Source organism: Myripristis murdjan, chromosome 6 (assembly GCF_902150065.1).
Source record: "Myripristis murdjan chromosome 6, fMyrMur1.1, whole genome shotgun sequence".
Taxonomy (NCBI): domain Eukaryota; kingdom Metazoa; phylum Chordata; class Actinopteri; order Holocentriformes; family Holocentridae; genus Myripristis; species Myripristis murdjan.
The window spans coordinates 9,674,726-9,817,806 of NC_043985.1; the positions used below are offsets into that span (position 1 = coordinate 9,674,726).

Genomic DNA, 143,081 nt, shown 5'->3' on the forward strand with positions numbered 1-143,081 from the left:
CAAAAGTCCTTGTAGGGTCTATGGTTGGCTAACAGCCTCAGTTAGCCACACACTCGGCCAGACCGACTCCAGCAGGAACACAATGTGGGGAACCGACAGTAGCATAGACCAGGAGGCGCCTCTTAAAACATACACACACATGACGTGAGCAAGCATGTACGCGCTCAAACACGGCAACACATTCGCTCACACACACACACAGGCAGACAAACACACGTGCACGTTCATGGCTGTCACGGGGGAGTCGACTAACAGCGATCAGCGTCTCACATGAAAAACCTGGCAGGTCTAAAGAAAACAAAACAAAAAAAAAAAAAACAGACAAACTGAGATTTTATATGTGTAATATACAAGTTGTCATGTCACTTTCCTAGAGCTGTAAACATGAGCAAAGTAAAGGGCGGGCTGCCAGTCGCACACGGGGAACATGGACATCTACACTGTAAACATTTGAATACACACACCAACACACACTGCACTGTCCCGGCGTGGTCGGCCCTCTACCAGGACCTCTCTCTCTCTCTCTCTGTCACACACACACACACACACACACATACGCTTCAGCATGCACACACTAGGCTGCAGCAAAAGCTATGAGCACTCTGCGCACACACACACACACACACACACACACACACACACACACATACACACACACAAACCAGGTGCAGTCTGACACTGTAGGATCCCCAGTGCACATGTTACACAGTAGGAGCGTTAACTACATTGCTGGCCACTTCCTCCCGCCCTCCCACACACACAGATATGAGCTACCCCCCCTCCCACCCCTTCACCCCCCTCCCACCCCCCCTCGTGGTGCGTCTTTAGCCCCCCCACCCACAGATACAAGACAAGCTGTTATCCCAGTTTGTCACCCTCCCTCCTGCCTGCCCAAGTGCGCACTTTTGCAGTTTCCTCCAGCCTAATCTAAAAAGCATGGGAGACTAGTAGACAGCATGTATGTATATGTATATATGTGTGTGTGTGTGTGTGTGTGTGTGTGTGTGTGTGTGAGTGTGAGTGTATGGGGGGCTGGGGGCTTCTACATTGTCTTTTTTTTTTTTTTTTTTTTTTTTTTTGATTACTTGTCAACTCAGTTAAAAACAAATCCGCCCCGAAGAGAAAGATGCAGAGGTGCGCACTTCTCACGAGGTGCACGAGGGCGCAGAACTGGGACAGAAACTACAACGACGAAGCACACTGGGACCCAGTCTGTGATGAGGGGGGCGCCGTCGAGCCGCCGGTCCTGTTGATGAGAATGAGAGGCCCACCGGATAATGTACAAGGCAGTCCTAGTCGTGTCGCTCGCTCTGCACAGCAAGCCTCAAACACCGTTGCAGTTCTCCGTTCGGCAGCTGCCTTCCTCCTGCCTCCTCCTCCTCCTCCTCTCTGGTTTTCCTCTTGCTTTTTGACCCCCCCAACACACCCACACACACACACACTAGTTTCCTCTCCTGTTCCCAATTAAGGCCATGGGAGGGCTGGACACAAGTGATTGACAGGCCTCGCTCCAGATACAAGATGGAAGTGCCGGCCGCTCGAGGCCCGTGGGAGACCTGAGCCACGTCGGGGAGGCAACTGGCTGCCATGATGGAGCCGGGATGGAGGACGGCGGGAGGGGGGAGTTGCAGAGGGGAGTTGAGGAGTTGCGGGGGGGGGGGTGTCGAACGCCCGACAAAGCCCCTTTAGAGACCGTGTAAGCCTGGAGGGGTGGGGGGGAGGAGGGGGTGGGGGGAGTTAGCAGTCTCTTTAGCAGACGGGCAACAGAGGGGTCAGTGGGGGGGCGGGATCGGAGGCTCTTTAATGGATGACAGCATTGCATTGGTTTTTATGATCACTTCTTTTTTTTTTTTGGTTCAGTTCACAAGGAATAATTCTCTCAGAGTGATGGATTCCATAAGGATAGGTATGATTCAGTTTGCTTCGATTGTTTCATCTGATTTGGTTTGCGTCTGTGTCCAGATATCCATGGCAGGACCATGAGGTGTCCTACAGAGAGAGGGAGGAGGAGGAGAGAGGGAGGAGGAGAGAGAGAGAGGAGAGGAGGAGAGAGGGAGGGAGGAGGAGAGAGGGAGGAGGGGGGGAGGAGATGTTATTCATGAATGTAACGACAACAAAGATGCTGTAACAAGTGAAAGTCTTACTCTTCTATATGGCTTATTAAACAAACTATTATTGGATGGAAAACTGTCTCAGGGGCTCAGATGACAAGACTGTGTATGTAGGTCTCACTTTGAGCAGTATTCATAATGGGCCTGGTGGTCCGTCAGTCAGAGGGGTGTTCTGGGCAGGACCGGTTGATCTCGAACCAGGAGTCTATACAGCTGTGGACACACACACACACACACACACACACACACACACACGGACACACAGACGTTTCAGCTGCAAACCCTTTCACAGCAGTTGTACATGTTCTGAGCAGCTCCAGTCACACATTTACAGTAAATCAAGGGAGAGCCTCCTCAACAAGGAGAAAGCTAACAAATTAATAAAACTGCATGACAGGAGAATAAATAAAAACACAGCCATATTCAGCAAATGCACAGTCACGAATGCATTCAGGATGAGGTAGGACTGCAGCTGAAGGCTCCCCTGCACTCCCACGTCAGTCACATATAGCACATATGAGCAATTAAGAGCCAGCAGAAAGAAGCAGAGCTGCACAGCTCAGGCACACACAGCTCTGCAGCTGTCTTACTGGATCTGACATGATTTACCTGCAGTCTGTGCAGAAAAGCAGCAACGGGATCGTGTTTTAGCTTATTCATATTTAGTGTCGATAAATCCAAGCTTAAAGGGATAATTTACCCATTATCAAGTGTGAGAGGGGAGTGGAGGAAAAGAAGAAGCTGGCCACAACATTACTTGCCAGCTATTTTTTTTTTTTTTTTTTTTTTTTAATATTATTCTAGACAAAGTTGTTCTTTTTGTCCAGCATTGGTGTTGGATCTCTCTGGATGCTGATAATTTTTTGAAACTTTGCTAATGGCCAAGTGATTAGCCACTCCTGCTGACCAATCAATATTTTAATTGTTATCAACATGCTAGCTAGCTACGCAGGTATTTTATTTTTATTTTATTTTATTGACGGCTTAGCAACAGGTTTATTGGGAAAAGCCATCCTCAGAAGAGATGGCTCTACATGTGATGAGCGTGTTATATTGGCTTTTAGCTTTTTGCAGCACAGTTCAGTGGAGCTGGTTCTATCTCTGAGAGAAATGTGCAGATAAAAACATTCAGGTTTTAAATGCTGAAAATGTGTTGGATCTGGACAAAGCAACATGACTTTAAACTTGTGAGCTCTATGGTACATTAACGCTTACAGATGCTACAACTAACACCTTTAATATAATAATACTGTATGAACGAGCAAGGCAAGGCAACGAGAAATTTCTAGTTTTAAACAGTGTTGTTGTTGTGTAAGTGAGTGGAGTTCGTTGTTAGAAGTGCAAAATCATCTCATGGGCTGGGACTCGGATCGTAACGTGTGAGTATGCGAGTTTGTGTGTGTGTGTGTGTGTGTGTGTGTGTGTGTGTTTGTGTGTCGCTCTCACCTTTTGTGGTAGATGCAGAGGCACGGCAGTCTGGCTATGGTGTCCCCTTGCTGCAGTTCCTCTAGACAGATCACACACTCACCGGCATCCCTCGCCAACACATCATCTGAGGTGGCACATACACACATACACACACACATACACACACACACAGAGAGCAGAACACAACAGTCCATCAGTATTACACCGAAAAAAGAGAAAATTTCACAGACTTCAACAGTAGATCAAGCGCAGCAGAGAGGGATAGATCTAAGCTCCCAGGTTCCTAGGTTCCCAGGGTCCTAAGATCCCAGGTTCCTAAGCTCCCAGGTCGTTAAGATCCCAGGTTCCTAAGCTCCCAGGTCCTTAAGATCCCAGGTTCCTAAGATCCCAGGTTCCTAAGCTCCCATGTCCCTAAGATCCCAGATTCCTAAGCTCCCAGGTTCCTAGGTTCCCAGGGTCCTAAGCTCCCAGGTTCCTAAGCTCCCAGGTCCTTAAGATCCCATGTCCCTAAGATCCCAGATTCCTAAGCTCCCAGGTTCCTAGGTTCCCAGGGTCCTAAGCTCCCAGGTTCCTAAGCTCCCAGGTCCTTAAGATCCCAGGTTCCTAAGATCCCAGGTTCCTAAGCTCCCATGTCCCTAAGATCCCAGATTCCTAAGATCCCAGGTTCCTAAGCTCCCAGGTTCCTAAGCTCCCAGGGTCCTAGGTTCCCAGGGTCCCCCAACTGCCTGAAAACAGAGCAGGGGAATGTCTTTTTCAGATTCCCATTATGTGCTACATTTAGCTGGGGAACATGGGACCTGAAAATGGAACCTTGAGAACACAGGACCCTGAGAGAACGCATATGTGGAACTGGGGAACATAGGACCCTGGGAGTATAGGAATGACTCCCAGGTGGTTGCATTAAATAGAACCAGTGGGTTTCTGTGCACAAAGAGGACAGTCAGGATTCTGCACGTCGAGGTCCATCAGTGTGGTAATCTCCTTCATGCAGGACTCTGCAGGTTCTCTAAACCTACTCAAAATAAGCAGTGTGGACCTATTTCCTACATGGTTGCAACTTTCTGCAGCACAGCTCATGCAACAGCCAGACAGAGCACAGTTTCATGTCATGTGGTGATTCTGTTGGGCTTTCAAAAATTCAATTTCTGGACCACAAAGGACCTTGGAGACCTAGGAATTTTGTATTATTGAATATTCTGAAGATTAGTCAGTTTCACATGATAAGTGCTCTCTTATTGGAAAAATATTTGCAGGCAGTGTTTATAAAAGCATGTGGTATTATTTAACACTGGACAGTGAACCAAGCCTCATGTTGGTAACTATGGTAGCTAGCAAGTTGAATTTAACTTCAAATAGGTGAAAAAGTAAGGAGATACAGGCTAATAAATTCTGAAGTTGCGGACCTGAAAGGAAAGGAATCTTGATTGATGCTGTCAGTAACATCGGTGTTTCCCTGCTGTCCGTGTCTAAAAGGTCTACACTCAGTTAGAAATCCTTGAGATCCTTGTTTTGAAAAACCTTCTCCCTCTTTGGTGCGGAGCCCTCACTGCTGTGGTGTTTCTGCGTTGCACCTCCCAGAGATTTGAGCTTGACTTTCTCCAAATGGTGCTCTCTTCTTTACCTGCTCAGCCATGGTGGCTGTCACCGTCCATGTTACCTAACCCATGTTACCTTCTATTAATCAAAACAAACCAGAGACGTTCCAGCTTTTACAAACTGGGACAGGCTATAGCGTGAATCACTGTGTTGTATCTGCCATGTAAACCAGCAAAACGGCTCGATAATTATGTTAAAAAAATCATGGAATATTAAGTGTTTAAAAAATGTTTGAGGGATATGCCAGAATAGCAATTTTGCTGTCAGAATATGAATGACTGTGATAAGCACTTAGTGGACTGACCACCTGTCCAGACCTGAGCCAACAGTCTGAGAAACGCTGATCAGAACCTCTCAAATGAAAATGATCACGTTGACCCATTAATTATGCCAGTTTTGTTATTGGATAGATAGATAGATAGATAGATAGATAGATAGATAGATAGATAGATAGATAGATAGATGGAGGACAGAGGGCTGTTGCTGCTTTAGAGCCTGAGAATACAGAGCAGAGGCAGATAAGAAGGAGGGGGTAGACAGCATGAGATGGAGTAAGAGACAGAAAACTACACTCTGACTGCAAATCAGCTTAGCTCCCCAACAAACTCCCATAACCCGCCCAACACACACACACACACACACACACACACACACACACACACACACACACACACACACACACCCCTCCTCTGAACCCCCTCATCTCACCTCTCTTCTGGCCACTACAGACCATCCCTCCCAGCATCTGTCCATCACACTGCTCTGAACCAGGCTGCACAAACACAGCTTCCTGTGTGCAGTCCAGCTGACGCACACCAGGGCCGTGATCTCCTCCTCTTCATCCTCCCCCCACACCTCCTTCCTCCTCTCCATCGCTAACTAATCATCTCAATACTGGCTGTGGCTTCAGATGCATGCCGGGGTACGTGCATGCACCACGGTGTGTTTAGGGACGCAATAACATGAACCCTGGGTGAAGGACTGCGTGGCGACACCGACAGCACGGACTGGATGTTATATACGTCCCGTCCACATACAGCAGCTACACAAAACAGGAATACACTTCAGCGTATGGATCCAACAAGAGCGAACACACCAATCAGCGCTCTGATAGCTCTGTCCACACAAATGGACTGTGTGGATGCTAGCGGATGAAAAGCGAGTGAAACGAGGGGTTTACCGTCAGTTTTAAAGGACCGGATTGACTTTTTGGGAGTCTGGCCCGTCGGTCACTTTGCCTTATCTGTGATGAGTGGCTTGGCACCAAAGTCATCTGTGTTCATGCTGGCACTTTAGCATACAAAGTGTTGGTTGTAAGCAGCCAACCAGCAAATTCAGACTGAATAACGGAGTGGAACCAGGATGATCAGCCAGTCTAAATACCAGCTGACGATCCACTGGCTCTGGGTTTGATTCTGTGGTATTTGGGTAAATGTGGGGGGCAGCTGGGGCCTGAGGGTCAGGGAGGTGGGATTGTGACCGTCGATGTGATCCCTTGGACTGGCAGGAAGTTTTGCCTCCCTCATTACCCACAATTTATGTGCTCTTGAGCAAAGCACTTAACCTCCCGTTGTTGAATTATGTGTCTAAAACCGAGCGAATGACCGTGAACTATTGTTGTGTATTGGTGAGACAGGTGAGGTCTGATTTCACTTAGTTTCTCATTTAGTCATGTCTTTGTTGTATTCCCACTTATATGGGGGTGGAGACTTAAGGCCACAGATTGTTCAGTGGCAGGATTTACCATGACCATGCATTTTCCTGTCTGGAGCTGTTGTGTGCTTGGTTGTGAGCTCACTAACATCAGCGATGCAGTTTGGATAATGCTGCCCACCTCTGACCGAATGGCAAGCCTCAGGTTAGCAAGCGGGCCAAACACAGGCGTCTACTGGAGGCTGGTGATTCTGACGCCACTTCCATCATCACTGAGAGTTTAATGTTATCAGTACAGAAAAACTGTGAGAAAAAAATTAACATTCAAATGAAATTCAAACCTGCACCAACGGCATCCTTCTTCTGCTCCCACACACTTGTGCACATTCATTTTCTATACTGTCTTTATGAAATGTGTTTTACCCCGTGAGAACGTTATCATTCTGACTTTGTTGAAAATGTGGAGTTTGGTTTACCTAAACTCTCACTGGTTTCTGGAGTCGTCCATGCAGGTTTAAACCTTGTTCGTCTGCTCGAGTCTCTTCAGCTGCAGGACTGAATGTCGTCTCTGTTGAGCTCCGTCTCACAGAAACGCAACATTATCAGGTTGGTATTTCAGCCAGGAACTCAGATGTGATTACTGACAGATTCTGATGACATGTTGTGAGACTGTTTGTAGCCCTGCAGGATTTGCAAACTGGTTTGTTGTGTAAAATATAAAAAGTGGCTAAATTGGAGTAAACGGCCACACATTGAAAATCACTGGTATGGTCCTCAGTCTTGAAGTATTTTTTTAAGTTTTAGTCAGATTTTAGTCATTTATTTTACATAAGTCTTCGTCAAGTTTTTAGTCAGAAGCCCTTGAAATAATTTTAGTCATTTAGTCAAATGACAGGACAGCAGGACATTGAGGTGCAGGGTTTGCTCTTCACTAATATTTGATACTAACTGAGCATTATTTTTAACATTTTATTTTGTAACACCATTTTGTAAACTCTGTCTCAAGCATGTAGTAAAGCTCATAAATAAATATTATGACATAATATTATGCTCTCATCTTAACTAATGTGATAGTTACAGCTTCAGTTACAGATTCAGGACCAGATGAGGTCACACGTCAGTGTCTCTAGTCTTCTCCTTCTCTTAAGAGTTTCTTTCGCTTGAAGGCATTAATTTCTCCCGAGGTGACACCATGAACACTGTCTTATGGTTAGAAATTTATATTCATCTGAGCCTGTCTGTTGGTCTACCTCTGGCATTTCCATGTTTTGTTTTTTTTTTTGTTTTGTTTTGTTTTTTTTTTTTTGAAGAAGGTATTTTATTTTAATTTTTGTTTTCATCATCGTCATGAAAAACAAGGGCTGTCAACCATTATTTTTTTTGTCCCCAAACCAACACTGGTCTGCTCAATTTTTGTTCTTGTTGAGTTTAAGAGACCCATTTACATTTGGTCATGAAATGTGTGTGTGTGTGTGTGTGTGTGTGTGTGTGTGTGTGTGTGTGTGTGTGTGTGTGTGTGTGTGTTTGTGTGTATGAGTTTGTGTGAAGGAGGTGAGCTTTAGGTGGTGCACCCAGTCCACATGAGCTGACCACTGGCTCTGTTCTGGGCTTCAACTTTGCATGATGATATTTTAATGCTCGTCACTAAATATAGCCCCTGTCACATGAGCGGAGGGAGGGGGGGGCACATACAGAGGAAGAGAGGGGGGAGGGGTGGGTGACACAGAAAGCAAGAGCTTATAGGAGAAAGAGCGAGGGGCGGGGAGGAGGCAAGCAAGGTGGACACCAGCAGTTTGGCTTTTGCAGCTCCGCTCGCTGCAGGACGCAGGGAGAAGCCAGAAGCAGGAAGTGAGAGCAGCGAGTCCCTCAACTCCGAGCTCATGTGAAGGCGTTCGCTGCCAAACCTCTGCCGGCCCGGCGGCACAAAGTCCAGAGAGGGGCTGACGAGCAGGAGCCCCTGATAAAACCTTCTGTGTATCGCGTACACACACTGTCACCTCAAATACTGTTCCCCTCCTATGACAATATTATCCTCCTATGTTTCTTTTATTGTCTATTACATTCGTATTGTGAATGTTTTTTTATATTGCATGTTTTTCATTTGTCGTGTTTCACTGCACATCTGACCACAACAATCCAGAAGGCCTCAGAGGTCTGACAGAACGTTGTCTGTTTGTCTCACACTGGCAGGACTTCCAAACTCCTGCTCACGTTTCCAAACTTATTTTCAGAGTTGGTGGGGAAGCCTGGTCATGGTGCCAAAGCAGAGGCGGCCTTTTTTTGGTAGTGGGTGTGGTGTGTCACCCTGAATGGACACACACACCATCACAAAGCTTTGAACAGGCCGAAGGCAGTGGGTGTGGCCTGCCACAAAAGATAATAAATAAAAATAAAAATCATAACTGCTCAACGAAGTAACACCTCAGCAGTTTTTACACACAGTCTGTCAGGGGCAAAGGAAGAACTTACCAGCATTTTAACTTCCAACAGGCCACACCCACTTTTTCTTAGGCCAAGCCCACTTGTTTTATTGGTTTATTTATTTTTTGGGGTCTTGAAAAGGGGCTCTGTGGGGTGTCCTCTCACTCGGCATCCAGCTGCCAACAAGCTGGTTGACACACGGACACGCCCACTTCTACATGTGCCACGCCCACTCCACAAATGTGCCACACCCACTTCTAAATGACCTGTTCTGCTAATAGAAAGGTAACAGGTAAACTAAAGTATTACATCGCTGGCTGCTCTGTGACTGGCATGTCCGCTAAATTTACAACTAGAATCTTTCTGTCTTTCTGCTGAGCCGTAATAAATAGTTGGTTAGCTGTCAGACCTGTCCTCTTTGTTCAAGGAGGCCAATAAAAGTATGAAAAGATCACAGGTGGCTAACCACTCTGCCAGTAGAAAAACTGTGTTCAGGTTATAAAACTGTTTTTTTTTTTGTTTTTTTTTTCATATACAAACAACTGTCCATAAATGTGAAGTAATTAAAAAAAAAAAAAAAAAAAAAAAAAAAAACATTAATATCCCTTGTAGACAATTTATTGTTTTTATCCTGAAGGCACAAAAATGCTAACAAATCAGAGGCAAATGATGACTTGACTTCTGGGGCTTATTTGGACACATGGAACATTAAATTATTATTACTTCATAAAACATAATGTGTGCTAAAGCATTAGCATGCACAGTGGACCGTGATGTGTGTACAGTTTGTTCAGCAGCGACACAGAGATGATTTTGATGCTAATCCTGAGACCAAACTCCCAAAATGTCGCTGTTCTTTAAAGACACACTCCCTGATTAAACCCTTAAGAGCTCATCTTGTGTTAAGGCGTTTTCTTTTCTCCATGACAAAACATTCCCTCATGCCTTGAAATGGCTTTGATGTAACTCTGCACCTTTTTTGCCGTCATTCAGTCTGTGAGGATCTGTGACTCTGCAAATAGTCCCCACCTCCACCCACCCAGCCCCCAGGTGGCTGCCTGCAGGTATGCAAGCAGGTGTGCTGTAATACCAACATACCAGGTAAACACCAGTAAATATGCACGTCAGGGGGGGGGGGGGAGTTCACTCTCTGACATGCATTTTACCTGAAGGCTGTGTTATGGACCCATCAGGTATCTATTTTCTTCTCATTCACACATCAGCCTGAATGAGTGTGTATTGTGTGCATGTTGTGTGTATGAACCTGAACCTGACTGACGCCTGTGCAGTAAACCACAGTGTCAGTCCTGAGCTGTGGGTGTGCCACCGGGCAGCAGCGTTTTGTACGGCACTTCAGTAGCGGACACGTTAAAAACGGAAAAAAATGCAATTTTGGGTGCACTGGGCCTTTAAGTGTCTGATTACGTTACAAGCATCTCTGTGTGTGTGTGTGTGTGTGTGTGCCTGTGTGTGTGTGTGTGTGTGTATGTGCCTGTGTGTGTGTGTGCCTGTGTAGTGGCCTTGCTCGGAGATTTGCTGATGTGTCAGGAGGGACAGTCAGGAGGCCCAGCTGATTGACAATAGACCCCTGAGCATGCTGGGAAACGAGATAAGCTGCAGCTCGGTCCATTTGTGGGTCTAAAAACCCAGGAGAATGAAGACGGGATGTGTGTGTGTGTGTCTCTGTGTGTGTGTGTGTGTGTGTGTGTGTGTGTGTGTGTGTGTGTGTGTGTGTGGAGCGGGGGGGGCTAGAGAGAAATTACAAAGAGATTACACGCAGGCTACAGAGAGAGACAGATAGACTCATAGCGAGCGGGACGGGGCAGGAGAGGGGGAGAGTAATTTGCCAGAAATAAAGAGTGACAGGACAGACAGAGCTGTGGAGAAAAGAGAGAGAGAGAGAGAGGAATTATGGGAGTGTTTCTCCTTTTACCCTCTCTCCTCTCGTCCGTTATCAGCCATCAGCCCACTCCATCAGCTGCTATCGCATCTTCCCCTAGACAGTTTCACTCTCCTCACTCCCTCTGTCACTCAGACCCCCCCCTTTTTATTTTTTTTTTTATTTGTGTGTGTGTGTGTGTGTGTGTGTGTGTGTGTGTGTGTGTGTGTATGTATGTGTATGTGTGTGTGTGTATGAGCCTGGTGGGTCCGGCTAACTGCTGTTTGCGAAACAGTCAAATTCCTTTCCCTCTGCCTCTCCCCAATTTTGCAAATATTATCATTACATTATCATCAACATCACAAGCATCCACCACACACACACACACACACACACACACACACACACACACACACACACACACACACACACACACAACCACTCCTACAGGGTGACCTTCAGGCCCTGGACCACACACACATTTGCAGACAGTTTTCAGTCAAACAAGCACCTGTCAATCACCAAGTTGCTACAGGCAACAGACAGACATGACTGCTGTCAATCATGTGTCTCCAAGCAACAAGGGATGGCAGCCCGAGCCATAATTAAGATAACAGCCTGCTGGGGGAAATTAAACAGTTGGCTAGTAGGTAGCCAGTGTTATAGATAGTGCTAATGTGCACATAGTATTACTGACTCATATCTCCTCTGTTTATGTGCATAATCACATCAGGGAAACTGTTTTCCTCGTGTTCAGGATGAAAAGCAGCGCTGAGTGTTTGTGCGGCGCCGTGTCGCTGCACGGCGGCGAGAAACACGTCGTCCCCCATGAATGATGTAGGCACCACATGGACCAATTAGGAACAAGATGCACCAAACTGCCTTTCAGCTCCGGCCTTTTAAAGCCTGTAATTATAGCGTCCCCATCAGGCCAATCACATCATTTTTTAAACACCACAAAACACTGGATGAAAATGATAATCCTCCAAACTCCAAGCAACTACTCCGATTTTTTTTCTTTTTTTTTGGACTGAAACACAAGAATTCTGATCTCAATCCAGCAACATGATTAAATATATAATTTTAGAAATTATGAATATAGTTTTCTTGTCATTTAAAAAATGTATTTTTTTAAACTCATGTCCCAGTCATTTTTTGTTAATTTGCTCATCGAATTTTTCGCCATAAACCAAATGCAGTTTTCCTCCAAAAACATGACAAAAAAGGTGAGTCAATAAGACATTGGCCAAAAAATTACAATAATAATAATAATAATAATAATAATAAAAACTTAGACAATTAACCATAACATACCAGAAAATTATCCCCCCCCCAAAAAAACCCATAAAACTATATTTTTAATTATATATGTAAAATGATATTATGCTTTAGCAAATTTCCATAAAATTGTCCCAAAAATGTTTGAAGAAAGAAACACCAAACTTTGTGAGAAAAAAAAAAAAAATAAACAAAAATAAAAAATGAAGTGAATTTTGTTCAGAGGGTGAAACGAGGCGAGAGGTGCTCCCCTGAACAAAAGAGTCAGAAGAGTAAAGCAGAGAAGAGAATCCCTCAGACGTCTGTTAGCACACTGAGCGGCTCCCGTCCTCAGAGCGATGCAGCTGCACCGGCAAAGATGATCAGCCATATACATCATGAAAAATGACAGTCCCATAAGGAAACAGAGCTGGTGGTGATTTCAGGACGGAACAGAAACACATTCACTGTCATTTGATAACAGCCTGCAATCAGCCGTGCACAGGCCGCCCGTCAGTCAGCAGGCGAACACCAGCCGACACAAGGTCATGTCTCCACTGCTGGGAAGCATAATCTTATCATGATGAGAAATTTACTTGTGTACATGAATAAAAAGAATAATGAATATATCTGTACGTCTGTATCTTTAAATATAACTGTTTGTCTACAGACAGCCAGGTGATGGCTGCAAACTGCACACCGATAAACACTCCTCTCCATCTGTTATGGAAAAGCCCAAACCTGATGAGAAGCTGCCTGCCTCAGAACCAGACAGGTACCTGAGACCTTCAGCCGGACTGGGCCGGATCCCAGCTGGACCCAGGCGGCTCGAGAGCATGGCAGGTTTGGGTCGACTGTCCTGTTGGCCAGATGACCTGCTACAACTGATGAGAACATGGACAGCCAAAATACACAAATGTGTCCTGAGTGCATGACTGGTTATGGTTTTCCAGGCCGACGTTGTAGCATGCATTTTATTGTGTGGCATTAGACTCAAGACAGTAGACACTGTGTTGAATGATAGCAGACCCAATGCTAACACTTTAGCCTCGGGACGTCCAGCTTGGAACCGGGACGATACGGTCACCACAGTTACATAATAAGTATTCTTAAATGATATGCAGCGACGCCTAGCAGTTCTATGAGATTGATAAAATTTGTGACGTGATACAACAGATAACGTACTGGTGTGAACTGGCAGGGTCTGCATGCCCTAGTCCGTGTTGGTGCTAGAACTCACTGTACAGCAGATGAATATGTGGCTGCTCACCTGAAGTCTTTCCAAAAATAAACCTGACTACATCAGCTATACTGCCTTATTGACAGGGCATGAGATTAAGCTCGCCCGCTTGCCTGAGGTGAACAACTGGGACTGGGCCAGTCCAGAGCTGCTGCCACAGCTGGCCAGTAAGAGCGGCCAATACAGTCTGACTCTCAGGCTCAGTCTAGAGATCAGAGCCCACAAACACGTTGAGAGGTCTGCTGAGGAGCCGTGGTCTCTGCATGTTGTCACTGCTGCAGACAGAGCATCAGGAAACTAAATCATCTGCTGGTTGAATAACAGAAATAAAGAGAGATTGTTTGGAGGGACAGCCAGTGAGTATCAGCTAATACACAGAATAACAGCCTGCTATAAACACAGTCAGTAAATCAGCATAAAGGACGTGGATAGTGGCTGGACGCTCCACATGCTAACTGTTAGCCTCCTGCCACTGAGGTGGACTTCCCCCCAGCTAACACTCTGGAAAATAACAGCTTTAATCCACTCAAACTGTTGAATAAACAAAGTCTGAGTTTAATGTTGTGTAGCAGAATTTTTATGGCCCAAACAGCACAAACATGAAAAGCTAGCTACAACATTACTTGCCAGCTATCTTTTAGTACGGCGGAGAAAGTTCTTTTTTATCTTATTGCCAAGAACATTAGCCGGGGTTAGGGTTAGGGTTAGTCCAGCTCAGTGGCATGAGGCTAACAGTTAGCATGTGGAGCATCAGGCCTGTATCCAGCACCACTACTGTCCTACAAACAGCTGGCCAGTAAATGAAATAATATCGAATTTTTCAAAATGGGTGAACTATCCCTTTAATCTGTCGACACTTAATATAAATAAGATAATTAAAAAAAAAACTATTCTGTTGCTTTTACGTACAGATTACAGGTATATCTGTTTCTGCTGAGCCTCCTGCCGTGATATCACATTTTTCAGAATGGGTGAACTGTCCCTTTAAGTTTCAGACACTTTGACTAACTGTTACCTTAATTCTGCACACTGACTATTTAAATGCTGACTGCTGTTGATTGCTACTGAGAAGACAGAGCCCCTCCTGTGGGCTGTTCACACGGGTCGGAGAACATCCTGTGGAACCAAAGAGGTTCTGTGTTCCAGTCACGCTGAGCCTCAGGAACCTCTGTAGTTGTTTGCATTTCCAAAGTGCATTACTGCATGCGTCAGTGTGTGCAAACTCATTGATGCATATTTATAATTTTCCTCATTTCCCCTCATTCATATTCATCATTAACGTGTTGTGGTGGGACTGACCTGACAGCACACGTCAATCTGTGGCCCCCCCACGGCCCCCACCCCTCAAACATGAATATTAATCTGAATATCAGCAGAATAAGGAGCATCAACACATCAACACAACATAGAGGGAAGAGCGCTGTCACACATGCAGCCTCGGGTCATCAGAAGGAAACCGTGTGCAGAAGACAGAGGCGCTGCTCACCGTTGTAGGAGAGGCGGGGCTTGCTGAGACACATGATGAAGTGAACCTCCATCTCGTTGGACGCCACAGACTTGGAGCAGACAGGACACTTGAATCCTGAAAAGAGCAGCAGAGAAGCGGTCAGACCAAACTGGTGGTTAAAAGTTCCAGTATGTGCAAACAAAATGCTGAAAAAACAGTCGCTGCCGTCATCATCATCATCATCATCATCATCATCATCGTCATCATCCCTGCTTTACAGCGCCTTTCAAAACACAGTTACAAAGTCGACTGTAAAGAACATCGCAAGAAACATAAAAGCAGCTCATAAAAAGTTAGGTGGTGATTTGTAAAATAGCAGCATATAAAAGCTCATTTATAAAAATCAATTTTAAGAAGTGAATGAAAAGATGATCCAGTTTTAGCACCGTGAGCTTGGGCAGGTCAATCCAAAATCTAGACATAGTCTGATCTAGATTAGAGATATAATCTAATCTAGATACCCAATCGGAAGCTCTTGCTTTTAATGTACAGTTTGGAACAGCCAATAGGAATCTCTTGTTTTTACTCTGGACTTTATAATAACTGATATCAGCTGTGTGAGCCCGGCATGCGGTCATGTTGGCTTTGTGTGCGACCATTTCATGCCTTAAGGACTGCTGGTAAATAAAATATATTCAAAAACCACATGTGACATGTGATCTTTTGTTTTTCCCTTCAGTTTATGCAAATGAAAGAAAGCCAGAAAGACGAGTTGGAGAAGTGGAGATGTTAACACAATAATGCAGATGTAGGTTATGCAACATCAACACAACAGAATGCAAACAAGACAGCTGCAGTGTGTGACATGGAAGTGCTTTTGAATGCAACTCGATACACTCCAGTGTGTGTCACATACAGGCGTGTGTGGCTTTCTGATCACATATTTGCTGCGTCCCTGGTGGGCATGCACATGCTCTGCACTCGACCTGTCACCTGGACGCTCATGAACAGCTGAGTGAAGGTGACTGGACACTGGGGGAGCTGTTTGCGTTGCACACTCACACTCAGTCAGTGTGAATTCAAGCGCTGCTCTCGTTTGTGGCGCTGCTCGTTTTAACTCTCTCTCTCTCTCTCAGACGTTCATACAGTCTCTGTTTGCTGTTTTATTAAGTAGGAGCATCTCTCTCACTCGCTCCTGTGCTGTGTGGATGGGACCCATTAGTCCTGACTGTATTAGTTTAGCACATAACAGATAATTAGAATAACCACCGGGCCCCGAGCTGGGTTTCCACACTGCTGACTGACACGGATGGACTGGATTAGAGGAGAATCCCAGTCAAACCAGCAGCGTTCCTGCATGTTGCAGCAATCCTAACCTCCTTGAAACCTCCTTTTAATATGCTGGGATAATCTGGGAGAGCTGGTGATGGGAAGTGTTGGAACTGAACACACTGATCTGCATGGACTCATAGAAATCATGTAAAAAGTGAAAGGGCGACCCCGTTAAGTTGTATAACCATGCACTGAAGCCCAAATCCAATATGGCGATGGATAATTTCATAGGAGCATGTTGGGAGAAAACGTCACTAGAAACATACAAAGGATTGTTCATCTGGTAGAAACATAAGACTCCTTGTGAGCTCCAGCCCCTTAAAACCACTGAGCACAACACTGTCCTGCTGTCAGCTCACCTCTGACAAACACAGAGCCACACCGCTAAAGTCATCAGATCGACTCTAGAAACAGACCACAGCCCCACCATGAAGTCCCTTGGAACCTGCAAATTCACTTCAAGTTTTTGAGAAAAAACAACAAAAAGCAAAAGGTGACTAGCAAATTAACTATATCTATATCTATGTCTATGTATATATACATTTTTTTATTTTACTAAAAAATTAAAATATGTAAAATAATTTTCAGAAAATAAAAAAAAAAGTAATTGAAAATTAGAAAAGCTATTTTACAGGAAAATTATATTTATAATAATTAAAACAATATGTAAACATCAGATCAGTGATGCTGGTTCAATAACAAAGTTCCTCAGCCTGATGCACAACAAGAGTCACGACTGAAACTGCAGCTCTGTGGATTCCAGATGACTTCAGAGTTCTCCGTCTTTGGGGATGTGGGTGTGAAGGTTCTGCAGGGGTTCCTCCCAGATGACGAGGGTTTGTTTGGGGGAACCCCTGCACCTCCTTTACAGCCACAGGTGGATCTGCTGATGAAAGCCCTTCACATGCACCGGGCGGAGAACGTCCCGTGCTGAAGCTCTGCCTCACAGCACTGTGGTTCCAGTCATGACTCTGCTTTTCTGATCTGGTCACTTTGGTGTTAAAGCTCACTGTTCCTCGCACAGATCCTTGGTGAATCTGAGTCTGTCTCCAGTGTTTAAATAGCATTAAGCGCATGATGATGTTTTCGTGACGGTTACAGCTAATCCATCTGTTTCAGGTTTATCATGTTTGCAGATTAATCTCAGGCCAGAATAAGCATGTGAAGATCACATGAGGAAAAACACAGGACAAATACTTGAGACTGAACCTGAAATGCGTTACGTGTGACAGCAGCCTCATGATGCGAGGACGGTCTGCACGACTGCAAACACACCGACGCACCGACACACACTGACACACACACACCGACACACACTGGACAACACTCAAACAAATGGGTTCAAAGTCTGAGCTAGGCAGATAGCTGGATAATTTGATAGATTACACGTGCACACTCAAACACACACATGCACAGGCACCCCACCCCCACCCCCCCACCCCCCAGCAGCTGACCCACTTTTCCCCTGGCTGCTATTTTCAGACGCTCCACAGGGACGAACACAGAAAGGGATGGAGGAAATGAGTGAAAAAGAGGTGCAGAATAAAGGTGAGAGAGTTCAGGCATTCTAGGAGAGATGACGGGTTATGATACATGGTCCGGTAGGATTGTAGCACTTGAGCGGGTGTTTTGTGTGTGTGTGTGTGTGCGTGTGTGTGTGTGTGTGTGTGTGTGTGTGTTTGCCTTCAACTCAGCCAACCACCACAAATCCTTGAGGACATTTCAAATTCAAGGAGTGCATGAGGTCAGATAGGGACAAAAATAAATCACAGGACTGGATCATAAATTAATTATGTTGGTGTGTGTGCATGTGTGCGTGTGTGTGTGTGTGTGTGTGTGAGAATGCTGTGGTAGGAATGCCATGCTATAAACTCGGTTTATGCCAGATTGGCACATTTCTCTCAAATATCATCCTCAGTTGCCATCACTGCACAGTTTTTTGCAGCGAGCTTCATGAGGATGTTCCAGCATCTGAGGACCATCCCAGTGATTCTGCATGTTTACTGTCATATCTGTAAAATCTATCAACTTCATGTTTCTGCTCATCTATACCCAAAGCAAGCCGTTATATTATTATAAAGTCCTCCACATTATTTTCCTAAAAGCAACAGCACTGGTGTTTTGGAACACAGTACAACAGCCAATTATCAGTTGTTATCTTTGCTGAGACACTCTGGATTTCAATGTTATGTTTCTATTTATGAATTCTTCCAATTTCGGCACACTGTGTGAAGCATCTCTGGATTTCTCCATATGACTCTTGCCAAGGGCAGCTTTAAATTTCAAATATCAGTGAATGGCCTGTTTTCAATCCCACACGATTTTTCACTGCATTCTTTATGTTCTATTGCAGTGTGCGATATTTAAACTGGTATTGTGTGTTCGCTTTTGTAATCCTGATTCTAAGCAAGAAGCTTGGGAACAATCAGCTCCTGTGTAAAGCTCTATTCACCACACGCCGTTGTAAAAGTCCCCGTCATGCATCTCCCCTACATGAGTACAATAGTGGCAACCGCAGCGTTTTCTTGCCTGAATGTCACCACCGAGCAGAACTGGAAAAGCGAAGTGGCAAACAAAACTTGTGTTGTTGTTTGTTCCAACGTGCTGGTCACCAGTTCGTCCCCCGAGCCTCGGAACCGAGAAACAGCACAAAAAAAAAAAGAATTTCCAAAAGAATCACCAGTGATTATTGCATTTTCAGACCACACTCTCACAACACATCATGTAAGTCTGTCTCACTATTAGGCAAGAAAAAAAAAACAAAAAACAAAAAACATGCAGCAGGTTTCCCTCCACATCCCAGTCAGGCTGCTGGGAGCAAACCCAGCAGGACAGAGCTGCTACCTGTGATGCTGCTGTGGACTGGGGCTACTTTCATGTTTTTGAAAAGCTCCACAGTAAATCTGTCCTGCAGTCTGTCAGAGCCTACCTCGTGGGCTAAAGCTGAAGCCCAAAATCACATTTAATCCTGTGAATGCTTTGGAGACGTTCACTCCGGAGTTTGACTCGGTGTTTCCACACCTGGATCACTGGACTTCTGTTCAGCCCTCAACTTACTGCACTGTTTGATAATGAACGGACGCATTTAACGCTCTGGCAAATGGCTGGAAAAATAATTACTGACAGAAATTAATTGGCAGAGACGGTCACAGAAACGACAGTGTGAAATCCCATTCTCAACTGATAAATTAATAATTTTTCATTGAGAAATATGGAACCATAAGTCAATGTGGGCATCACTTATGAGGTGCTTAGGCTTTCTTTCTCCACAGGCTCTGGTGGAAAAACCTCGGAAACAGCACACCAATTTAATGACAGGAAAAGGGACAGAATACCAGTTTAAATTAAGTATTAATTTGCCAAAAAAAAAAAAAAAAAATATTAAATGACTAAATAAACCAAAAAACTGTAGCGGTGAATCAGGGCCATTGTAGAGAGAAAAAAAAATGGAGCCAAAGGAAGACGGGGTAATATACAGAGAAAAAAAACAAACTCAGAATTTCCAAAATGTAATTTAAAAAAAGTAAAAGAAAAAAATATTTTTTGTTTTTTTCTCTTAAATTTGGGACTTTACAATCTTATTTGTTTATTTTTTCTTTCTCATTAATTTACAACTTTAATCTTTTTTTTGTTTTTTTCTCAGAATATTGACTCGTCGCTAAAGCGTGGTCATCTGGCTTCATGGCAAACAGCACAATGTCTGTCTGCTCCATTCACCTTCTGTGAAATAAACTAAAGCTATAAACACTCGCTCAAATAATCAGCACTTTTGGTTTTGCCTGCTGATGAGCCGCTAACACACAGGTGACCTGAGCTGAATGCTGTCGCGCTTTGCTTTGGGTTTAGGCTCCTCGACGATGAACCAAAGCTGTGATGCAAATTCACGATGTGCTGCAATAATCAACATTCACCAGGCGGTGGCGCTCGCAGCTGGACGAGGACGGTGCAGCATCAGTTTTAGCAGCCGTTTCTGCAGCTGGCTCGTCACTGTGAGGATAATTCAATACTCATGTATGATTTTGGTCATGAATAACGTCACATGGTCAGCCGCTGGAGCCTCTGAGGTACCTGTGTGTAGTCTGCAGCGACATTAATGCATTATGTGTACGCCACTCAACATGTTTCAGTGGCTTTATTACTGAAGCAAAATGTTTGCATGGACTGAGGCCACCTAACCCCCCCTCCCCCAGCGTCTGAAAGCAAGCACCCACCCAACGGGTTAAATGAAAACCTGATTGGCTAAAGAGAACGGCGCCCCAAAATAAACCGCTGTTCATTTGACAGCAGAGGTGTTCAGGAATCTGTGCAGTCTGCAACACAAACATTAAGCTGCACCCTGAATAATAATAGAATAATGCAAATGAATCTTATATAATACAATGTTAGATTTGTGCAAACAAGTGATTTTTTTCTAGATTCTGAGGATTGTTAGGAAGCTATCTAGAGATTAAAAACAAAATAGAAGAGGTAGACGAGTCTGTAGAGGGACATGTCCACATGTATTGGGCTCTATATCACTTGAATTCATTCAGATACTCATTCATGGTCTTTAGCTGCTTTTTCCCGTTCAGGGTCACAGAGCGATGCAGCCTGTTCCAGCAGGCTGCTGACTCTCCTGTCCATCACAGAGTCCACACAGACACTCATTCACATTCACAACAACTGATGGTCCAGGGTCTCCAGTCCACCTGAGACCCAGGAGAGCATCAAGCAAACTACACAGAGAGAAGACACGGACACATCATGCTGTGCTGCCCTTTACTGCTGACTGCAGTAACAAACAAACACACACATAAAACATGTACCCACACACACATGCTGGGATGCACCGCTCCACTTTACTTTCAGTTCCAATCCAATTTCAATACCTGGGCTTTGAATATCGGCTGATGCAGAGTGTCAATCTGACACCAGGGCTCTTTTTTCCTGATTGTTAATATTATTATTGCTGCTGTGGGTTTTACATGCAGAATTACCTGAGGCTGTATTAAACCACATAGCACTTTATAAGCGATTCATGTGACCTGTAGGTTAAGTGAGCTTCACATGCAAACAGGTGTAGAGGAGCAAGGAAAGGATTCTTTAATTAGAGTGCAGCACCAGCTCACGCCACTGTGCTGCTGTGCAATGATCAGCACAACACATCTGGACTGAACACACACACACACACACACACACACACACAGCCTCTGTGCTCAGGCCAGGCCAACTCAGTCACTCAGATTTAAAATCAAGGGATTTTGGTCATATTTTGAGAAATATCACACCAAAATGGTTTGTTGCCGTGTGAAATGTGCAGTAAACAGGCCACACATTAAAAAACACCGGCCTGGTCCTTCAACTTCCTCTCCTCTGCCATGAGAGCAGTTTCAGAAATGTCCTCATCCTCCGCCAAATCAAATATATCATAGTAGCCGACTGCCATTTTTCCTGAACAGAGATGTGTCTGTGCTGGTTACCATGGAAACGACAGGTTGTGTCAGGCTTTGTTTGAGGATGGAAGGTTCAGCGTCGTCCGGCACGTTGTTGTAAGACGTCTGCCGATACGTTAACCATCAACAGCCCTTTATTCCCATCAACTGCTGCACACACTGATACACACACACACACACACACACCTCAAGGCAGGCCACTTTACTCAGTCTCTGGCCTATGCATATTTCATCACAGCTCTGACATAAGCGCTGGTCACTGATGAAGACTTCCCAGCTGCCAGAGTGCCGGGCGGCACCGTGACGCAGCTGCGAGGGCAGAGCTGGACGTTACGGTGCGACACACCCTCCTTCAACATGGAGGTTTACTTTAAAAAACACACACACAGAGAGAGAGAGAGAGAGAGAGAGAGAGAGAGAGCAAACCGAACCGTTTCTTTTATTCAACTAAATTCAATTTCAATTCAGCAGAATATGACTTTATCTGTCCCCTGAGCCGCAGTTAGACAGGGAAGAGCAAGGCTACACTTGCAGTTAATGGTATCAGACTCCACTATTACCACTGAGGGCAGAAAGGTCATCCAGTACAGAAAAACTGAACTGACGGAGTGCTGAGGTTCAGCACCGCTCCTGCTAATCCACACCGAACACCAAACACTGAGCACTGGGCTAACACTGGCCTTCGTCAGGAGTCACTACTATTTTTTATGTTGAGGACCCCAAAGTACACACATTTTCAACCTCTGAACCTCAAAAAAATCACCTCATATAATACGTAAGCATACTCCATATTGACGCTCTTAAAGGAAAAGTTCACCCATTTTGAAAATTCTGACATTATTTCAAAATTTGGCTTCAGACTGGGTGTGAATAGATTTGGCGTGGAAAAGAAATCTGTGCAAATGTTTTACACTTTGTGTCGCTTGTTCACATCTGACTGTGTGGGAATAGGCCAGAATTTAGACTCAAATGACACAATATTCCGTGGTTTCTGTCAGCTGACTCTAAATGATGCTCATATCGTGCACCTCTAAGGTTGAGCAAGGCACTTCCTGCAGCAGCCAGCTGCCGCGACAGAAGGTGTGAACGTGTGTAAGTGTACACGTGTGAAGCGGGGTCCTGCTGAGAGAGAGAGAGTGTGTTCAGTCTGCCTTCGTAGTTCAAGTGGAAACCGAACCCTGCAGCAACATTTGGGTTTGAAAATCCACCGCGCTGCCGTCTGGCTTCTGCTGCAAAACCACCGACAGACTGATGTTAACTCAAGGACCGCATCAATCAGGATTTAATGATTAATTGATTCAACAACTGACAGAAACATTTGCTGTCATTATTGTTGTACTATTGTTGAGGTAATGATTCCTGCAATACCTAAAGAAGAATGTGAGCAATTAATAAGCGGGAGACGGGCCGGTGCTGCAGCAGATAAGGCGATTAAAACATGGATCATGCCGGTGCCACCATGACAGAAAATGTCCACAAGAGGAGGGCTGGACTCCAGAGAGCCACAGCCTTCAAGAGCAGTCGGTCTAAATCAAACCGCTGCCTGGGAGGATAATGGCTGCACAAACAACTCTCTCAAATCAAATCAATAGCGCCGTAAAAACCCAAACAGTATTCAAACCTCTCATAAAATACCTGCAGGACGATAATTACAGAGGAGATGAAGGCTCGGTTACTGTTTCCGATCCAGACTCGTATCTGTATCAGCAAACAGACATTATGGTTCGATAAGTGTCGATACCTGTGAAGAAAAGACAGACGTGGAAGGAGGAAGGGGGAGTCCGGTTTAGCTGTGCGGTAAAATAAGGATCACAACAGTCCGGGGGCAGAGCAAGAGATGAATCATCCAGCCGTCTACTTTATGCTGCAGAAGAGAGGAGGAGAGGACACTGGGAGAGAAATAGAGGGGACGGCGAAGAAAAGAAAGGGAACGGAAAAATGAGACAGAAAGTTGAGAGAGGGGAATTGATAAAAAAAAAAAAAAGGAAAGTGCACAAGGGAGCAATAGAGAGAAAAAGTGAGCAGACTAAGACTAAATGGAGAGGATGAATCATAGGATTGAGTGGGGAGGGAGGGGGGCGGCGAGGGAGAGACACCGAGCGCTAAGATAACGAGGGGAGTCACGGAGACTCAGAGCCACAGAGTCCAGACGGAAGAAGCAGGAAGCACAGAAAATGAGGCACATGCATCCAGGAGACAATAACACAGCGGTGCTCGAACACTTTCTGACCTGCATCTCAATCTCCTGGTTATGCACTTGCAGAGGAGCTGCCGAGTGACCGTCACCACCACCAGCACCCCGTCACCACCACCACCACCCCGTCACCACAGCAGCTCAGAAATGACAGCTGTGGTATTCTCAGATTCTCCGTGACTGCTGATCCACAGCATCTTCCACATTTACCATTTTAGATACATTTATGAGATTCTTGAAAAGCTCACTTGCCTTTTGTAATTCTAATAAACCGCTGTAGTTAAGAACAGAGGCTGAGCAGCAACAATAACCGCGTTCCCGCTGGTTTACTGCAGGGGCCCGCCTCATTTGCATGGAAGCGTCCCATCACCTTGGCAACTAATTGGAAACGTTCATCATTAGGCACCTATTTTGTCCAAAAGGCTCCATGAAATGAAGCACCAACTACAAAGTGTAAAGTGCAGGGCCAGCGCTAGGACGCTTGAGCCCCGACACCCCACCCCGTTTTCTCTGACGCTGAATGAGTAAATCGACATTTTGCCATCTTTACAGAATCAAAAGAGCTGAGCCTGGGCTGTTGGGGGTGGGTGGGGGGGTCATGGGAGGCCACGGACGACTTGTACGGTCCAACATAAACGCCTGTTGTGGAAGCTGCTGTGACACTGTGGCTACAAGCTGCTCTGGATTTAAAGTCTCTATGCCACAGTCGGTTGTGCTCGCCGTATTACAGGACGGACAAGACAAAAACATTTATAGGCAGTGATGAGAAACCTTAATGCAATGCCCCACTGATAGAATTATATTAACACAAAGAGGAGTTACAGTTTTCCCGAGCTCACTGAAAGGCATCGTTGCTGTGAAGGAACCGCTTGATCTTTCCTAAAAAATTCACCAGATCAAGGAACCGAACGAGGAAGCTTCCTGCTGTGATGAGACATTCCTAAGTGGGCATTATCTCCTAAAAATACATGCAACCCAGAAGCTTCCTCCAAATGAGACAGACATCAGGATTAGAAAAGCCGTCACCACCACGACCCGTTTGCTTCCTGCTTTAACAAACAAAATATTTTTCAGCTATAAAACACATTTAAAGACAGGCTATGTTTCTATGTGTCTGTGTTTCAAGGGCTGAGGCAATAAATCTGAGAGTAAACAAATGCCTTCCGGTGAATTCATTCATAATTAAAGCTACAACAACACCAAACCCCTTCATTTGAATCACATATCTATCTGCACTGTACATGGAAAGACAATAGTGGTGAGAGTGAAACCTATGATCATAATAGTCATTCTCTCTCAGGGATCATTTCAAGTCAGTTGAATTACAATTAAATTAAACTGTCTGATTTGCCAGGAGAGCCCCAGTCCTCATACTGGGAACACTGCAGCGGGGGCCAAACTCGACTGGAAAAGAGACAAAGGGGCTAACAGATCGCTGTAAAGATCATAATACACAGACATCTTTTGAGGCAATGTGCAAAGACAGTGTTCTCCAATAATTATGATCAACAGTAAATTTCACTGGATTTGTTCTTGGTATCCAACTGTGTAATCCAGATTCACAAATCTCATCCAGAGGTTATGCTGCTGTTTCAGGGCTCTCACATTGTTTCCCTGTATAAAGAGAACATGGTTCAAGTCCAGAGGAGTGAGCCTGTGACTGGGAGGCTGCTGCTTTGAAACTCTGGGACAACTGGGAGGAACTGGGTGTGGGAAGCAAGTCAGTGATGCTTTCCCTTCCTGAAGAGCTGCTGCTGAGCCTCCTTCGAGCAAGGCTCTCAACCTCCTGCTGTGTGGGGGGGCCGAGGCTCGAAGGTGCTAAAGCATCAAAAGTTTAAAAAGGTGAAAATAAAGTAGGGCTGAACAATTAATCGAAATGTTATTGAAATCACAATATGGCCAAGTGCAACATCCACATCGCAGGAGCAGCAGTTCTTATCAAGGTAAAATGTGTGGAGATAAAGTATTATGGTCCTACAGAGACACAGAGACACAGAGACACACCCCAGCAAAAATCTAATTTTCATCATTATTTTCATGGCTTTTTCAGTGAAACTGAAAATTATAATGCAAAAATGATCATTCCTTCTGAAATCGTGACTCATGTCGCAATATCTGTAAAAGTATTTGCCATATGTTTTTGTTTTTTTTTCACCATATCGTTCAGCCCTAATGTAAAGTCATCTGCTCTGTCAAGGTGGAACTGAAGTACAGCACATTCAGGTGTTATTATAGAGTTCCTACAACAGAAAAATCATATTTGTTCCAGTACTAACCGCAAAACTGAACACAAACTGAACTTTGGCAGAACATTAGGTTGTATAATCACCTCTCTCTCTCATTCACTTTAGATTCCCACCATTCCTATTCTGTGTATACTTTTTGCATTTTTGACAATGACATTTAATTAGTCAACATCAGAAGTCAAACTGTCCTCTTCCTCGGCGCGTCTCCGTCCGTCCCTCCATCTGCCGGCTTGTTTCTGCACTGTGACAATCAGCATGACTGGAGTTGCTCTCAGACTTTCCATCTGTAGTATTAATGGTGTCTCCTCTCTCCCCTTCTCTGATGTGTCTGCCTGACGCCGCCTGCCTGGAGAGCCTGTGTGTGTTAAATCTCCGCCTTCAGTCTGCCGTGCCACAGAGCTAAACCCCCAGAGTGGCTTTGTTGTGCTTCTGCAGGAGAATCTCAGCCTTCAGCCTGTCTGCCTCACAGTGACTCTGTATGCGTGCCGGAGCCGAGTCCGTCTCCACCGTCGCTGCCGTCGAGCCCAAAACCTCCGGAGAGGCCGTGTGAGCATCTGGAGCCGAGCCTGTCCTCGCTCTAACCGCCACACCGCTGCCTTTCAGAGAGGAGAGAGGCTTCTGTCGCCTCGGAGGCTGAATGTGCCCTTAGCTTACCTTGACTGGAGTGACTCGGCTCTACAGTGGAGCCTCGGCTCTGCTGCTCTTGGACACCCTCAGCGACTATAAACTACTCACTTCCCTTTCCATTTCAGGGATCGATAAACTATATTCAGTTTAAGAATACATTTATATGTATATATTCACACATTCAGTTGTAGTTTCCCCCTTGTCACACTGTATATGGATGATGTGCATCTTTTTATTCATGCAGCTGCACGTTGAAAACACATTATCATCCCCCCTTCGCTACTCACTTTTCAGTATCTGTTTCAGCATACGGAATTATGATCTGGTATAAGATCTCCTAGCAAAAAAAGATAAAATCACAACAAGGTATTTTACTATAATTTAAGCATTAATATGTTATGGAATTGTTTGATGTTTTCTTAGTAAGACCACATAACCCAAACTCGTCTAAAATGAAACTACCTCATCGTGCAGGAATCTGGACAGAGGCAATCTCACTCGAGCTGGGCAATATATCCATATTATATCAATATTATGATATAAAACCCATCATCGGGGATTTTGCATATTGTAATATCATAATATAAGTAACACAACCGATTGCATTTACAGAAATATCCAGCAGGTCAGTGGATAACCAACAGTTTGAAAGTTTGAAAGTCTGCATTTCAGTAAAGAGATGCAATGTTTTGTCTCTCGCCTGTTCAGCAGGTCTGTTGTTGTCCTCTGCCTGCTTGGTCTGCATTTCCACATTACTGATGATGCTCAGAAACCTCATGTTTAAATATCCTATACAGAACAGCTATGGTCATCCCTACAACACTGACACAGTATAGATACAGATACATATTTGGGCAAAGATCCCGTGATGTCTGAGTCTGTCCACTTGGCTTAGGCCTAATCTCTGCTCTTACTTCCTCTTACCCAGACAGCTGAAGCTCTCTGCTGCTGCCCAAGCCAAAAGTCTCCCTTCACTGTTTACCTGCCTGTTTCACAACTGATCTTGAGATCACTTTAAACACACAAACTGCTTTATGCCAAAGTTACATCTTTGACTTCATAGCCCCCTTTGAGCCTGAGTGCCGTCTGAGCTGTTTGAGATCTAAACTTCAGACTAATGGTGAACAGGCTTCTTCAAATCTGCTCCTCTTTCGAATGCGCCGCCCGGTAGAGCCAGTGTCAGCCAATAAACTATTTCCTCAGCCCTGCTTCAACAGGTTGTCTTTGCTGTAATCACGTTTGTCCTCCCACTGTTGTTCCACTCTAATGGAAACGCCGTGCCTTGCTTTGTATCCCGGTTCCACTGGTTCTGCTCCACCATTTTCCTCCTAGCTGGTATCATCCTTTTTGAGTTTATTTTTTGCTGCCGTCCTCTTTTAGCTTGATTATCACTTTGGACAGTTTGTCTTGAGAACAGTGTTGTACAGAAGAGCCTCACATGGAGAGCTGTATAGGTGGTGTATGCATGCATGCAGATTATTTGCAAGAGAAAATGTGTTGTATGTCTTTCTCTGTCGCACACACACACACACACACACACAGTCACCAGAAAAGCCTGTGTCCCGCTGTCAGACAGGAGGAAACCGGAGCGTCAGCAGCCTACCACTGTCATGACCATAAACGGCAGCCCTGGAAACTGTTGGATTGATTACATCACAACTTACACTCCTAACGCAACACCCTCCAACAAACTCTCTCTTTACCTTTCCAGAAAGACCAGCAGTTTCCATGGGAACAGGACAGAACGAGAGAAGGAGAAAAATAAAGAGATAGAGAGGTGGATTTAGAGAAGGAGCGAGGGATGGAAGTTGGGGGAGGAGAGGCGGGAGCTTAGCAGAAAGAGAGTGAACAAGAGAAAACCGACTAACGGGTGCATTGTTTTGTTTTGCTCTTCATCCCAGAAGGTAATGTGGCCTCAGATGGAGGTGAGGTGGAGGGAGGAGAGAGGTGGCAGCGCATGGGAGAGGGCGAGGAGTGAGTGGGAGGGAGAGAAAGACGTATAATTACAGGGAGACGGAGAAAGAACGGGGCCACAGTGCAAACACAATGTGGTGTGTGCTGGAGGTCTGAATGACGCGGCGTCACCGGGGCTGAAATTATGATGCTGGATCACAGAAAGTCCCTGAACGCCCCATCAGCCCTCAGAGAGCGTCTCCCCGCAGAATACAGAGCAAACAGCAGCTGTCCCTCGACAGGAGCTGAACAGCAACAGTCCTTCATTCATACCAAGCACACAAATCATACAGCAGCAAGAAAAGAAAAGAAAAGAAAGGAAAAGAAAAGAAAAGAAAAGAAACTGGCAGCTAAGAAATTAAATTAGTTAACTCTTTGAAATCCAAGAGCTTTTATTAAGAAAGCTGAGAAAAGTTTTATTTCACCCTCTGCACATCATTTGCTTTATTTTTTCCATCTTGTTGTCATTATTATTATTATTATTATTATCACTATTATTGTTATCATTACCCTTTAAATATATTATTTATTTATTCATGTATACAATATTTTGGTAATTTGTGGTCATTTTATGGACATTTTTTCTATTATTTTCTTAGTTTTTCTGATCTTTGCTGGTAGTTTTCTTCTCCTGTACTTTTAAATATTTAATGTTGAATGTTTCTTGAAACAAATGGAGTGACTTTCCTCGGGTTTCAAAGGGTTCAGGCTAGTTCACAAGACAAGTATTAAGCAGCAACTATATGCTTCACAACTGACTCACTTTACAAAGTGAATAACTGGATTAAACATTTTCAATTTGAAATGTAACACCAGCGCTGACAATCAATACACAACATGACAAATGTGGGTTTTCCATGCATTCTGGAGCTGAGCTTCACTGACGCCGCTGAAAGAAAGATGGCTGGGCTTTCAGACTGAAATCCTGACCATTTTAAATCTGGCACTGCCTCTAAACACAGGCCATAAAAATGATTTTTCATGTTATTTATTGCAATTTCCACAGTAAAAAGCAGCACAGAGGCAACCCTATAGGAGCCTGATAATATCTGCAGCCCAACTGTACAAGAGCACCAAATCTCACCCAAACATTACGGCCGTGTCATCAGTCCAGCTCTGCGTGTTAGGAATCATCTGCCTCAGATAAAGTGCGTGCATGAGGACGCACGAGACGTGGTGAGAGGCTGGGATCAGTCACGACCAGTTAGACAGGAGGAAAACACTGCACGCTCACACTTTGACTGACAGGCGATGATGACTCTAAATTCAGGTGTGGACGTAGCAGAGGTGGGTCATTACAGGATAAAATACAGACTGAAACTGGACTTTTTTAATAAGGTGAAGGGGGAAACCACAGTAAATCCCCTTAACGTTTCAGCATGTTTCAGTCTCCTCAAACAGTTAAATATTCTACTACCCAAATTAACAGCTAGGGTCTACATGCAAGTGCAGTTTACATACATTACCCTAAAAATACAGACTTCTATATTTAAGGCATTTTGTTATGCTGATACTACTTGCAGCTCTCTGTCCACCAGGGAACATCTGCTTTCATTTCTTGTCTATTGAAAGTTAGTTTTCGTTCGCTAGAATTGACATTTTATTACTATTGGCATAAGTTGCGTCATTTGCGTATTTGTACCAGCTGGAAATTCTCACCAAAAAATTCACGTCTGCATTCACATGAATCCAAGTGGACTTCTTGTGTTCAGCTGCTGTTTGTTAGCCAAAGAAATTTAACTGCATTTCTTGTCCGCTAAAGCTTGGCTGAAGGGAAAAAGTAGATTCACCTAAGTATCGCAATTCTTTTTATTAAGATTTTTAACCTATTTTTTTTTTATTACAGAATTAATTTCAAGTAAAGATACTGGCATCATATGAAACAACATGACCTACGTTATCCATCAGGACCAAGCATGTCATGTTACATTGTCGGCAAGCGGACTAGATATCGCTCCAAATTTAGGCTAGATTTTGGCAAGGGAAAATATGGCATTTTGAAAGGGGTCCCTTGACCTCTGACCTCCAGATGTGTGAATGAAAATGGGTTCTCTGGGCAGCCGCATCTCTCCCCTTTGCAGACATGCCCACCTTCTGCTAATCCCATGCAGCTTGGGCCACAAACCCTGCAGTCCACACGTGTTCTTGGCCTGTTGTAAGATGGTGTGTTTGTGCAGACTGGGGCCTAAACAGTTTTGGAGTTGCATCAACTGGCTTTGACTGGAAAGCTGAGACTCTTGTGGATTCAATGAGCCACATTTGATTCATGTGTGATGATGTTAGCCCCCATAACAGCCATTTCACTGCAGTCAGAGCATTTTTTCAAACTGGACGTCACTGTAGAATATAACCTCTAGTGACCTCTAGGAGAATCACAGCCTCATCAAACTTTACAGACACAAACTAGAGGAGAATTCAAAAAACGTAATATTGAATCGCAGTCCTTGAAGAATCACAATACTTACGAATCACAATACGTATCGAATCGGCACCCAGGTATCATGATCATATCGAATTGGGAGATCAGCATATCGTCCCAGCTCCAGCTGTTATGAGAAGTGCAGGTATGTTTGATGATGCTTCCCAGCTGGGTTTACTGGTAGCTAATGGCAAATGAACAGTGTTTGCTAATGTTATGCAAACCTTGTGGCTAATTTCAGATTTCAGACACTTGTCCAGGCTCCTGTGTAACACGCTGGGACACAGACATTCAAATGCTGACTTTTAGTAACTTCTGCTTTCAGGCCACGGCGCAACATATCTGGACGACTCTACGCGGCCCCGCTGATAAGCCACCATAGCAAAGGCCGATAATAGCCATTTTATTCTGTCCCAACCAAATGACCATGACAAACAGCACAATGGGTCCATTCATGCTCGGTGGAATTTTCCTCCAATATGAGAAATAAAAAGATGTGAACATGGAGTGTGGCGTGACGCTGTAGTCATGATCCCTCAGCAGAAGCAGCTCGTCTGAGCGCTGCTGTTGTTGTGCTCGCTGCAGGAGCAGGAGGTGTATCTTTAGAAAGCCTCCTTGCTCTGCCATGACGACATTTAGGCGCTGTCCATAGCAACAGTCGCCGTGCCCACCGCTGTCACGGTGAACGCCGCCGCTAACCGCCCGGCCACTCGCCATTACATGCGGTGCTGACACGCACACACACAAGTGATGCAACGCTTTCTCACTGCAAACGGGCCTGCTTGTGAAACATGTGGATGAGCAGATAGAGGGAGAGAGAGAGAGAGGGAGAGAGAGAGCCCAGCTGGCAGAGAGACAATAACGCAGTGAGATGAAGGGGTGGACAAACACAGAATCAGGCAGACAGGAGGATAAAAGGGAGGCAGGAGGCAGGAGGGGCCTTTTAAATGAGGACCTAGAAGGGAACGCGTCAATAATCTCCTCTCTTTCAGAGCGTCTGCCTCAGATCTTCCTCTGTTTACCTCACTTGCTCTCTGGGCGCCTCTCTTCCCCGCCTGACCTCATGCTCCGAGTCTTCCTGTGCAAACGTGTGTGTAAATAGCAGTCGTGTGTGTGTGTGTGTGTGTGTGTGTGGAGGCGTGAAGATGGGGAATTGCGGCTGAGGCGACATTTGCAAAGGTGAAGGGAGTGTGTGCATGTGTGTGTGTGTGCACAGGACGGAGCATGCACGGGGCACACCCTGGTGTGCGCCTTGAAAACAGCGGCGAATGGCAGCGGCGTGGTCGTCACGGCAACCGAAACCCTCCCGAAGCTTCCACGTAGTCTCTCTCTCACTCGGTCCCGTCTCGCTCGTCCTCTCGCATGTATGCAGGACGTGTGTGTGGATGTGAGTGCACATGTGTCCTCACATGCCTCTGCCCCCCACCCCCATGTGCCCACTGTGCTGAGCTAACAGGCAGGAGAGGCACGAGGAGAGAGAGTGTGTGTGTGTGTGTGTGAGACAGAGAGAGAGAGAGACACACACACAGAGGCAGAGGCAGAGGAAACAGAAATAAATTGCAGCACTGACCTATATTCTTGAATCCGACAACCAGACAGATGTTCTCCAATCCCCGCGCTCCTAACAGACCTGGCCATGAGATCCAGCCACAACAGTGACTGTGTGTGTGTGTGTGTGTGTGTGGTTATACTGTGTAGCTGTCTGACACACTGCCTGTGCTGGAGGTGAAGCGGTTGCCTTGTTTCTGCTGTTTGGACCTCAGCTCCGATAGGTCAGCTTACAGAGCTGTGACGTCGGCCGGGCCCAACACACCGTCACACTGTTGACGGGCCGTGCCAGTGATCCTGGATGCTTCCCCACATTTTACATGACAAACCAACCAAAAACCATCACACAGGCTACTGAGGATCATATAATCAAAAGCGCTTCATTTTCAGTTTTCAATTTTTGGCCATTTTGTTGCCATTCAGAAACCATGGAGCTGATAACTGGCTGTGGAAAGCAAACATTCCCCTGAGGACTATTTTCCAGCAGAGAGACCGTATCACTCCGCCCAGTTTCAAGCCCTGAAAACACAACAGTGCTGCTGCTTTTTGGAAAACTCATGTGGAGGACTTTATTCCGCTGATGGAAAACTGGAGTGAAGAAAGTCTGAAGGCTCTGAAAGTTCATGTTCATATCGAAGTGGAATGAATGGAAACCAGCGGCTGGAGGAAAGGGAGGAAATATGACATCTAAAATCATCTAAAATACAACTTCTTACTTTGTAAAAAGATTAGTAGAAATATGAATTCTAAACAATTTGTAGATATTACACTAAACGTGCAGAATCAAAGGTGTGGTCTTAGAATAGGACAGGATTTTTCAGCCCAGGACATACTGCAGTGTTGATCCCCATCATTTATTTAAGCAATATCACATGAGAGAATATCATTATAAAGTAAATCAGCATGGTTGTGATTCAGTCGTATCATAATAAGTGTGATATTTCTTTTATGCAACAAGTTCTACAAACAACGCCATTTATTAAGAGTTGACCATCAGGGACAAGGGATTACAATTTACTCATTAATCATTTATTGGGCTCTTTCAGCACAAGTAGTTTGGTCAGATTTCAAGCAGCTGAACTGCTGCAAAACAACACATAAACAACTTCCCGACACGAGCTGGCGTGCTGCGTGTTGGCGTGCACGTTACCACAAACCAGCTGTTTGCTCAGGAGTGCTGGTATGATATGGACACCCTCCTCCTCGCCCCCCCTCAAATGCTGTTTTCTGACATATCTGCGCGGCCGCAGTGCTCAGTTTGTTACAGTGTCGTTCACCGCCATGATAGTATTTAACGATTATTACAGAACACAAAAAGCTGCATGATACATGTGGATAACCAGAGAGGCCGATACGATATGGGTGGGAATGGAGCAGAGCTCTTGTCACAAGGTACCTTTGGAGTCACTACCATTTCTGACTGATATGACACTGAAGAAACTTAAGATTAGTAACGAATGGATCGGGGGGACACTGAAGATTTGGTCAGTAGTGCGAAAGAAACTTGAACTGTCACATTCTATTTTGTAGGGCCACTAAGATTGCTCTAAACCCAGACTTTACACCATCTATTATGGACTCGGGCTATAGAAAATGGGCGAGCAAGGGGCTGATTTATAGTGGACAACTGTTTAAAGGCCAAATCATGAAGTCATTTGAGCAACTAACCCAGGAGTTTGATCTCCCAGCTCATGACTTTTACAAATTCTTACAGCTTAGGCATTATCTTCAGAAACATGAGGAATGGAAGAATATTTGTAAAACAGCATCTAGACTAGAAGAGCTATTGATGGCCTTTACAAAGGAAAAGACGAAAAAAAAGGGGTTGTTTCTAAACTCTACAAAACATTAGAACATGAATCTGATGGAGATAATATGGGGATCGAAGAAAAATGGGAATTGGAAGCGAACATTATAATAACTGATGACCAATGGGAGGAAACATTCAGAGTTGGGCACACGTTAACCAACAGCCCATTATGGAGGGAGTGTGATTGGAAGGTGAAGATGTGGTACTTTGACAGCCCTATTATCACATCAAAATACAGCAACACGTCAAATCTATGTTGGAGAGGCTGTGGATTGGTTGGGGACTTAACACATATATTCTGGGATTGCCCAAAGATCACTGAATTCTGGAAGAAGGTTCAAAACGAGATTAGACAGATTCTGCATATTGACTTTACCTTGGAACCAGCAATGGTCATACTAGGTATACACACAGATGGTATAGAAGACCGAGACCTGGCATCACTATTGAGAATTTTGCTTTTAGTGGGTAAAAAGATGATAACAGTCAACTGGCTTAAGCCACAGCCCCCAAACAAAAAAAATGTTTATACGATGGAGAAGATTACTGCAAGACTACGGCTGAGGATGGACAAGTTTAATAATAAATGGTCACCAGTTACTGAAGCATTAACAAACATGTGATTGCCTCCTGTTTTTCTTTTCTTGTTTTGTTTTGTTGTACACGACTGCACCTTTTTATTGTATCTGTAAACAATGATGATGACTGCAATTGTGTATGAATCTGTTTGAGTTGTGAATTGAATAAAAAATAAGTTAAAAAAAAGCTGCACGATACATAGCAGCGTGCTGTTATACTGTTATACTGTGTATCAGCGCTCATGTTACTCCTCTTTTCCAATCAAACCACTTGACTGGAACTGTCCTACCAAACTGCAGGCAGCTCAGCCTCGCTGCTGGCAGCAGTGAGGAGAAACCTGCTTACCTCCTTAAACAGCCCAGCAGCGCGGCTCTCTGGGCCTCTGGCAGGTTTCATCTGTGCAGCAGCACATCTGACATCCTACCTGTGCATCCTGACGGAGCTGAGGGTCGAGTGCAGGGCTGTTCCTGCAGCCAGGGGCCCAGCTGGAAATTCACTTGGGGCTCCTGGGCCACACTGATTAATTTGTCAATGCATGTCAATGGCTACAGGCAACTCTTACTCTCACAATAAAACATTAACAGATTGATTGAAATAAAATAGCCATGTGCATCTCTTCTCTTCCACTTTGAGGGGATCATAATAATAAACCCAGACAGCAGCCGGTCCGTACAAATAGGTAGTGAAGGTAGAGCTAAACAGCTCGATACGTACAGAAGGTTACATCTAACTGTTTTAACTCCACACTCACGGCAGAGGCTGAGCACTGAGCCCCTGCATGCAGCCGGTGAAGGCGTGTCCAAACGAAATCTCTATGTTCATCCACCTGAGTGCAGCCTTGTTGTCCAGGGAGTCTGAAGGGAAAGCTGCAGGAGCAGCAGGACCGACGCTGAGCTGAGATCAGACCTGGTCCTACTGACATGTCACCACAGTTACAACCCATAATCACCATTTTATTCTGTAGCAGCAAAATGATCATGACAAACAGTAAAATGAGTCCATTCAAGTTCTGTGGAATTTTCCTCAGAAATAAAGATGATGACTGATTGATGTGGTTGCAATGACTCATTTTTTTTTTTTTTTTTTTTTTTTTAATCAGGCTTGGCTTGCACATCTTCATCTAAATAAACCTCCTGTTTCAGTGCGCCAACCCTCCCACCCCTGCACCAAACGTGGTCAGCTAGCACAAAAATACCACATGAATGGGCCTCGTGTCTTTCCAGGTCTGAGCAGACCCATGAAAATAAGGCCAATCATGTTTTTCGAACAGCTCCACATCCATAAAGACAGAAAACACGATGAACACCGTAAAACACTAGAGGCTCATTTATGCTAAAAGTTAAAAATGGAGACGGATCAGGACGGAGCTTTCTGTCTGTACTCTGCGTTCATTTCGTCTGTTTTCAGAAAGCTGACAGATATGGACGAAATGGAGCGGCAGTGCAGCCGATAGCTCAAACAAGATCAGTCTGGGATCGAGACCCAAAGAAGAAATTTACTTAACTGATGATATTAGAGAAAGTAATTTTTGGACGCGGTGAGGAGTGGTGGTGAGGAGCTCAGAGCGGCGCTGTTGACGCCTTCTGCAGCTCCGTTAGTACGACCTCGTCCGCTGTCGCTAAGTTTGCTGTCATCAGAAACCTTGGACTCTCTGCTGCCCTCTGGTGGATCTCTGATGTAACCATCTCTGATGGTTGAAACAGACATATTCCCTGCGTTCCAAATCGCATACTTATACTTTTTACTTTTAGTATGTACTGCAGCTGCCCTTAAAAAGTATGTAGTTTAGTATGTATTGGGACATACTAATTCTTTTTTTCCCTACTAAATAGTATGGTAGTATGGGTATTGGAACGCAGGGATTTTTTTTTTTGTAAACCAAAAAAGTTGGCCTGTACCCTGCATTCATCTGTTTACCACAGGCTGTTTAAAGGGGCACCAACCTGACTGACTCTCACAGGCCACAGGGGAAAGAAAAGGGCCATATCTGACTGCTAGTTGAGTAGGTTTGATCGGGTGTGTTCACACTCTAAAAGTATGAAAATGCAGAATACTGAATATACATATTCAATTCACTGCGTATTTTGAGTGTGTAGTCACTGCACACTGTTGTTCTACAATGCAGTGCATTGCAGAGAGGGAGCAGCTACTCCGGCTCCAACATGTAAAATAATAGATCATCTCTCGTTGACAGGATCATCTCTGCTGCCTCAGGGGGCGACGGGAAGAGAAGTTCATGAAAACCAAAATGACAAATCTACTGAGAAACGTCATTTTTCAGATGTGAGGATGGGAGGTGGCTGAGGACGCCATGCGACGCCGCCATCAGCCGCCATGTTGCATCGTTTCCAGTTAGTAAAGACGGTGTAACATGTTGAATTTCTATCATATTGATTGCCAATCAGTCTGGAGACGGTTATACAGTATGGGGTTTTTGTTATTAGTATGCAGCGTGCTTTTGGGACACAGATTTTGATTATTTATTATTTGATTTGATTTAGCATTTAGATTTCTTCCCACAGTCTGTCACATCCATTTGTAGTGTGGACCAGACACTTCTGCACCGACTCACTTTGACTCTAAGAGCGCAGTGGATTGGGTTTGTATGTCGGGGAGACTTCCCAGAAAAACAGGAGCGTTGAGAGGCATGCATGCAAATTCATTTTTGCTCCAGCATGGAACAGATATGTAAGCGGGAAGAGAGGAACAAAGAGCGAGCAGGGGACGCACAGAGGAGAGGACAGGAGGGCTTCAAGTATTAGAGGATAGGAGGAATAAATCAGGATGAAACAAAAGAGGGGGCGGAGAAATAACATGAAAGGGGGAGAGAGAGAGAAGAGCTCAGTAAGAGGAGGCAGGAGAGGTCACAGGGAAGGTGCAGACGAGTGAAGACAAATAATTAGAGCTGATGAAAGTGAGGTACAAAACAAGAGAAGAGAAAAATAAAAGGAAGATAGATAGGGGACAAACATGAGAGGAATAAACGCTGAAATCAGCGCACCATCGGCATCAGGGATAACACGGAGTTTGGAGTCAAACTTAGAGAAGCGGTGACAAACACACATGAAACCAGTCTACAGCTCTGAAACCAGTCTACAGCTCTGAAACCAGTCTACAGCTCTGAAACCAGTCTACAGCGCTGAAACCAGTCTACAGCGCTGAAACCAGTCTACAGCTCTGAAACCAGTCTACAGCTCTGAAACCAGTCTACAGCTCTGAAACCAGTCTCTGAAACCAGTTCCAGTGCAGCGAGCAGACAAAGCCCAAACACATCTACTGCTTCTTCATGATCAGCAACAGACACATCAACCGGCCTTCTCCAAATACCGTGTGTGTGTGTGTGTGTGTGTGTGTGTGTGTGTGTGTGTCCATGCACGTGATTTGTTTTTAATCATTATTTACATTTAAATTAAAAAAGCGCTGGTGTATAGAGGTGGAAGATTTGCTTATGTCTTTCTAATCTGAGAACAATAGCATGGCAGACATCCGCTCTGTGAGAGAGAGAGAGAGAGAGAGAGAGAGAGACAGGGAGAGAGAGAGAGAGAGACAGAGAGAGAGAGAGACAGGGAGAGACAGGGAGAGAGAGACAGAGAGAGACAGAGAGAGACAGACAGGGAGAGAGAGAGACAGAGAGAGAGAGAGAGACAGGGAGAGAGAGAGAGAGAGACAGAGTAGTTGCGTTGCTCCCTGCCGGGTGGCTGGCCTCTCAGGCAGCAGATTACAGCCAGCACTGTGAAAGGAGCCACTGGTTCACCCTTTAATCTGCTGTAGGGCAGTGCGTGCACGTGTGCGTGCACGTGTGTGTTTGCTAAATTGTGTCTGAATGTGTTTCCCACCTGTGACTGTCACACTGTGCATTCATCTACATGCATGTGTGTGTCGCTTTGTCTGGAGGGACGCGTGTGTGTGTGCAAAGGCACAGTGTATGTTGACTGCGGGCCTGTATGTATATCTCAGAGTGTGTGTGTGTGTGGGGCGTTTCTGTACCTACGGGCATTTTCGCTGGTCCAAATAAAGACATCTTTGAAATTGAATTCTGATTTTGAAACTTTGAAACAACTTGACTGTCTCATCAGCAGCAAGCACAGATTTTATTTCTGTGTGTTTCTGACTGGGAATTTATTGTTTTGCCCTTCATGCACCTGATGCATCTCATGCATTTGTTTAGTGTTTAAATGAGGGCTGGAAATCACCAGAGGCCCCACAATATGATATAATCACAATAGGTCAAAATTACGCAATATGTGTATTGTGATAACATGTATTGTGATATATTGCAGTTTATTACCTTTTTTCCAGCGGCAAATTATGTGGCCAAAGAAAAACTTCTGCTCTATCTAATAAAGTTTTCATTCTGTTCATCTCACCTCAGTAACTCTTACTGCAGACTGAGCAGCTGTGTCCTGAACAGTTTGTCAGAAATGTTGCATCCATACTTGCTGATACGATATCGATACAATATCACCACACAAAATATCTCAATACCATGCTGCATCAATTTCCCCCACCACCAGTTGAAATGATGTTAGCCTGTTAGCTAGCTAACCTTCTGGTTAGCTGAGCATCACTGTGCAGCAGTAAGCCCGCCTGAGCACGCTTGCTAACATCAAACCAACATGAGCGCTTTGCTCTGCTGAATGAGCCTGCAGGGCTTAAACAAACTCCAGCTCCCCAGTGAAAGTTCCCGGGACGCCTCAAACGCAATATCACTAATAATATTAATTAGGGTTTCATTCCACAGATCGAACTGAAACCTTAATTAATTACAGTGTTAATTAATGTGTTTACCCTGCTATTTCATGTCAAAATGGCTGCTGTGCAAAAGGTCTAGTACTCTCTCTTCTGTTCTATTGAATCCCAGCAGCCCCATCATGAAGCGCTGGAGCGTTTTTCTACTCCAGAAGCACCGGGAGCACCGGGAGGGCCTTGGCAGCCGGGGCCGGCAGGGCCTCGGGGGGCCGGCAGGGCTGAGGCCTGCTGGTCGGAGGTGGTGGGTAAACACTGTATTGATTAAGCAGTGATGCTGTATTGACAGGCTGTATCAATACAGGGGCAGGAGGGACTGATAGATGTAATGATCACAGGCTCCATAAAGCTCTGACTGCTCTGGACCTTCAGCTGAGGAATGAACCCGTCTGTCTGCCAGCCGGTCTGTCTGCCGGCCGGTCTGTCTGCCTGGCCACGGCCTCACTCGGGTCCTGTCTCTGTCTGGCCGCTGGGTTGCCACAGTTTGGCCAAAATAGAGAAAAAACATCAGCAACACAAGCAGAGTAAAGTGGGATCTGCACCGACACGACCCAGAGTCAGCCTCAGCCTCCACTGATGCTTTTCCCTCTTAAAAGACCCATCATCACCCACCGCTGTGCATTGAGCTCAAAACCAGCTAAACTCTACAAATTCTACCAATAAAAAGAGCTACACTGGAATTTAGATGGCTTTACCGCTCACTGCATCCCTGGCCTGTCTGTCTGTCTGCCTGCCCGCCTGTCTGTCTGTTCACAGTTAAATTCTGGTGCAGATTTATTCTTTTCTCTGTGTTTCTTTGATGATTCATTCACTCTGTCTGTTTCTCTTCCGGCCTATTCATTCTGTCACATCTGTCTCTTTTTTTGACATATTAATTACAGGGACTCCAACCTTTCGTGTCAGGTCTGCAGGTCCAAGCCTTTTCAGAGTCTCCAGCCTTTCATGCGTCCCGCTGACAGCAGATCTGGAACATGCAGGCCGATCAGAGCCGGGGAAATGTGCAGCTTCAGAGGCTTCATTTCTCCAGTTTTATCAGCTCAGACGCCGAGAGAGAGGATTCTTTCTACATCATGCACATTCCTCCATGGAAAAAAATTCAGTCAGCAGCCACGCATCAATAAATTTAACCATTGTTCACATATTTATAGTAAAGAGCAGCGTAATAGTGTGATAGTTTGGCTCATTGAGCTTCTCAGACACCATGTGAAACAGGGAAACAGCTGGCATTCCTCTGTCATCATCCTGAGAGCTGCTGCTGCTTCCCTCTGCAAACACACCAGCACTGATCTCATTACCGAGCTGCGTCACACACGCCTTACATCACCACATATTCTGTTAAGCAAGAGCCTGGTCGCTCTATACATTTATCTTTACATTCTGTCCTCTTCCAACGAGACGTTTCCCCGACAGACACCAGAGCACAGGATCTGTATGAAGACAGTTTAAAGCTTCATTGACTAAAAGTATTGACCTATGACACTTTTCCCAGGACAAAACAAAATAAAACTAACAACAGAGTCTGACCAAAACTATGAGAGAAAATATGATCATAAATCACATTTTTGCTAACAAATAACATGACAAATGAAAACACAGTTCCTGATCTCAACAGATACGTGGGCAAACTTTACATTTGACTGTACAGTGTGAAAACAAATGCTAGATGCAAAACACAAGAAGCTCTAATGAGGACTGTAGACTAATCTGTATAGAAAAGGAAAGAGCAAATCATCTGAGGAAAAAAGGTGAAAATTGATTCAGTAGAATTTGATTAAAAACTCATTTTCATCGACTAAAACCATCTGATTTTTTTGTTGTTGTTGTTGTTGACAAAAAGTAGGCTAAAACTCTTAAAATCCGCATGACTAAAATATGACTAAAACTATAATGAACTTAAGTCAATAGACTAGGATTAAACTAAACTTAAAAAAAAAATCTAAATCTTGCTCGGAAGTAACAGTTAACAGAGAGAGACAAAATCCTGAAATAAAAAAAAAAAATGAAGATAAATAGCTCTGGTTTTGGTTCTCGGATCGGATTCAGATCCGATCCACCAGACCACATGCCGGTCCGGTCCAGATCAAGAATCTGTCCAATCAGGCGAATCGCATCCAGGTGTCAGGTCTGGACTTACAAAATGCTCAATATAGGAAATTATTAAAGGACTCAAAATTTCATTCCGTCAGACTAAAAACATTCATTATAATAAATAAAATGATTAAAATTATTAGCCCACTTTTAAGCTAGACATTGGCCAAGATCTATATTTCATTAAAAACTGAAAAGACATCTCTAGCAGAGTTTCTTTGACAAGTACTTTCACTTGAAGATGGGCATTGTGTGTCCTGTGGCCGTCTCTCCCTACATCAAAGTCTCTCTGTGACTGAAAGAGCGTATTGATTTTTAAGCATGGTTACTCTCTTCCATGTAGGCTACTGAGCTTTATTTTCATTTTCGAAACAGCGCTATGTGTGTGTATATCGTATGAATAATCATGGTGGGCCACCAAGGCCAAAAATGCCAGGGCCATTTTTTGGTCCCAGCCCAGCCCTGCCAGGACCAGAGACGATGCCCTGGCAACAACAAGACTTCAGACTTTCTTCACTCCAGTTTTTCATCACTGGAATAAAGTCCTCCACATCAGTTTCCCTAAAAGCAGCAGCACTGTTGTGTTTTCAGGACATGAAATTGGGCGGAGTGATACGGTCTCCCCACCAGAAAATAGTCCCCTGGGAAATGTTAGGCACAGAAGCAGAACATTAAAAGCTGGCGGTGTCAACCAAAAATTCTAATTTGAAACCTGAGGGCTCTACATTCCATGCATGATCTTGATTATATGGATGATTTGCATAATGGTTTGTTGCCAGGTAAAATGTGGGTTGAAAATCAGCGGTATGGCCCTTTAATGTGGCCCGGTGTGGCTTGTCTGACGTCTACCTGCACAACACCAAAGATGGATAAGAGGAAGAGGTGTCCTGACTGCTGCTGCTCTGTGTTTTGGTGTGTGTGTATGAGTGTGTGTGTGTGTGTGTGTGTGTGTGTGTGTGTGTGTGTGTGTGTGTGTGAGTGCAGGGAATATCAAAGGCAGACTGAATGAGGCTGCATTACAAACACAGTGGTGAGGCTCTCACTGCTCTGTGTCGTGATTAACATTAGCCTAGTAAACGCATCTTTTAACACCTGAATAGATGTTCATTACCCCCCCACACCCAACACACACACACACACACACACACACACACACACACACATATACACACACACTTTTCTGCATCACCACCGACCTTTGTCTTGAATTTTAAAAAGACAATCTGTTCTCCCCTATGACAATGGTTTCGACTTTCTCTCTCTGTTACACACATACACACACACACACACACACATACACACACACACACACACACACACACACACAGACAAAATATGCACCAACCTCCCAAGGGCAAACAGGCTGAGGGGCACCTGTGGCCCCGCCTGATTAACAGCCATTTTACAGAAGCACAGTGACGGGCTAAATGTTTTTAGCACAGCAGATCTGAGGATCTTCTGAGAATCCATCCGAGGGTGGATTTTGTGTGTGTGTGTGTGTGTGTGTGTGTGTGTGTGTGTGTGTGGTGGAGGTTGGGGGTGGGGCATATGGCACGACAACAACAATCCCTTTGTGAATATTAAGGTCAAGGCCTGAGTATTTCTCCTTCTCTGCTTGTTCTCTTCCTCTCGGCGGTGTGTTTCCAGGCAACACACACCGTCCTGCTGCATCTGTCTTCCCACCTCCAGCACAGTGTCCAGCTACTGTCAGCCTTAAAAGTCAATTTTGAATAAAAAAAAACAAACAAACAAAAAAAAAAACACAAGCCACTGGAGTTTCTTCTGTCTTAACGGTTAATCTTATTACAGGGACGACGAGCTAGAAGCTCACGTTTGTCCACGTACGCGTTTGTCCATGTATACGAGCGATGAGGGCCACTACTGATACTGAGTGTTAGACTCAACTTAATGACAGATGTCATTTTGTGCTGATGTCTAAAATGTTTAAAGGGATAGAAAACTAAAATATGACCATTTTTGTATTTTTTTTATTATTATTAATATTATCATTACTGGATGTAAAATCCATCATGAAACTGAAAGAATCTGAAGTTGTGTCTGTGCAGAGGCAAGTCTGCAGGGTCTTTTCTCTCAGGTCTGTTTTAGATGGGATTACAGGCTCTCACATGTAAGAGTGGAACGATCCAATCAGAGCACAGCCTCAGCTATTACTCCTCCCACCGCCATTTGACTGACAGCCTTCAGCTGCATTTGTTATCCTCCATTAGGAGGATGAGTGACAATCAGATCTGGTGTCCAGCAGCTCCGTGTGCACGTCGTGCACGTCGGACACGTGTGCCCTGTGGACATGCTGGACACTGGACCACATCCTCACAAGACAATGGTGGGACTGACTGGAGATGTGGAAGCAGCAGCAGCTCAGGTGTGTGACAGAGCTGAGGTCAGAGCTGATGGAGACAGCTTCAGTGATTATCCTGACACTGTTTCTGATGCCAGTAAAAAACGCAGCTGAATGGTTTTGTGCTGTTTCTGGATAAAAATGCTTCCAAAGTGGAAGTCTGTCTTGGACAGACAGGTGGACAGCTCCAGCTTTACTGGACAGCTGGTTGCTCTTACGAGGGTCCAGACAGTATTGTTCCCCTATGAGGGAACTGAAGCCCACCCAGTTCTGCTGGTATGGATCACTGTAGAAACTGCAGCCCCTAAAACTCCATTTTATAACAGTTATTGCCTTTTAGGAACTTATAAAACTTAAAACGATATTAACACTAAATTCGCCTTTTCACCCTGGGTTTACCATCCTTTTAATTTTGACATTAGTGGTATTCAGGGTTTCCATGGATTTTTATTTATCTCAGAGGAAAACCATTTGAGACTCCTTAATGGGTGAGTGAAATCCAGACAAATGAAGTTCTGGTAGAGTTAGCAGCTCTTTAAGGCAGAGTGACCAATTACACCGATTCAGTGGTAAAGGGAAACTCTGAGTTACATCATTGCCTTTAGAGAGAGAATTAATTCACAACATAACTAAACAATTAAAGGCATAAATAAAATGAGCAAAGAAAATGCCATGTTCAGAGTGAAAAACGGATCCATCAGCCTAACCTTGCTGGATATTTGGTGTCTTATCAGTCTGAACGTGACGAGGGACAAAGTGGCCATGCATGGCTTGAAGAATATCATAGTGCAAAGCAATATGCAAAGGCCTTCTTCACGCCCAGATTGGACTGCAAACTGCTTACTGTAAAATCACTATCTACTCAGAGACGAGCATCGATCATTCCCTGTGGAGGGCAGGACCAGAGGCACGCCAGAAAGCACACACTGGACCTTTCCATGGTCACTGCCACTGAGGGAGGTCTGCTTGGACGGGATGGAGGGGGTCTGCTTTGCTTCAAATCCGAGGACCGGGGTTTTGGTGCATTTATGCATTGATTTGGATACTTTTCAAAACCATATTTCATCAGTCAGAGCCGCACAGGAGCAGTCACGGCCTTCACAGGTATAAAGTTCAGTGCAGAGTTTCTTCTAGGTGAGACCTGAAACCTCTTCACTTCATCTCTCAGTTGTGCAATTCAGTTTGTAGACACAGAAGGCCCCGCTGACACTCCTGTGTTCAAAAACTGCCAACCTTTTCAGTTTGTATTGAACATGTTTCTTATGTTTAACCCACAATGCACCATCCCTGCTATAGTTATACTTATAGAGATCACAGTGGGATCATATTCTCCATCCCAACAAAGATTTTGATGCCATTTCGAGAAACCTTGAGACAACTCCCACTCTCCAAGGATTCAGTCGCACTGCTGTGTTGTCATATGGACAAACAGAGTCAAGTACAGAGGACACGGTTCCACTGTTTGAGATAACAACTCCAACCCAGCTGAGTGTGATGACGCCCTGAGAGGAGACAAAAGCCACACCAGAAGAATTCAGCCAACAGCGTCACAGAGCCGCCTCACCTGAAGGTCGTCATGCTGCTGGTTCCTTGACTTTAAGATCACTTTCATACCTGCCGTGTTCAGTGCAGCTGAAATGAACCCTGATGCCCTCTTGGTGTGAAAACACCAACCGCACTTGGGAAAAGAAAAAACAACTCGGCTCAGGATGCTTTCACAGCTAATAGACCATTTGCATGGTCCGGACGAACAGGTCATTTGATGCACTGGTGCTTTTTTCATGTGGCTCAGGTAACAGCTGACCACTGTTTGTGAAGAAAAGTGCTAACTGTGCTAACTTATTATCATATTAGTTAGAGAAGAAAACGCGCAATGAGAAAACGTTCCTTTCAGAAAACTGGAATCTCCTGCACCACGTTAACCTGGACCTTAACGTTTATGACGGTCATCCTCCTTTTGTCTGCACATCAAAGGAAGATTAATAAAACCAAATGTGAGAGACTGAAACGACTCCGGTCGGTAACGATGCAGGTCTGACACACCGCCATCAGATCCCAGTGAGATGCTACAGCGGAGTCATGATTTCATAACAGAATACGAAGGTGATCAATTCCTGTCTCAGCCCACAGTGGCCAGTGTTTTCTCACTTCAAATGAACCACTCCAGAGTTCACTGGGAACTGATCTGAGACCACCGCTTCCTCTCACCGACCCAAATGAACCGCTCCGACGGGGATAAATCCACCAGGGTTCAGTTCAACCAAACTAAATACAGCAGGCATGAAAATGAGCCGAGACCCTGGTGAGGAGGGAGTCTCGGCTGCAAACAAATGCTGGAGTGCTTCATTTGTGGAGTGAACGTGAACCATCCCTGAATCCACCTAACTACAGAGAGCATTGTGTGTTTTGGATTGAAGCAGCTCCACTGCACATTATAGGCTTATAGCAGTTAGCAACATGGGAATAAAATTAATCGAGAGCCGACACGGAGCAGTGAGGAAATACTTTGCCTTCTTGGTATTTAGCCCAAAAGATCATTGCAATAATGAATAAATACCAGTGCCGCTGATGGTGCTCCATGTCCATACTGGAAAAGGTATTAGCAAAATGTGTTTGTATGTGTCTGTAAAGCAAGAGAGGGGAAAAGACTCTTCCTGTCTCCGATCCTCAACCTCAAGAAATGTATTCCCTCCTGAGCAGTGAGATGGCTTGACAGCTCCCACATGGCTTTGTTGATTCGTGGGAGTTTGATTGAATTTTTCACGGTGCACAACCAAAATGAATCAAATGAACAATGCAACAAACTGTCAGCTATTCCACTGATTGCAACTAAAGCAAACTGGACACAGGCGCAAGAATGATGTAAGAGCACCACCCAGTCCACTCTGTCCAGGGACAGGAACTCCCCGCACAGAGGAACGGTTTTGCCACATTTGTCTCAAGGAAAATTAAACTTTATGCCCAAGAAACAGAAGCTAAACTGCTACCAACAAGCTACTAAGTCCAAATGGATGAAATGAGGTAAAACTTCCCACAGTAGCAAAACTTTATCAAGGTGACGTTTTGCTCAGAGGGGCCCTCGGCAGATATTTAGACCTTACCGCGTTTATCTGCGTACACTCTTGGCTACGTGGTTACGCAAATACCGAGAAAAATACAAAAAAGGCTCCAATCGGTAATTGCTCTCCTTGAGACATGAGGTCTGCTGTTCGTCCTGCCCTCCTCCCCCCCGGTTGGTCAAGATCCTGTTTCAACATTTGTCAGCCATCATGATGAGCTGTCATCTAGCCCGGGGCAGAGGTGAGCAGCAATCTGGAAAGCCTCCACAGGTGCTGAGGAAGCCGACACGAGGGCAGCCAATCTCCATATACGCAACAAAATGGCTTCAACATCACAGAAAAGCCAATAACATGCAGACACGAAATTTAGACATGACCGCTGAGGGTCAGAGACTGACAGATGATCCAGTTTATTTGCTGTTCCTTCAATGTGAATAAAATCGCATGTTGCAGCTTTGACAACATATTGTGAGGTTTTCCAAAGCTTGTCTCTGAAAGAAAAGCCTTTATGTTGTATATGGTATAAATATTGTATCACTGCCAATATTTGGCCATAAACACCAAGCTAAGAACAGGGAGTCTTCAGAGGGATCAATTTGATGCTTTTAAGATGTTTCGAAGACCATTTTAATGTAATTTAAGACTTTTGATTGAACAAATCATGTTTTTTCTTATTCAAATCAGCACTGCAGGTAAGTATAAAGGCAAATAGTGTATATTTGGTCCAGGTCAGAGGTCAGTTTTAGGCAGCTATATGGTTGGCTATTAACTAGGTGACTGTGTGAACTGTTATTGTACCAGTTCTTTGGGTTAGACAGCAAACTGCTGCTGTAATCAGGTCAACACCAGCAGGTCATCTCAAAAGGTTTCTTGGGTTTCTTGCTAGGTAAGTATAAAGTGAACTGGGTCATTTTCCCAGCTAGTAAGAGCAGCAGGTCTGTATGAAGACGGGAAAAGCCTCGGTATAGTTTAATAACATCAAAAATGTTGACAGTGATGCAGAAGAGCTTGACTCAATTTTGGGATAAAGAAATAGATTCAATTTGATAAAACGATGATGAAATTTAGACCTCATGATTTAAGACTATTCAGTGACTGATTCAACGCAGATTGAATTGAACTTTTTTAAGGACCTGCAAACATCCATCCATCCAGTCAGCCATGAAAATAAACAAAAAGGGAGATCCTCTGCTCATGCACACTTGGATGAAGACTAAAAAGACGTGATTAATTCATTACAGCCAATGCGTTTCGGCATACGCCTCTGTCAGGGTTTTTGCTGCCTGTCTACTGACCGTAGCCTGAAGGTATTCAACCTGTCTGTCTGACCTGTCTCCCCTCTCTATGTTTTCCCGAGCTGATCCTCACATCCCTACAGTGTTATCTCCTCCCACTGATATGAAAGCACACCGGGGTCGCTAGGCGATGTAGGGAAGGAAAAACAGCTGAGATGTTGACGTCCAACTTGCTATTCTCCTGCTGCGAGCTGGTCAGGGCTTTGGTAATGAGAGCCTGGGGACCTGGCTGAGCACACTGTGCCTGTGTGTGTCTATGTGTGTGTGTGTGTGTGTGTGTGTGTGTGTGTATGAAGAGAGAGAATGAGTGAGAGAGAGAGAGAGAGAGAGAGAGAGAGAGAGAGAGAGAGAGAGAGAGAGAGAGAGAGAGAGAGAGAGAGGGTGAACGTCTAAAATCTTCCTGAAGGACTTCATTGCTCAGTGTGTGAGCAGTCATGTGTGTGTTTCTATAAATGCAGCAACTGTGGACATGAATTTATGTGTGTCCAAAGATTTGTTTGTGCATTTAGGTGTGTGTGTGTGTGTGTGTGTGTGTGTGTGTGTGTAGCCCAGGATTCATGGCCTGACAGGCTCAGTCACACTGAGAAACACATTGTGGAGCCAGTGGTAAGCCAATGATAACCATGAACACCCCACCCCTCCATGCTGACACACTCACACCAACACGTATGCACCATCCCCACCCCTCACCCCCTCCCAGCACCTTTCCCTCCCCCTCCCCTCCTCTCTAATCGCCAGGCTAATTGACTCAGCCAGATTTGGCAACAGGCTTATTAGTGTCATTTCACACAACAAGGACTGACCTATGCAGACGCTGCAGCAGTGACAGTCAAGACCAAGCGCACATTCCCCTCCCATTAAACCCCCCAACAACCCACTTGGACTGATTTGTCCCTTAGGACTCCCATATGAAAAGATATTTTGGTTTGTGTTAATTATGGAATTGTCTTGGTGTCAAACTTGTCAAATCAATCCAAAGTGGTGATATTAAAACATGTTAAAATAATCACATGTACATATATGCACAGGAACATATTTTTACATCATGGTAACAATGTCTGCACAAAGTCACTTGATTTCTTTCAGAAAAAAAACAACTGACCTGAAAACTAGCAAGAAATCTATGAAAAGGTTACAATGACCAGAAAATTACAGTAATTACAGTGCAGTAATCCCCATTCCCCCCAAAAATGACAACTATATTTATAATTTATTTATAATTATTAAAATTAAATGTCTAAATGTCAGATCAGTGATTCCTCATTGTGATTAGGACCCCCTGGTGGACCATCAAACCCCTGACCCAACTTTCAAACCCACTGCCCAGTAGACACTCTCACACACATCAACACACACACAACTAATACAATAACCTGTTACCACTGCTGACTGATACCAGTTCATTAAGGTATTCAGTAAGATACTTGTCCAAGTGAAGCTGCTTCACTTGGACCATTTCCATGCAGAGAAATGGAGGCTGTTCAGTGCTCAAGATGTCTCATTAGAGTTAGTCCAGGTTCAGGGCTTCCAATAGGCAGCCACTGTAATATTGATCAGTTCTCCCTTAAATATGTAATTAGTCAAACTGCATCTTGTCTATCAGAGGTGCATCACACTGAGTGGACCAGGTCTGAATTTTGTTAAAAGACCAATATTGGCTCCATATGTCAGTCATTTGCACACACTGGTTTACAAAGACTGGCCTGATGTTCACCCTAAACTTAAAACTCATTTGATTCTGTAATTCAACCTTTTCGATCTCTCTCTCTCTCTCTCTCTCTCTCTCACACACACACACACACACACACACACACAAACAAACAGATCCTGAGCCTGGGGTGAACTTCCCTGGGTAGCTGTGAAATTTAATGGCACCCGCATTGGTGTCATTCAGCAGGCTACCTACAAGTAAGCAAAGTGTGTGTGTGTGTGTGTGTGTGTGTGTGTGTGTGTGTGTGTGTGTGTGTGTGTGTGTGTCTTTTGTCTTATGATAAAACCTTCTGCTTCACCCAAACTGGGCCTGGTGGATGTTTGTGAGCGCGCGTGCGCGCGCGTGTGTGTATGCATGTGTGCGTAAGAACGCCCTTACCGCTGTGCGCGCTGAACCAGCGGGGTGCGATGTGCAGGGGCAAGGTGTCAGCCAGCGACCCCCCGGACCCCAGATAGAGCACCCCGTCCGTGTGATGCCCTCCGCCCCCCGTGTCCTGGTAGCCGGTACCATGGGGGGCGGCGGTAGTGCCCGCCGACCCCCCTCCGGCTCGGTCCGAGTCCGTCCCTCGGGGGGTGTAGAAGCCGAAGGGCACGGCGGGACTGTGGTCGATGCCCATCCCGGCCACGGAGCTCACCGAGCGACTCCGCAAGCCCATAGTGCCGCTCGGCCGGTAGTGGCCGAAGTGGGCCGAGGGTGGCACCGCGCTGTCATCCGTTGAGACGCCGGGAAAAGCACCCCGGGGCCGGCCCGCCGTGCTCTGCTTTCCCCCCATCCAAAGCGGGAGACGAATGGGTGGGGGTTCTCTGTGCAAACAGGGGGGCTCGGCTCGATCCGCAAAGGGGTCGAGAGAGCCGACACAGGCTGTCGCCCCCCTCCCCTCGCTCCTGTCTGTCTCTCGGCCCTGCCTGTCTGTGTGTGTCGCTCGGCAGGCTCGTCAGCTCTGACTCTCTGCAGACGCAACAGCCCGTTTCCCTGCTGAGCGGAACATGAGCCAGCCCCGACGTCTGGATTCACCTCAGCCGCAGATAAAACCTCGACACAACCAGGGCTGGGCGACGAGCCGCAAGATGCTCGACACCCAGAATGATAAACAGCGGATGTTATATTACACGTCCCCCTTGATCTCCGAGGTAATTAAGACGGCTGTATCATTGCAGGCGGAGCAGTCGCAGCAACACGTTTATCCCGCCCGGCCCGGATCACAGCAGCGCCGCAATGTTCACTCCGCCGATCTCGCCTCATCTGATCTCAGACATCGTGACAACTGTTGCTGTCTGTCTGACCGCCGACACGACGGTCCGTCTTATCGAACGACGCTGCCGTCCGCGCTGTCTGTCAGTTTCCACCTCCCCGCCCCGCCGAGCAGCGGTCGTTTCACCGGAGATCGGGGTCACAGTGAGCCGCTCCCCTGCGCTGTCAGATCGGCGCTCCGCTGCGCTCCTCTCCGCTCCGCCGCCGCTGCTGCTGCCGCCGATGCTGCTGCTGCTGCTGCTGCTGGCTAGACAATGGAGGCGCTCAGTGCGCAAACTCGGATCATAAATACAGACAGGACAGGAGACAGTGCTGCGAGAAGGGTTTAATTCTGTAATCAGGGGGAATGGGGATTAGAGATTGTCTGTGGCGGCGTATCTTTCCATAAAGGAGGCTACGGAAACGCACGGGAGGCGTTTGGGTATGACAAGGTGTGGCACAGTTAACCCCAAGTGACTTCAGACTTAATCCATTAGTTTGTGTCGTTGTGATAAAGATTAACTAGTCGGGGAATCATTTGTTAGTCAAAGAAAATCTCATTACAGGAGCACAGAGGAGCAGTGCACTCCCTGTATAAAGATGTGACACTCGGACACGTGTGGGCTACATCTGGTACTTCTCAGCATGTTACTGCCAAACAGACACACAAACACGTTAACCCGGTGGCGCTCCAGGTTTAGGCGAGTAACGCCTGAGATTTCCTCTGAAATTATTTGGGTTTGTTTATGTTTATCAGGAGGAATCGAAGATTGTCTCTCTCACTGTCCTCTCCAGCCCCAATGGACCCCATGTTATCATGGCCATGTTATACGCAGATTTACCCACCATATGCTAAATTATTGGGATTACAGGCTCACATATTTCGCGTGGGATTACTTGGTCTAATCCCATACTCTGTGCGTGTCTGTGTGTCTAATTAGGCTGCTTGGTTGGCCTCTTGTTTTCCTGCAGTAACACACAGTCAGTCTGGTGTATAGTCTACTTGGCCTTGCTACCCAATAAGGCAAACTGTGGCATAGTACTTACTTCAATAGGCGTTAATATATCCTCCTGTAACGACAGCAGGCCTATAAATGGTCTCTCTCTGTTCTGCAGGCCCAAACACGCGCGCGTGCACGCGCTCGCTCGCAATCAGCTAAAATGGTTATAATCTACAAGTCTACAGGGAGCTAATACTTAAGCCTATAGGATCAGTTCGATGTTTAATCAAGTAATTCCTTGCCATTATCATAAGCCGTAATTCTGAAGGTTTACAGTACATTAAAATGTGGCAAAACCATAAGCAGACGCTTAGAATTATTAATGGTGGTCGACGGTATCAGGTGTTCAGGCCCTTCTCTCAGTAACAAATAAAGACCCTGTGTCATCCATAAATGACACCACATTACATACGAGAAAGAAATAGAGGTGAAATTTTACTAAGAAGAGACAATGGCAATATGAAGCTGAACTATTCTCATTCTGACCATTTCTATTGTGAACTAGAAAAAATGTCAATCAATTACAACTTGACTGCATTACATGTAAAGTAGGACTTCATTAATTCGTCAGACAATAAAATATAAATGTGATGATATCATATTCAGTAAATCCTCACAGGTTGTGAAACACAGTAAGCCTGTGGAAAAAGGACTGAGACACAACTTAATAGCACTATTTTATTGGTCCTCTAATGTGATGCACATGACTTACAGACTGCATGTTTGTCCTCAGTGACCTGCCACAGTCCCACAGCAAAACGCTACACTGCTGACACCTTGTGGCGCAGGGAGGTAGTGCACACTCCCCCAGCTTGTACACACAGTGTGTAGTCAATGTGATTGGGAAGGCAGGAGTTAACCTTCATCTGGCGTTCTACACAAATAAGGTAAACAGTTTGATCAAACGGTAGCTGTCACAACATGGAGGAGCACTAATGAGCCAGTGGTATCACGCCTTTCTTGTGCATATGTTAACGCTCTAAATGGACCAAACTGAGACCACCTCAGGAGAGGGAGTTCAGTTTATTTTGAGTTGACTTTGTGGTCCATTTCCTTCTTACATTGTGAATGTAAAGCAGCGCCGGTACATTTTACTTTTAGCTTTATGGCCCTCAGTACTCGCTGTGCTCGTCCATCAGGTGTGGCAAAAATGAAAATGGCAAACTGAGGAACTGTTTGAAGGAGGAGAGGGCTGCACTTATTGAACTATGGAAAGAGGACCATATAAAACAACGAATGGCCATCACTTATAAAAACAACGTTTTCCTCCAGTTCCTGGACTGCGCTGCGGTCCAAAGCAGGTAGGATCTGAGCTCTGAAGGATCTGAATTGTACGTGGACTGAGACCTCGTCAGAGTTCAAGTGTCCCAGTAAGATAACTGAAAGTGGGCCGAGTGAAGCAGTGGGGAGGAGGATCAGCACCTACTAGTCTGAGCCTGTGGTTCTCTGCCTGAACAAAGGTGGTTTGCTCCTTCTGTGGTGGGAGTGAGTTACTGCCTCAAGTGGAGGAGTTCAGGTATCTCAGGTGTGATCAAATCATGATCAAATTTTGTGAGCTGACTTGGATTTAGCATTCACACCAAATTTCATACAAATTTTCCTGAAATTGCCACACCGGCGGAGCCCTCTAACAGTGCAAGTCAAAGTGCTTTAGTGGGTGCATCAGGTGAACTCCATTCCCTCCTTTTGGGCCAAATTTAAGTGAACAGTCAATGAGTAGCAGCTTTTGTGTCAAGCAAAATGTTGTTTTAAGTTCATTGGCTGATAAATCTGAACCACTGGACCGATTCATTTTCTGTCCACTGTCCAGAGACGCTCTGTGCTGAATGTCCTGCAAATCGGATGAAATTCCTGGGAGGAGCAGCAAAAGGAAACTGTTTTGGACAAAGTGCTAAATGGTGGAAAATCTACCCAAACAGTCACTAGTGACTCAGCATGATCTGATGAATCCATGGAAAAAGGCTCTTTAACTGTTGGTTCAAATACAACAATGCAACAAGAAAAGACCAATAAAGGTTTATTGATTTAATATCATAATTTATTTAGGCTATTGATTATATTTTGTATTGTTAATCTGAATATGCAAGTATAAATTAGCACAACAGCAAAATATCCAAAGCACAAGGACCTCAAATATGGACTTGAGTATAATACTTGAGTAAATTTCAGGATTTGAAATTCACTTTTTGTATCACCAGCTATGATGGGTACTGGAGTTAAGAGTTACCTCACACTCTGAATTCCCAGCAGCCAAAACGGTGTCAGGCAGGCCCATTGTTTCAAAATGGGTTTGACACACTTATGCTGCTGTACTACCTCATCTGAAACACAGGACTGGAAATTGCACATTTTTTAACATCTAAATGTATGGCAGGTCTTTAATTTAGGACTACTGGACAACTACTACACCTGGGTTTCAATTTTATTTTATTTCTGTCAGGGACCATGTGCAAAATACATCATGGATCTCAAACAATGAGATGAGATGATTGTATTAAATAAGTACTGAAACTGTTACATATCTGAAATCTGTATTGAAAATGTACATTCTATTAAATGTTTTTTTTGGCATTTCTGCTTTATCTGACAGTCACAGTAGAGAGAGACAGGAAAGGCAGGCGAGAGTGAGAATGACATGCAGGAAATGGCCTGAGGTCGGATTCGAACCTGCGATCAGGACTCAGCCTGAACACCTGGTGTGTGCTGAGCTGCCAGGTTCTCCTGAAAGCTGACATCTTGTACCAGCTCATGCTGGGTTCATACTGGGGCTGTAATGGTTCAATAATTGGCACAGTCGTATTGTATTGTGGTTTTTGGGCCACAATTTCAGTTTGATTTGTTTTGTTCATTGGAGGAAAAAAACACAACCATTTCCAATGTCATCTCTATTTTTTCACTCACAGATTTGGGATAACAACATGAAAACAACAAACATTCTTTCAAAGGCAAAAATGCTGCTTAGACTATTTAAAACACACATGAAAAACTTCAGTATGTTCATTAATTGATCAGCTGTGTGCAGTCAGATGGCTCTCATACAGTGGACTGGGTGTGTAACACAGCACTTTAGGGTGGGCTGTGTGTTGAACAGCTCAGTTTTTTACAATTAGATTTTACACCCCTACTTCATAACCTTAGACAGAATGTTGCTTCACCAGTTTGCAGGTATGCCTGAGCGAAAGAGCCAAACTCTCAGACTCAGCTCCACAGCGACATTAAGCTGCCAACTGCTGTTTAAAAATGAAAGAGCATGTCATTAAATGACCTGTGCATTACAGCAGGCACTAAGCTGCAGGGCTAGAAATCAACAATTTATGTCAACAATAATACATTTTCAAATTAAATCACAAAACCCTTTTTGGGCGCCACATATATACTGATCTCACAACTGCCTGCACAGGATTCAACTGATAGAGACCCATCACAGAAAACCTCAATCCCATTATTTTATTAATCCCATCATTTGATTGAAGTCCCACACAGTGACATGCTGTTCTCGGCCAGGGTCGAGGGTCAGAGGATTTTCCCAGGGTTCATCAGGTTCTTTGGATCGAGGGTGTGCTTAAGGCTCCGCATGACCTCCATGGTCATGGGTCCCATCTCCTCACACAGCAGCGCTCTCTTTCCTAATCCCACGCCATGCTCTCCTGTACAGGTGCCATCCATGGCCAGCGCTCGCCTGCAACGACAGAGACGTGACACTTTAGTTTGATTGTACTAAACTAACTTTTCTGGAAGGCCCTGTGTGCGCTTTCAACACACTGTCAACAATTCACTAATACTCCCCTGTACCCAGAGAGGCTAGAAAACCAGGCACAGCATCTTGATAGTCTGCCTCTTTCAAACAAGGTGGCTCAATGTTTCTGATGGATCAACATTTTGAGGTTTCAGTGAGGGTAGTTATCACAAAGCAACATTTAAAGTTTAGTACTTACAGGCATTATTAGCAAAATAAAAAGTAGTAATGGTGCCTCCACTGAAGAGGAGGAGAAAAGTGAGGTGCTAGAGGGAGGTGAATTTGTCTGGAGGTGTGTAAACAGAGGGGTACCGATTAGAGAAAGTAGGGGAAGGAGAAAAGAAAAAAAAAAAAAACTCTCCTTAAAAACTGGGATTCATGTTGTCATGCTATGTAAAATTTCTGTTCTACTTTGATACGCCTGAACAGGAAAGATAAAGAAAGCCAGGAACTGACAGTCAAATGAATGGGCTTTCTCATAATTAAATCAAAAAATGCTTGGGCTCCAGTAGTTAAGACTAAAAGTTTTTTAAGTTATACCCTTCATAAACAAATTGAACAACACATATTGTATAGTTAAGCGCCACCTTAAAATGACTAATTGACAATCATTTTTGTTGTTAGTGTGGCTGCTGAAATTCAGAGTTCAGGTAATCATAAAAGGCGACACTGAAAACTGGTTACGGTGTGAATAACATGGCTCATCCTGCTTTAATGGAGGAAGCTGACGTTCAGACAGAGCATCAGCTTTATAACCGAGAGCAGCGACTGATCAGAGGATATTGTTTCTGATAACCAGACTGATTGATCATCCGTTTCCACTCCGTCACCGTGGGTCTGTTTCTGTAGGCGCAGAGATCTGAATCCTGTTAAGCAGTTACTAGAGACTGACCTGTCCAGCCGCTGTGACGCAGGTGTCAGTCGACATGGTAACTGCTGCAGCCACTTTACAGCACTGCTGCAAATCAGTCCACCTCAGCAGCCAGCTACAAAAATATTAGTCAGTGTCGACACTTTGTGCCATTGATACCAAGAAAGGATGCACGAGATTGGGTTTTCTGCTGATACCCATTTGCCTATTTTCATTTTAAAGCCTTTATCAGCCAATACCAATAACATACCGATATTATTGTGCATCCATAATGCCAAGTCAGTTTGTTGGTGAAAGGACTCATAACAAATAAAAAGCCAATAAAACACATTTAAAAGAATGATTCAGCAAAGTCCCTCCTTTCCAGGGGCTTAGTGGCCATGGCTAGCCTCGTGTTCGCCTGCAGGAACTAACACCCTGCACCACAGCCAGGATCATTCTAACAGAAAGACCGTAGCTTTAAGTGCCTTACGTTTTAAGCAGCGTCTACAACTTTATCATCTATTTCCTCATGTTGTTAGCCAGTGTTAGCTAACATGCCAAATGATCTTCCTAGCACAGCTGGATTACATCACCAGCGTCTGTCCCGCCTCACAAAGCTGCTGGTTGGCCTGGTCGGTTTCTCAGCCGAGACAATGCAGCTGAACTGGACCAGTGACTCACTGGTCTGGAACCAGGCTGGTTTTCCAACGTCTCTTTTATTAAATCTCAGCTCCCATCTTAGCCTTTAGCGAGGAGCATACAGTAGATGGCTTATTGATTAGTGTACCTTTTGCATTACTGTCAGTGCAGGAGGCAAGTGGCGGCTCTACGCCCTGAAGAGTTAGCCCATAAGCCCCCCCCACTCCCCCACCCTCCCACCCCAACAACAGGAAACAGGTCCGACGATCCGAGCACCTCTACCTGGCTAGTCTCTCGGTGAAGAGGTGAACCCTCTGGACTTCATCCGAGTCGCTGGGGTCCAGCACCGTGAGGCAGTGGAAGTTCCCGTCACCCACATGACCCACCAAGGGACCTGAGGGCACACACTCATCACCTTATTGCACAGGAAGACATGCAATTACAATGAATAACATGGGTTTTCTATAAAACATACAGATGGCATGTCTTCAGACTGATAATGTCAGGGTCCTATTTTCACTCGGGTAAAGCCGGGGGGACAGTAGGTGTGGTGTCTTTGAATGTATATGAAGGAATGGGCATGCTGAGCACACTGGAGCAATGTGCTGCCATATTATGTTTCAATCTAATCAATCAAATCCCTGCATCGCCCAGCTCTGCGAGCACAGGGACGCACAAACCCCTGCTCTGCTCCCTTGTCAGTGTGCAAACCATCTGCACACATAATCCCTATCTGTGCCAATGATTTGTGCACTGGAACACAAAGGTGTTGATATCAGTCTGCCTACCTGTGATTTTGTTCTGAATCAGGTCTTCCTTCGTCTCCACGATGACCTGAGGCAGCCGAGACAGAGGAACACACACATCTGTGGAGTACGCCTGCACACACAAACACACTTAATTACCATGTGCTCATTATTAAAACACAATGTTGAATAGCTGCCCGTTGCAAATGTTTTCACTCTTACATATCATTAATCTGTGATGCTCAGTACATTCCCAGTTATTTAACTGTGTTTCTCCTGTGTCCATGCAACAGCACAGCATGGCTAATAAATTATGAGACACTGCTATGAAACACTGTGTGGGGGGAAAAACAGCAGATGAACACACACAGGGCAACCTCAGCCGTCTAATTGCTTAATGGATTAGCCGCTGCAGCCCGACAGGAAAAGCATTAAGGCTACGGTTAGGTAAAGGGTTAGCGTTGGGGTTGAGGTTAAAGCAGAGTCAAGTGCTAATGTACTGAAGTGTGCATGTACGTAAGAGTTTCACAAATCTAAGGTTACCATCCAGACATGACCCTCTGATCACGGCCGCCCCACTTACTGAGAAGCCCTGTCTCAAACCCTGGGAGGCCTCCTGGTGGGTTCACATTTCTGAGGAAGTGTTTCTCCGGTCTCGTTCGACCCATGTGCTCTGTGTGCAGTCAGCTGTTTATGGAGGCCCACTCAAATCACTTCTACCTGTCAGACCTTCTACCTGTCTTCCTGCTGTGGCCACAACTTTACAAGCCTTCCTACAGCACAGCAGGTGTCATGGTTCATAACTGAACAGGGGAGCAGTGGCCCAGCCCCATGATACTGCATGTATCCTGTTACTGTAGAGCTGCAAGCATGTCAAAGAATGAAATGCTGATGGCTTTCCTCTGAAGCCCCTCTACATGTACAGCGCCACAGCACCTATATATTTTATACCCGTCTTTCCTGTGCATTTATTCTGCAGTGGTGTGGAAAAGCAGCAAGAAAACTGCTTGAAAGGTTAAACTGAAAGAGACAACAAGGCTGCGATCTAATAGGACACTTTCTCTTATGCTGCTCAAACACAACATGCAGCTGGGACTGAAAAACCAAGAGCTATCTGGCTAGTTAGCATTACTGAGGGGAGCTTGAAAATGGTGTAATCCATTACACAGATAGACAGCATGTATATCAATATGTGTAAGACCTACCGCAGACAGGTGTCATACTAGTCCAGTAATTTTAGGCCAAAATTGGGGTCAACCTAGGACAAATTGCAAGAGAAGCAAAGTCCTTTTAACCTTTTAATTCACTGTTTAAATATCTGTTCTGACATTTATTCCTTATATTCCTTATTAGTGCATATCAAATCAGATAATGTGTGATATGCATGTGTAAACAGAATAATTAAAAGAACTTGTAATTGACTTTTTTTCTTGTCTTTGTGTGTGTAATCATCTTGTGAATTTTTATAGTGATATCTGAAAGTAAAATTTGGAACCCCTTTCCCCTGTGTGTTAAAAACAGGGTTTTTTGGTATTATATGGTCATAAATAGGTGATTTTCAAAACTTTCCACCAATGGGATTCCTTGGGACTTTTTTCCCCTCACTCAGGACAAACTGAGGATACAAAATCAGTTGAGTTTTTTTCTCCTGCAATTTGTCCTAGTTTTTTTCATAAAATGACTGGACTACACAGGTTTCTCTCATAACAGCGAATGGAGAGAAACACCTGTGTGAAACCTGCCGGTGGACACATGAAAGGCTACTTCTCATTAATTTGACGATGCTGTTAAAAACAGATGGCCAAATGTTTCTCCGTCCAGAAATGTGAGACATAAATACATCAAGAAGGTTTGAGTTCAACCCCTCTTGACTCACTGTGACCTATTACGCTCAAGAATGCAAAATCAAAATGAAAATTATTTCCATCCACTACTACAAAAGTAAACAAACGAGACCCTGTATTATCATGTGACTGCACAGATCACGGACCTGCCGAGAGCTGGAGAGCCTCTCACCTTGCAGCCCGGCCTGAGAGCCAGAGCAGCGTACCAGGCATCGTGACGGGCTTTCCACAGGCGCTCCCGTGTCTCTGCGTCTCGTGCCCACTGGAAGTCTGAGCCGCCGTTGGCCCCAGAGATCTCCTCTGCAGAAACAAATGCACCAACATGTGTGAGCTGTGTCGCATTATGCACTGAATTATTTGCTCAGACAACTGCAGATGGCAGAAATATTTATCTTAAATCGTTACCTTTACCAGTGGAGTTGGATGGGGTGCCGTTTTTTCACCCCATTCTTCTAATTGCTTTTTTAGCATGATACAGCAAAAAGTTAAGATTGGATTTACATGATACTCTGGTGAAGAAAAGCGATGGATTTTTCATAAAGATCGTCCAAAATGAGGTGTGTCAGCGGGAGTGGCTTCACATAAAAATGCATGTAACTTTTACAGTGTTTGTGCTCTAATCATAATTTTTTTTCCAGGTTATGATATGAGGTTTCCATCAGCAGAAGCTTCTGTGACTTTGCTTCTACCTGTGGTGCTGATCTGCTCGTCGAGGCTGCTCTCGGTGCCGTGGAACTCCAAGAAGAGAGTCGGGGTCACGGGGTAGGACAGGGAGTTGTACCTGTTGCACGCATCTATCATCACATCATCCAGAAACTCTGCAAAACACACCCACGCACACACACACACACACACACACACACACACACACACACACACACACACACACACACACACACACACACACACACACACACACACACACAGACACAGGGTTCAGGTGCGTTGTGTACATGTACTGCTTTTTAAACTGGATTGTCAGAAACAACTGTTGTTCTTGTCAGGTGAATAAAAAATGACTTTGTTCCTGCAGTGATCCAATTTCCCCAACATTTCAACTACATTCCTCCATCATCATCATCATCATCATCATCATCATCAGCAATGTGTCTGTCCAGGTTTAATCTGTGTCTAAACCTTCTTCTCCCTCAGTCCAATGTTTTTTTCCCTCTTGCCTCCCGGTTTGAAAAGGCTCTGAAGATGTTTTTATCGTTTATCTTTTTCTTCATGCGTAGACAATAAGACGACCTGTTTAACCAGAATTCCTAATGCAGCAAAGTCACAACATGGGAGGGAACGTGCAGCAAGAGGTGCCCTGCTGAATACAGGCTCTGATGCAATGTCTTCCTCCTCAAAACAAAACCCATGTGAAAAACAGTCTCAATTTTCCAAATTCATGGTAATCTGCCCAGTACATGTTGAGATATCAAATTTTACATTTTGGCTTAAGGGTGGTGCTAGAGGAAAGGTGATGGCATCATCAAAATCAAGAGGAATCTTCCTTTGGGAGCATGAACACACTCCTCAAACATCATGGCAACACATTAACTGTTTTTCATGATGTCTTGAGTGCAGAGGTGACGTTCTGGTGTGAGGGACACGAGAGGAAAAGGCAGGAAGTCACCAGAACTGATGCTTCTGCTCCTCTGGTCATGCTCCTCCTCTATGGAGCAAGAAGGTGCTCACCACCTTCCACAGCAAACCTCCCAGGGCAAATTTAGAGATGTGCTGCCTGGGAGTAAAGGGACAGACGCACTGACATCCTCCTGCCTGTCACTGGGACAAAAACCTCTCCCAGTTTTGAACAAATTCTCCAATGTGACACCTGTTGCTGCACGATATGTGGTCAGGATTTTCTCCAAGGTTGTGAATGAGCCGCACTGAGACTCAACATACAAGTGAATGCACATTAAAGTGCAGTCACATCTCTGGGCTATTTCAACACACGCGACGGCTGAACACATCGCCTTCATCTCCAGTTCCTTCCTGTCCTCACCGATGCGAGCAATGGGCACGCCCGCCTGCAGGACCTGCACCGTGCTGTCCACAGCGGCTTGGACGGAGGGGAAGGAGCAGACGGCCGACACCGTGGCTTCTGGGATTCCATAGAGACGCAGGGTGGTCTTGGTGATGATGCCCAGCGTGCCCTCCGAGCCCACGAACAGGTTGGTCAGGTTGTAGCCGGCTGATGTCTTCCTGGGGGACGAGGAGTATGAAGATGGAGAGGGAATAATCATCATCATCATCATCATCATTATAATAATAACCACATAGATTCGTGGGGAATCTGATCACGGTGTTGATTTTTTTTTTTTTTTTTTACTACTAGTTTTTATTACCAAAAATGAAGCAGCTATCACTGTTCAACTGATACTTTAAATAGCATCAACCCTGTATTCCTGGCTTTATGTTTTTGTGAGACAAACGGCAAAACTCATCCCATAATTAATCTTTTCAGAGTAAAACCTGCAAATACAGTAAAATTAGCACTTCTGCGAGCACAGTCTGGAGTGATGTGGTGATAATATGGTTGTTCCGCTTTAGACTTTAGAGTTCATAAAGAACACGTTTACTCTGAAGAAACTCATAATGCACATTAACAAGCTACGCCAAAGCATCTTCATAACAGTCAAATAAATTGTTGTGATACATAATTATGTCTGGCAATATTTTTTGCCTTGGCATGTTTGCGGGTGTACCTGGGTCGGCGGCCCTTGCCGGCCGTGTGCACGACCGTCCCGTCCGCCAGCACCACCTCTAGGTTCAACACGTTCTCTCTCATTGTCCCATAACGCACTGCGTTGGTACCGGAGGCGCTGGTGGCAGCCATCCCACACAGAGACGCATCGGCCCCGGGGTCTGCAGATCAAACAGCACAACTGTTATGGTTCATCTTTGTTGAGGAGATAATCCTCATTATCCAGCTGTTGCATATGATCTGTGACACCAAATGTCATCCTGCAGTTTCCACTGAGATTCCTCTGTTCTGGGAGCGTTTATCAACTCCTGCACAAAAAGACACTTACATGCATGAGCTGGCTTATGAAATCCACCGTTTGACTGGCTCTCACATGAGATGTGATGAAGTCACACTACACACTAACAAGGCTGTGGCTACACCTGAACACTGTGATGGAATATGGTTTTTCATCATTTTACCAAAATCACAGCCTGTTTTTTTTACCAGACACTTTTTAAATGGTATATCTATATTACAGCAGGCACGTTTTTGGGTGACTTGTGTCCTTAAACGCTTGTAAAAGTTCTTGCCTGCACAAGAAATCTGGCATTGATCCAGCAACACTGATGTAACCTTTCAATATATCATGCAAATAATTATGGTCATCTTCTTTTTATTTATTATTATTATTATTATTATTATTTTATTATTATGTATTTTTTATGAAAACTGTTTTTTTTTTTTTTTTGCTAATTGCCCTTTTTCCCATGTTTGTAAGGAAATCAAGTGAATTTGCTCAGGTTTCAGAGGGTTAACTGTGTGGAACAGGACAAGAACATGCGTCCCTTCAAACGGTGACAGCTCTCTGCTCGCCTCACTGAGCTGCAGGAAACCGCAATGTGACTGACCGACAGGAATCTGACCGACAGGAAACTGCAGTGTGACTGACCGACAGGAAACTGACCGACAGGAAAAAGCAGTGTGACTGACCGACAGGAAACCACAGGCCGGTGTGGCGCAGGTGGGCGTTGAGAGCCTTGCGGGTCACGCCGGGCTCCACGGTCACATCGAAATCCTCCTGGTGGAGATCCAGGACCTGGTCCATGTTCCTCAGACTGAAACACACACCACCCTGAGGGGAGGAGGAGGCACACACACACACACACACACACACACACACACAGACAGGAGCAAAAAGGAGCTCACTTTCAGTGGATTTCAGGTTCTGGTGTAGAATCATAAAGACCTGATCACATCCATGGGGCTGACAGTTATTTTATTGACTGTTCTCCCTCACTCCCAGCTGTGTCTGTCAGCCAGCACACTCACAACAACTGGAGAGGATTTGTGGCTCAGAAATGAACAGAATTCTGCTCATTTCTACTTTGTTGTGATTTAGCTTCTACATGGTGTTGTGCTTATTTTACTTGTGAACACCATGTTGTGTAGATACACATCCCACCCCACCCCAAACACACACCCACACACACATACAAACAGATTCTCTTCCAACTCACATTTAAGGCACTGACCCCTCCCTCCAGGCCGGTCCCAGTGCCAAAGGGGATGATGGGAAGATCGTAGCGGTGGCAAATCTTGGCCAGGGCACTCACCTCCTCCACGCAGCGAGGAAACACCACCACATCTGGGGGACAACATCTGGACAACAGGAACATCGCATGCTCAAAATATAGCAAAATAACCTTTCATTTTTTATTATCTGTGATGCTTTCCCCCATCTGAGCAGCAGCCGTCCACCAGACGTATGTCAGGTCATTCAGGGCAGACGCTGTCACAAGCCAGCCTCCGGCACTCAGAAACAAAGAGAGGATGACAGCACCAGCACTGTCCTACACAGCAGGGGGACTGAAGTGATATCACAGTTAGGGTGAACTGTCCCTTTAATGCTATGAGAGAGACCCACCTGTGCACAGACTCATCCCTGCCGTGCTGCTGCCTGACAGCCTCGCCCAACGAGACGCCGTCCTCACCACACACACACCTGAACGCAGAGACTGCCTTCTCCAGAGCAGGACCCTGCACGCACACACACACACACACACACACACACACACACACGATCATGTCAGTTTAATGTGGCCTCATGCACTGACACACCAGCAGGTGAAGCTTTACACTGCACTGTAAACTGAAATAATCAGTTAATTACTTCATTCATAATTAGTTTCTTTACTGTAATCAGGGTTATTTAGGACTCCTGTGGTCAGACTGGTTTGGTGAAGCTGATGAAGCCTCCCATGACTCTCACAGGCCTGAGTCATGTGACCTGGGTCCTGTTCTGCTCAGGCTCAGGTCTGAGGACCCGCTGGAAGCTTCTCATGGACCTTGCTCGGTCCCCAGACCCCAACTAGGAACCACTTTCAATATTCAGCTCTTTCACGTTGCTAATGTGCAACCTGAAACCAGACATGTTTTCTAGTCTTACTGACTGAAAAATAACAACAACAACAGATTTAATGGTGACAATGAAACATGCGGCCAGTGTTAAGGCTGCACACAGGCTGCAGGCAGGCGGCACAGAGGCGATGACAATCAGAGTGTCTTTACTCTGTCTTTTTACTGTGTCTCTACTCTGTCTTCACTGTACACAACACGCACTGTTTATCAGAGCTGCGCCTGCGCGGCCCGGCTCTCGGTTGAGCATAAGCTCTATAAAGGTCACGGTCTGTGGAATATGAGTTACAGCAGCGGCAGTGACGCGGTGCTGTGCGGTTAATGTGAACGGGACTTACTTTCTCCGCTTCTGCTGTGACGCGGCGCCGCTGCAGGAGGCGCGGCAGGCGGGGCAGCAGGCGCTGCGTCGCCGTGAGGCCGGGAAACATGGTCAGCGGTCCCAGGTGTGTCCGCACCTGTCCACACACACCTGGCAGCACCGAGGCAGTCTGCCCTGAGAGCTGCCCGTCACACACCGAGGTTCCCCGCCCGCCGGGCCGGTGTGACGGAGAGAGCCGAGTACCCAGTTACTGATTATTTACAACAGGAAGACGTCCGGTACGGCTTTTCACAATAAAAGACTCTTAAGTACAATTACTTTCTTTGTTTATTTCTTTGTTTCTTTCTAAAAAGGAAATGACAACAGCAAACACACCTAATCTTTTTTTTTTTTTTTTTTTTTTTTTTCACGGCAATTATTCTATTAACTCTGCTCTCGATGACTTTTTCGGATTGAGATGCCAAAAGAGTGCTTTTATGTTGAAAGCCACATCTTCTTTTCTGGATAAACATCAAAGGGCTGATAGGCCATGCACAGGATTCAAAGGGAAGAATTAATCAATCACTAGACTGAGAGTAGGGCACACATAATTAAATGGTAGCCTGTGTGAAGAAAGTGTGGAACATGAATTATTAAGCTGTCAGACCTGCAGAGGTCCTGACTGCAGGTCTAAGAGAAAGTGGTGTTGAATTTAATCTAAAAAGGAATACTGATAGATGGTCAGTGGATCAGCTGTGCTTCCAGGTGCTGCTGAATTTGTTAAGGTCCACAGCATTCACAGAGTTTCAAATGCAGGTGAGAAAGTTAACTGCCTGATTCACCCTCCGGTTCAGCAGGTGGCGGTAACGCACCTGGAAGGTGTTTACCTGCCCACTGCCATAAACATAGAAAAGAAATGTTTTTTTTTCTACCAGGAAAAACATACATGTACATACCATGCATGCCACAATACATTAGAGAAGAAGAAGAGGAAGGAGACGAAGGAGAGGAAGGAGAACATGTTTAAACGATCCCCTGCAGAAAGTCGTAGTGACGTCATGGCGCCGTGCCGTCAGCCGGTGGCGCTGCAGCTCCAGGCAGAGGAAGCACGGAGGTTACCGGCAGAGCTGCAAACGTCCCGTCAACATCTGTGAAACTTTACCATTCCCATTTTTATTGACTCGTAAAGTAAGTTGGCTCGCAGGGTGTGATGAGGCCTTGCCGGATTAAGCACACAGGTGGCTGAGCTGGAGCTGCCGGCGGCTGTAAACACAAACCTGCGCAGCTGCAGCCTGAGGCGAGCCGCCGCGTCTTGCCTGGACAGACACAGACCAAAGTCCACGCAGAAAAAGGTCGTTTTGAAGCGGCGCTGCTCATCGGCTCCTATTTACTCCTCAGAAAGTGTCATTCAAGACCTTTTCTGAATCATCTGGAGCCGCCTCTCAATTCGGCGTTAATATAATCCACCAAGTGGCACTAAATTCAATGAAATTTCAGCTTTTATAGTTTAAAGGGTAGGTTTTATTTACATGCAGCCGCGGGAACAGTTTGCTGATTGTATCACTCGCTAACTTCAGAAAAAGAAACAAGCCGTCAAAGGACTTTGTATGTGTCTCTCTCATATAAAACCTGTATCAGTCCTTGCTCTTTGTATCTGTGACAGTAAAGGAAGTTGTTCTGTAGCCGGCTGACTGAAAACTTTCAAACTGCACTTAAATTGATGTTTTCGCCGACAGAGGCCATGTATCCCATAGACCTACTGCCAGCTGTGGATTACAGCGACCTGACCTCAGCATCCCAACAGCACTTTGCTGCTTTGGAGTCGAGAGATCATGGAAATGAATGGTTTCAGTCCTCACACCATTCAAAGGTACAGTAACACTTTTGATATCCCAACATCCCCTGTTCATGACGATGACGCTGAAAGTCAGGTATAAGAGGGTCCTGATGCTGCACTTGGCCTGCAGGGTTCCTGCTGTGATGTGAAGTTTGGAATAGCTTGCTGTGTAAAACTGTCATGTCATGGTACTAATTTGAAACAAAGGATGCTCTCACAGTCTTGTCTTTCTGAGAGAAAGGAAACAGATGTTTTAAAGCCTTAGAAACACATGAGGTACTTGTAGATGAAAGGTGCTACTTTTGGCACTGAAGAGAAAGCATAAAGGAAATAGTACACAGACTTTGTTATCACATCAGATGGCGGGAAGGCAGATGAGGTGCTTGATGTTGTTTTTGCTCTCTGGTCAGGTGGCGGTGACAAGAAATAATGTGAGCCGGCTGCAGTTATTTGAAGATGATCAACCAAACTGTACTGTTCTGGCACTACAGCTCACTGACGATCACACACAAGGTTTGGTTCTGCACGCACACCCACATACACACACACATATACAGATATACATACGTACATACGCATGCAAACAAAAGTTTTTTCTCCTCTTATTTTGCAGTGGTGGCCTTGTACCTGCAGGGGAAGTGGTGGTGTGTGGACGATATCTTGCGGACAGCCAGCAAAACCAGGACTGGCCTTTTGTTGGTAATCTTGTGTGTGTGTGGTGTAAATGTCAGTACAACACAGATAAACAGGTCAGAGTTCCTGCACAGGTCTGAAAGTGGGTGAAGGTGTGGACTGCACAATAACATTTGCAAAAGTATGGAATTTGTTCAGTCTCACATATGACTGCACATTTTTTGTAGCTTTCAGTCTCCTGTCAGTTTGCACATTGTATTTGCTGTAGTGGACAGTAATCTTTATCTTTATAAAAAAAAAAAAAAAGAGAGATAATCTATCCTTTTTAGTAAAGGGATAGTTCACCCATTATGAAAAATGAGATGTCATTTCACTCCCAGGTTTCAGTTTGCATGTTTTCTGTTTGCATCTGTTTTCATGTGCACTGGCGAGCTTTCTGAGCAGCTCTGTCGCCCCCAGGTGCAGTCGGTCATGGAGAGGCTGATTCTGTTCCTGCTCAGCCAGGTCGCCGAGCGGCTTCCACAGGAGGAGGCGCTCTTCTCTCCTCACCCCTCTACAGAGCTCGGCAAACTGCTGTGGCGAGATGGAGAGGCGGTGGGCTTCTACACCGTCAAACAGAAAGGTAAGGAGGAGGAGGAGAGGGAGGAAGAAGAGGAAGATGAAGTGGGTAAAATCACACCTGGTGTATGTGGTGAGATATTGCACCTACAAGAATATATGAGGCCACCTCCAGGGGGCGACACGGAGCGCTACAACTGGGCTAAACAGAGTCACCAGCCGTCAACAGGACTCTTCCATGAAATCAGTTCTCCGAATTATATATATATATATTTTTTACTGTGCATTGGTGAAAAGGACTTGATGGTGGGTAAGATGACAAACATTTCTATCTGCTTGAATGCAATGAACCTGATGAACAAAATGTAGAGCCAAAAAAAGCTTTTGTCCTCTGGCCTTGTAACCAGTTACCAGCACAGACGCTCAGTGCTGGTGGAAATCCCCTGAAACTGAGAGTCATTATAAATACTGGACCATGTAACAATGATAATAATAGTCCAGTTACTGGTAAATATTTGGAATCAAATGTGCTGTCCAGCACTGCCCCCCAGTTGTGAAAAGAATGTACTGCACTCTTTTCCGTCTGGGCAGTCACTTGTCTTTGTTAAGCTTTATCTCTGTAGATAGGCTTTAGTAAGACAGAGAGTGGACACTTTGTCATTTTTTATATAATAATATTGACCAGCACAGCTCTAATATTAGTGGTTGTTTTCTTGATAGGGTAATAGTTTAGGCAATAAAAGTAAAGTAAGATGAGGTAGTAATTTACCCATCTGTTGATCTACCACTACATCACTGCTAGCCACACAACAATAATATTTAGTTAATGATAAAAAAAAAAAACCCTCAAACTTTCAGTACCAATTCTGTTTGTGATGACTATGGCAGCAAGCAAGATGTTTAAGTTAAAGCAACAAAATTATGTGGAAAAGGGAAAGTTATGTAATTCAAAATCAAACCCAGAGGACTCTGATCTCCAGGAATCTCTGGCTGTACTCGCCTGAGCCAAGTGGAGACTTTACACTGCCTGCCTTCATAATCTCCAAGCAGCTCCAAACCTAAATTAAACATGAACGTTGGACTGAACTGAAATCAGTGACTCATGTTGGTTTGTGTAAATGAGCTTGCACCTTGGGCCTCCGCTTTGTTTTCCCAGGATACTCAGGCCTGGCTGAAACCCCACTGTGTGCAGAATGAAGTCACGGCTCCGAGCTCATGTAGTTTGGCTTCATCTCTAGCGAGTAACAGGTTACATAACGGGGAATACCTAGAAACTGGGTAAAAGGACCACAGCGGTGATTTTGAATGTTGGGACCATGTGCTCCAGTTTACCCACATTTTGCATTTTGCAACTCATGCAGGAGTGCTAAAGATTTCACAACATATCATCAAAATCCAATCAATTTTTGGTTGAAACACCCACATTATAATGTTCTGCTAACAAAGCAGCCACTACTCAGAAAGCACAGAACCGATAACTGGCTGCAGAAACCAAACATTTCCCCGGGAACTACCTTATTTCAGGTCCTGAAAGCACAACAGTGCTGCTGCTTTCAGGAAAACTCATGTGGAGGACTTTATTCTGCTGATGGAAAACTGGAGTGAAGAAAGTCTGAAGGCTCTAAAAGTTCATTTTCATATCGTAGTGGAATGAATGGAAACCAACGGCTGGAGGAAAGGGTCCTTTTAAAGGGGAAAACTAATCATGAAAATCATTTTCCTCAATTTAAAATGCAGACAAACGATTGCTGTAGATGACAATAATTATGACAATCTAGAAATCTGAATACATTTTTTTAATTTAAGTCAACTGAAACCCATTACATTACCGTTTTGTGGACTGATGACCATTTCAGGCATGCAGTCTCTGACCGATTCCATTTTAAAAGAGCAATGATTGGTGCGCTGTGTGTGCTGCAGGCAGTTTGTGCGGCGCCTGGACCAGCCAGTGCTACCTGCTGCCCGTCCTGGACACGGTGCTGGTGAGGAGCCGCTGGAGGAGGCGAGGCTTGGCTCTTCAGATGCTGCACGACTTCTGCTCCTGGTTTCCCAACGAGGAGGTGCTGGGAGTCAGCTCTCCGTTGTCACCCAGCATGGTGGCAGGTCAGTCACTGCAGGGCCATTCTCAGGTTTTTTTTTTATCTGTTCTTCCTGTTTCCTTCCTTTCTTTCTTTAATATGTGTTGATCTGTGCACCTAAGGAATTACAGCAACACTGGGATAGTTCCTGGTGGCCTGAACAGAAACATAAAAGCCACATTTTAACAAGAGAGGGGAGTAGAGTAGAGTAGAATTTGGGTGTGCATTGGACCTGTTTGTCCTTGCTAAGAGGAGATCTGTGTGGCCCCAGCGCAGTAACAGCTTATGATGTCCCTGTGTGTCCAGTGTGTAAGAGGTTCCTGCAGCAGCACGAGGAGCATCGCGAGCGCCTGTACGAGGTGGAGGCTCCCGGGGGCTGGACTCAGCGCCGAAACATCTGGCTCAGCATCCAGCTGGGCCGCTACTCACACAGTGAGCATGACACACTTTCCTAAAGTCTCCTGCAGAGAACCTGAACTGGAATAGACCGGACTTTCCCGCTCAAAGCAGCACAGCAGGACAGGTGGAGCAGTGACCTTTTTTATGTGTACTGTTGCAAAAAGCTGTTGTGATTGTACCGAGCTCTCTATCATAGTAAGCGAGTCAAGGCAAATGGCAGACTCGCTGAGGGGAGAGGGTTTGCAGCCACGAGCAGGAGAGGACGGGCCGTGGAGAGGCGTCCCGTGCTGCTGGAGGGCAACTGAGGATTTTTGGCGCAACTGGTGGTAACCGTTAACGTTGATTACTGCTTTTAGCGAGCAGCCACAGCACAACACATCATCTCAGTTCACCAGCTCGTGTGACACACTTTACGGCCCTGCTGACGTGCACTGTCACCATAGCAACTCACCACAATCGCCATTTTATTCTGCACCAGCCAGATGACAACAGCAAACAGTTGCATGACTGTTTGGGTCCAAATTAAATTAAAAAAAAAAAAAAAAAAACCCTAATGAAATGGGTTCCCATTTCAGGCCACAAGGCAAGGCAGTGTGTCGAGAGTTTAACTGATGTTATTAAATATCAAATATTGTCCAGTCGCTGTCATCTGTCTCCTACATGATGTCGCTGTGGTTCTCCATCAAACCCACTGGCCGTGTAAAATAAATGGACATACTCACTGGTTTCTGAGCTGTCTTTATGAAGCCGTCTCTTCTTAGCCATCTTGTAAATTGTCTTTATTAATATAATTTCACTGTCAGTTAATTGGCAAACAACTGTACAGCAGCACAGTTGAACAAAACAGGTTAAAGTGATAGTTTGGGTTCTTAGCCATACAGCGGAGTCTGCTGCTCCAGACGAGTGTCACACATCGTGCCGTCGGGAGAACGTGTGCTTCACCAGGAAGGTTCTGCTTCAGAGTGAATGAAGTGGAGCTGGACCAGCAAACAACACGGTTTGACCAACAGCTGAAAAACTGTTCTGAAGGATGCACAATAACATGTATGTTTGGGAATATATTGTATTATATTATTTTTTATATGAAGACAATAGTGATTGTGCCCTGCCATGGACTGGCGACCTGTCCAGGGTGTTTCCTTGCCTTCCGCCCAATGAGCGCTGGGATAGGCTCCAGCAACCCCCCGCGACCATTGTGAGGATAAGCGGTTTAGAAGATGAATGAATGAATGAATATTGATTGTCTTTTCCTGGTAGAACTACTTTTCTTCAGTATCACTACACAACAGCTCTCCTTAGGGGTGTGTTTGTTTACTATTGCATGTTGTTAAGATGGAATATGTTATATATTATGTATATTTTGTATGAATGTGTTTTATATGTGATGTGTAAATTGGTGTTTTAATGTTTCTCTGTATCTCAGCTTTGGTTCATCTATTGCGTTATGCACTGCCTCTACCAAATCAGTTAATAAAGTAAACAGGTATGATGGTCACAGCCTGATGATGCTGTCAGTGTCAGAGTGTGTGAGGCTGGATGTTTCAAATAGCACATGTGAGTGAACTCCCCTCCACCATATGTTTACTCTGTGGCCATCTGAACCCATACATCACACTCTCCAATCTTATTGTATAATCAAATGCTGAAGTGAGTCACAAAGTAATCAAAACTTCATCAGAGTATTTTATATGCACAGATGAAATGCCTTCCCCTCTGAGTATAATCAGTCATTATGTTGCAATGAAACAGTTCCTCCCTTTTTTCTCTCGGCGGCGTCATGATGCTTCATGTTGGAATGAGGCAGCGTCCTGCGATTTGTTCAGCCAAGCTCCCCAGCTAATTAGCTCTTCTAAAGAACACATTAGCCCTTGTGATCCAAGCCATGCGAAAGGCTCCCACAATCCCTGCAAGTCCACTTGAACAGGATGTACCCCGGCAGCCCACGCCGGAGATCTGGACGCTGGAACTCCCCTGAGGCTGCCAGAGTCCTCAAACACAACGCAAGCCGCTCACATGTTTTCTGGCTCTCTGAAGTCCAAACGCTCTGAATCCTCAGTCACCTCACACCAATGCCACATCCAGAGGAAACGCTCCAAAGTGCCAGATAATTCAGAGGGACAGTGAATGAAACCTTAGAGACAGACAGGAGCCTTGTGGTGTTCACTGACCTTCAGAGAGAAGCCACACAATCAGGGAGATAGTGGGCGGAAAACCCACCCAAGCCCAGCTGACCCACCTTTTATTTGTGTTGTATAACTGACCTTTATAAGACTGCCATGCATCTTAACAAAGGAAACTCATCGTATTCATTCTAGTGACAAGTATCAAAAAGACTAAATTAATTCTTTCATAAGGAACATGAGATTTTTGCCTTATGATGGCGCTCGACTAGAGGTCATCTTAATGTTTGACACTTTAGTCTTGCATATTGCTGCATTACGAAATCCAAAATCCCAGATGATATCTGGTATTATATGACATCATAGCTCTCTTCTAAGGCCGCCAGATTCCCCAAACAAAATGCGAACCATCCAAATGTTTTCTGGTCACTGAATTCCAAATGCTCTGAGTCTTTGGTCTGCCCCAGATCAACTGAATTGTAGTGACAAGGATCAAAAACCCTAAATAATCTCTTTCATTTGGTAAACTTGATCTTTGCCTTGTTATGGTGCTTGACCAGAGGTCATCTTTCTGTTCAGCACTCGATCCCTTCACAGACAGAGCTGGATGCAGCGAGGCTCACTGTGTCATCCTGTCAACACCGCAGGCAGCGGGGGACAATAGCATCATAAAGCTGGACAGGAGCCACGGGTCTTTCACAATAGTTGATAAGCATGTGTCATGTCTTGCATAACCTCCTGTGTGCATTCCATATTCACACAGGAGGATTATGACTGTCAAAAGGACAATTTATGATTTTTGGTTTGAGTTCAACTGTGACCACAGATATTTTCCACAGCAGCTGTTTTGACTTGAAATGGCAGGTAAACACCAGTGCCACTGATGATATTGATTATGGTTCTGATCCATTTCTGTGCAGCAGAGTGTTTCCAGCATGAAGAGCAGCAGGAGCCTGGCTCTGCTGGATCCTTCATGAATGTGATAACACACACTGCTGTTCACATGGACTGAACCAGAGAACTGTCATGCAAATCACTTCCCTGTGTTAAACATGAAATATGCTGGTCAGTAAAGTACATAAATAATTATTTCCAGCTGTTTTCTGACCACTGGGTGTACTGGGAACATTTAAGATGAGGAGGATTTACAGGGTTTTTGAAGGTGGGTAAATGCATTCAGCCAAGTCATTTATGTGCAACAGCATACTTCATGTCTGTGGAGGTAAAATTATGAATGTAAACAAATCAGTGTTGTTTACAAGGAACACACCATAGCTCAGTGTGTGCGTGTATGCGTGTGTGCGTTTGTGTGTGTGTGAGCGGTACGTTCCGTATAACAAACCAAGTGCCCCCTTGCCGCGCGCCGACATGTCCAGGAACAGGAAGTCGGCAGAGGGGAAAAAATCCTGCAGAAGGGAAAAGTTTGGATGTGATGAAAAATGAGCCGCATTTATCACAACGAGTCTCTGCAGAACAAGCCGGTGCACAGCGAGCAGGTGGAGCAGGTGTGGGCTCCGTCTGCCTACGACAGGTAGGGCGCGTTGTGTCGGTGCTGGCGGTGAGGCAGGGCGGCTGACTGCGGGGAAAGATTTCCGCTGGGATCCGTTCGCCTCTCCGTCTCCTGCCAGCGCACGCTTAAAAAACCTGTCAGTGAAATGTCTTGGTTATAATTAAAGATTCACGCCTCGCAGAACCCGACTGAAGCCCTCCTGCGACTCCACTTTATATTCTGGTTTATTCGGCATTCACCAACATGCATGTAGTTTCATTTAAATTGTATTTTATTTATTTATTTATTTTATTATTATTTTTTTTTTTTTAGTTTTTTTCTTGCTTACGTGTCCTAATGGTGTTAAGTCAAGTCATTTTATTTGTACGGCCCAGTACCACAAATTAGAAATTTGCGTCAAGGGGCTTTACAGCAACACAACACCCTCTGTCCGTAGAGCCTCACATCGGATGAGGAGCAACTCCCTAAAAAACCCTTTAACAAACAGGAAGAAACCCCAGGGGAGCAGCAGAGGAGGGATCCCTCCCCAGGACAGAACCCAAATTACATAATACAGCACTGACACAGGATAACACAGTTATAATGGCTTCATCAGGCATAGACAGAATGTGATGAGGAGGATGTCAAGTGGTGCCGGATGCCACCATGGTGGTGTGTAATTTTGGTGGAGGAAGAGTCTGGCGAACCAGCTCGAGAGGTTGAACTTGTTCCCACCTGGTTTTAACATCCGTCCTGAGAAATCTGAACACAAGCTGACACCTGCAAGTTCAGGTGGAAACAGCAGCAGTGCGTCCTCAGTGCGTCCTGAGTGATCAGATCTCATTCAGAGGTCTGGGACATTTGTGTCACATCAGAGGTGTAAACAGACGGTGTAAAGTGTCCGGGGACGGACTGAAGGACCGAGGACTAACCTGACCTCCTTTGTCTTGTCCTGCCCGACACCCCGACACTTTTCCACCAGAGGAAATATGTGAGCTGACTCTGGCCAGCAGCTGCTCTGTCAGCTGGTTGGTTAAATGCAAACTGAAGCGCAGCTCGGCTGTAAAGCAGCTGCTTAATGAAGGAAAACTCCCTTTAATAAGACATGAGCTCCCCTAAAAACACCATGCAAGACATTTTGGGGGGGGCTAACAACATGCAGGGTTTTTCTTCCATTTAAAATTTGGAGGCAGCAGCCTTTCTTAAATTCTGTGCTCTGGCACAATTAAACACATTCTGTCTCCCCCTAAACACAACAGAGTCACTACAGGATACCACAGAAATATTAGCCTAAAGGTTGAGGTTGATTTGTCCCCCTAAGCGGAGAACCCGACCCTGTCCAAGCTGCTGGAATAATAATCAATAATCAGAGCCTGAAGGTGATCAGGACGAGCCTGTAGCAGATGTGAAAGTGATTGACAGCTGCATTAAGAGGCTGGAGTGAGCGAGGATGTCTCCTTTTGTTAAATACCTGCTGCCTGTTAAATGCCGTTTTAGTTTTATTTTTAGCATGAAAGGAGGACTAGCAAAGTCTCTCTCTCTGATACCTGTTTATTTGCATGTAGAGCAGGAAGGTGAGATCTGATCCCAGGTGGGCAGGTGAGACACAGGTGGAGACACCTGTTAAAGCCAGGTGTGTGCGGACAGACTGACAGCTGTCCTCTTGTGCTGGGATTACTAAAGGGGCATTTTAATCCCAGGTGGGATCAGACTCAGCAGCTCAGTGTCAAATCTGAGATCCTCCACATGATTCGGAGCGGGTCTCAGAGGTCGAGCGTCAGTGGACTTTTGAAGGCCGATATAATAAAATCAACTGTTTTTGACTTCATTAGACACCGGACAACTGCTGAACTGAATATCCAAGTCAAAGTAATAAAATCTAACTAAATATTTAGATACATCTAGATCACTAAACTTCAAACTCATGGTAATTAATAAGTAAATCTGGAGCTAAAAATCAAACTCAGTGGGTGGGAACACTTTTTATTTTTGGAGCATTTTCTCCCCTCAGAAGTGATTCCTGTTGAGAAGCATCATATTGTAATGGAGGAAAAGAGAGTTTGTCTTTACAGTAGGATTTCACTAAATTACTCTAGACTTTTGCAGAATTAAATGAATTATTGTTTACAACTGATTCATTATTGTTTGCAGAACCTAAACCATTATTTTTTACACGTTTATTCATATGCAAAACATTGAAGTTACTTGTTCATGTCCCCTTTGCCTAAGGACTAGATCATTTTTGTGTCGGGTTACGGTGGAGAAAACATAATATATCAAAGCTAGAACTCCACAGGGAAGTCTGTGTGCATGCTTTTAATTTCCGTTTCACTGACATTTTCTGCCTAACGTCTAAATCAGCTGATTAAACTGAGCCGTGTCCACACACCCAAACTAATGGCTTCATTTTGTCCAGTGGCCCCGGGGTTCTTCTGGAAGGCCGGCTGCTGGATGTTTCCAGACATGCCATCACAGACGTCCACAACCACAAGGTACAATACAGAACAATACACGCAGAACAATATACACAATATTAACTGAGGGCTGGATTTGGCCTGGGGCCTGTTTTCATACCAAGCACACAGTCAGGACAGAGCCTCAGCACAGAGCCTCCTCTCAGGTCTCACGTTTAGTCGATAAATGTGTCGGCATCACTTGGATTTAAGGATCATCAGGTGGATTTGTTGAGATCTCTGTATTAACTGGAGCATCATGTAGTTATCAGTGTTTTTATATCACCAGTGTAACATATCAGGGCTCTCTGTGTTATTGCATTTGCATCATAAATGGTTTGAATATGTCACCAAATTACATAAGAGTGTATGAATAACAAAAAATACCACCTATTATGGTGTTTTGATATTGTATCCCTTCACTGTAATGCAGCCTTTCATAAGACAACAGTTATGTCATGGCATTACGTCATCCAGAATCCCAGATGATATCCAGTGTGTAGTGTGTGTGTGTGTAGTAGTGTTTGGAGTGGATATCCATGGACCGCACTTATCTAGGGATTACAGATTACAGTTTACCCACCAGTGTCAACTGTGTCAGTTTTGATATTATAGTTACTCTTAATATGGAAAAAAAAAATGCTAATCATCCATCATCCATCTCTCAAAGAAAAGAACATTCCTCACACCAAAAAAAATCGAATCTAATTAAATGAAATTAAATTTTAATCTAATTGTTTTGAATTTATTTGACCAGTATGACACCTAGACAATTCCATAATTAACATAAACCAAATATCTTTTAATATCAGAGTCCTGAGGGCGTAACTTGAAGTGAGGCTCCGGTGCTGAATGAGGGTCAGCCTGAAAAGGCCTAGAACGTCAACCTCTGGAAACTCATTTTCTTTTTGAGGACGTGTTTTGCTGTCAAGGCTTTCAAACCATCAGATAGTTTGTTGTCCTCTGTGTTTGGCACGGACTTAATATTTGGCATTCCCGTGTTTTTTCCATAGAGATTGTGGACTGCACACTGAGTAGTGCTAATTTATGGCCAACAGAGTTACGCCCGACTTTGGTTCTGTAGTAGGTTTCATTTGCAGGACGTGTAAACACTAGGCTCCCACTGATCTGACAGGCGGCCTCTGCATAATGCACAACATATGTTCTGCATTATGTGGACCAACATGATGTTGTTCTGTTGACTCATAATGTGAACAGAACAAACATTAACAAGGAGGAAAAAATCCAAACTAAGAAGCTGTGTGGAGTGTGCACTGGGGCAGAATCCATCAGGGGAGCGATGGCCAAACCAGAAACCACATCTTGTTGTTTGCTGTCGTTGTCAGAGCCGTTTCTACGTGCTGTACATCAAACCTGGGCGCATCCACCAGCGCAGATTTGATGCCAGCGGGAAGGAGGTCGAGCCAAACTTCAGCGACACCAGGAAGGTCAACACCGGCTACCTCATGTCCTCCTTCAGTGAGTCCATAACAGCCATCAGCTTCAGCAGAGCTGGACTCTTTTCTCTTGGAAGTGACAGTTTGGCTTCTTGCATATAAAGTGGTATTTGTTACTCCAAACGAGTCTTGTAGATCCTCCAGACTCAACTCCTTCCCTGTAGCAAGAATGAGCATTTCCCCTGGGGTCCTCTCCAACATGAAGTGGATCTAGCCGAGGAAACTCAAAGCTGAAGAAATGACACACAACAACACGGGCTGTGTTGGAGATTCATTATTGACGCTTTTTTCCAGTCGCCTTGCTTCAAACTGGTGGAACTACTTTGTGTCTGTATCACTACTCAGCAGCTCCCTCCGCGCTGTGTGTGTATTTACATGAAATTGTCAGACCTGGAGGATCTACTGCACCGTTATGGAGCAGCAAACACCACTGTGTGTGTGTGTGTGTGTGTGTGTGTGTGTGTAAGAACCCAAACTCTCAGTTCAAAATAGGATTTTATTTGCTCGTGCTAAAGCGTTCACTCCTGTCACTCATGGCAAACATTTCCCCGCCTGTATAAACGTGCATTTGCGTGCACAAACTTGCATTACCATATTTATCAGGATGTTGCATTAATTACCTTCATTCACTGACTTTCACCTGGCATGCAGCAGTTTTTAGGCGACTGGCCCTTGGTTAGCTTCCACACCGGATGATGACAAAGTGCAGAACAAAATCACAGTCAGTCGTTGGTCGATCATATTTGTTGGAATCCAGAAAAACAGTTTTTATAGTCTGTAACCTGCCACGCTCACAAATCCATCAGGGTATTTCCCAGCCCACAGTGACCCGGCCTTATTTTGGTAGGTTTAGCTGAGTCACTCCTCTCTCCCTCCTTATAATTATGCTCTATCTTCACTGAATTCTGAATTATAAAAAAAATAATGTTTTCCTTTACTGTAATGTTTTCAAAGATGCAGCCAGTCTTTTTTAATGCCTTTTTAATACTTGAACACTCCACCTCATTGTAATTACTTTTAAATATTTTCTCACTTCAAACTTGATTGAATCACTTTGCTGCCTTTTCATTCCCTTCCACATCTGCACGAGCTGCATCCCATAAGAAGAACACCTCGTATGTGATCTCGTAAATGCATGATAATTCCTCATTAAGGGAATCAGGATGTAAAAATATAGAGATAAGAACCCCAATGCTGATCTTATGTCATTTTATACAATCGCACAACCATTTGGTGAACCACATTCCTGCAGTTTGTCCAGCAAAGATTGATCCATTTCAGGTCACCAGAAGATGAAATATTCAGGTACCAGATGCATATTTTTCACCATTCAGTTCAAATCAAAGTTTTTATTTTCCCTCTAAAGATTCCCATTAATCACTCAATAAATATTTAGCGGTAGGAAAATGAGCACTTGAGACAATCTAACTACTAAACAACATAATTACCAATTCTAGTCCTATAAACCCCGGTGGGATTTGTGCCTTCTTTACCGTTAACACTGACGTCAGGAAGTCAGGGCCTTTGGCTGAATTGCATCAAGGCTGCAGCAGCACAAAGAATGATGCATAATGAAGTACAGACCATATTAATGCCTGATATGTCACAGATAAAGCCTCTTGTTCTGCCATTCACTTACACCCGCCAAACTATGTACATTTTTTTCCCACATGGATATGATTTGTTTATAAGAATTCTTCATGTCAGTTGTTCGTTCAGTTGAAGATCTAAAAAGTTACATTTCTTTACTGTTTAGAGAAGAGCCGTACTTCGATAAATTCATTAGCAATTTTCCTTTCTGAACCCAATGAACATATATTTATTTTCTGAGACCGAAAACTGAAACCCATGAAATCTGCCCAAACTTCAGCTTTATTCACTGCTCCTTGAATCAACTTATTAACCTCATATAAATTACAAACTCCTCTGCAAATGGCTGCATAAGCTGAGAAATGTGGTGGTGTTCCTGTTTTATTAAAAGATCAGAGTTGTGTTTTAGTCCTGGGCCTCTGGGTGAATTGTAGGTGAGCAGCAGCATTTTAAATTAAACTGTAAATGAGTCTGGAAACCAGCTGAGGGACCTGAGCCGGGTCATGTGATCCTTCTTGTTAAAACCCCAGCAGCAGCAGTGTTCTGGTCAGAAGTTCAGGTCAGAATCCAAAATTACCCCAAGATTTTTGACTTGACTCCTGGTTTTCAGAGAGAGGGAACTGAGGTGAGCATTGACTTTCTTGTACGGGGCCAAATACAAACCAAACACTATCGCTCTCTCATTCTGTCAGAATTTGATGCCTGACGAAGAGCTGTATGCTGTATGCAAAAATTTAATTTCGTTTGTGATGCCCTCATTGGCTTCCAGGCCCCCGTTTTTTGAGTAAATCCTCATACAAACCTCATAACACAAACTGTCTATACCGGGAACGGCATTAGCCCTGAAATAAAGGAACCTTTTGATTCTTTTTGAGTGAAAAGAATATGACTCATACGAGCATTTTCATAATTTCCTATTATTGTTTCTCTTGTATCCATTAATGTATGAATTGACTGAAATAACACAGAAAACATACCTGCCTTGTCTTCATTAGTATTTGTGTCAAACCCGTCATACAGGAATACTGGATCTTTTAAATCGAGCAGATGTCCTGTGGAGATTTACAGAGGTATCAGGGCCCAGGAACGCTCCTTCCTCCTACATTCACCCACATGGATGTGACCATAATTTCCTGTATGTCTATTTCTGTTTCTGACAGAAAAAAAATCACATTCTTTGTGCCACCAAGGAGTTTTCTAGCATGCTTTCGGGCAGCAGTTTTCAAAAATTTTCATGTTTTCATGTTCTGGGCCCCAGTATTAACTTTATTTAAGCCGTGGAGCCCCATTCGAAGTGGTTTTGCCTTTGATATGAGAAGGTATTTTGGTCATGCTTGAACACTGACAAATGGATTCCAAGTTAGATGAAAACATTGTTAAAATAATCCCTTGTGCATTTTTTGTATTTTATTTTCTAGTGAATTAAATTATAGTGAAATTAAACTAGACCCCCCCTGGAAGCCCCTCAAGGAAGCGGCTTCCAGTTTGCGTCATCTCTGTTAACCGTCTCATCGTATTCCACCGAACCTGCTCATTATTGGAGGAAAAAATATGGTCCTGTCCCAGCCCAGGCAGTCCTGAGGAGGCACTTGTCAAATGAACATGTGGTTATTCCTCTCACCCCATCTGAAGCCCAGCTGGTTTGTCAGTATTCAATGCCACCAAATAATAATCATCCAGAAATTCCCCCATAATCACTTCATTACCATCTCCTTCAGAACGAGGGTTGTAATTTAATCTCATCCATTATCTCTTTGAATCCATGTAAAGACAAATGTTTGCAAGGATTATAAAATTAACAGTAATTTCTCCTTTAAGACTTTGCAGTTTAACTACAAGCGTTCCACTGCAGAATTTAAAACGTAATATAACTATAGATTCTCATCGCCATCGTCGTCATCACCATTTAGTTACTATGACCAGAGTTCGGCCTTTTTAATGTCTCCTGATTGAAAAATGTTGAGCAATTCGAGGAAAAAATGGTCATGTCTTGCAGAGCATTGAGCACCTGTGCACCGTGCATGTCTGTCTGATCTCCCTGCAGAGGTGGAGGCTAAGGGGGAGACGGACCGTCTGTCCGAGGAGCAGCTGGCTCAGATGGTGAACAAAGCAGAGCTGCTGAAAATGACCGACAGGCACCGACCCAGTGGGGCCTTTGCCTTCTGGTACCCAGAGTCAGAGATGGACAAAACAGAGCTGGAGATGGGACAGGACGTGCGCCTGAAGACCAGAGGAAACAGCCCTTTCATCTGTGAGATCATTTGTTTTTACTGCTTTCTCACTTTCCTAAAGACACATTCACACCTGTGGAGAAGTGACACTGAGCTGAATCTGTTCACCGCATAACCAGCCATCCTGTATAGAGGTGTGTGGGGCAAATTATATATCTGAGACACAGAGAAGGAAATATCCAAAGTGAAGCTTTAAGCACAAAGTGGATCTTTGTCTGACGATGTAAAGGAGGAATTCTTTTGATTTGGCACAGAGCGAGTCTGGAGTCCAAAGCAGAAGAGTTTCATCTGCTGGTTAAACTGGATAAACTGCAGAGGCTGGGTTTGTGTGATGAAGCCGTAGTCCGTTGGTCGTGCCTGTGTCCTGGAGATGACCTCTATGAGGGAAAACAGTGAATGAAATTAAATTTAAATTTGTTTTTCCGGTCTCCTTCATAGTCCGTGTAGTTATCTCAAAGGGAAACATGCTGAGTTCAATGCCTCTTATATTCATTCATCCACCCTTTGATATTCAATAGCCCGTTTGGAGTGGAGTGGAATGCTCTGGGCTGTATAATTTGAGTATCTGTGAGGAATCCACTGCACTGTGTACGGCCGATCTGTTCCTGTCTTTTGCAAATGAGAACCATCACGAGGCAGCGAGCATCTTCACCACAAGAAACCTCTGCAGTCCTAAACGTCCAGGTCAAGACTCCTGATCTTAGCGGGGACGTTTGGTTCAGTGTGGACACAGTCACAGCTTACTGAAAGGAGAATAGTGTGCACACACACACAATATTAAAGCTCCCACACTATTTATTGTGCAGCATTTTGATCAGCGGGGTATTCATCAGACAAACCAACGTGCTACGGCATGGCTTGGTGCTACTGGGCTGACAGATTTGCCCCTTTCACTCTCCACACGTGTGGTTTGACAGGCATCACTGCTCACACAACCAGCATCATTAGAAGCAATAGCAAAAACATGTTTGGCATCTAGATGACATTTTAAATTTGAGTGGCATCACGGTGCTGCAGGATGTCCACATGACTTCAGAAACTTCCTGAAAGAAAACTTCCTGAAAGAAAACTAAAAAAACAAATTAACATTAGGATATTTTGTTTTTTTAATAACCTCAAGTTAATCACATGCATCATTAACATGTTAACTTTGACGGCCTTACTCTGAATATAATATTAAGGGTGGTGTGACCTCTCCTGTGAAAATGGTGTGATAGAAAGATCTGAATTTTTTTTTTATTGTTCCAGTCTCCTTGGCTAAAGTGGACGGAGGCACGGTGACCAAGTGCAACTTTGCTGGAGATGAAAAAGCCGGGGCATCGTGGACGGATAAGATCATGGCGAACAAAGCAGCGGCAGCCAGCGATCCAAAAGCTGGAGCAGAAGGGGAGGGAGCCGAGGAAGACGAATGGGTGAGGACTTCTGCTACCTGTCACCCCAGGACACACACCTGAGCTGAATAACGCTCCTAATCTGGTGTGGATTCTTCATATTAAATCAGCCTCCATTAGAGCAGAATTTCCCCCTCCAGTAGAATTTCCAAATAATCTGAACCATCTGATTTTAATCCACGTAGAGCACCAGGTGTAACAACATCTAATCATGTTAAAACAAACAGTAAACAGTAACCGACTGGGATAAAATCCTGGTTCTGGAAACGCAGCGAGAGGCAGACAGAAAGGCCTGCTGAGAGTAAGGGACGGTGAAGTCTGTCTTCACACCTCCAGCTCGGCAGACATTACATCACTTCACATTCAATCAGTTTGACCAGGACAAGTTTGTAAGATCTGAGACTAAATCTTTTGATCAGCATCAACCCTGAGCCAAAGTCTGAGCACGTCTGAGAGGCAGTGTGACGCAGGGTTTGCACCATCTCACACATCCAGAATTTCAAACAGCTGATCGGACTTTATTGGACATTCATGTGGTGAGACACATGGAAAGGAACATTTTGAGAGCAGTTACTAGCTGTTGCCAATTAGGGCTTGCTTAGTAGTCTTTTTAGGTCTTCGAATAGGACTTCATTATTTGGATGTGATAATGAAATTGGACTATGAATCACTGTGTGTCCATTTATCCACATGTCCCTTCGTACAGTGGCGTTATTTCCAAACTGATGCTTGGATTCCCACTGGTGGAAAAGTTGGTCAAGACAGAAGTTAAAAAGTTTAAAAAGTTAGCTACTAACTTTTTGCATGTCTTGGCCAGAAGAGGGCGTGGTAAGGTAAAGGCTCTTAGCATCTGAATGGAGTCACATCACAAAACTCTAACTGGGTACGTCATCAGCCACGGAGGATTAACTGACTTCAGCCCGTTCGGTCAGAGGGGGCAAGGCGGCAGGTGTGGTGTGCCACAGAAAAGTGCCGCAGTGTTTTTTGTGCTTTGGGGTAAATTAGAGCCCTGCAGCGTGCCAGCTGTTCGTTTCACAGCACTAAGAAGTCTGTGTACAGGATCAGTGTCAAAACCAAATTTAGATTTAGATGTACAGATTCTCTGGAACAACTTCTCACACGGACTGGGCCACGCCCTCTTCACCCAAGGCCACACCCCCTTCCCCCGGCCACGCCCACTGCCGTTTTTGTCAGTTTCTCCAGAGCGAGTCGTGTCGATGTGTAAGTGCCGAGAAGTGTAAGTGCCGAGAAGTTGTTTGACATTTGGCCACGCACACTTCTCGTCATGCTCTTTATTCCAGATTCTGGACTGGAGGCATCAGCTCTCCTGAGTAACTTATGTTGAGTCACAGTCCACCAGCTTCAGGCTTCCCAGCATGCAGCTGTCCAGCTGGCTCACATGGTCCTGATCAGAGCAGGGAGGAAAACGCGTTTACTATTTGACCTCCAGCTCAAACGCCGTGCGAGCTGTGTGGGAAGCCGCTCTTCTCTTTCACCGTCCACAGCAGACAATAGGGACTTGAGATCTTTCACAAGCACATCTAAGTGGAGAATTCCCCGACTGCCTTATCCTTCAGTGTGCACATCAGCACATCAGCGCGTCACTGAGACAACAAACTACAGGAATGCTGGCTTGATGTTTCTGGCAGCAGCGTACTCGGCGTACAGTACGATCCAAGGACAAGTATGGAAAGCTAGTCAGTTGCTAAGATACAATAAAATGGGAAGTTGCCAGCAAATTCCAGTGTGGTTGCATCTGTTCTTTAGAATATATACAAAGCAGGTGGTGACTGGGACAAAACACAAACCACAGAAAGCTCACTTTTCCACCTCTCTGTTTTCTGTCTCTCACAGGATGACTGAGGAACAAATGTGGCCCAACTCTGTTTACATTCAGCCTGAGCCGCTGGTGCTGCTCCGGGCTCCAGGTCCACACAGCTGAACCTGGCTCAGCTCGCACCCTCTGTCGGACCCCTACTTTTCACTCTGGACGTGGACCTTTGGCCAAGCTCGCATGTGGGACTGGAGCCGGAAGCCCCTCTCTCTTGTTTGGAGCTGGGCTTTCTGCGCTGCTATCTGATCTAGACTGCACCCCTGCTTCCTGTGTGTTTTGGATCCCTGTATGCATAAAAAATAATCACGGGTCTCTATCTCGGTGCATTCTGTCTTCTTGGCTTAGTCCTGCACTCCTTGTCTTGTCTAAATGTGGGTCGAGCCAGAGCAAAACATGTTATTTAGAAGATTTGATATTATACGTGTTGATTTGGGAGTACTGTCGAGGCTTTTTAACAGGCTGAATCCCCTGATAAAAGATGCAAATATGGGTTGTTTTGTTAAGCAGCCGAGCCAAGTTCAGCAAACCTCACCAGAATTACAGCCTTTGCCAAAATGCACTTTTGGTAAATTTCAGTGTCACTGTCTCAGCGCCTGCTTGCTGTTCCAGCCAAAACCATGAATGGTTACCTGGTAGGCGGCTAAAGCAGCCACCAGCTCTATAAGAGTGAAAATAAGCTTTCCACAGACCACAGTTTCCCATGGCCTTTTTTTTTTATATCACAGCCATAGTAAGGAGCTTTATCGTCTTATATGTGCTCTGTATAAGATTTAATAAATATTATCTGTAGTATCTTGACTATGCAAAATATCTGAAGAATTATATTGTATGAAATCGTGCTATTAAAAAAAAAAAAAAAACATTCTTAACACCTTGTGTATGTTTTATTATTAAAAATAAGAATTACAATATGCATTTTGATCTCCATAAGGCACATTATGATTTCATTAGTTAAATCAAACACTGAGTTTAGCAGTCAGTCTGAATCAGAGTATGTTTTGTTCTACAGCTTTGACTTAAAGCGGTGCAAAGTCTGCCTTTTAAACTCTTAGTATTTACTTGCTATGAAATTTTAACGACTACTGACATTATCAACTCACCAGCCACTGAAGTCAAACATTTTTTTTGTAAAACATTTTGGTAATGTGTTGCTGAAACAAATATTGCTTGATTTTACAAAGAAAATAAGTTATAGTTTCTATAGGGTAAATATCACACAACATAGTTTTCTTCAAACATTAAAACTCACAAAGCTAAAAGAGCTTTGCGAGGAGGAAAGTGACTTCAAATAATTCCAAAATAACTTGAGCCTGAATCTGTGGTTGCACCAAAAGTAATGTGAGTCCAGAAATAAAGTGTATAACGTTTAAAAGAAATTATGGGTGTAATGTTTGTGGCTATGAAATCGAAGCCGCAGACACACTCTTTGGCTTTCAAAACAAACCCGTGGAGAGGTGCGTCCTGCTGCTGGTGTGTGTGCAGGGCAGGGCGGGCAGATCAGCCGCTCAGCATCATGTGCATCAGATCACCAGCCACATGAACTGCTTTGTTTTCCCAGGAAAAGTGCACACACAGTTTCCATTAACAAGGCTCTGTCTTCACTTTGCTGCACTCACGGCTCACTAATCGTGATCCATCAGCCCCGTCTGATCCGCTGTGCAGACTTGGATTGATCAGACATGAGGAATTCTCTCATTTCAGAGGAAACTTCATGTCTCTGATCCATTTTTCCTGATAAATTTATGCTTGGCGAGGCGGATTCGCTGGAGGTGGAGTATCTTATTTTCTCCTGCCGAGGAATTTAAAGGCAGGGACCCACACTTGTTAAAAGTGTCGGTTCTCTTAACATGCGGGGGCCTCGGAACAATAAGAGATGGTGTTTTTTGTCACGGCGGATTCTCTTTGGAACCACTCCAGCAGCGGCTGCTTGTTCTCCTTGACCCACTGGATGTTGGCGGCGGTTCGCTCGATGGCCTGTTCCACGGCCCTGTTGGCAGAGCCCAGCTCCTCCTCGTCATGGTCCATCTGGAAACGCTTCAGCTTCACACACGCAAACAAACACACAAACACACATAGGCTTACAGCTTCGCAACAGCATTACACAACACGTCTGTCCTCAGTTGTCCTCAATGCACTTTTACAAATACTGTGCTTTTAAAATAATCATGACTGTTTGATTTGAGTCTCATAATCAGCATTTCTAATTTTTTCCATTTCCAACTCTTCCAACCCTAATCCTGCCAAACTCAGTTTATATTTCTGTCATACTGTACTGACCAGCAGAGAGAAATACAAGAAAAATGTAGGCTTGTCACGAGTTTTATGGAGAAAAAAAAACACTTAATACTTAACCCTGTCCAAATATATAGTTCTTAACTTTATATTTACCTGCAAGGTCAGTATAAAGTGATTTTTCCAAAACAGGCTTAACCAGTTTTAACTCTCATTAAAAATTTGTCCTAAAAAAGTCTTTAAAAGCATTAAATGTGACTGTGATACCTGCTGACAGTACGGCAATGTATTAGGGCCATTGTAGAGAAAAAATATTATGGAACCAAGGGAGGGGGGTTAATATTCTGAGGAAAAAGATTAAAGTCATAAATTTAATAGAAAAAAAAAAAAAAACCTCAGAAATTCATGAGGAAAAACTTGTGAATTTGTGACTTTATAATTTCAGAATTTTTGATTTTTTTCTCATAAATTTTTGACTTTTTTCTCATAATTTAGACTTTAATCTCAAGGAATATCCATTTTTTATCTTTTTCTCAGAGCATTATATTATTAATTTATTTTTACCCCATAATGGCCATAATGTGCCGCCGTATCACAGTCTAATTGCACTAAACTATGAAACAAACAGTGCCATACAGGGCACTGGGAGGCCTGGCTTAACGGTGGTAATGAATTGGCTCTAATCATCCTGAGAGCTCGTGATCAATAATGGACTTCTGAGAATCAACCAGGATATCTGGGCATGCATTATTTGATTATTACTGGTACGTGACCGGCTGATGGGAGGTTTCCTTTTTGGCGCCATCCCATCTTAGTAATATCGTTCATAAATTACCTCAAGGAGTTCAAAGTCTGTGGAGAACCTGTGGGTCACCCCGTCAATCAGGGAGCCGAGGGGCATCATGCCTGCTCCGTACCTGGGCGGGGAGAAGGTGTTGGCGTGAGAGTCTGACAGCACCGCGGGACGTCCGACAGCACAGCTACACTGGCACTCCTTTACATGTGTGCATTTCCATGTTCTAACAAACTCGACAACTTAAAGATTCAAACCACAAACACAAACATTTGTCACCTTCGAAAAACCCGGAGGGAAAACTGAATATTAAAACCTTACTTGTCTCACCCACCCTGCAGTACTCCAGCGTACCCCTAGGGGAATGTGTACCCCTGTTTGAGAACCATAGGTTTAAAGGTCATCCCATAAGAACTGTATTCCGTCCTATGTCACTTTAAGGACTGTCACAACAGCAGCTTTCAGGAGTGCAGGGTGTCACTGGGCAGCCGCTTTGAGCTGCTAATCGCCTCAATAAATGATTTTGTCATGAAGCAACACGACAGGAGAACAAGGCTTCACCTGATTTAACATCCCTCTCCAGCCAGGGCCTGAAGAGGACCCTCGCTCAAAACCAGTCTGTGTGTTATCAGGACCCGCCCATGAGATCAGTGAAGCCATTTTACCAAACTTCCTTCTGAAAGTGCGTTCATGGTGTTTTCTACTGAAACAAAGCTGCATTTCAGTCTGGAGGAAAGGTTTCACAGCCATGAAGCCCTGAGGGATGCGGTATCAGCCAAATAAATCAAGTTTACACTCAGTTGTTGCTTCAACTGTTGCCATCGCTCTCAGTAGCTCACCACTAAAAATAAACCCAATGACTGACGACTTCATTGCTCACCTGAACCATAAAGGTGAGCAGTCAAAGTCCTGCAGGGTGCAGATAAAGGAGCAAAAAGTCGACTTCCTGGTAGCAACCCAAACAGCTGGACGTGTCGGCAGGCTGCTGGTGATAAGCACTGATTTGTCTGAGACGACCTTTGTATGGGACGGCCTGATGACGCTGGGAGGGGTTTTATGTCCCGAGCTTTTATTGCACTGGTTGTTGATTCAAGTGCTTTGATTTCCTGTCACTACTGTGTCGCATATTCACTTAATTACAAGGAAGGCTGTTCCAAATGATGCTGCCTGATTCTTTACAATCCCAATTTAAATGCCATGTAAGGCGTCTCGTTATCTCTATGGGCAGCAGCTGATGTTATTTAAAAAATTACTATCATACTTACTGGACATCCCTGTTGCTTCCGTGACAACCCTAACCCACACACACTCTCTCAGTGCGTGGTGTTAGATGTTCTCTATTAGTCATTATTTCACAATGCAGTGGCTTAAGGTACATTATGTGCCCAGTTTGCTTTGCCAACAGCACCAGTGCAGCCTAACCACAGCATTCCTCGTAGGATTTCCATCAGAGAGCTCTGGATGGATCTGACGGGCCAGCCCTGTTTTCCAGCCTCATATTTGCACTCTCATCCTCCCACATAATCCACCAGGAGAAGGAAGAAAAACATCACATCTGTGTCCCTAACCCTCAGCAAACTGTTGCGCGTCTAATAAAAATAATAATGCCATGCAGCAACAGCAAACTGTAACAGCAAACATCTTGCGTCGGCATCAGCTGGATAAGTAAATAAGTAAATCCTGTTTAGTCCACAGCAGCTCGGAGGCAGCAGGAGGAGGACAGGACGTGAAACATGAGACGGCATCAGACGGCAGGGAGAACACAACCTGCACAGCAGAGGAACGGCTCAACAAACAGTTGTGGACAAAGAGCAGCCATTATAAGCAGATATGACATTTAGGGTTAACCCAGGATATAAAGGGATAGTTCACCCAATATGAAACATGTGATATTATTTAACTCCCCCTCCCCCCCAGCTGCTCTGTAGGACAGTGGTGCTGCTGTCTTCCTCTCCGTGTTACTGAGAGCTGGATGCTGCTGTCTTCCTTGCGATGGACTGCAGCGTCATCAGAAATCTTCCGGCGGAGGCAGATGGCCGCGTACCCGGAGCCCGGTTCTGCTCGAGGGTTTCTGTCCCTTTTTAAAAGAGTTTTTTTCCTCGCCACGGCCGCCCTGTGCTGCTCTCGGGGGAGATTTTGGTTCTGTTATGATCTGATGCTGTACAAATAAAACTGAAATGAACTGAAAATAAATTGAAACATATCAAATTTTTCTAAATGGGTGAACCATCCCCCTTAAAGAGCTGCAAACCCTGAAAGGATTTCATTAGTCTGGGTGTCTGTGGCCAGTTTTAGTGTCCTATAATGGTCTAAATGCCATGGCAGTGCTTTTTCTGTAAAATTCTGCATGAAACACTGATTTTTTTTTTTTAAATTGGCATGAAGGAGGTCAAAAAGTAAACATGCTGAAAATCATCAGAAAATACCGAGTGATACTGAGGAAAAATGTCAGATGCAGAGCAAAATCAGAGAAACACTTAAAACACTTGAAGCAGCATGAATGGCCACCTACTCCTGGCTGATGTAGGTCCAGTGGGCTCGGACAAAGTTCCAGGCCAACGCCTGCCCTGCCACATTGCCGGCTATGGTGTTGATGGTAGAAACAGCGTCCATCTTCCGTATCTTGTCGGGGTTCAAAGTGTACTCCAGGTATCTGCAAGATAAGGAAGGCACTGACTACCTTCTGGTAAACAGTCTGCTCCCAGTAAAAACCCTGCTGGTGACTGGCATCATCATGTGTGAGTCTGCAGTGGAAACAGTGTTTATGGAGGCAGATAAGGATTATAAAGCAGATATGGAGTTGGCAGAAGACGTAATGTAATGATCGCTGACACACACCTAATATGAGTTTGATAATGGTGGCTGGTGTGTCGGTGTTAGTAATAGTGTGATATGTGTGTGAGTGCAAGACATATCTCCATATTATAGCATCACATGGAATGGAAAAGAGTGGTGACAGATCCATGACCATCTCTCTTTCTCTTTACGTCTGTGAGGATCTATAAGCCACATATAAATGGCTTTAATTTCAGAGGGAAGGGGACGAATGACTCCTGTCTGACTAGCTGGTATTATTTGGTCAATTGTCAGACGTAGCTCAGCAAACTATCACCTTAAAGTGAGCACTGATGCTGACTGTTCCCTGATTTTTGTTTTTAGACCTCAAGATAGAGTTCTGGTTATTTGTATTTGATCTTTGCTCTCCATCACTATGTCATATGCAGAAAGAGGGAAAAAATTAAAGGAAAACATAAAGTGTGTTAGTAAGATACGGGGTCACAGTGAGGCAGCAGAGCAGCTTCAGTGCTTTTTGTTTCAGATTCCGGAAATTTACTGGAGGGAAGCAGCTCCGTTCTTCCCAAAGATATTCCCTCGTTTGGTGTTGTGATGTTGGCGGTGGAGAGTGCTGACCAACACACAGTTACCTTTGCACTGCTGAGCCTCTTTTGAAATCCACTCACAGACACATAAAAATAAACACGGCCAGACTCGGTGGATCTGCTTCACCTGTTGAGCAGCCAGATCTTCTTGGTGCAGGCGAGAGCGTATCGGAGCTGCTCTCTGTCCGATGTGATGTTGGAGCTCTGAAACATCTTCCAGCCAAACTCCCACTCCTCCTCCCCGCCGGCGCTGATGGCCTGGCAGTAGATGATGGACCGCACGTTGGGATGGATTCTGAAGAAACATACACACACCAACTGATGCTGACACCGAGACACAGAACGCATGTAAACATACATACAGTTTGCTACCGTACGTGCACATGCAGATGCAGGCAAGTGCAAACACACACACACACACACACACACACACACACACACATCTGTATATGCCAATGACACAGACACAAACATGCACACAAATAACACTGAATATTTGTTGCAATGTCTCAGTACTTTAAGGAACATACCAGTGATTTTGCATGTTTAGTGTAATATCTACAACATGTGCAAACGTCACGTTTCTGCTCGGCAGAGACCTCAGTTTTCCATCAGCGGAATAAAGTTCTCCACATTAGTTTTCCTAAAAGCAGCAGCACTGCTGTGTTTTGAAGACTTGAAATTGGGCGGAGTGATACGCTGCCTGAAAATAGTCCCAAGAGAAACGTTTACTTTCCACAGCCAATCATCAGTTCTGTGGTTTATGAATGTTGTCGACATTATTAGCCACAGAAGCAGAACATTATGCGGTGGCTTTTTCAACCAAAAATTCAAATTTGAAGGCCGGTTTAAACGGGCCAAACAGAGAACATTCAAAATCAGCAGTATGGTCCTTTAAAACTGCACAAGGCAAAACTGCAATGCTCTAAACAGCAGCAGGATGATGGTTTGAACTTCAATAATGTAAATCCTCTAAAGTATGATTTCCGCCATATGAAAACAAGGGCTAAATTATGACTTTTCCCCAGTAATCAGCTGCATCTTAATACCTTACAATTATCGGATTTTTTTCCACCATTGTGACTTAATAACTCAAAATTGTGTTTTTTTTTTCTTTTTCTTTTTTTGATAACTGCCGTTTACATGCATTCATTTGCAAGGTGTCTTACTGCCTGCAGGTCTGGCTTTTGCTATGCAAGACAGATTATGTAATGAACTATTTTCATGGTGGTTTCATAAATGAAGAGATTTTAATGGAGGTGTCGTGCAGTGTCAAGATAAGCCTCCCATGTGCCATATAGGAATATGGTCATGGGTTGCCTTCAAAAAGGATGTGCAGAGTTATGGCATGAACTCCTTGGTATGCAGTTAAAGGGGAAAGGAGAAGGAAGGGGTTGAAAAGGGAGAGAAAAGTCATATATTACACGTTATGTCAAGTTTACAAGGTAAATTTATGTAATGTTTACATTCAGATAATAGATTATGCATGTGTATTGAGCAGTGCACATACATGTTGGTACCATTCTGCATCCAGTAGCGGAAAAACCTGGTAGCCATCAGCCGGCATTCTGGGAGCCCGCTGCCACACGCCACTCTTATGGCGTTGATCTGGTTGTGCCTGACGACGAACAACATTATCATTTCATTACTGCAGAGTACAGAACATGGACGGATAATGACCTGGCAACAGATGGAAATTATGATATGTTGCTAAAAACTCAGTAATCTCTTAAAAACTATTATGCAAAAAATAATGTTGGAATTTTTTTTTAAATGTATGACTAATGCAAACATAATTTTACATGTTATTTGTGAGTTTTAGTGGTAGTAGTGTTAGTAATAATGCAGTAACACTTTACAATAAGAGTACAACAATTAATGTTAGTTAATGCCATAATAAACATTAAGTAACAGGTAATAAACATTAAGTAACAGTTAACGAACCGTTAACTAATGTGTCTAAGAATCATGTACTCATGCTGTTCATGCTAAGGTATTAATTTATATGTTATTTAAGGGTTATTGTAGATATTATTAACATTAGTAAATGCCATAATAATCATTAACTAACAGTTAATTAACCATTACAGCATTAACTAACGTTAATTGTTGTACTGTTATTGTAAAGTGTTACCAATAATGCTAATCAAATTCAGTCTGTCAATAATATAAATGGGGTGAGTAGTGGACTGCACACACAGTCTATGGTCGTGCTGTTTTAATGTCAGAGCATCATAACACCTGCACACAGCTGTACATTCAGCTGCTTGGTACCAGCAGAAACTGGCATTAGAGCAAAAAGATGGAAAGCTTTGTTTTCTGTCCAAAACAGCAAATGCCACAGCAGTATTACTATTATTATTGTAGCATTTAGCATGATAATATACGACTTCCTTAACAAACAGTTCTGTTGGCTCTCTAACTTGCTGGCTTACTCTCTCTGTTGTGAAAATGTGACCTTATTATCTGTGTCAGCTGCAGGCCACCAGAGCTGCACAGGAGACCCAGCAATGCAATTCCTTCCTGTCACCTGGCATCTGTGAGCTAAAGCTCAGTATCATCTGTTATGCAGATGATAAAGAGCTTTATGTATCAGTCTGATGTCATGATACAGACATTTGTGTTTCGTGAAAGTGGACCACAAACAGAACATCAGTCAAGTTGTGGCTTTGTATATCAGAATCAGAATCAGAAATACTTCATTGATCCCTAAGGGGAAATTGCGTAACTGTGTATGATAACAGTAGAGAGAACCAGTCTTACTGCTGTGAGTGATCCTCTGGGACTGTTGCGTTGTCTGTGTAGTTCTTGAAGAAGCAGTACAGATTTGTGACCAGCTGTCGTCTGTACGCCTGCAGGGAGAAACAGCTGTACATCACGCTTTAACAAGAAACAACCAGTACAAAACTTCTGCCTGACTCTGGGGTCTGAATTGCCTTAAATGACCTTCTGACCGAGGAAGCCGCCCATGAACTCAGATAGCAACTGGACTTGTCCTCTCCACCTGACAGAGGTCAGTTCTTTTGGCAAAACAGCAAAATAAGATGGAAAACCTGAAAATTCATTAGCTACTGGAAAAATCTATCAGGCAGGATTTATTTTTCTCAAGTAGAAAAAAATATTTTAAATATCTTTGTCGTCCTGTAACCCTGAAACAGAGCGAGGAACAGGGACAAATGTTCTGAGATCCACAATAAGGACTGAGGAGACTGCAGGGTGAATGTGGACATTTGTGTGTGTGTGTGTGTGTGTGTGTGTGTGTGTGTGTCTCATCACACATGCCTGTATGGGCCCAAACACCTCGGAGCGGTCAAACATGGCGATGATGTATCTGAGGTTGGTGACTGCCGACTCCCAGGGGATGAGCTCTGTCTCGTTACGAAGAAACCTCGTGGCATTCAGTGCCAGCGTCACGTTGACCAGTTTGGCCCTGAGAAAAAACATGGTGACAACATTTAAGAGAGAAGAGGATAAAGATGATAATCCCAGCTCAAAACACTGCAGTTACATTACGTTATATTTCTTAGACAGTTGAGCCACCCAGATGTCCCTTATTACAAATGGAGCTTAGCGTAAGTTCAATCAAGAAGACCATCTTTTGCCTGCTTTCATCAATAATTCTATTCCTCTGTTAGTATGCCATTCACTCTTCTCTCGCATGCGCACTCATAATTTCCCGGCTGTCACCGTGGGGCTGTCAACTGAGCTCGATCAGCTGTTCTCGTCAGCTGTTCTCATCTTCCAATAGCCTAGCGCCTCACCTTCCTCGTTAGCCTATCAGCTTACCGCGGCTTTTTTAAATATGCCTCTCTCTGTGCCTCTAGATTCATGCTGCTGTCGTGCGCCCCTCCACCTCCCCATCGCCTCCTGGTCTTCCCAGATTCATCAGTTCAGCTCATCTTCAGCCTCCTTCACCACCCCGCCACCACCACCAGTGTCTGGACTCCATGGGGGGATTTATTTAGATGCCGCTCAGGGCTGTCGCCCTTCGATTAAATCTCCCTGTAGAGTCTAAGCGCCAAAGTCTTGTCATTTAATAATTGCTCATCCGTTATAATAAACCACTTTCATTCTTGATTCGTCTATGTGTCTCTTGATTGAATTACTGTACTGCAGGAAAACCAGCAGAGCAGTGGTGTGACGTTCACTGCTGCAGGTGGACAGCTGGGAAGGTGCGATGTGGAGCCCTGTGTGGGAACTGTGCTGCAGTGTGGGTGGATTCTGGCTGGTTCTGCTATTTCAGGATCACTGTTTAAATGCCTGACAGCCACCGCAGCAGCACAACTGCATATGTCTCAAACTAGTGGTGCACCAGCATCAATATGAGTCAAATATTGGCCATTATTACTGTTGAAGGCACAAAAATCAAAAGCTAATTATAGTTGTGTGTACAAAATAACAAAACTGTTTGACTTTGATTAAAATAACAATTCTAAATCCCCTAAAATGTAACAGTCTGATTAAAGAATTTTGCTTATTTCTATCGGACAAAGTGGCAGGCACAAAAAAAAAAGGTCAACATCACAAACAGTGTTAATCCTGATGCCAAGAGAAGAAGAAAACTGAACTGTAACCTCGCACTGTAAAAATGTGGGGTTGACTTAAGCTGGAAACGTGTGCAGTGCACTGAGAAGTCAGAAGTGTCCAGTCAAATGAACAAGAGGCTCACAATTCATGGAAAAAGGTCAAAGGTCATTACCTGGCCAGGTTAAACGCGTCATCAATAAGCTGCCCTCTGTTGACGATGGGGATTCGCTGCAAACAAGAACAATGTTAGAACTCCAGTTTGACTTTCCAGAGATTATCAACATTTTTTTTTTTTTACATCTTCATCTGATCTGAAGGCTCAGTCACATGTCCAGCAAAACACATACAGACACTATACAAGGAGCAGACGATGGTAGTGGCTCTTTTCCATCGGGGAGGTACTGAGCACCTGACCAACCAGAGAGCCAGGTGTGTTCTCAGGTCATTTGGAAGCTTGTTTACAAGAAAGAACAGAGGAGAACAGCAAAAAAACGTTTCCATCTCTTGGGGGTGAGACGGTGACCATGAGGCACAAAGTGTCTGGGTGGTCATCTCTCCACACCTGGGCTCACACCTGGGGGTCTCAAAGGGAAACTAGGGCTCTCTCTATACACTAATCTATACACTGTGCTGTACACCTGTATGAACCTGTGTGACTGCCATCAGTTCCTAACTATTGTCGGTGTAACTGAGAGAAAACCCAATCCAGTCACATGCTGTAATTCTTTGGAGACCAGTCCATCTACCGTATTTCCCAACAGACCCACTCATGGACCTAATGAGAAATTAATATTCAGTATTTTACATAAAATCTTTCACATAGCATGCTAGTAAACTTATAGCTTGCTGAGGATGATATTTATTGCCCGTCTTGCTGCTGACTGCAGTTCACAAACCATCTTTTTCATCTTTGTGTTTATAATCAACTATTTTCTTAATGTGAGAGCACCAGAATGATGCTTTCCTCCACTGTGATGCTACGGCAACCAGAATCTCTACTGGCTGACAGCAGGTGGAAAATGCAAATTCAGAAGTCAAAGTTGAATTTTGTGAAACTTTTTGCAAGTGAAATTGTTTCACTTTTCAAACAGGGCATGGCAGTGGGTGTGGCTTCACAAAAAGTGCAGAACGCTGAAAATATTGACACAACTCCATGAGACAGGAGAGGAGGAACTGGTTCACTTTTCACGTTGATTGGCTGAACACAGTCGCGGCGGTGGATGTAATGAACTTTCAGTGAATATCCAACATGTGGAACCGGCATGTCCTGGCAGCTGCACGGTGCTGGCAGAGCTACGCACTCGACTCAGTGCTTTCCAGCTGGTACAGGCTCCATACCACCAAGAGGAAAACTCTTGATTGTGAAGACCCTGGGACCCTGAACTCCCTCAGGCTGAACACGTGACTGCATCTCTAAAGGCGATGGACGATTTGCTAAGTAATTTGCTGAGCGTACTTCTGCTTCCCAGGGAATGAACTGTCAGCTTTAGTGACCTCAGGACGTTTCCTCTAGCGCCACCCTCTGGTTAAAACCCAACAGGGACGTTAGATGCTGTCTTTGAATTAGCGTTGTTGCTGTGACAGCTGTGATGCTGAAGGGACTGGAAGAGTTTCAGCTGGTTCCATTTTACCTCCTAAAACTAAATTTCTCGGTGAATCTCAATAGAGTAGACCAGGCTAGTCTAGTTATCGTAGCCCAAAGGTTTATGTTGCCTCCTGGCATCAGCTTATTGAATAGAGAAGCAAATAATCGGCGCTGATTTACTCCTTCTGTGCAAAACGAGCTGCTGGGATTCAGTGGGCTAATTCCCAGAACAAAGATTCATCCTGGAGATGACTCATTTGGTTTTCAGTGGAAGTCTCCATGAAAAACTCATGGCTCAACCCATCCATATTAAACAAGCCAAATGAATTTGAGGGAAATTACACCACCAGCTGATCCTGCTCCTCCAGTACCTGAGGAGTGACAGGTGGAGGTGGGCTGATGATCGGGCTCAGTGGCTCTTACCTCGGGGTCCTCCTCCAGCGCCGTGAGGAGGCTGTGCCAGTTCTCCGGGTTGTAGTTGACTCTGTAGTATCCGGCAGCGTTGACGTTGGCGAGGATCCACTCTCCACCCTTTGAAACAAATTCCTCCTTCTTCACTGTTCAAAAGACAGAAGAGGAGGGTTAAACTATACTGACACTGAACCACAAATCACTTGTTTGTTAGCAGGATGTCTCAAAAAGACATGAACGGATTTTCATGAAACTTTGTGGAAAGGTTAGTCAAAGCTGATTAACTTTTCATGCTAACTGGTTAAAATGGGTGTCGGCCGTTAAAATCACAAAAAGGCATGTAACTTCCAAACGGATTCACATGACATGGCAAAACTGTTCATCATGAGGAAGAAAGAGGAGATTACACTGATAGATTTCTGCAGAAAGGCTGATGATACGTCACAGAGCAACTGATTAACGTTACGTGTTGTAACTCCAGCAATAGAGATGCTCATTAAATCAGCCACACACTCAACTGTTTGTCTGAATGCATTACCCACAAAATATTACCTTCAATTAAAAGCATGAAAAGTGAGAAACTGACAAAAAGGTCAAGTCTGTTTAAGTTGGAGATACAAGGTTTTCATTCTACATTATCAGTGTCACACTTCTGTTACCTGTGTCACTCTCGTCCAGCACGAACAGAGTCGGTCCAGATGTCTCTGACATGACTTTGATGGGGACATGCCAAACAAGACTACATGGATAGAAATGAACAAAAACAGAGTCAGGGATATAAATGACAAATGAAAGAAAACAGAGAAGAAACAGAAAGAAAAAAGAAAATGATTAAATCAACAAAAGTCAGACCCGTATCTCCGTCTGACATGGGAGAGGTGTAAATAACTCAGGACCATTCAGTGTCAACAATAAGCAACCCAGAGTCCAGATCCAGGCTGTGTTAACACTCTCATGTCATGACAATAAGAACGGGACAAAGATCAGACTTTGTAAGAACCTTGGAATAAAGAGGATTATGGACTAAACTGAACCAGGACTTGTCGTGTCTCCACACAGACCCAACACATGTCTGACTTCTGCTGGTGACTCAGTCCTGAAACGTCTCACTGTCTGTGTTGTGGCTGGGACAACAACAACTGCAGTCACAGTCAAGCCCAACCAGAACTGCGAATGTTATGCTCTCTCGACCTTTTGTTCGGGGTAACTGTGCTGGCAAAAGCAGAGAAAATGTACAATAATGTGCCATTTTTGGAAACTGGAGCTTAAGGGTTAAACACAAGAACTCAAACAGATCTTTCCAACAGTAATCAGATGTTTGCTATCATGCCAAAGCATTTCGCTCTCAGCCATGTTGGTTTGGACATGACAGATGCGACGCAGCATGACTCTGTACCAGCCAGGACAAAATATTGTGCAATTTAATTACCATGGCAATGTCATGGAGAGAGCTGCTATTAAACTAAACATTGTTGTGAAACTCTTTACATGGCTAATTGGCCAAAAGTGGACCATGACGTTCCCCTGCACCAGCCTCATCGATAATCAAAAGCAATAAATAGTTTCTGTGAGGCTTGGCAGGGCGATCGTTGGCTAACGGGGGGATTTTATGTCAGAACTGATTCCTGCCAACGAAAACACGCAGATGAAATGTGCTCTGCATGTAACACGGGTCAACGTTTGGACTGAGGCTGTGAAGTCACTTTCAGGAGGGCGGACACAGTTAAATGAGGCGATGAGGTCACTCAAGGTGAAACTTGTGATCAAACTTCACCAAGCAGAGCCACGGCCAGCGACCGCAAGGCTGGACAGGGACTCCAGGGCGGAAGAGCTTGTTTTCCCAGCAGCCATTTTGACACAAACAGCCGGTAAACACACGTGTAAATAATGACATTAGTTAAGATTCTGCTCCATGTCGGTCTAACAGAGTCCTGCTGCTGTTCCTGCTGGCTCACTGGAGACACTGTACTGGACCAGAAGCTTCAGGAAAGTCATCAGTGACACCTGAGTTTACCTGCTGTTTCATGCCAAAACGTCTGCGGTGAAAAAGCCTCGCCTGAACTGACAGAGGGAGACTTCACATCAGAGCCTTTTCCCATCAGCTGCTTACTGCCTCACATTCTGTGGTTGAGATTTTCTCCAAGCTGGTGGACAGTAAACACAACATGATGCTGGCCTTCCTCCTGCCATCCAGTCCCTGACACACGGAGCTTTAGCGAGAGTTCAGTCAGGAGGATATTGCTCTTTCAATAACAACGGGAAAAAGTCAAATTCGCCCGCTTACTGAGTGTCTGAGCTGTGTTCACATGCCGGCTCTCACAGGCATTTAGCCCTCTGAAGCCTGAGGAATGTCACCTGATTCCTGTCAAAAACGTTGAAAGTTGGGGAGCAAATTAGCAAGATATTAGTAAAAAGGTAGAGAAAAAAAAAAAAAAAACATTTTTCCCATGATGCACTGCCATTAGCACTGCAGGGATGGAGATGTTTCTCCAGCAGCAGACACGCAGCAGCTGCTGGACGGGGGAAAACCTACTCAGACACGGTGCTCTGGTTGTACTGGAAGTGCCTCTGGTAAGCCTCGCCGGTGGTGGTGTTGATGGTGATGACAGGATAGCCGATCTGATTGGTCCACGTGTCCATCACGTTGGCAACATTGATTTTACCACTGTCATCATCCACTGCCTGCAACCATGGCAACAATGCCAGTTACCCTCTCAACACATGAATACCATACTTTGATCAAAATATGATTTTTCAGATTATTTACCTATTTGCTATTGTTGTTATTAGTACTAATGTAATGTATAATGTAATGTATGTTTTCAGCCTGGCTTGGAGAAAAGACAGGGCTAAATGATTTTTTTTTTTGGCTTTACCTTCTGTAGATACTTCCAGAGGTCGGCCTGCTCAGTGTTTTCATACTGGAATGCTTTGAGATACATCTACCAAAATATTACAACACAAAGAGACAGAGAGGAAGAGAGAGAGAGAGGGGATATAACAATATTAATAAGCACTATAACATTTTTAGGGCACCATCTGGATTAGGAGGAAATTATCAGTAGCTGTGCTCGCGGATGGTGTTCATTATGGCCAATCAAATCAGCTCCACATGCTAACTGTTAGCCTCCTGCCACTGAGCTGGACTTCCCCCCAGCTAACAGTCTTACAAATAACTTAATAACGTTAAATAAAGAAAGTCTGAGTTTGATGATGTGTAGCAATTTTTGTTTTTTTTTTACAACCAAAATGGTATAAAAATGTTGATGTAAACTCAAGCAGTCGACTTCTGTCTCAGAGTGATGCAGACAGAAAAACTGGATCTTTATGAATGTCGATGACAGGAAAAATACAAATACAAACGCTATAAACAGTAAACTGAGCAACACTATCGTCCATGTGCACCTAGCAGTCATGTAAAACAACACTTATGTGATTTGACACCCTCTTTGAATGGATTAGTGCAGCTGTTTTTAAGTGTCGGCTAGGGGACGTTCACCTGAGCGGCAGGAGGCTACAGGTGTGTTCAGACCAAACGCCAAGAGTTTTTAACGCAGCGCAGGCACATGCAAAGTCAACGCAAAGACGCAAATAGACACGAATTTGCAGCAGGAAACACAAATGACACACAAATGACACAAATTTCAACACGCAAAATTTGTGAAATTGCCATCATTTGCGTCTTTGCGTTCAGGTGAAATCCCTCCTCCACGTCGACACGGTTCTGCGTCTGGAGCGCTCTGCGTGTGTTCTGCAGGGCTCCTGCTCAATTCATCGCTCACGGCCTGAACGTGGCACATCCAGCAGGTGGTCATGACCTACTTTGATCCCGTTGTTGAAAACCCGCTCACTCAGGATCTCTGCTAGCATTCTCAGCACTGTGGCCCCCTGCAGATGGAAGATCAAATACATGCGTGTGTTAATATTTATCACACACTGATATGGCCTGTGTCTTATCTGTCTGTCACCAATGGACAGACAATAGCATGAATGTTGGACCATATTGTCAAAGCATCAGGATATAACTGGACTCCAAACAATATAAATGAATAACTAGCGTGCAATAAACTCTTAGATAAATCTGGCCCACTTGTGCGTCCGTCTCCATGCCTCTGCCTTTACCTTGGAATAGGTGATGGGGTCAAACAGCTCGATGATCTCAGAGGGCGTCTGGATGGCATCTGCTGGGGAGCTGAGGGGGTGCGAGGAGGCCAGGGCGTCCCACTCGAATGCTGAGTGGAGGTTCTCCATCATCAGCATGTCTTTCTGAGGACAGGAAGTGGAGACAAAACCATCAGCTGCTGCTTAGGATTTAGCCTGAGCACAGCAGTCATGAGAAACATGAATGATTGAGCATTTTCATTAAAGTCCGAAGTTAATATAGTATTTCTGATTTATTCCTGCATATAGCTACATTTTATGGAGTAGTTTATCGTTACAGTCAATAATCTTTAATGTGTATACTCTCATGCAGTTTATTCTTACCTATGCTGCCTACCAGAGTTAAACAAGTCTTATTTAAATGGCATTTATTGGATAAAATGCACCAAAAAACATCATCTAATCTTTAAAAAGTGAAAGATTTGGTCAAATACATAAAAAGTATGTCAACACTGTGGAAAAAAACAACACATTTTCAAAAATCTCTCTAGGCTGTATTTATGTCTTATTTACATCAGGTTTCTTTCCACATAGTATGTATGAAAAGCATGTATGATGGGAATTATACTTTACTTTATTATACTCTTTATACTTCCTTACTTTGGGGGGTGTAATATCAGATTTTTCAATATGGGTGAACTGTCCCTTTAAAGTAAGGGTGAACAGGTGTCAGTGTGGTCTTACTATATTCCAGGAAGGCTCGATGTTATCCACTGCCAGGGTGGACATGTAGGCGGCGAAGCCCTCGTTGAGCCAAATCTCATTCCACCATTTCATGGTCACCAGGTTTCCAAACCACTGAGGAGGACAGGAGCAGAGAGGAGAGCCGCTGTAACCCCCTGACCACACTAAACCCGGGGTATAGTCCAGATTATACCCAGGGTATAGTGTGGGTTAATCTGGCCTGTTACGCCGGCTCTCAGCTGGACGACAACACCATGTCCTGACTTCAACACTAAGATGCTGAACATTTCCCTCTAATACAGGGCGTTTTTTTCCCCAAATAATAAACTTTTACACGTTATTAGACTTCATTTGACCATGAATACTGACCTAAATTGTGGGCCTGTGGTGAAATCTGTACACTGCAAATGAATGATCAAAGCACTTCCAGTAAAAGGGAAAGTATTTGTCTCGTCCATACCGTGTTATCCTGTTGGAGTACCCCTCCCTTTGGCCAGTGATGCAAATCCATGTGCAAATGAGTCTATTAGACGTATGTTTTGGTCGTTTAGAAGCTCTCTCATCTGAGCTGACGTAAAATGACTGATCCCTGCTGGACCTTGATCACTGTGTTTGTGTTTTTTTTCTAAATATAATATAAAGAATTGTGTTTCCAGTTTTCGCTCATGTGGTGGATAACCCGCAGGGTGAGCTGTTCCCTCCCACCTGATGGGCCAGCTCGTGTGCGATGATGGTGGCCGTCCATTCTTTGGCCAGCATTGATGACACTCCGTTCTCAAAGAGCAGGGCTGACTCCTGGTAGGTGACCAGCCCCCAGTTCTCCATGGCTGCAGCAGCAAAGTCTGGCAGTGCCACTTGGTCTGGCAGAAACACACAGAGCAACAGGTAAACAGCCAAAGAACCAGCAAGAGACAGACTGGTTATTAGTTTGAGTATTCACAGACTGGAGTTTTAAGCTGAGAAACGTTAGACTAATGATATGTGTATCTCCCAGTTCAATACTGTCACAATACCTTGCTGCTGATTCAATATAGACTATGATTCTTAGGTACTGCGACTCTACAAGTATCATGATTTTATATTATGATTTATGGCAATTTTTTTTAATACTCCTCGAGTTTGTGTCTGTAAAGTTTGATGAGGCTGTGATTCTCCTAGAGGTCACTAGAGCTGTGGCTGCCCAGAGAACGCATTTTCATTCAGACAGCTGGAGGTCAGAGGTCAAGGGACCCCACTGGAAATGCCAGTTTTTCCCTTAGCATGGACAACAGCAGGACCTCGAGTCTATTAGACCTAAGTGGAACAAAACCTTGATTCATGTCATTAGCAAGACCTGTACTTAGAGTCAGAATAGCTGCTGTGAAAACGATCTATTGAAAAGGCGAGAGGGGAGCAAGCTAGCTGATGAAAGCCAGTGTTCTGCTCACCGAACAAGTGCAGCCCAGTCACGCCAACATATTGCGGTTACATACAAAAACAAACTAGCTATACTTGCCTTTAGCTCTCTAAGTAAGATAGAATATTTTTAGTTGGACAGCGGTTATGTTTTCGGGCCTTTCTGTTTGTCTGGTTTACTTTGGTAACAGGACAAAAGTTAGACATGGATTTGCATGAAACACGGATCGACAAGGGACATATTAATTTTTCACAAAAGTGGGGCGTGGCTTCACATAAAAAACTTATGTGACTTCTGAATGTCCACACAGAGCTGAATCAAGGTCAGCTGGACTGTGTTCTTGAGGACGTTTCATTTCTCATCCAAGAAGCTTCTTCAGTCCTGACAGACCCAAGCTGTTTGACCCGTGTCCAGGTCGCTGGCTCGTTAGTTTATGATGACCATCTTAAGTGTTGTTAAGGTCACCTGACTCAAAACGTCTTCAGGAATCTACGATCTCAGTCCAGCTGACCTTGTTTCAACCATATGTGATGAACAACCATCACCTGGACAACCCCCAAAGAAGTTTGGACGCTACGTGCTCCACTGAGTGCTTTCAAGTTCCTTCATTTTCTGAGCAGAATTCCCTGTTTGCCTTTAGAGTTGGCCAGCTATCGTAGCTAAAAACTGCTTCTTTGGCTCCACCCACGGAGGTTTCGAATCACTGCAGTCAATTTGAGCTACAGTACAAATGCATTCACTTCCTTCATTTATAAAACCAAATAATTGCTGACTTTGGGTCTAAAACTAGCAGTTCAACAGATGCACGTCTGCATGGAGGTAATGTCTTCTTTTTCTCAAACCCTGACCCAGTCAACACCTCCAAAGTGTCTCCCATCGCCTCGGCCAGTGAGACTGAACTGCCTGCAGGTGGGTGCTGCCTCTGCAGAATGTGCTGAACTAAAACTCCAGGCTGCTGTTTATTTATTCATTCATGCTTTACTGTATTCTCATGGTTTTACTTAACAATTTCGGAATTACTGAATCCCTTCTGCTATAAGATGAATTTAAATATAGCATATCAATATAGCATAAATATAGCATACCCAGCTTTTTCTGAGGGAAATTAATTTCCAAATGGCCCTCGAGGAACGTGAGAATCTTGCCAGTGATCTCAGCTGCGTAGTCAGCGTGTCCTGCGGCAATGGCCTCAGGACGAGCATAGGTCTGCATGAGCAGAAAAGACAGAAAAAATATCAATATCGATTGAGATTACTGTAGGCTTCATTAGCTTGGCAATATACCAGATTCAGGAAGACGTGCGTGGGAGGACTTTTAGTTTATGGCCCAGTGTCATGGTGCAGACTGAAACTTTGGCTTGTGTGACTGTAATTCAGCTCGTTAACTTTGTTTTCATATTTGCAGAAGAAAAAACTTAGATGGTCATTGCTGTCAAATATTTTACCAAAGCCTTTACTGCAGCAGTGTACGTACTAGAATCTTTACGCGCTCGTGTTTGGACGGCGTGGACTGGAACTCCGACACCACAAACGCCAGCAGGTACGTCGACATCTTCTGCGTTGTGTGGAAGGTGCTGACCAGCCAGTCCTCGTCTACGATGCTTTTGTCTAAATGGGACGGAGAGAATACAGCCCGGTATGAGGAAGGATGTGTTGTCTTTTTATTACTGTCTACTGTAACTATCTGATGTTGTAAAGCCAGAAGCACCATAAACACAACACATTCATGTGTGGTGGTCACTGTAAAGCACAGATTTGGCTTGAGAGGAAATCCATGGCCAAACTGCAGGGAAACCAGGCCTGAAGGTCACACATCTCAGAGCAGCTTACAACTCCACTTATTACTCACAGTTCTTACTTATTTAAAGTACTTACGTAAAGTACTTACATAAAGTACTCATATAAAGTCTCAGATATGAATGAACAAAGTCTGTACACATGTAGGTTTTCTAGAAAATTCGGTTTCAGAAGATCTCTGGAACAGTGTGTTTGGGCTATGGGTTGGTTTGTGAAAGTGTGAAAGTGTGTTTCCATAGATAAAATGCAGATGTGTTAATGAAATATCAAACTTCTGTATCTTTTGTTAAAAGTTTTCTGATTAAGACTCACATTCACTTTCTTTCTCACACTGCCTGCTCCTGTTGTTTTCTGAAAACACCCATGGCTTCAGAAATGGAAATGTTTGTGGCTCTTATGCAGTTTCTAAGCATTTCTTTGAGGTGAAAATCATAGCTGGCCTGTTAAAGTGTCTGCTTTCTTGGTTTGGGGTTATAGTTGGCTCTCAGTGCCAATTAGCTTCCCCAAAAATGGTGCCAACCAACCCACATATACACCACGCTCAAAAATCAACCTTGACATATCCCTTTACATTTCACATATATGTTAACTTTTTATCTATTTATACAGCAGGCCAGTTTTTATTAACCAACTTAAACACATTGAAAACTTGAAATTACTTTGCAGACTGTAAACGAGCCCCCCTGCAGTGCGGTGGTACATCTTATTTGCTGTTTTATGATTTCACCTGACTCCTGTGAGTTCGCCAGGGCCTCAGTGCCTCGCCTGTGGATGATCTTAACATCAAACGTCGCCTTCATTGCTGGCTCATCAAAACACGGAAACACCTTCCTGGCATCTGTGGGCTGCATTTGGGTGGCAGCAACAAATCTGTGAATCCCAGAAATCACTTGTCAGACGATATCAGAGCAGAGGGGCTTTATTCATGGCAACACCAGGCCAAAATGAAGCTAGAAGTCACCTGGATACGATAAAGCAATTTGGTTTGTACACAGAGCCTCCTCTATTACTATGAATTATGGACTTCTAAAATGTGGAGGCTCCCTCTAAATGAGGGGAAATGAGCAGGCTTGATATACAAAGGAAAAGAAGAAAAGAAGAAACTGAGGGAAAATGAGAAGGAAAATAAACATGATGATTTTCAACCTCTGCCTTTTTTTTTTTTTTACTACTTTCTGGCATCATAACGATATTTTGTGAAATTAAAAAAAAAAAAAGTTTAAATTTTGGTTCATTTACATCATTGTATGAATATACCATAAACAAACAACCAACAAACTCTCACTTTGCTTAATGGCATCAGCACAAAGTGAACTGGTGGTTCTGGTTTAATGGCTGCTTTGGACACCCATGCGGCTTCCCTTCCACAGTTTGGTAGACAGCAGGTGGCACATTCTGCAAAAACTTCCCACTTTTCCCACATCAAGTGTGCCTTAAACGCAGCGCTCAAACTCACGCCTGTTAAAACAGCTTACACCGGGGTGGATACTCACTTCTGATTGGCTGGAGAGCGCCAGCTCAGGTTCCTTCCCTGCTCTAAACGTGTTCGCTCCTCGTCCTAAATACATACACAGCAGCCGTAACATTTTTTTATGGTTTTGTTTTCTTTTGCATGTCACAGTTCTGTTTGTGTCATGTTTAATAAATTTGGACAAATCTGCAACGTCCACAATGTCCTAGCTCAGGTTGAAAAATATCAGCGAAACGTGCCAGCAGCATCTCTGTTGCTGCCTGACCTGTACAAAACTAACAGCAGAAAATGTTTAGAGAATATTGCTCCCTTAATTAATCATCTTTCCCTGCATTTATTGTTAATAAGTGGTTGTATTATATAACTGCTGGCACTCTTGGACTCATCTGGCATGACAAAGAGCATATTGGCAGATGAACTTATAGCAAACAATAGTAAACAAATAAAGGTGGCCGCTGAGCCTCATGTCAGTGCCCGGCGCCTCCTGAGGTTTGAAAAAGGCAAGAGAGATCTAATATAACCCTAACCTTTGTGAGAGTGAGAGCAGAGAAGTGGGTGAAAATGACCAGGAGGAACCTGCTGGTGCTAAATGTGTTAAATGTGCCTGCTGATGGCAGCAGGACAGGACAAGCTGCTGATGCAGTCAATGATCTGAGTGAGTTTTGAGTTTTCTGGGCCTGGAGGGATATCCTGTTTCATCCTCCTGCGTTTCCTGGAACGGGACACGGTATAAATAATGTAAAACAGTGTGCGTGTGTGTGTGTGTGTGTGTGGAACCCTGCTAGTACAGTGCTTATGTAAACACACATGTCTCAGCTGAGGGATTTCACATTCTGTTTGGGTTACTTTACACCATAGGCCCGTCCTGATGAATGGATCAATTAATACGACGAGGCAGAAGCCCAAACCATAAAAAACATTACACTTTGATTGCACTGTATGAAATTTATACTTCTTATGCCAGCGATCATTAACTTGAAATGAAAAGGAGAGCAACCAAACAGCCTCAGCAGCCGTCTGATATGATCAGCAACATTATTACCATATTGTACGTCCTGTTCCTTTTTCTTTTGATGTTTTTTTTTTTTTTGTTTCTGTTTCTTTTCCTCTTTGTGTGTCCAGGCTCTGATTCAAGTGTGGTTTTATTGTAGTTTCAGTTTCAATTTTGGTCAAGTTTTAATTTATTAGAGGACCGTATCAGTGATTTTACTACAATTTTCCCACGTTACACATCACAGCAAACCATGTTTTAGATTTGGATTTTGGATGAAACGTCCACGTCATAAAGTCTTCAGTGTTCATGAACCACAGAGCTGATAACAGCTCCATGACTGGCATCCATGCGATTTACACAATGGTTTGTTGGCATGCAAAATGTGGGCAAGTTGTAGTGAATGGGCGAGCCATTGAAAATCAGTGGTACCGTGCTTTAAGTCAGAGCTCACACACAGAGATAGGCTGTGAAGCAGTCAGTCTGCCACTGCAACAAAATGAGAAGTGCAGTAATCCACGACGCTAATCCTCAGCAAAGTGAATGAGATTCCCTTTAGTGCTTTCAAAAAATATTTTAAATGCACTACTATTTATTGTGTGTGTGTGTATACTTGTCTAATCAAGTATACGTGTTTGATGTGAGAACACAAATAAATAAAAATTCAGTCTGTCACATAACGTGTTTATATTGTTCAGCTGTATGAACACACTGAACCTTCAAGCATGTCACTTTTTCACAATTTTCAACCGAACATGAAAAAACTTAAATGTGCGACTGTCCCAAGCACACTTCACAAACTTTAAAATAAATGCAGCTCTCGTCAATAAAGTGCAGAGTGATAATACAGACGTGTGTGTGTGTGTGATGGTGTAATACTCTGAGGCGGCTCTGATCAGAAAGATTTTGGTATTTTACAGGCAGTTCTTTGGAAAGGTGATGAGGAGGAGGAGGAGGGAGGTGCTGTGGTGTGACACGACATTATTTGGTGTGACTTTCAAAACTGTGACAACAAAAATTCTTTGTTAGTGATGAATCCTAAAAAGATTTTTTTTTTTTTCAAAGTGTAATGGATTTGTTGAGGATTTGCTGGATCTCAAGATAAGAGTAATGAAAAATTGAAATCATGTCATGTCATGCATATGACAATTTTAGGTACTAATACAACAAATTGGTGAAAAGATTCAGATTCTAATACAAAATCTAAAAGGCCACGTATATTTTAGGAAATCGGCAAGTCAGAAACACAGTTCAATAATTTTCTTGTCTAATATCTGAAGTTTAAAAAAAATAACATTTTTTCAGGCTGAAACGTCAGCCTCCTGTATGCATTCAAACTGCATAGTTTATTTTGATGGCAAATATAAACTAAAGTAGATTTTTTGTTTATATTTATATAATTTTTTATATATTTTTTTAAAAAAATTAAAATATTCATATATATTGAACATATTTGATTACCCATAATTTTCTTTCTTTTGTAACATAAAAATATCTTACATCATTTTTTATATATTTCAAACAAATGTTTTTGGATGAAGGACTGCGCAAGGAAACGAAAGAACTGAACTGGATTTCTTCAAAATGCGCATATTTTTTCTGTCTTTTCTGATGAAGTGGACCCACACACCTGAGTTCCCCCGAAAATCAACCCACGGTCCACGGTTAGACCACGACCCACCAGTTGAGAACCACCACAGTCAGCAGCATTCATTACGAATCATCTCAACAGGCAAAATCCAGCATCTCGTCCCATCCAACAGTAACTCTGTTAATCCCATTTATCTAATCTCGCGCCCCTCCTTACCTCTCTGTGCTGTTCCCGTCGGCTGCGGCGTCCCGGTACCTGCTGACGTACAGCCCGGCCAGGTCGTCCATCATCTCGCCCTCAAACTCCGTAAACAGACTGTAATTTCCTCCCACCTCCAGCACTTCATCCACACTGATCTCAAAGAAGTTGCTCTCATCCCGGTGCTGAGTCGTGCCATTGAGCGGCACTCTCTGGTTTTTATCTCGGTCGGTCAACCGGACCGTCCCAATCGTCAGGCCTCTGTTGTGGAGGAACACGGTCTTGGTCCTCCTGACGCAGTGGAAGTACACGGTGGAGTTTCCGGTGAAGGTCATGTTCTGGTCGGGGCTGGTGGCGTTCTCATCCGTTGGCTTTTCGATGTAGGGGTAAAGGTAAGGCCTGATGGTGAGCTCATAGTGATCGGGCACCAGGTCCCCCGGCAGCCTCATCTGGGGTCGTGGTCCTGGGGGGAAGGGGGTGGTGACTGGGATGGTAGGACGGGGCGTCATATTCAGATCCGCGGTTTGAGTTTGGTACACGATGATCATGGTGATGATGCCGGCGATGGCCGAGAACGTCAGGACGACGGTGACGATGGCAAGAGCCTTGGAGATGTAGAAGCCTTTCGCCATGGCGGCCGCTCCCCGTGGTCAGTCCTGGAAGTCCCGGCGCTGGACGGGAGGTGCTGAGACAGGACTCTGTGCTGAGGAGATGAACCGAGCTTCTGCGCCTCTGGCACACAATGCTCAAACTGTACAGTATGTGTCCAAGTAACCTCCCTCCCATAAACAGGGCTTGGCCTCAGCAATTAAGGGCCCATACTTAGATTAACCATTAACACAGGCATCAGCGAAGGAGCAAAGAGTAAGAGCTTTAGTGTAAGGAGGGCGATGTTCATTGGCTTTGCTGTAAATAATCAGTCAGATTGCACTCTCACACATCTGGACGTGGTTAGTGTGGTCTTGCCACTAATGCAGGGGTTAGGTAAACCTCAGGGAACACTCTTTCCTCACGCTGCCCTCTCCAAGCCATCACACACTCACACACCTCCTCACATTCCACCATGCAGCACACAGCACACAGTCACTGAGCTGTCACACCGTCCTGCCTCACGCCTGGGTGTCTGCCGCTGGGAAACTCTCCTCAGGAGGCACAAGAACATCAGCAGCATCAGCCGGTCGGGGCTTCTAAAACTGACGAGCTCTGAGTCCGGAGTCGTCCGTCTCCCACTTCTCACCGGCGGGTCTGATCTCAGCTCGTGGGGGGGGGAGATCTCCCAGTGACCAACGCTGTAGATCTATACGCACGGCAGTCTCCTGACCAACTCCCAGCAAACAAACGAGAAGCATGTGTGAGAGCCGAGAGAGCCAGGGAGGAGTGTGGAGGAGGGTGGAGAGGAAAGGGGGAAAAGAGGAGGGTATAGAGGACAAAATGATTTTGGGAATCACTGAATCAATCGGACACCACCCCCTCTTTGCACACACACACACACACACACACACACATTTTTGACCTTGAGTGGAAACACAGGAAGAGAAATTGGCAAAACGGGACCATTCCATGAGAAGGGGCTTGGGCTGGGTGTGGCAGTGAAAACAGATGCTCTTATTGCCGGCGGATCAAAACGTCCCGGCTGCGCTGAAACTCCGCGAGGGCACAACAATGAAGGGAAGAGGAAACGAGCGAGGCCAGATGCTCGGTGGACAAGCTGCGCAGCGAGGCCTCATCCCTGTTTTGAATTAAGTATTTCCTAGAATATACGGCTTGTTGGTGATGTGCTTATGTTCATGACAGCGCTCCATTAGGCATGACCGCACACCATAAACGCTCTCCACATGGAGATGTTTGGGTGACCTTCAGCCTCACAGAATATGAGTTTATTGCTGTTGTCAGATGAAAAGTGTAGAGCATAAGGAAACTCAGCGGACACAGCAGGGGCGTGGCCGTCCTTGCATGGTTTATACAGAGATGACCTGATTGAAACCTGGGAAGCTGAGGGCAAACTTTAATGCTCAAAGGCTTTATTTCACTAAATTCACTTTATTTTGATTTTCCGTTTTCTGGGGCGGGATTTTTTCTGTATTTATTTATTGGTTTGTTTTTACATTTTTGGGGTGGGGCGGGGGGGTATTTTGTGGTATTTTTTGTAATTTAATTTAAAATATATTGTATTTAATTATACATTTTTTTTTCTTGAAAGGTTTCTTGTGTTTTTTTTTTTTTTTCTGTCTTGTCTCATCCCTATTGCATCTTTTTTCCTGGTATATCCTGGTCATTTTCTTTTCAACAGTTTTATTTTTAAGAAATCAAGTGAGTTTGCACAGGTTTCCACCCGTTGTGTTTGCTACACCCCTGGAGCATGGTCCCATGTTGACCTGATAGTGTTCAGTTGTGTTCAGTTCAGGAAGAGATTTTGTATTTTTTTCAAAGGCAGTTGTGGCATTACGACGACACCAGTATCATGTGGGGAAACACCTCATTATACATACAACAAATCACTGGTGCAGGAATAAAATAAGGACCAAAATACAGAAACCACATCCATACAGTCATGGAGTTAAACACAATACAAAACATGAAAAAAAAAACATGAAACAATACTCTCACAGGACCCTGCAGATGTGTAGAAGTGTGTGTAAATGCTGTTTGCATGAGGGATGAGTGTGTTCCAGCGTGTGTGTGGGAGGGGGGTCCCGGGACCTGTCATCACTTAATTACTCTGTAAACTCTTTGTGTTCTGCCTGCTGACGCTCTCGGCTGTACACACTTCCACACTGACACGGTCTCTTTGTCTGAAGAATCCTCTGGAAGGTTCCACACTTTAATCATAACAACAGAATCGGAGGCATACACAGATATATTCTAAATAGCATAAATACCCTGGAGCAAACACGGCTCCCACAACACAGACGCAAACATAACGGAGGCAGATCTATCAGAGTCCGGTGGTCTGGGGGAGGGGGGGGGTGTTACACTAGTGCAATTGTAAACAACAGCATTTTTTCTGTTAAAAGACCTTGAGAGAGAAATCATCACGGCCACAGAAACCTTGGACAATAAGGACCTCTACTGGTTAGAACTGCAATTACACTGATTGCATTCTTCAAGTGAGAATCAAACAATAGGCTAGGTGCACCAACTTCATACTTCCTGAAAGAAAGAGGGCATCTTCATTTCCTGTCCTTTATTATTGGATTAAGTGATTAATGCAGGTGTGCACTGGGCAGGCCCAAGGTGTTCCACACACCTGATTAATCACTTTATCCAGTAGTAAAGGACAGGAAATGAAGATGCCCTCTTTCTTTCAGGAAGTATGGGGCTTGTGCACCTACCCTATTGAGGCCGATGGTAAAAAGGATTAAAAATAAGATTCACAAACTCGCTATACATATGGAATATTTTGAAATCATTGTCACAAAAGACATTTTACTCACATATATGGAAAAGACTGGAATTCAGTCGAGTCACTCGCTGAGGCGATTTGAGTAACAGAAATGACCGAAATGTCAGGGTTTAAAAAGTCTTCAGAGCAACAGAGTTCCTTCATTCAGAGACAGACATATCAAATGTTCAAATCTCACACGATCACAACAGCTCTCACCACTTTGGAACGAGAAGCCACACACAACGAAAACACGAGGAGCAGTCAAGTCGTCAAAGTTGTACATGAACAAAACAAACCAAGGAATCAAGTAACGTGTGTTTGGTGCAAACTGGTCGAGTGCTGGAATGAACCCCGATCAGCTGTGCTGCATTCCTCCCTGGCTCTGATCAGAATTACACCAGATTAGCACCGGCTCTCTGTGCCCGGCGCCCGGCAGCGGGTTCAGAGCAGGTGCCAGGTTATTAAGACTTAGGTGGTCAAAGGGACCGAGTCGCCGTGACCCCGCCTCAGCACTCTTTGATTTGAGACTCATTCTGGTCTTCCACTGTTACTTCAATATTTCACGGCCACAGACTTACATGATGGACGCGCTTCTCTATTGTCAACATTTAAATTACTCAAAAATGTTTTCATTATATGGATTCAATGAGCGCAAAATGAGTTTAAGTCCACAAACCAATGGTCTTTGTGAGAACGCTAATCCCTCTGCTTGAGCCACTGTTACTCAACTGTCTCGTCCGGTCTTTGCCAACAGTACGACCGTATCTCTGTGGCTGAGGGGGAAAATGCATCCGAATGACATTCAAATGCAAAAGCACAAGTTCAATTTACACATCAGCTTTGAGCTGAATTTGAAATGCACTTGGAAAAAAATGACCACACTACCTAGTTCTCCTTTCACACTATATGGACAGCCTAGAGTGTGGACGCGGCTCAGGTGATCCTTTTTAAGGACGATACCAGTCATTTTGCATGTTTAGCCTTTATAAACAAATCAAACTTTCCTCACACCAGTATTCCTTCGCTGTAATAAAGTCCTCCACATCAGTTTTCCTAAAACCAGCAGCACTGCTGTGTTTTGATGACTTGAAACTGGGCAGTGCAAAACAATCCCTCTGCCAGGGAAAATAGCCCCCGGGGAAACATTTTGCTTTCCACCGCCAATTATCAGCTGTGTGGTTTCTGAATGCCGAGGACTTTGTTAGCTGCAGGAGCAGAACATTATAAGGTGACTGCTTCAACCACAAACTCACATTTGAAAATGGGCCAAACATAAAAAAAACACTGGTATAGTCCTTTTACATTGTCCTCTATCCAGCACAGAGCTTAAGTGAGTATGAGTCTAGTTTAGCACAGCACAGTGCAATCAGCATGAAGCACAGCGACTGGTGCTCTGTGTGTTGGAAACAAAATGAAAACAGGCTGTGTGTCATCATCGTGGCCACTGCTGGTAATGAGTGGTCCAACGCAGTCTTTTGCTTTCAGGTCATATCATCTTTCCTATCAGCCACTATTTTGCATCCCTCTCAGTCAACACTTATTTAGGGCGTTTTCAGACCTGCCTTGTTTGGTCTGATCGACTCAAACGCTGGTACAGTTTGTGTGGACAGGGGTGAAGCCAGCAACTGGACTTGGGTCGCAGCAAAACAACTGAGCCAAGAGCTCGCTGAGGAGGTTGTCTCTCTTGGTACAATTCATTTATGGTGTGAAAGTGAACCAACCTAGATTTGACCCAACTACAGGAAGCACTGTGTATTTTGCTGTGTTTTGCTGTGTGAAACCAATTTGAACCAAATGAATAATAAACAAATAATCAACTATTCTACAGACTCAAACCACAGCAAGCCAGACTACATGTGTGAAAACGCCCTTATTTTGACGGGGGACACAATCCGATGCATGTGAAAGCAATGAGCTGCTCTGTTCTGACATCTACCAGCCACAGCCCAGCCATGTGCCGAACAGCAGACTACCACAGCCAGCTGTCTAGATGCTGCACACAGTAACAGGACTGCTCCAGGATGGCAGACAGCTCCCCATAGCTCTCTTCTCTCCAGGTGGGAAGGAGTCTCTCATTGTTGAGGGCCTGGAGCTTCGGCGTCCCGTCCCGGAGGACGTGATAGAGGCACGGCCATCGGCTCTGAATCCTCAGCCTGGTCCTCCTGTCCAGCGTGATGCCGCGGACGATCTTCTTGGCCCGGAGCTCACGCAACGCGGGCAGGTTCAGGCAGGAGAAGACCAAGCCTCGGCTGGGCGACACATCCAGGAACTCCAGAGAGAGCGACTCCAGAGTGTAGGAGATGCCCAGGTTCCTCAGCGGCACCAGGATGTGTAACGTCAGAGACTTCAAGTTGGGCAGGGATTTGGTCATGGTCTGCAGCGTGGAGGGAGTCACGCCTTTGAAGACCCAGAAGTACTTGAGCTCGAGGACTCGCAGGTGCTGGAACTGTGTGAGGAGCGACACGGAGACGTCGGACCAGTCGAAATGCAGCCGCATCTTGGAGATACGAGGGCAGCTGTGGGTGAGTTTGGTCAGCAGCTCCTGGAAACTGGCCACCTGTTGAATCAAACACAAGGTTCAACCGTGTCCTTGTCAATGTGTCTGTATAACAAATGGCGCGCACAACAGATAGGACAACCTATTTTATCTTGACAAAGCCAATTACAACATGATAACACTCACAACGAGTCAGAGTGCTTGTTTTTTTTTTGTTTTGTTTTTTTTTGACTAAAACTATTACGAAAAGTATTCATCATCAACTTTTTCCAGGATGAAAATGAGATGATAACTAAAAGGATGACAAAATGGCATTTTTTTTTTTGCAGAAAACTGATATGAAAACAGCTTGTTAAGGGCGTGTCATACTTTAATGGCTGATTTTGGGAGTGGAACAGAGGCTCGTGCACATACACCCAGTTCCTCACTCACTGACATTTATAAAACAGAACCATGGTTTTAGAAATCTGACCAAAACAATACGATGCATATGTCTGGCTTTTTTTTTTATACATCTGGCCCCAAAAAACTACCATACAATTGTCAAAAAAGTATAAAAAAAAAATAACTGTAAAAAAAAAAAAAAAAAGAGCAGAAAACTATATTTATAATTATTATGATTATATATTTAAAATTAAAATACAAGAAAAAATAGCATACAATTACCCCATTTTTCAGAGAGTGACATCGTGTGATGTTTTGATTTGTACATGTTAAAACTCAAAACGTAACGCCACAAAGTCTTGTGATCATTCAACAGACAAGTTATTCATCTTCTGGACCGATATTGATCTATTCATGGTAAAATACAGGGGCCCCCAAATGATTTTTTTGGCGACCAGAATCGTAGCATCCCTGAGTCCAACCTGGGATGAACTGGCCGGTATCAGATGGGGTCCTAAATTAAGCGCTACGACACCCTACCTGGTCCATCTTGGTGATGCTGTCCCGGTGCGAGCTGGAGCTGGAGTGGACCCGGAGATCCAGAGGCTCCAAGAGGGTGAAGGTCCAATTGAGGTCCAGGTGACTGAGGTCTCTGCAGTGGACGTTATCCAGCAGGTCGCTCAGCAGCTCCCCCCACTTGTTGCAGCGATCCCCCAGGTCAAAGCTGGCCTTCAGGGTGAGCAAGCTGGCCCGGCGGGAGATGAGGTGGTGGGTGTAATGGTGAACCCAAGCTTTCCAGCGCTCAAACTCACGGTTGGAAACGAGCAGCCCCTCCTGACCCAGGTGGAAGACGCCGCGGCGGGAGTAGTCGGCCACGCGCCACAGTTTCCACGAGCGGACCAGGCAGCTCCAGCTGGAGCACACCAGGGCGCAGCTGCACTTATCCACCTCATTGAGGAAGGACAGGACGTGCAGCTGGCACTCCACCGGCAGGAAGTTGAAAGGGAAGAAGTCGTCCGCTGCCTTCCTGCGACTGTTCACAGGAAGCAGGGCTCTCTTCCGTGGTGACATGACAACAGATGGAGAAATAATGTTGGTGGTCATTGGTGGAAGTCAGATTCTCCACCGGGACGTTTTGTGGTCTGGCATCCTCATTAAGACATTTGGCCTGGTGAAGTCTTGGAGAGAAAGAGATGGGAAATTAATATAAAATACAGATTCAAAGCACTATACCAACATTTTGGAACATGGATTATAAACAGGTCTATCATCTTCCAGCTGACAGTACCTGCTGCCTACACACATTGAATATGTACGCTGACACATTTGCATGTGCAGAGGACAGTAAGGCTGGGTGATACAGTTATCTCCTAATTCAATACTTGGGTGCCGATTCCATACGTATTGTGATTTTTAAAAACTCTTCTAGTATGTAGATGTAAAGGTTAAAAAAAATGCTCTGACTGCAGTGAAATAGCTGCTATGGGGGCGAACATCATCACACATGAATCAAATGTGGCTCAGTGAATCCACAAGAGTCTCAGCTTTCTAGTCAAAGCCAGTTGATGCAGCTCCAAGACTGTCCCAGTCTGCACAAACACACCATTTTACAACAGGCCACAAGAACACATGTGGACTGAAGGGTTTGTGACCCAAACTGCATGGGATTAGCAGAAGGTGGGCATGTCTGCAAAGGGGAGACAGGTCGGACTGGAGGCCCTCCTGTCACACTGACACTCAGTCACTTCAAACAACCAGGCCCTTTAACATGAACAACATACAAGCATATACAGAAGCCATGACACATTTACAAAGACTGAAATTAATACTAAGAGCAAAGTCAAGTGAAACCAGCGGGTTAGCAACAGATCAGCTGGCAGAGTGACAGCACACACGCTGGTGTACTGGGTTTAAACTGGACCTGTCAGCTGTTGTCAGCAGCTTACACACTGCCTGGCTGTGCGGCACCTCTGTCAAAATATAAGACACCTGTCCTTACCTTTGGACTGAACAAACACACTCCCGTCGCAAAAAGCTAGCCTGCTGCTAGCAGCTAGCGCGGAGAGCTGAACACGGAAAAAACTCGTTGTACCGTCAAGAGTCCAGCAAGGCTGAGTTTAAATGAACACGCACTAAAAGAAATAGACGCAAACAGAAGTTGGATACCAAATAAGAAATATATATATATATATATAAAAAATAAAAGTTTAGTACTCTAGCTAGGCCAGCTAGCTAGCTAACTAACAGCTGAGCACTGTTGTTGTTTTTGTTGCTGCCCCGTTGATGATGGCGTCATCACTGTGCGCCGTCCTGCACGTTTTGTAGTCCGACCGGGACCCACTGCAGAGTTCAGCCTCACTGTCCCGGGACCCCTGCGTGTTTGTCCGGGGGTTAGAGGGTGACAAATTATATCATGTGCAGCTTTTCTCCGCCCTCCCTGCCTGCTGCCCTTTAGAGTGCTCTCTCTCTCTCTCTCTCTCTCTCTCTCTCTCTCTCTCTCTCTCTCTCTCTCTCTCTCTCTCTCTCTCTCTCTCTCTCTCTCTCCCTAGTAACAGAAGTAGCAGTAGTAGTGGTAGCAGAAAATGGAAAACTTTTTTCCTTCAGTATTATAATTTAGCTGCCCCATAAAATTCATGAAGAAAACAAACAACAAACAGCAAAAACCAACAAACAAATGAATGAATGAATGAATGAATGCATAGATAACTAAAGCAAAACATAAAGATGCCTCCAGAATCTAAACACATACGCTAATAATATTTCTGGTTTGCTGGTATGGATGCTGGGAGGATGAAGGACCGCCAGCGCCCCCTTCTGGTCCCATTTAAAACTCCAAAATGAAGGATTTAATGGCAGCCCCAGCAACAACCCAGCCGGCCGAGCTGCTCGTATTAACAGCGTTTTGGCAAAGATCACAGGCTGATGACACAGCCGCTGCTGTTGTGATGATGATGATGATGACAGAATTAAACTGGCAGTGTCGATCAGAAGTTGGTAACATTTAATCTCAACAGTTTTTGTTGCTGCTTTCCCACACATTCAGCTTTTCTCTGAACATGTTGTTATATACTGCCATATGTACTGCCATGTTGTATGTACGTGTGAGTATATGCTATAAATTAACACATAAATTTCTTTTTATGCCCAACATGTTGTTAACATAACGTGGAACAAAAAAACAGGAGTATGAATCAAAAATAAATGAAATTAAAAAAAAAAAAAAAAAAAAAAAAAAAAAACTTCAAGAACTTCAAATTAAAAAAAAAATCATAGAGAAAAATAGACTCCATTCATAGGCTATAAAAACGATTAAAGAATAAGAATACAGCACAGCCATTCCTCCTCTTCAAAGATCGACAGTTTTATTACTTTTATAATTGTGCATTTATGCATATGAAATTTACCATATAGAATCAATTTACTATGAAATCAATGTAAGATTTATTCATGTTTAAGTGACTAATGCCATTTTTACAATCAGTTTTAACAACAACAAAACAAAACACAAAAATAATCTCACTTATTTCTTGCTGTTTGCTTTCATGTTGATCCGAATTGATCTCACTATATTCATGTGCTGTTTGTCTCATATTTGCATATTCATGAGCTGTTTTTTGTAACTGTTCCACCTGAAATGTTGGTGAAACGACGCGGTGTTTCCGGTTCAACATCCGCATGCATGTGAATCACACCTGCTGCAGTCTGCTGCAATAGTATATCCCTGCGTTCCAAATCGCATACTTATACTTTTTACTTTTAGTATGTACTGCAGCTGCCCTTAAAAAGTATGTAGTTTAGTATGTATTGGGACATACTAATTCTTTTTTTCCCTACTAAATAGTATGGTAGTATGGGTATTGGAACGCAGGGCTAGTCTGCTGGGACTGAAAGTCATGACAGATTTCACAGGAAGGTGGCGCTGTGTGCAAATGAGACGCTGTGTGCAAATTGAGTCTGATGATGGTGTTCGCCTGCTTTAGGCCTGTTGGCTACTTAGAAGAAATGAAAAAAGACAAACGATAAACAGAAACAAAGGAAGAAAAAAGAAAAGAAAGGGAAAAACTACATTTATGTATGAGAGATATGATTATCCCACGGCATCATAACCCACTGTAGTGCGGCTGCAGCTCATCCGCATCCATCAGGCGTGTTGCTGCATGTTTCAACTCAGACTGGAACTGCAGACATAAGAACTATTTTCTGAACGGATTTATTTCTTCACCAAATCGACACATCCGCCTCACTGCGTCTGGCTGTGGGACAGGTTGAAGTTATAGGCCTATATCAAACTATGAAGGGTTTCAGAAGTAGCCTTGTTTCCGAGGAGTCCCTGAAGACAACATGGCATCTGTCACATTCCTGATCACATTCCGTAGCGTTGCAGTCGATTTCTATTCGATTCTGTTCTATTGATATTTCCACACTTTGCATGTACAGCTTATTTCAGCTCAGTGAGATTTCTGTCAGTCTGTCCTGAAAAGTCATTTTGTGCCAGAATACAGGCTCTCTCTCTCTCTCTCTCTCTCTCTCTCTCTCTCTCTCTCTCTCTCTCTCTCTCTCTCTCTCTCTCTCTCTCTCTCTCTGCGTGTGCGTGAGTGCGTGTGTATGTGTGTGTGTGTGTGTGTGTGTGTGTGTGTTGGGTGGGGGGGCTCCTAGGATTTTTAGGCCAGTGTAGTGAGCTCGGTTTGACTATGGAAGTGTTCTTCTTTATGGCAGCAGTAACTATGGCTACAGCACCGTACAGCTGTGTATATATGGTGCATATAGGAATAGATATGCTCAGTTTCTTATTTCTGTATTTATTGTTGTCACATTTTGCAGGATTAATTCGCAGTTATTGTTGTTTTATTTACAAATGTCTTTGGCACATATTTTTTTATTTCTGATTTTTTTCTATCTCACATTTAAATTTCCCCTCGGGGATCAATAAAGTATATCTGATTTTGATTTTGGTGGTGATTCTGTAAACCATGCTTCATCAGGTTCGGACTTCACTTTCAGCCAAAACATTTCGTGCGCCTTCAGGGACCCTGCGGATATTCTTTAGCATTTAGATTATTTTTTAGCAAAGTTCCTCTAGCCCGGGTGTGCTGGCACATGACAAAAGACCGTGTGAATGCACTAAACTGTTGTCACCGTTTGAGCAGCGCCACTGCTGATACCTGGAACAGCAGCGATGTTCAAAAGGGTTCACATCCGCGAGTTTTACATAACGTTTGTATACCAAGCAAACACTCAGCCTGCGTCTGCAAACAACACAGGCCTGAGTGTGTGTGTGTGTGTGTGTGTGTGTGTGTGTGTGTGTGTGTGTGTGTGTGTGTGTGTGTGTGTGTGTGAAGAACAAGTAATAACAAGCAATAGTAACAATATAAACAATAATCACATCAAGAGTTCACATTTTGTTTACAGGGTTAATTGTTTATTTGCATTCGTGTGCCATTCAAATAAAAAGTCTTACATTCCTGGCAGCACCTGAAGGCAACAGCAGGTTTGTTTTGGTTCCCGTTGGGCTGTGTCTGAGGCAGCCAATGGGGGAGAGAGAGCGAGTGCGCGGACCCGTGACGCAGCATCGGCCCCGCCCTCCGCCGCTCCTCCCTGTATACATGCGCTCTCCTCTCGTTTGATTCATTCGCTGCCAGTCAGCAGCCGTACGCGTCTCAGTCCCGCAGCTCTGCCCCGCAGCTCAGCCCCGCAGCCCAGCCCCGCATAATAAACAGAGTCAGAGCAAACCTCATCTGTGTGTTCTGCGTTAATCCGCTCTGAGATCCAGAGAAACGACACAGAGGAGCAGACATCAGCTCAGTCAAGGGGCGTCCAGGCGATTTGATTTGCTTTTTTCCTTTCTTTCTTTTTTCTTAGGTTTATTTTATTTTATTTTATTTTATTTTATTTTTTAAATCTAAATACAAAATGAAAACCAAATTCATCAACGGGGTGTCCTCGTCCCCCTCCATGTCCTTGGGTCTGCTGGTGACCGAAAACGCCCTGCAGGTCCAGCCCGACGCGGAGGAGGACTGTAAGCTGATGCGGCCCGAGCAGCCCGACCCAGACACCAAGCGCAAGGCTTTCCTGTGGTGCAGGGAGTTCCTGCACGGCGCCTGGAAGAGCGTGTCCGAGGAACATTTCCACATCACCATCATCAGGTAGGCAGCAGCCCGGCCTCGGCCCCCACCCACACGGCATCACACACCGTGATCCAGACAGGCCTGCTGCTATGTGGCTTCACTGAGAATAAATTACGGGGTCTGACATGAGATTATAAACCCACATAGGCTGATTTTTTTTTCTGATGTTTGAATGTATATTGCTGCCTGTTCAGTTTGATGTAGGCAAATCAAAGAGAAAAAAGGAGAGATGGAAAAAAGATGTATCTGGATATGTAGCCTAGATCAGTATTAAATATAACTTCTCCAAAACGGGGCTGCCATTGTAATATTTTGATATCGTCATCCTCTCTGGTTAGACAGTGCACAGAGAGGAGATGACACCACAGCTCTAACAGTGACTTGTTAAAGGGAATCCTCCAGTGAGCCTGTGGCAAGGTGTGGCAGCAGCCTTCCTTAACCTGATAGAATTCACATTGTACTGTGTAGTTTTTTTTTATCATCAGGATGAAAAGGCAAAAATCCTCCTCTTAGGAATAAAACCCACATCAGAGGAACATGTAGGACCGCTGTGACCTGGAGGTTGATAGCGGTCGTGTTGTGGTGGCAGATGACATAAGATGCAGGGTTTTGTTAAAGGCAAAGTCCATGTTAAAGGAATGACTCCTCTCATATCTGTGGACCTTAACCCCCACTCCATCTCTGCTGCAGGGGGGGTCTGAGCAACAAGCTTTTCCTGTGCAGCCTCCCTGACAGCCTGGACAGTGTCGGGGACGAGCCCCGGAGCATCCTGCTGCGCCTCTATGGGGCCATCCTACAGGTGGGAGGACACGCTCTCAAACATCTGACTATAGGATATGATGTAATTTCTACAAAAATCCTGTTTCCTTCCCTTGCCAAGGCAGCATATAAGTAAAGGTATTCAGGGTTTAGGTGTTAACTATTAAAATGATGCAGCTTATAGCCTTATGCAGGACAGAGTGATTCTGTACAACACACACATTCAGAAATCACAAAAAAAATTCAAACACTGGTCATTTATTTTAAAGGGATAGTTCACCCATTTTGAAAAAAAAAATTCTATATTATTTAATTTGTCCCCCAGCTGTTCTGTAGGACAGTAGTGGTGCTGGATACTGGCTAGATGCTCCAAATGCTAACTGTTAGCCTCCTGCCATTGAGCTGGACTTCCCCCCGGCTAACACTCTTAGAAATGATAACCTTAATCCACTAATTGTTAAATAAACAAGGTTTGAGTTGGATGGTGTGTGGCAAAAAATTGTTATTTTTGCCCTCAAACTAACAGGAAAAATACAGTTATAAATTGGGATTAATGTGGTTATTTTTTAATTATGTTAGCTGGGGGGAAGTCCAGCTCAGTGGCAGGAGGCTAACAATTTGGAGCATTTGGAGCATCCAGCAAGTATTCAGCACCACTACTGTCCTACAGAACAGCAGGAAGGGAAAATAATATCATGTTTTTCATAATGGGTGAACAATCCCTTTAAATGTTTTGCTGATGTTTGGAATATTCCCCATATCACAGTGATGAGTCATATACCTGGGTTGAAAGTTCACTTAATTATTCACCTGCTCGGGTAACAACAACAACAAGAACAACAACAACAGAGAGTCAGTGAGTGCAGCTGTGATGTGACAGTGCCTCCACCACACATTCTTGTGTGTGTGTTTAAGTGTATGCTGTGTGCGCGTGTGCAGATCATATGCTTATGCGAGTGTATGCCTGCATGTATTGCCTTTATGTGTGTGTGTGTGTGCGTGAGCGTGTGTGTGTGCGTGAGTGTGTGTGTGTGTGCATGTTCGCCATTGTTGTGCGCGGTGATGTACCTCCATGGCTGTACAGCATGTGTTCTTTGCCGTAGGCTTCCCAAAGGAGCGTGCCTTGAGCGCTCTTGTTCCCTGGTGAGCCCACCAAACAAACACGGTACAGTATGAGATTTCTGAAATCTCAGCCCTACTACAGAGACGTAACACACTCATGTAGGACAACTCATCCCACGGTGCTGAGAGGACACAGTGTGGAGGGGGAAAAATAAGAAAAAGGGCTGTAACACCTGTCATGTCTGTCTTTTTTTTTCCTTGTCTCAACTTGTGGATTGTGATTCTTTAAAGGACCGTCCCAGTGATTCTGCATGTTTGGCCTAATATCTACAAAATGCATAAACTCCATGTTTCTGCTTGAGAACTCCACTATCATTTCTCCTCCCTTTTGTCCAGACATTGGATTCCATTCATTCCACTACAAATTTAAAAACTGAGATTATATGTTGTGAAATCTTTAGTGCCCCTGCATGATTTGTTAGTTGCTCCGTAAAATGTGGGTACATTGTAGTTAACAGGCCAAACATTCAAAATCACTGGTACACTCCTTTAAACAACATCTTGAACAAGTGAACAAATCGTGCAATCTGCAGGGTTTTCCCACTTGAACAGATAAAAAGACCAAAACAACAACGTGAGCGGTCACTGCGTTCGGCTCGCTGTTGCTCCACAGGCTGTGCATAAGAATGCAGATAAAGAATTTTGGTGCTGCCCTGTAGTGGAAACACAGAGATAGAGGCGTTTCTTTATCTCCTGAGGTGACGTGGCTTGTGTGTCCAGGGTTCATGATCCCAGCCACCTGGGTCCAGACACATTCTGCACTATTGCTAATGAGACCAATGACAGCGCTTTAGTCAGTGTCAGAGGCCAGAGTCGATTGATTTCAGTCAGAAAACAAACATCAAGTGTTTTTCAGTTCAAGGACTTCACAACATTTTCACAACACTCCCAAAATCAGTTTATTCCAATCGTCAGAATCGGCAGAAGCAGGCGTTTCTTAGTTTGAGGTGTCATTTCTAGCACCTACTGTCCGTCTGATCCACCACAAAGCGACGAGAGAAAGACAAGCCTCAAAAAACAAAAGCAAAGACACAGATATGGACCATTATTTACGCTCCGACTCCAGTACACCATATCCCAGGACGCTTAATGCATTCTTGGCTCTAAAAATTGTCATTTGCGGCCACTAAGTGATTCAGTAGTAACCGCCAGTTCGACGAGTCCTGCATGTCTTATTAAGTATTAACTGAAGTCTGTGTAATTGCTAATGGATGTATGAGCGGTTAGCTTTTATTGCCAGGGATGTCTGATAGAGCACAAGCACTGCAGACCTCACCAAGGTAACTGCCATCTCTCTCCGCCAGGCCGCAACAGAAATGAGTGATGTCTAATCAAAAAGCTAATATGATTAAGGAACCCGGAGATGTTATAGTCGCATGGGGTTTGTCCTCATGGACCAATGATTTAACGAACCTTAAAATGCGCTGGACGCAGTGTTCCTTAGCAATGAAGCTATGCGAATAGTCGGAAAGTGAACCAATGCGGTGATTAAATGTATAAATCTTTTTTTCCTCTGTGAAAATGTGCAGCGAGAGGAGTTGTGAGTTTGAATTTTGAGACATCGTAAGGATAAAACGTGTTTATGAGCTCGTCCTCAGGGATGATAATTGTTATCTGTGTCCTCTCTGCCCTGTTTCTCTGCTCTCTCCTTCCTGCTGTGGCGTTATGCAGATAGTCGGGACATGGTGGATAGTCTGACAAGTCTTCTGCACTGTCATGTCCTACAGATGTGGTGTGTGTTTGAACTCATACTGTACTGTCTCTGCAGCGCACATGGTTAGGTTTTGATGTCATGCTCATGGACGGCTTCACATGTATTCATGGATAGTTCTTTCCTTTTTCTTTTGTTGATAGATGTCCTGTAATAAAGGGGATTCCAGACAGTCAAACAAAGAAAATCACTTCCAAGTAAGTAACTGACGGTGCCACCATGTGTTTTTGCCCAGAGAGTCACCAGATCCACCCAGCACAGCTCTCACCATCTCATGTGTCAGACCCCCTGATGTCTGAATATGTTCTGTTGTCCTTCATCAAAACTGTCCTGTTACTCATGTTGAACTCTCTGTCCATAAGAGTTTCATTGTGATCCGGCCAAATTATGTGAACTCCCGTGGCAGCAGCAAAATCACAGGAACTGTTGAATCTTCTTCCCACGCTCGGGTTTGAACTTCAGTTCAGAACAGAGTTTACCGCCCGCCTCCACCTTCAAACCTCTAACGCACCAGGACCGCGCAAAGATTGAGTCTAGAAATACTATAACTATTGATGTACTTCAGTAGAGGCAGTTAATTCATTAAACAAACCAGATTACAGTACTCTGAGCTTAACTGAGGGATGAGGGTTTGTGAAGAAGCATCGAAATGATCTGAAAAGATTTAGAAGACGAATCAAAGCAATGTCTCATTTGAGGGATTATTTGTGATTATTATGGTCAGAGAGTCACTGCTGATGAGCAGAATCACTACTAACATCCAGTGGCCCAGAAATACTTTTACCCCCCATCTCATCATGTGATCGCGGTCCTTCAGCTTCAGTGAGTCACTCTAATGAGGGTGACTCACCGGCCCTCGTCATGTGACCGAGCAGAGGTCATCAATCAGCTGTTGTTAGCCTCTTGGCATCTTTCCTGCGGAGCTGAAGAATGGTATTAAATGTCCTGGGCACTGACTTGGCATCAGCTTTCCTAGATCTAAATCCAGCCTTTATGTGGTAGAGAGGGAAATGCAAAACTGATCCCATGTCAGTGTCTTTGGATCACCTCAGTTCACCACCTCTAACCACGATCATGGTAAATCCTATTTGGATTAATCCCTTAACTTAACATGCTTAAGATCAGCCAGACTGTCTGCTGTCTGACTCTTAGGTCTGTAGCCTCCACACAGATATTAGGTCAGCTCATTCAGGTCCTTATCATATTTGTCCTTGAAATGTGGGTTGAAATGTCAGACATCCTTGAATTTGGCCAGTCTGATAAACTCGACCTCAGATGGGCTTATTGACACACATCACAGGGGAGATAAGTGTTGAGCTGCAGCTGGGAGGCAGTTCGCTCTGCAGCTGCTGCAGCTCCTGAAGGCGACTCGCTGCAGCCCGTATCTCAGGCTGACGTATAATGATTCAGCCTCAAACTGTCATCAGATGGTTAGATGGGATGTGGATGCAGATCCTAGATCAGCCCTCTCTGATTGGCACTCACTGTTATTCATGTTTTGAGTGCAAACCCCGACTATCAGAGGGGTGACTGTTAAAGGTTCAGTGTGTAGCAACCATAAACATCAGTATATTCATGTAAAATTAATAGTGACATCTCAGTACAGCTGCTGTAAAACAATGTCACCGTCTCATACTAGTGTGATTATTAGTGTTCTCCAAATTAAGACCATATTTCCCAGCAACCTTGTTGCTGCCAGTCCCACCTCCCCCTCCATGAAGAGGATAAACAGGTTCAAAGGGATTTTTCTGTCACCCTTTCACTGCTGCTACCATCTGCCACCGCTACAAACTCTCCGTGCTCCAGCAGATTTCCTGCCAAATTCAACGTGTTGACCGCAGTGTCGAGGCCAGGGGGCTGACCCTCCATGTCTCCGAAACGCACATGGCAGGCCAGGAATACTTAAATGAAAATTAAATTAAATCAGTATATCATTAGCCTGTTAGCATGTGGATGGATACATGATTCTTGCTGTTCACCGTAACTTCTCGCTGCTGTCATCACCACAGCCATGCCTGTAGGTCTTCAGAGGACGTGGCCCGATGGCTTCACAGGTCAAACCGAAATGAGCTTAGGATGTCAGCCGGCTGTGCAGGGTTAACACGGCCGTGGTTCAAGTTGAAAAGCTAGACTGGCAGGTAGCATTGACAGATGTATTTTTTAAATGCACCAGTCAACAGAAGTGTAAATTCATGATGAATCTGAAATACAAAGTGTTTATTTGCTTTTTAACAATATCTACATGGTTTTATTTGCTCTTTTCCATTTCCTGCACCTGAAGGGCCTGGTGCATCAGGGCCCACGTGCTTTCCTTTGACAGGAAGTGGAAACTCAAATAGTATATACTGAGCCTTGACATAGGAAGTGTCTCTTTCCTGTGAAAAAACATTTCCAACATTTCCAAACTGAGATTGATGCAATTCTTGAAGGTCTGCATGGAGGGCTAGTTTAGCAGCTATTACGTGTTGATAATTAACTTTGAAAGGGGGTGAGACTTGGCTAGGAGAGCGAGCCAACTCAAACAAACCTCCCAAATGAGTGTGGCATTTAAAATAGGCCATCGGAAATGAAATGGAGGTTAGTGGAGGACTGGAGGGCAGCTGGTCAGTCGATATGGGACCAACAGGGTGGCATGCACGGGACGCTGCCCCAACCTGCATGAAGCAGTGTGCTCGCATAGCTCACCCATAGTTGGCAGTGTATGTGTGTATGTGCCGGAGCTTAGACTGTAAGATGCATAGATGGAATGCTGGCTTGAGACGCCTTGGTCAGGAATTTTAATAGTTTTTTCATGTTTTAGTTGGGAATAGGACTTGGTTTGGAGAAGGTACATTCACTCACTGAATGATCCTCATGCAAAACTAAATGCAGCTGAGTAAAAGCATTGGCATGCACCCGTTTAGCCTTGCCATGAGGGCTGAATTTAGAACGGCCCAGTCCACAAAAGCGCAGTCATCATTGTTATGGCTGGCATTGTTCTGAATGGAGGTAATAGGTTAACGCGCCGTGTCATTTGTATAATCTGTAGCCTTTGTCTTTGAGCTGCTGAGACTATCACAGGTTTGGTAAGACGATCACTTTGACAGAGATCACGTACCAACTTCATCCCCTGGTACTCGTCTGATCCTGTTTTGTCGACTTGGCACATGCGATATGTAGGTCACAGCATGCTGCCATACACTCTGAATGTAGGCTGGACACTCTATATGTTTGTGCCAATGTAATCATAGTATTGTAATCAAGATGCGGTCCCGGTGAACCTCGGTGCCAGTGACCGTGTGGGTTCTGAGTGTGTAGTTTACACAAGCTGCAGCTGGCCGCGGGCCTGCAGGCGGGCAGTATGTGTGTCAAGATGATTATGGTAATGGGGATAATTCATGGTGGAGATTTGAAACCATGTGTGGTCAGCACTCTGCAGATAAGGTATTACATAACATGGGAGTGTGTTCTCTGAGCATGTAACCACAGAATTAAACACAATGTGCTGCATGTTGTTCATTGCATTGACATAATTTTGCACTTTACCAATACCAATACTGATTATTAGTAATCCAGAACACCAGTAGCCGATTTTTAGGGCTGATGTTTATTTGCATCATTATTATATAAATATTATAAATAAAAAAATATTACATAAATTATTATATAAACTAGAAAATTGCAGTGTCAAAATTTATAGCAATAATCGTATTAGAAACATTGCAAAAAAGAAAAAAAAAAAAACAGTCACAAGAAAAAAAATGGCAGAAAAAAATCTTAAATTTGAAGGAAAACAAATAAGAAGAAAAATACATTTGCCATGATTAAAATCATATATTTAAGAGCCGGATCGAGAATGCCAGATCAGATTTATTGTGTTCAAATGTCTGTGAAAGGCATCTGTGTTCAAATCTGTTTAGACTTCCTTTCATAAGGATTTAAATCCAGCAAAAGTGAAATGAAGCTTGTGGCCCTTCTGGCCTTAAAGCAGATAAGAGCAACATCTCCTGTAAAACTATATTTAAAACCAGTGAAAAGGGAAATAAAAATTTGTCATCATATTAAGGGAAACAACAGTCCACCCACTCACTTTGGTTTCACTTTCCTGAAGACAGAGAGGAGGTGGTTTTTCTGAGTGGCCATCACGTAAATCAAAATCATGATACCAAATCACAGTCCTGGTGTGGCTCAGATGCTCACTGCGTGCACAAGAGCAGGTGTCGAGCCCCTGAGCTCAGTCCGATCAGAGCGGGGTGTCGCGGTGGAATATGATTACAGGTGACAAAGCATTCACTTTCATTGACTTTCTTTTTAACACTCAAGTGAATACTGAGTTGGCATTCACAAATGCCGCCGTTGCATCTCGGTGCACCTCACTTCATTTCCAGGTCAAACTGCCAGCTCTGGCCAGCCGAGCTCCACTGCAGGCGATCTAAAGGAAAAGCCTCGACTGTCTGTGTGCTGCTGCAGCCCGTTTACACACCACAGACGGGCCCTCAGATAATGACATTTTGTGGCAAGTTGGCTACAAGTTGCCTTTGTCGCCTCAGATTCTTACATTGAATCAGCGTTGACTTGTCACATGTGTTGTAATATTCCCTGATAACCAGTGAAAGCTGAATGCTGACAGTGTAGTTATACTCAGCTTTATCTCAGCTGGCATGTGGACACCAGAGTTGGCGGTCTGCAGTCTGTCCTGAGGGGAGAGGTCGAGTTGCAGTACGGTTGTTTTCAGAACTACACTCTTAACTTGTTTTTTAATGTGCAGCGTCTAGGAGGTCACAAAGCGGGCAGTATTGTTTCCTTTGAGCTGCTTTCCTGCTGGACGAGCAGCGTGAAGCACATTCCCTGGCTCCACGCCAGAGGACTCAGTCCAGATCCAGCTCTCTGCCTCTCGGAGCTTATATATCTTAAGTGTTATTTACCTCAGATAAGACAGGAACACGTCAGTAACATGCACAGTGGTCTGATGCTTTGAAGCTGCTTTTTACTGCAGTCATTTAGACAGCTCTTTGGCTCCGCCCACTGCGGTTTATCCAGCAGTTTGACATATTTTATTTAGCTCTCTGCACAAAATTTATTTATTCTGTTCCTTATTGTTACTACTACTACTACTACTTAAACAAGACTTCACATTTTCCTATTATATACATATATATATATATATATATATATATATATATATATATATATATGGAATTTTCTTTAAAAGGTTCAATAAAACGTGTACAAACATGTATAAAGATAAAACATGTTAAAGTGAAGGCCGGCCTCCTGGGCTCCTGCTGCCAGGTTTGTCAAATAAGCCTCTGACAGAATAAGAAGCAGAGCCAGTCACCTCATCATTACCTGACCAGTGATCCCAGTCGTGTCTGTCCAGCCGACCAGTCAGCCCAGTCTGCTGCGTGTTATCAAGCCTCTATAGAAATCAGTAGAAGCAGAGCGTAAACTCTCTCCCCAGGCTCCTGGTCTCGTGTTTGGAGTTTTAATGTCCCCCTGTAACCTTGGATCCCTGTGGAGCTGCAGGATTTGTGTGTGTTTGTGTGAAGGAGGCAGTTGAGCCGCTCACACAGTGACTGGCCAGCTCCGCCTGCAAATCACAATCCACCTCTTGTGTTTCTCTTGCCACAGGCAAACCCAACTAACCCTAACCACCAGCATTTCTTCTCATCCTCCTCTTCTTCCTCCTCCTCCCCTCCCTTGTCTGGATTTCCACTTTGACTGAATGTGTTTGATGAAGGAAATGTCTTCCTCTGTCAGAGCAGATCTCACCCCCCCCTCCATGTTTTCAAACGTTCACCTTTTCTCATTCTCACTGTAACTCACAGCACTGCTGGGTGGTGGTGACGGGACTGCAGCTGGAAATGCTGCACTGTCAAAGTTTTCATCTGTGTGTGTGTATGTGTGTGTGTGTGTTTCCAGGGGGCAGAGGCCATGGTGCTGGAGAGTGTGATGTTTGCCATTTTGGCGGAGAGGGAGTTAGGACCCAAACTCTACGGGATTTTCCCTCAAGGCCGACTGGAGCAGTACGTCCCTGTGAGTCACCATGTTCTTTGTTGCTGTTGTCGGTGTGTACATGTGTGTGTTTTTGTACATGTGTTGGTTTACTTGTATTACTACATGGTTAATGCAGATATGAACTCGGGTTAGTTTAGGTACAGATAGCTGTTATGTGGGACAGTGGTGGTGCTGTCCTCCAACATGTGTTCAGTAAAGAAGACAGATGAAAACAAACTTGGTGAGTCCTCCTCTGCCTCTGTGGTCGCTGCTGCTGCTCTGGCGTGGAGGGATACAGGAAGTGCCCAAGTTACCGGATCTCTCTGGATGTTGATAACAGGGAAAATACAGTTATAAACAGTAATCCGAGGGAACTGTCATCTGTGAGCACTTAGTAATCGTATGTGCATTTTATTTGTCACCCATGAAGTGATGTTAACCTTCTTGGAGTGGATTAAGGCCTTTAATTTGAAGAATGTTCAAGTATCCAGCAGCACCACTGTCCTGCAGAATGGGTGAACTGTCCCTTTAAGAAAAGAGGACTTTTCAGGGATGTGGCTCATGCTGACTGTGGAAAAGGGTCATTTTCAGGCTAGTTAGGGGTTAGCTTCAGGGTCAGGATGTGAATGGGCTGAAGGTAGGACCAAGTTAGGCATGCAGCACCAAGACTGTGGGAATAACTGATGCAGTGCAGTGTGTGTGTGTGTGTGTGTGTGTGTGTGCGTGTGTGTCCATGTGTGTGACGTTCTGTTCACTGATGCACAGCTGATTGATGTTCAGGAGAAATGACTAAACCATAAAACATGTGCTCTTCTGGGACTGATGTGATGTGTTATGCAATGAGAGGAGCATCACCTGCAGCAGGACTGAGCCAGGCTCTCTGGTCCAGCTCTCATCTGTTTCACACTGAAATCAATCCTTTGTGTAGCAACTGAACACTGTGGTTTTGATTTAAAAAAAAATCAGTGCTGTTGAATGATGGAAATCACCTGTGCACGTGTTGAAACGACAGAGCCGTAAGCTGGACACCTGTGAGCTGAGTGACCCCAGCATCTCGGCCGAGGTCGCCGAGAAGATGGCCAAGTTCCACGGCATGAGGATGCCCTTCAACAAGGAGCCAAAATGGTTGTTTGGAACCATGGACAAGTTAGTCATTTAAACTCTTTTCTTTTCTCTTCTTTTCTTTTGGGAAAGCCCATCTCCTTTGTCGTCGGGCTGCTGTCGATTCAAAATATAATTGTACATTACGTGGAGTTCAAAACGAGAGCAAGACTAGATTGTAATTCTTAAAAGCTTAAAGCTTTTTGTCAGTTTGGGATTCTCAGATAAAAGCTAATGTCAAGGCTAGCTTGTTATTGACAGGGACCATCATGCAGTTCTGTCTGCACCGTGTTACAGTCTTGATTTTCACCTGTTGACAGTGTTTGCTTTGCACAGTGTGAGGCAGCAGCCGTCCTCTGGCCTCTCTCTCTCTCTGACCTTCCCTGAAGGTACAACCAACAGTTTATCACTGCTGCCAGTCGCCTGTTTGTTGGAAAAGTTTTCTGAATGCTGGAACAGGAAGAGGCAGCAGATGAGAACCATGAGCATGAGATGAGCTTGTGTGGCTTCTGACTGGGATTTCAACAGCAAATAATAGGATACAAGAAAGAAAAAAGAGCATATAAATACCAACAGTGCAAAAATCAAACATAACATAACTGAAAATTACAACACCGGAATACACTGAATAAAAATATGACTGTCAAGAAACATTTCAATATTACACAAATGAAAATTTAAGTCAACAAACAAGGAGGTCATGTATTTTTTTCCTGCTTGGAGAATCAGCTGCTGGGCTCAGTGACGAGCTCTCCGGTCAAGCTGATTAATGAAAGTTATGCCACTTCACGGCAACAGTGTGTGAGCCCTTTGGCCCACATGTGATCACTGAGTCACCAGGTGTGAATGCAGGGCACAGTCCCCCCTCCCCCAGCGCCCGGGTCTCCATGGGGTGACCTGGCCTGCGTGGCGTGGTGACTCAGAAACAGCACTATCTTATCTGAGTGACATGCAGTTTGTTTTATGAGCTGCAGTAACGGTTTTGTCACATACATGCGTGGCATTGTTTCTGTTCCCCTGACATGAGCGCGTGCATGGTGATCGATCCAAACAGAGCCGGAGTCACACCGCAGATCAGGACTGCAGCTTGTTTTTGTCCCGACGTGGTTTAATTTAGTTGTGCTTCTGTGAAGGGATCTCTGTTTATGTGCGTCTGTGGCTGGATTGTATTCAGATGACATCATTGCAGGCTGGATTGACCGTCTAAGTGGTTTTGCTGTTTAGCAGCGACAGAGCCTTTTCACAGCAGCCATTTTGAAATGAAATAGCAGGGTAAACACAGGTTTTATTCATGACAGTAACTCCTGCTCTGGTCCAACAGAGCCAGGTTCCTGCTGCTGTTCTTGCTGCCTCACTGGAAAAACTCTGCTTCACTTCAATGGAACTAAACCTGTGTATCAGTATTTTACATCTCATCTACCTGTAAACAAACTAAAGCTAGCTTAATTAACTTGTTTGCTAATGGCCAGCTTACTGCTGCATGAAGACAGTGTGTTGTTGTTTTCCAGTCAGTGCACAAAGCCACATAAAGCCTAAATGATGAGGCCAAAGTGTCTGACTCAGCCTCTCTCTCTCTCTCTCTCTCTCTCTCCAGGTACCTGAGCCAAGTCATGAGGCTCAACTTCACCAGAGACTCTCACCTGCGTCGCTTCAACCGCCTGCTCAGCTACAACTTACCTCACGAGATGGATACGCTCAAGTATGCACGCACACACACACAGAATTAACACGTCAACACATGCATGCAAAGCTGCATACCGAGGCTCTGTGATGCTGTTTACCTTGGATAACAGTGATTTCACGAGTTCAGCTTCCTTGATAATATTCAGAATGTAATGTTTGTGAATGCTGTCATGCAGAATGTTCATTCATATTTACAGGGATATTTGCGATCTTTATATGCAGATGACCATGTTGACTTTATCTGAAAAAACAGTAGGAGCAGTCATCCCCAGTTGATTTTCCTGAGTTGTGATGGTTTGTGTGTGTGTGTGTGTGCAGGTCTCTGCTGGAGGCCACCCATTCCCCTGTCGTCTTCTGCCACAACGACTGTCAGGAAGGTAAGACCCGGGACACGCCGTCTTTCTAAGTCCTTTGTGTGCTGTCATAATGAATAAAGTTAATTTGTCCCTTTTTTCTTTTAATTTCTCCCATTTTGTGCCGTTTCCAGGCAACATCCTGCTGCTGAAGGGCCAGCAGAGCTCCGACAAGGAGAAGCTGATGCTCATCGACTTTGAATACAGCAGCTACAATTACCGGTGAGTTGGTGATGTTCAGCTGAAATACAAAACTACATGTAGACTATATGGCCAGCTGGGACCAGCAATGATGAAGTTAATCTAGGATTAGCGCTAATTAGAGTCTAGCAAAGCCAGGTTTAAAATGAGGAAATCCACATTTTAAGGTACCAAATGTAAGTAAAATATAACATAACATATAACAGAAATACGTGTAAACATATGTGTTTTCTGAAACCTATAAAAAGACAGACCATTTAAAAGAGAAAGAGAAAATGTTAATCTGTAGCCTCAAACTGACCAAGGTTTGTCCAAACGGACGGAGCAGAACGGTCAGATTACAGAAAACAGAAGACAACAGTGCTAGAAAAAGAGAGACTGGCAGAGTAAATGTGCCTTCAGTTTTTTCCAAGGAACCTGATCATTTTTTTAAAATCCATCTAAAAACGGCAGCCATTCGAAAGTGTAAGTTTGAAGTGAGGAGTTTAATATTTTGGTGCAACAGGATTCAATTTAGAGTAAAGAGTAAAGTGAGATTTAAAATTGAACTCGTCTCAATTTTAAACCAGTTTTAAAGTTTTGTGCAATAGAATATAATGGTCAGCCATTATTTGACCTGGTTTAAAAATTAACCTGCTGGCACAGCCCGCCTCTGTCAGTGTTCCTGTCTCCTACACTGTTACCTCAAATCTCCTTCAGCCGGCTCACCATCCTTCCTCTGCACTTTTCATCTGCTTATCTGAGCATCTGAGCAGAGTGGGACGGTGGAGCCCGGCCAGTTCTTTTCCTCCCGGCTAATCTTGGCCCTGCAGTCAGAGAAGAGAGAGGCACCGGGACAAACAAATGCTGAGAGGGCTGCAGACTCACACACACACACACACACAGACTAACCTAGATACTGAGCCAGCAAGGAAGTAGAATGAGCAGGAGAAACCACTGGAGCCCAGCTTGTGGCTCTCTTCCATCCAGATTTGCTTTCCTGGCATTCATAATTCATAGCCCCTCCCTCTGATGAAATATTCACTGCAGCTGTTATGTAAGTGTTATTTGCAGGCCAGAGGGGACATGAGGCGGTCTGATCCTGACCCGTCAATGCTTTTCATGCACAGTACGGCTGAACAGTATGCTGAAAAAATCATAGTGCAATTGTGATTTGGTTAACAGATATAATTATAATTCAGAATTATATTTTCATTGAAGAGGTATTAAAGTGATGATGATGTGATTTTTGCTGATGTGTGTAAACATGTGTTCTTGCATCTGGAGAATACAGTTTGTAGGCCAGAGTGTCTCTGTAGGACCATATTCATTCATTTACATTTTTGCACACAATTTGTCTTCATTAATAATTACAGTTCTTGTGATTTGGATGCTGCACTTGACCATATTGTGATTTCAATAATATTTTGATTAATTTTTCATCCCTAATAAACAGGAGAGTTCCATGCATTTCCTCCATAGTCTTGCCAAAGATCAAATAGAATAGAACAGAATACAATAGAATAGAGTTGACTAGAACAGAATAGAGCAGAATAAAATAGAAAGTGGATGTAATTCTGTTGAACAGCTAAAAAAAGCAGGTATTGTCTGCACTCAGCAAAATCAACCCCCCCACCCCCCACCACCCCACCCCCGTCTGTGTGTGTGTGTGTGTGTGTGTGTGTGTGTGTGTGAATTCCTGGGTGGCGCAATAATGACAAACAGCATAGTTCACACTGACCTTGGGTCAGCTGGCCAAGTATGTGTGGGTGTGTGGGTGTGTGTGTGTGTGTGTGTGTGTGTGTGAATCCTTGAGTAGGTCGTTTTCGGGAAGCAGTGTAGTGCACATTGGCCTTGCTTCAGAGTCAATTCCCTGGCAGCCCAGCTCTCTCTGACCAAGCTCTCTCCGTCTCTCTTTCACACACACACACACACACACACACACACACGCACCCACCCACACACACACACACACACACACATACAAACACAGCCTCTCTCCCAGCCCCCCGCAGTTCCCTTCAGTGTTTGTCTCCTAGCACGGCCCCTTAAGTCTCCTCACGTGGTACACAGCAAGCACGTGTTCCCCAGTGTACCAATAACATACTGTCTGCCTACAGCCTACACATCATTTGAGCATAGCCATGCATGTATAGGGACAACACCCACAGTCAAGGATGTGCACACACACAGACACAAGCACACACACATTTAACACACAGATTTCCTCTCTTATTCTCACTGACCGGCAGTGACAGAGCCAGCCGAGTTCACCTCAGTTTAGACTCCCAGGCTGCAGGACCTGCAGGTGTGGGAGGCTGTTTGTTGGAGGGGTCTGTCAGCTGCATGATAACAGCGTGGGAGTCATTGTGCAGCCAAGGATTTAAGACCTGTGGTCCGTTTGCTTATTCCTCATCCCTGCCAAAATTTCATAAAATCATAGATTATTGACTAAATCCACACAGGCGTGGTTTTCTGTCCTGGTCACAAATTTGGATCAGGGAGAAACTTGTCCTCAAGTCATTGTACCCAGGATGTTCATCCCATAATACTCATTAGTCTCTGTAGGCAGGTGGGATTCCTTCAAATGCAGCTCAAGGGCTGGTTCAGAAAAGCAGGGAGAAGCCTCCTCCTGAACAGGGTCTCATGTTCTCATATGAACAAAAACCCAAAATCACACTGAGGAAAATGTTCCAAAAGTACAGATAAACACAGATGGGCAGGGCATCAGCCCAAAGCCCAAATCAGATTGTTAAATTATTCCTTGATCAGGGCGGGGAAGGGATAATCTACAACGATTTCTTCTATCGAAAAATAACAGAATCATTACCTACACACACACACACACAGCAGCAAGGCCGTCTTTGGTGAAGCACATTAATTTAAAGTAACGAGTAGGAGGATGATGTTGTAGCTTGAAAACAGTCAGTTACTCCAAAATCACAGGCCACAAAATGCTTTAGCTGACCAATCAGAATCAAGTATTCAGCATAGCCACATAATGGTAAAGACATGATAGCCTATGCCTACCGTCATATCAGAAAGCTTTTCACTGCATGAGAGGAAAAAGACCTCTGTGACATAAAGATCACACGGCCTGATTTTGTCCGTCATTCACGTTTTTCCATTTGTCCAGAGAACTTCACAGTAACAGAAGTCCCTGTAGCCTGTCCGGAGTGCAGCAGTGTGTGTGTGTGTGTGTGTGTGTGTGTGTGTGTGTGTGTGTGTGTGAGCGGGAGGTGTCGCTTTAAGTGACTTCTCATCCTGTTGATGTTCTTTGTTTTCCTCCATGACCTTCCTCCCACTGGTGGTTGGCAGTCTGTGGTCTGCTGGTTCATGTCAGAGCCTGGAGGCCTGCAGGATAATCTGAGCAGGCATCAGGTCCCTCTGCTTGAGGACCGCTGTTAAAACCATGTAATGTGACCCAGTCTTATGTAATCCACTGAGCAAACACCGAGAGACCCTGTCAGCACACCAGGCTGAGCTCCCGCCCCCCAGCTGGGAAGTTCACATTGACCGAGGTTTCGATCACAGATCAACCAAATCGTTGGTGTTTTTATTAACCCTTCATGACAGTCACCTTCTCCTCATTGAACAAGTCTCTGTATCAGATCCACATGGTACGATTTCCCTCCCCATTTCAGCACTGTGTCGCCTGCACACCTTCACTCAGACAGCCATGATTATTTCTGTCACACACCTGCACATCACATCTGTCCAGCTCTTTTTTCACAGTCGCAGAATTCCCGTCTTCCCAGACCAAATAAATTACCAAACATCCCCCAACAGATACCGATAAACAACATTATCGTCAGCATAGAACATTTTTTAATGCCTAGTTTCTCTCTTGTTTCTTGACATTGCAGGGGATTTGACATTGGCAACCATTTCTGTGAATGGATGTACGACTACAGCTGTGACAAGTTCCCCTTCTTTAAAGTCGACGCTCAGAGCTTCCCGTCGAAGGGCCAGCAGGTGAGACCGGAGGGCAGGTTCAGTCTGCAGCTGACACTGAAACATAGCAGCCGGTTTAACTCTGCTGCTCACTGTCCTCCGTCCAAACTGACAGTCACTCTTTTTACCACCAGAGACTTTATTCAATAAACTGTCAACTCCCTGATGCTGACTGCATCCTCGTCATTTAATAGTTTATTATTATTATTATTATTATTATTATTGTTGTTGTTGTTGTTGTTGTTGTTATCATTATTATTAGCTGTGGCAGTCGTAGTTGTATTTTATATCTTTTTCATAATTTACTTTGTAGTTTTTGTGTATTTTTATTTATTCACTTTGGCTTTTAAATATATTTATCATTTATTATTATGCTATATTTATATATCCATGTTTTTGAAATTAATTAGTTGTAGCAGTGGTGATAATTTATTTTTATTCTTACTATTATGTTATTGTACTCATGTTTCGCAGTACTCACATGCCTAATACATATTGTATAGGCCCTGTCAGGCCAGTTAGCACAGTAAGAGCCCATAATAACATGATGGCATCCATCTGCAGCTGCACTTCATTGAAAGCTACCTGAGAGAGAGCGAGAGAGGGTTTGACAGCCTGAGTGACGACGACCAGATGAAACTGAAGGAGGAGCTGTACGTGGAGGTCAACAGGTACACACTGACTCAGCATATCATCTGATTAAAGCTGACAAAATACAATAATGAATGTAGCGGCAGTCAGGTTACATGGTGTTTTTGATTTTAGGTTCTCCTTGGCGTCCCACTTCTTCTGGGGTTTGTGGTCCATCATCCAGGCCCGGATCTCCACCATCGAGTTTGGATACCTGGTGAGCGCCGCTCGCCTCCCGAGTTACACATTGTGTTTGCTTGTTTATTAGCTGGATGGTGTTCTGCATGAGGATCACAGTAAAAACAGAGCACGCTCAGTTAGCTGCAGTAAGGTAGAGGTGGTTGATAGTTGAACCACTTGATTTTTCCTGTAAGATGATGAAATGTTAATTTTCAGTGTGTGTGAAGAAGAGTTCAGGTCACAGTGACTCCCAGCTGGACACACAGGGCAGGACAGGGGGAAGACTGGCGACCTTCATCACTTTTTCCAGTAGTTATTATATAACTCACTCCTGTTACTATAGTCATCACCCCTGAAAGTATTCAAACCCCTAAACCTTTGTGCATTGCTCATATTATATCATTCTCTGATTATGATTGTCATGCCATCAAAATAGGCTTATTATGCACTTACAGTGTGTTCTGAAGCCTCATGAGCACCATGTCAAGTTAGGTCTTATAAAGTCATGTTTGTTATTAGTTCCACTGTCCATGATTCATTTTCTGTTCTTACAACACAACTTAAAAAACACATGAAAAATATCACAAACACATATTCCATGATCAATGAATCACTAAATAAAAGTCTTAACTTTTAGTTGGGAATAGTCGGGGCATTTACCCATATAATGACTGTATTTGCTGCTCCCTTTGAGTGAAATTGCACCTCCAAGTTTGACCCGCCAGCTCCTTCCCAGTTTCGGGAACAAGCGCCTCACTGGGACTGATCTTCACACTCCTCCAGCCCTCCTGCTTGCTATTGATGGAAGGACTGCATCACTCCATAACATCTCTTGCGCTGTATGTTTGTCTGCGCACCTGGCCAGTGAAGCCAGTGCGTAGTGATACACAGACAAAGTAGTTCCAACAGTTAGCAAGCTAGAGGGCTGTAAAAGAGCTTGGAAAAACAGAGTTCTGGTGAGCCACATGTAGTTGAATCGAGGGCAGCGTGACTATTTGTAGATTCTTGAGGATGTTTCACTTCTCATCCAAGAGTCTGACCTGGAAAACCACACAGGTTAAAAAGGAAGGGGCTCCCCACCGCCCTGTCCGAGCTGAAAAAGCATCTTGGGTGAGAAGTGAATTGTCTTCCAAAATCTACAAACACCCCCGCTGACCTCCATGCAGCTCTCTGTGGAGAAGCTGTGGAGAGCCTACACAGACAGTCCTGCTGAAGAACTCATTCTGGCCACAGGGAAGGAGCTTACAGGTCAAACTTATGTATTTTGAGGATGAGTTTTTGATGTATTTTGTATGTGCAGTTTTTGACTCATATACTGGATTTCTTTCTAGGAGTATGCTCAGGCCAGATTTGATGCCTACTTCCAGCAGAAGAAGGTCTGGGGTGTCTAATGGAGATCAGAGGATTCAAATCCTGGATTGACAACACGTTCAGCCGACCGGCAACAAGTGATAGATTGACAAGAGTCCACACCCATGCTTTACCTAGACTCCCTGCTTTGGGAGGAGTTTCTGGCTGACTGCTGGAGTTGACCAAAGCCAAAACTTGATCTTCTGGCAAGGTGCTTTAAGTACATCCCACAATCCACTGCAGCTCAGAGTTTACAGCGATTAGCTCCCAGAGCCCCCACCCACAAAAAAAAAAAAAAAAAAAAAAAAAAAAAAAAATCAACCTTGACAGCTCTTTGCTTCTGCCTTGTTAAATCCATATCACTAACACAAGGGTGTAGATGTTGAGCTGGAGAGTGGATTTCAGTTCCGTGTAGATTACCATTTGGAAATGTTAACATTGCATCAATGTACACCAATCTATCATTCCCATATGGAAATGTACTGTGAGAGAGAACCAAAATGTGAACTTCTCTTGGTAGAGCCTTGCTTAGT

The 143,081-nt window shown here is 44.4% G+C and overlaps 7 protein-coding genes across 10 annotated transcripts in view; 3 read left to right on the forward strand and 4 right to left on the reverse strand.

The window, feature by feature from the left end:
- Positions 1 to 1,081: 1,081 nt before the first annotated feature.
- On the reverse strand, positions 1,082 to 51,932 carry znrf1 (zinc and ring finger 1). The gene is made up of 5 exons (XM_030052762.1): positions 50,809 to 51,932; positions 15,072 to 15,167; positions 3,558 to 3,663; positions 2,233 to 2,324; positions 1,082 to 1,989 (listed from the first exon to the last, which is right to left on the reverse strand). Exons 1-4 carry the CDS (start codon positions 51,200 to 51,202, stop codon positions 2,267 to 2,269), a joined length of 654 nt encoding a protein of 217 aa, XP_029908622.1. The 5' UTR covers positions 51,203 to 51,932; the 3' UTR covers positions 1,082 to 1,989; positions 2,233 to 2,266.
- Positions 51,933 to 54,231: 2,299 nt separating this feature from the next.
- On the reverse strand, positions 54,232 to 66,161 carry ldhd (lactate dehydrogenase D). The gene is made up of 11 exons (XM_030052746.1): positions 65,913 to 66,161; positions 65,084 to 65,196; positions 64,677 to 64,818; positions 64,150 to 64,291; positions 63,179 to 63,338; positions 62,476 to 62,675; positions 61,169 to 61,297; positions 60,652 to 60,779; positions 58,678 to 58,768; positions 58,172 to 58,283; positions 54,232 to 56,340 (listed from the first exon to the last, which is right to left on the reverse strand). Exons 1-11 carry the CDS (start codon positions 66,000 to 66,002, stop codon positions 56,175 to 56,177), a joined length of 1,473 nt encoding a protein of 490 aa, XP_029908606.1. The 5' UTR covers positions 66,003 to 66,161; the 3' UTR covers positions 54,232 to 56,174.
- A 751-nt stretch (positions 66,162 to 66,912) lies between these two features.
- Positions 66,913 to 71,952, forward strand: LOC115360113 (protein FAM169B-like). Of its 3 annotated transcripts, none has more exons than XM_030052757.1 (7): positions 66,913 to 67,060; positions 67,609 to 67,742; positions 68,120 to 68,222; positions 68,323 to 68,408; positions 68,802 to 68,964; positions 70,821 to 71,003; positions 71,285 to 71,952. In XM_030052757.1, exons 2-7 carry the CDS (start codon positions 67,614 to 67,616, stop codon positions 71,431 to 71,433), a joined length of 813 nt encoding a protein of 270 aa, XP_029908617.1. In that variant the 5' UTR covers positions 66,913 to 67,060; positions 67,609 to 67,613; the 3' UTR covers positions 71,434 to 71,952. The 3 variants fall into 3 exon arrangements, with proteins under 3 accessions (XP_029908617.1, XP_029908618.1, XP_029908619.1); XM_030052758.1 differs by lacking the exon at positions 66,913 to 67,060 and adding an exon at positions 67,067 to 67,477; XM_030052759.1 differs by lacking the exon at positions 66,913 to 67,060 and adding an exon at positions 67,067 to 67,386.
- Positions 71,953 to 74,850: 2,898 nt separating this feature from the next.
- On the forward strand, positions 74,851 to 86,788 carry arpin (actin related protein 2/3 complex inhibitor). Its single transcript, XM_030052761.1, has 6 exons — positions 74,851 to 75,028; positions 77,403 to 77,478; positions 78,786 to 78,918; positions 82,531 to 82,737; positions 83,966 to 84,129; positions 85,963 to 86,788. Exons 1-6 carry the CDS (start codon positions 74,937 to 74,939, stop codon positions 85,969 to 85,971), a joined length of 681 nt encoding a protein of 226 aa, XP_029908621.1. The 5' UTR covers positions 74,851 to 74,936; the 3' UTR covers positions 85,972 to 86,788.
- Positions 86,789 to 86,810: 22 nt separating this feature from the next.
- anpeplb (alanyl (membrane) aminopeptidase-like b) lies at positions 86,811 to 112,470 on the reverse strand. The gene is made up of 20 exons (XM_030052745.1): positions 111,177 to 112,470; positions 107,635 to 107,777; positions 106,585 to 106,718; positions 106,197 to 106,317; positions 104,421 to 104,575; positions 103,716 to 103,829; positions 102,993 to 103,136; positions 102,693 to 102,758; positions 101,747 to 101,812; positions 101,404 to 101,552; positions 99,530 to 99,609; positions 98,883 to 99,016; positions 97,047 to 97,102; positions 95,630 to 95,777; positions 95,111 to 95,199; positions 93,858 to 93,965; positions 92,475 to 92,642; positions 91,480 to 91,620; positions 89,010 to 89,091; positions 86,811 to 87,982 (listed from the first exon to the last, which is right to left on the reverse strand). Exons 1-20 carry the CDS (start codon positions 111,788 to 111,790, stop codon positions 87,785 to 87,787), a joined length of 2,910 nt encoding a protein of 969 aa, XP_029908605.1. The 5' UTR covers positions 111,791 to 112,470; the 3' UTR covers positions 86,811 to 87,784.
- A 3,246-nt stretch (positions 112,471 to 115,716) lies between these two features.
- Positions 115,717 to 119,807, reverse strand: LOC115360112 (uncharacterized). Its single transcript, XM_030052756.1, has 3 exons — positions 119,424 to 119,807; positions 117,965 to 118,602; positions 115,717 to 117,100 (listed from the first exon to the last, which is right to left on the reverse strand). The coding sequence occupies exons 2-3, from the start codon at positions 118,526 to 118,528 to the stop codon at positions 116,513 to 116,515; spliced, it is 1,152 nt and encodes a 383-aa protein (XP_029908616.1). The 5' UTR covers positions 118,529 to 118,602; positions 119,424 to 119,807; the 3' UTR covers positions 115,717 to 116,512.
- Positions 119,808 to 123,068: 3,261 nt separating this feature from the next.
- The window catches only part of chka (choline kinase alpha), a 23,219-nt gene continuing 3,206 nt past the window's right edge, over positions 123,069 to 143,081 (forward strand). Inside the window, exons 1-12 of one of the 2 annotated variants that reach the window (XM_030052754.1) lie at positions 123,069 to 123,567; positions 124,240 to 124,348; positions 127,285 to 127,338; positions 133,043 to 133,156; positions 134,130 to 134,263; positions 135,813 to 135,917; positions 136,220 to 136,278; positions 136,389 to 136,476; positions 140,301 to 140,409; positions 140,953 to 141,059; positions 141,154 to 141,235; positions 142,530 to 143,081. The exon at positions 142,530 to 143,081 is cut by the window's right edge and continues 3,206 nt beyond it. In XM_030052754.1, the coding sequence (XP_029908614.1) occupies positions 123,335 to 123,567; positions 124,240 to 124,348; positions 127,285 to 127,338; positions 133,043 to 133,156; positions 134,130 to 134,263; positions 135,813 to 135,917; positions 136,220 to 136,278; positions 136,389 to 136,476; positions 140,301 to 140,409; positions 140,953 to 141,059; positions 141,154 to 141,235; positions 142,530 to 142,589 (1,254 nt within the window). In that variant the 5' untranslated portion in view covers positions 123,069 to 123,334 and the 3' untranslated portion in view covers positions 142,590 to 143,081. The remainder of the gene's footprint in view (positions 123,568 to 124,239; positions 124,349 to 127,284; positions 127,339 to 133,042; positions 133,157 to 134,129; positions 134,264 to 135,812; positions 135,918 to 136,219; positions 136,279 to 136,388; positions 136,477 to 140,300; positions 140,410 to 140,952; positions 141,060 to 141,153; positions 141,236 to 142,529) is intronic. The other variant, XM_030052755.1, reaches the window with a different exon arrangement.

Excerpts from the sequence above, each read along its gene's own strand:
- znrf1 (XM_030052762.1), bottom strand. The coding sequence starts at position 51,202 with ATGGGGGGAAAGCAGAGCACGGCGGGCCGGCCCCGGGGTGCTTTTCCC. Across the intron at positions 15,168-50,808 it reads CTGGTTCAGCGCGCACAGCG|GATTCAAGTGTCCTGTCTGC; the intron begins GTAAGGGCGTTC and ends TGCTCTTTTCAG. Across the intron at positions 2,325-3,557 it reads CTCTGCATCTACCACAAAAG|CTGTATAGACTCCTGGTTCG; the intron begins GTGAGAGCGACA and ends GTGTGTCCACAG.
- ldhd (XM_030052746.1), bottom strand. The coding sequence starts at position 66,002 with ATGTTTCCCGGCCTCACGGCGACGCAGCGCCTGCTGCCCCGCCTGCCG. Across the intron at positions 64,819-65,083 it reads AGGGATGAGTCTGTGCACAG|ATGTTGTCCCCCAGATGTGG; the intron begins GTGGGTCTCTCT and ends CCTGTTGTCCAG. Across the intron at positions 58,769-60,651 it reads CTCTCAGGCCGGGCTGCAAG|GCGTACTCCACAGATGTGTG; the intron begins GTGAGAGGCTCT and ends TTGTGTGTGCAG.
- LOC115360113 (XM_030052757.1), top strand. The coding sequence starts at position 67,614 with ATGTATCCCATAGACCTACTGCCAGCTGTGGATTACAGCGACCTGACC. Across the intron at positions 68,223-68,322 it reads CACTGACGATCACACACAAG|TGGTGGCCTTGTACCTGCAG; the intron begins GTTTGGTTCTGC and ends CTTATTTTGCAG. Across the intron at positions 68,409-68,801 it reads CCAGGACTGGCCTTTTGTTG|GTGCAGTCGGTCATGGAGAG; the intron begins GTAATCTTGTGT and ends TGTCGCCCCCAG.
- arpin (XM_030052761.1), top strand. The coding sequence starts at position 74,937 with ATGAGCCGCATTTATCACAACGAGTCTCTGCAGAACAAGCCGGTGCAC. Across the intron at positions 75,029-77,402 it reads GCTCCGTCTGCCTACGACAG|TGGCCCCGGGGTTCTTCTGG; the intron begins GTAGGGCGCGTT and ends CATTTTGTCCAG. Across the intron at positions 78,919-82,530 it reads CTACCTCATGTCCTCCTTCA|AGGTGGAGGCTAAGGGGGAG; the intron begins GTGAGTCCATAA and ends ATCTCCCTGCAG.
- anpeplb (XM_030052745.1), bottom strand. The coding sequence starts at position 111,790 with ATGGCGAAAGGCTTCTACATCTCCAAGGCTCTTGCCATCGTCACCGTC. Across the intron at positions 107,778-111,176 it reads GACGGGAACAGCACAGAGAG|ATTTGTTGCTGCCACCCAAA; the intron begins GTAAGGAGGGGC and ends TGGGATTCACAG. Across the intron at positions 106,719-107,634 it reads GGCGAACTCACAGGAGTCAG|ACAAAAGCATCGTAGACGAG; the intron begins GTGAAATCATAA and ends CGTCCCATTTAG.
- LOC115360112 (XM_030052756.1), bottom strand. The coding sequence starts at position 118,528 with ATGACCACCAACATTATTTCTCCATCTGTTGTCATGTCACCACGGAAG. Across the intron at positions 117,101-117,964 it reads GCATCACCAAGATGGACCAG|GTGGCCAGTTTCCAGGAGCT; the intron begins GTAGGGTGTCGT and ends TTGATTCAACAG.